The 121,896-nt window shown below is 45.7% G+C and overlaps 2 protein-coding genes across 4 annotated transcripts; one reads left to right on the top strand and one right to left on the bottom strand.

Moving 5' to 3' along the window:
• Positions 1–1,914: 1,914 nt before the first annotated feature.
• On the bottom strand, positions 1,915–46,169 carry Entpd7 (ectonucleoside triphosphate diphosphohydrolase 7). Its single transcript, XM_006992015.4, has 13 exons — positions 45,931–46,169; positions 45,545–45,647; positions 44,644–44,826; positions 31,435–31,640; positions 30,959–31,109; positions 23,331–23,434; positions 19,882–19,938; positions 19,105–19,238; positions 13,325–13,491; positions 10,473–10,797; positions 8,249–8,334; positions 6,345–6,506; positions 1,915–4,607 (listed from the first exon to the last, which is right to left on the bottom strand). Exons 2-13 carry the CDS (start codon positions 45,550–45,552, stop codon positions 4,376–4,378), a joined length of 1,815 nt encoding a protein of 604 aa, XP_006992077.1. The 5' UTR covers positions 45,553–45,647; positions 45,931–46,169; the 3' UTR covers positions 1,915–4,375.
• A 19,916-nt stretch (positions 46,170–66,085) lies between these two features.
• Positions 66,086–76,925, top strand: Slc25a28 (solute carrier family 25 member 28). Of its 3 annotated transcripts, none has more exons than XM_015985622.3 (4): positions 66,086–66,506; positions 73,633–73,969; positions 74,897–74,953; positions 76,076–76,925. In XM_015985622.3, the coding sequence occupies exons 1-4, from the start codon at positions 66,216–66,218 to the stop codon at positions 76,591–76,593; spliced, it is 1,203 nt and encodes a 400-aa protein (XP_015841108.2). In that variant the 5' UTR covers positions 66,086–66,215; the 3' UTR covers positions 76,594–76,925. The 3 variants fall into 3 exon arrangements, with proteins under 3 accessions (XP_015841108.2, XP_015841110.2, XP_042119841.1); XM_015985624.3 differs by having other exon boundaries at positions 66,091–66,506; positions 73,633–73,861; XM_042263907.2 differs by lacking the exon at positions 73,633–73,969 and having other exon boundaries at positions 66,185–66,506.
• The last annotated feature ends 44,971 nt before the right edge of the window (positions 76,926–121,896 follow it).

The following is a 121,896-nucleotide window of genomic DNA, read 5'->3' as shown; positions in this document are numbered from 1 at the left end:
ATATTAAGAACTATTCATGAAATTTAAGAATTCCACAAAATTCTTATCTAATGTGAAGCATCTGGAAAGCAGGCCTAGCCACAGGTGCAGCACATCTGACTGTAGATCACCGTGGAGATGCCATGGCCACTGCAGGGACCACACTAGAGGTAAAGATCATCTTCAGTAGACAGAAACTGTGAAGGAGAATTTGAAGCAGAAACACCTGCTGGCAGAGGCAGCCTTAAGAAGCTGAAGAGGCAAATCCTTGACTGCCAAACTCGGTCGTGCTCCATGGTGGGCTGCTTAGGAACTGCCAGGACTGCCTTCAAATCATGCTGTAGTTTAGGGCTGGAATGTCCTCCAAGGACTCATGTGTAAAAGGCTTGGTCCCAGGGTGACATTATTGGGAGATGCTGGGACCCTTGCAGGCATAGCTTCATAGGTCTTTAAGTCACTGGAGGACATAGGAGACTCCCAATGTCTTCCTCTCTTGCATCCTGGCTGTAAGCTAAGCAGTTCTGCCACAAAGTACACTTCTTCATCACAGGCTCAAAGCAAAAGGGGCCCTGGACTACTGAGCTGGACTCTAAAACTGAATCCTTACAACCCTTTTCTCTTCATAAGTGATCTCAGGTGTTGCACTCCTGTAAACAGTGACACACAGAGGGAACAGACTAGCAGGCTGGGGCGGGGGATGTCTATCAGCAGTTGTCCTACTTTAAAGAGGGCTCAGGAGGAGACACATTTTCAAGCTTGTCTGACATGCATGCATGACTAGACCTCCTATGACTCAGAATATTTGCAACTCTGGTTTTATAAAAATGGAAGCAATGATCTCCTTATAATTGAAAAAAATGGAAGCCCTTATATATGAGCAATAATTCCACTTATAAAAGGATCTCTTTATTGCTCAGATTTCCAGAAAACAAAATGATCTGTTGGTGTGATTTTCTTCTGTCCCTCTAATAATAGTATTAAGAAACAAAAATAATGAAATACTGGGGCAAGGGGAAATGTGAAATACTACAATGGCAGCCTGCTCGGATATAAAACAAGACAAAGCTGGCTTACAATAGACCCTTAAGGAGCCACCCACAGAAGCAGAAACCCCAGCATTGACAAACCCAAGTAGGGTGCAAGAGCTTTCCAGTTAGATCAGATCCCAGTTAGGAGCAAGGTGGAGGTCCAGGACAGAGTCACTCAGGATTCAGAACATTACCTAAAAGTATTTGATTTCAGATGCATTCACTGTTTACAAAAATATTTGTTACTCTATGTTGGTCAAAGGTACCAAACTTGGTTTTGACATCTCACTTTTGAACATAGTAATTTTTGTAACACCAACAAAATCTTCACAAGTTTGGCAGAAGTCTTATCATGCCAACAGCAAGACTGAAGCTAAGCATAAACTAGGAGACGGACTAAGGAGACGGAAACAGCCACGGCTACTCTGACTGTAATTCCTAATCCCAACCGAAATGAAATCACACAAATCTCAATCTGGAAACTGCCCAAGAATCACCACCAAGTTCTCCAATGAGGTAGATATCTCTATTAGGCATTTGTACCTTCATTCAGATTGTAATTATGTGTCGGGAATGTTGTGGTTAGGAAAAAAATTGTGCAAAGTTAAGCTAATTGCTTAAAAGTAAAACCCTAAAGTATTAAAAAAAAAAAAAAAAAAGACTACAACAGCTGCAGTGAAAACTTGCCTGATTCCCCGGGAAATGTGCCCAACAGGGGTGACGGAAGCACCCGGGACCAGTCAAGAACAAAATGCTCAGTTCTTCTCAATCACACAGCCAAGTGTCCCTTCTTGTTCTCAGTCTGTGGAACTCCGGGAAGTCTTAGATCAATAAGGGTAAGTCCGGATCCCATAATGTCAAAACAGTAAACAGGATATAATGTACCAAACAAAAACTCAAAGACTAATTAAAATAAATTAAGAAATATATTTATATTGAAAAATGATAAAGATAGGCATCCTGAGATTTTTTTTTTCAACTATAAAAAGGATGTAGGGCTATCAGTCCAAAAGGCTGTCATAATGATTAAATAATATACAAAGAACACATGAAGTCTTAAAGAGCAATACAAAGTAAGTGCTTGGCAAAGGGCAAAGTGTAAGTTCAGTGAGGAGAGCCTCCAAACTGGACCGGTCCCCTCCTCCCTCCTCCAACCTCAGTTTGAGCAATGAAGTCACACAAACCCGGGTCACTGGGAACTAGATCTCCCAAGAACACCAAAACTGGCATATAGAAACCAAGATGAAATTAAAAGTTCCCTGAGGAGGCAAATGGCTAGCAAGGACATCTTTGTCATCTTAAAGCAGCATTAAAAAGGCAAAGGCTCACTCATGGGACGTCAAAATCAGAATTCAAGAGATGCTTAAAATTTAAAATGTCAATGACAGTCCCGATGAAAAGTAAAAGATGTAAAAGTGAAGGATTCTTTGCTAGATGTCTCCTTATCTAATGTGCACACAGTGATGCACACCTGTAACCCCAGCTTGCAGAAGGCTAAGGCACGAGGCTCACTGAGTACCAGGCCAGCCTGGGTCATATGATGAGACCCTGCCTCAGAAAAAAGGAAAAGGAAAATAATTCAGAACTTGCCTGACCGCAGAGTCAATACACTTGTCTTCACCTTGGCTTCCCTAGGACCATTTTAGTTTTTTGTTTTTTGTTTTTTTTTTCTCTATTTCATAAAGTATTTCATTCCTTTCTGTTCCCAATATGGAATATATTTTCAAAGAAATCAATTTTTATTCCTTAAATTTTGACTTTTTTATTCTCTATTCTAACCCTACAAATAAAAGGATTTGGCAAGAGGAAAGGAAATGAGCCAGGTCTTGGGATGCACCTTTAAACCCAGCACTTGGAGGAGATGGAGGCAGGATCAGGAGTTCAAGGCTAGCCTTGGCTACCTAAAAAATTGGGCTCAAGAGACTTGCCTTACTCCCAAAAAGAGGAAGTCAAGCTACTACTTCCACCCTGGGAACAATCCCAGGCAGGCCCCTCATGGTTTTCTATGGAAATAAGAGTCCGTTCATGGTGGGCAGGGAGGAGCTAATGAACACTGACTCTTCACAGAACTGCAAGACGGGCTGCACAGGAGCCAGTGTGAGAGGCCGTGGGTGAGAACATGGATATGGCTTTCCTCTCCCCGTAAAGGAAGTGCTATTTGTGACATGTCCAAAAAGTGGCCAGGCTGCTCCATGGGAAATTTATCTAGTTGTTCCAAAGTTTAGAATTTGCTCTTTCAAGCATTCCAAAAATAGGTAAGAACTTTGATTTTAAGCCAGGCATAGTGGCGCACACCTTTAATCCCAGCACTCAGGAGGCAGAGGCAGGCAGATCTCTGTGAGTTTGAATTCAGGCCAGCCTGGCCTACAGAGTGAGTTCCAGAACAGCCAAGGCTACACAGAAAGCCTGTCTGAAAAACCAAAAGGAGAAACAAAAACAAAAAAAAACAAAAACAAAAACACTTTGATTTTATTGCCTTTGCCCACTCTCTTGATCCTATTCTTCCTTAAACAAAAACCCCCAAATACATCCCATCCCAAAATAGATAAGATCTTAGCACTGAAATGAGGAAAGGTGCTTCCAATCTTCTGCACAGAAAAATACGCCTGTGAGATTTGCCTGAAAACAGGCAAACCAGGTCCCCAGTTCCCATCACAGCTGCTCCATTCTATAAGCACGCTTAAGGCTCAAAAGGCAACATTGATGCCCAACAGCCCGTGAGGCACACAGACATGGAAACGTCTTCTGTACTGGCCAGACCAAATATCAGATAAAATACTGTCAGATCTTCATTGTAAAGGGGTTTTAACCTCTCCATCTAGATAACAACAGCAACCCTGTCGGGGATGTCAAGGAAGCAAGGAGCTTGTATCGTTTGGGTTGCCTTGAGATCCTGGTCCACTGAACCTCAGAGATCTTGGGTCCCTATTCAAGGCTGTGGATCTCCACATAAGGATATCTCTGTTACAGAGAAAGCAGGGGCAGCTGCACAACGTCTCTGGCTTTGTATCAGTTGATCCAAGTGGGTTTCAACCGCGATTCCAGTTGCCCAATCAAAAACTTGCTTCAGCAAGAGGGGAAAACGCTACATCCCAGAAACATACCAGATTTCCGAGATAAAGGAGAAGCATGCTCATTTGGGCTAAGCTTAGTCCCCTGTGTTAGCACCAGCCTCTCGCCACTTAGTTCCTCGCAAATTAGGTTACGGCTTCTGAGAAAAGGTCCTGTCCTGGGCACTAAGAAGAAGTGAAAGTGAAAAAGTAGAAATTCCCAGGCCAAAGCAGCATCCGAGGCCAGTTCGGGAAAGTGGAGGCATTCCGTGAGCAGCACTCCTAAAGTCCTGGGGTTCCTCCAGCTCTGGTCCGGCCTCAGGGCCCCACCTGCACCCCAATCATCGGAACCACCTGTTCGATCCACAGCAGGTCCAGTGGAGCTGAGGCTCGAGTCTGTCGGCGGTGAATTCTGTGGATTCGCAGGAGGTACAGGACGATGGCCAGCAGCACCACCAGGGTACAAGCGAAGAAGAGATAGTGGTTGTAGACGAAGGAGAGGCGGAACCAGCCGCCGTGGGCTTGCCGGACAGCTCCCTGCCGAAGGTCCCTGGGGAGTGAAACATGGGCCGAGGTTTGAAGGGTCCACTGAGTTTGTCCCACTTATCCACTCAAACATCCTAAGAAACCAGCTGCCCCGAGCAAGCTAAGCTTAAGGACGTCCCCAGCCCAAGGGCTGACCTCTTGAACCTTCCTTCCCCTGGCCTACAGGAGGAGGAGCCCCGTGGGCTCTGATGCTGCAGAATGTGGAGACAAAGTCAAAAGGCCACTGAAACTAAAGTGTTTTGTTTTTTTTTTTATAAAGTAAAGACAAAACTGGTCACCTGCAAAATAATTTTTTTTTATTGTTGTTATCATTATTTGTTGCTTTTTGGTTTGTCTGTTCATTTTGAGCCCTGGCTATCCTGGAACTCAGTATTGTAGATCAGGCTGGCCTCCAACTCAGAGATCCACCTGCCTCTGCCTCCCAATGCTGGGATTAAAAGTGTACGCGTGCCACCACACTGGCTGTAACATAAATCTGAAAATGTAGTTTGCAAATACAGTACTAAGAACAGGGTATCCCTTGAATCCAAACAAGACAAACTGAATGTGTCTACTCCTTAAAAAAAAAAAAAAAAAAAAAAGTTGTAATATTCTTAGGATCTAGCATTTCTATACACGAAGGCAGTTGTGGCCTGAGCAGCTGTAGCAGCATCACCTGGACAAACAGCATTGTACAAACCAAAGAACACTGGTTTACTGGCCTGGCTAGGATGCCACTCTTGCATCATCCAGGCATTAGATCCATTTTTGTTTGTATGACCTGCAATGGTTTTTAAAAATGTAACTTTTCAAATGGGAGGATTTCATATAAAATATGGATTTCTGATTTCTCTGGGCAAATGCTGGGACAGGCAGCACCTCTGAGTGACAGGAATCAGTCCTTTGGTTGGTACACACCGTCTGGTTCCTGATCACAGAGTCTGGAGGACCAGGCACAGGAGAGAAAAAGTCCATCTTATTTTATCTGAACCTGGCCTAGGAAAGAGGACCTAAAACATGTCCCAAATATCTTACAGCACAGAACGGCAAGGCATGGGTCTCCCATAACCGGATGAAAATACCCATCTTAAAACCGTGTCAGAGCCGGGCGGCAGTGGTGCACGCCTTTAATCCCAGCACTTGGGGGGCAGAGCCAGGTAGATCTCTGTGGGTTCGAGGCCAGCCTGGACTACAGAGCGAGATCCAGGACAGGCACCAAAACAGAGAAACCCTGTCTCGAAAAACCAAAACAAACAGACAGACAGACAGACAGACAGACAAAAAACAAAAACAAAAACAAAAAAAACCCATGTCAGGTCCTTTTTCTAGTGCTAGACCACCACAGACTGCCAGGTCAATGACACCGTTTCTGGAATGCTTCTATCCACTAGGAAAGAGTGCTTTGCCCAGACTGCCTCCTTCAACGCCCTGTCAAATACGTTTTACAGACTAACTAAGATTCACATTTCAGGTCACCAGTGCATATTCTAGAAGCGTTTGGTAGGAGCCCACACCTAAAGACCGGTCTGTTGGAGGGCCAGTAAAGCCAGCTTGCTGAAATGCAAAGGTTAGAAGGGATTCCAGGTCAGTCCGTCTCCGCCTTTCTGTTCGAGCGCGCCTGACTGGAGCAGTGGCTCAGATGGAAGAAACTGCGGGCGTCTCTGGAGGGCGGAGGAGTTGAGTGGTTCACTGGAGAAATCTATTCTGAGGCACTGACTTAACATCCTCTGAGGTCAGGGCAGCCTGCTTCGTCTGACTTTACCTGAGAGGCAGGAATCGGGTTTTATACAGAATGGCTCCCAGCGTCCACTGCACCTCCCGGTCGTACACCAGCTGCGCTGTCTGCAGGTTTGGGTAGTCATAGGGGAAGTGGAACCCCTCGTGCAGGACTTGGTACATCCACGCTGACTTAAAACACTGATACCTGAGTGGCGAGAAGGAAGTCTGTCAAGCTTTAAAATCTAAAAAGAAAATAGAACTGTAATGCATTCCTTTGAAGGAACCCATGCTTTTCTGTCAGATGTCAGACAGCCAGCTTCTCCTTGCTTTCACCTCTAGGTTGTGGAAAATTCATTGAAAATGTGTTACATTGGTTTATGCTGTGGAACATTTGTTTAATGATGCAAAGATGTGTTGCATTCTTTTATGTTGCATTTGTTTAACTCTGTGAAGCTGTGTTACTTTGCCTGTCTAAAACACCTGATTGGTCTAATAAAGAGCTGAACAGCCAATAGCCAGGCAGGAGAAAGGCTATGTGGGCTGGCAGGCAAAGGGAATAAAAAGGAGGAGAAATCTGGGAAGAAAAGACTGAGAAGCGAGAAAGAGGAGGAGGGGAAGACTAGGGGCTCGCCACCCAGCTACACAGAAGGCCACGAGGAAGAAGTAAACAAAGACATAAAGAATAGAGAAAGGGAAAAGCCCAGAGGCAAAAGGTGGATGGGATCATTTAAGAAAAGCTGGCTAGAAATAAGCCAAGCCAAGGCCAGGCATTTATAAGTAAGAATAAGACTCTGTGTATGTATTTGGGAGCTGGGTGGTGGGCCCCCAAGAGTCAAAAGAGTAAAATGAAAACTGCCAACTAAGTAGAGCCAAAGTGAGCCTGTGGCTATGGTTTTCTCCAGTCTTGATGTTCAAGATCCCTGTCTTCAGAGAACATCCTGAAATAACTATGATGTGTTTGTACAACATCCATGATTTGCATAATGAAAAACCAGACCGGCAGGAGTTACTGTCATAAGGGAAGCTGGGTGACAGATATACAGGGATTCGTTGCACTATTTTATGTTTGCTTGTGCCTTTGAATTTATCTTTTCTTTTTCCTTTTGTTTTTTGTTGTTTTCTCTTTGTAGCCCTAGTCATCCTGGAACTCACCCTGTAGACCAGGCTGGCCACGAACTCAAGAGATTCGCCTGTCTCTGCCTCCCGAGTTCTGGGATTAAAGGTGTGCACCGCCATGCCTGGCACCTTTGAATTATTCAAACTAAACATTTACAAATGGGGGGATTATGAATCCTTGAAAATATGTTGAACTAGTTAACAGTTACATTTTCACTCTTAAAGAAAATGGCCCCCAAAGGCCAAAGGGAGTGGCCCTATTAGGAAGTCTGACCTTGATGGAGGAAGTGTGTCACTATGAAGGAGGGCTCTGAGGTTTCATATATGCTCAAGCCACACCCAGTGTTTCAGATTACTTCCTGTTACCTGTGAGTCAAGATGTAAGAACTCTCAGCTCCTTCTCTAGCGCCATGTCTGCCTGTCTGCTGCCTGGATTCCTGTCATGATGATAAGGAACTAAACCTCTGAAAAAGTAAGCCACCACAATTAAATGTTTTCATTTATAAGAATTGCCGTGGCCACAGTGTCTCTTCACAGCCATAGAAACCCTAAGACACAACTTTTCAGCTAATTTTCTACAATAAAATGTTTAAAATAAAAAGGTCATCACTGTTGACACTCATCACTTGGAGAGAGTTCTTTGGTAACTACTGGTTTCCTGCCACAGAAACGAACACACTGTTTGCTCCCAATCCTCCAGAAAACCAAAATCTGAAATAACCAAATTCTCCTTCAGCCTAAAATCTGACCCGTACTGTTCGCCGATTGTCCACTGTAATCTGCCACCCATGTTTGAAGGCCGTGTCTACAGCAGAAAAGAAATCCGCTTACTTGAGTCGATGCTCGTCCGCATGTGAAGAAAAGAGGCCATTTTTGAATCTTTGCGTTAGCACTGACCACGCCATGCCACAGTAATCCTGGAACCAGCACAGAGAAAACAGTGCAACACAAAATTACAGGCGAATTCTCCACCTTCCCCACAGGCACGGCTGTTCCATTTCTAGTTGTCGTGGGCTTCTGTCTCACCAAGGAAAATGAATGGCACATTGGACCACTGAACACGATGCCACGCCTCTTCTCCTCCCATGGCTTCCACGTCTAATACGAACCAGCCCAAGCTGGCTCTGAGCCTCTTAGGCTTCAGAGAGCCTCAAGAATAACATCAAAAGCCAGGGAGCTAGTCCCCTCCCACTCTGGGGGGAACTCATATGGGCACGGAGAGCAGCCAGTCAGCCTGCCTGGGGGTTACAACTCTCAAAGGATTGTTTTCGAATGGTTCAGGAAAAGGACATTTGCTGACTATCAGGTGCCAGGTGCTCTCCTGTGTGTCAGAGGATGAAGTGGTGAGAAGAAAAACTCTGTCCCCATGAAGCTTGCACTCTACTGGTAAGAGAATAAACAAAGGGGCACCAGAGTCTGCAAGAGGGCACAGTATTCAGTGAAAACAAGCAGGGAAGGCAATGGGCGATAGGAGGGGTAACCGTGCGCAGCTTATCTAGGACAGGTGGGAAGAGAACACTTGCATCGGAATTCTAAAAAGTCAAGGACAGATCACAGAATTACATCAAAATCAAAAACATGACTCTGCTGAATCTAGAATGTTCCCTAAGACTCATGTATTAGAGATGTGGGGCCCTGTGTGGCACCGTTGAGACAAGGTGGGACAGAGTCCTTAAATGAGGACTAGTGAGCAGATCATCGGGGCAGCCCTTTAAAAGGACATTATGGGACCCCAGCTCCCTCCATACTCTTTGCTCCCAGACTCATGATGTAAACAGTTTGACTCTGCATGCATTTCCAACATGATATGCCCAAAGAAAGGCACCAGTTGACCGATGAACTGGAACTTATAAACTATGAAAACAAACTTTTGTTTTTTTAAGTTGAACACTGCAAATATTTTGTTATAGTACTCTTTTTATTTTTTATTTTTACTTATTTATTTATTTGTTTGTTTGTTTATTTTTGGTGATCTTTCTTAATTGACTAACAAATTCAGGTGTAGTGACACATGCCTTTCATCCTAGCAGAGGTGGGAGGCCAGCCTGGTCTATATAGCAAGTTCCGGGCTAGCCAGGGCAACATAGCGGGACTCGTAAACAATTAACAAACCAAAAAATAAAATGAGAAACAACAACAAACTTAACTAATACAGACTCTAAACTAAGGCAGAAGCTACAGAGAGATGGTTAAATTGTTAGCTGTGCTGGTAACTAAAGATGTGGTAAGCCTGTAAGATGTTTAAGTTCTATTTATGTGCAAAGTGAATTTTTACTTTTCACTTAGAAAAGTATTTCTACCACCACTGGGGTTCATAACACCTTATATCCATGACCTTATTACATCATACCATTCTGGCCTCTTTTTAAGATTTTTTTTTAACTTTCTCTCTCTCTCTCTCTCTCTCTCTCTCTCTCTCTCTCTCTCTCTCTCTCTCTCTCTCTCTGTGTGTGTGTGTGTGTGTGTATGTGGGGGGGCATGTATGCGCCACATCTGTGTGGGTGCCCAAGAGGCCCAGAAAACAGCATCAGAGCTCCTGGAGCTGGATTTTTACAGGAGTCTGCTGTAAGCTACCCAACCTGGATGCTGGGAACGGAACACTGGTCCTCTGGAAGAACAACAACGGCTTAGCCACTTAGCCGTCTCTGCAGCCCCGACGCTGGCTCAAATCAAGAGAAGAAAAGCAGACTCGTCCACCAAGAGCAACTTACAAGTCAGACACCTAGCAAAGGGGAAACTACATGAGATGAAACATTTGAGCCATAAATATCAGGGAAGTTGGAAGAAAAGCTAACTGTGCACCATTAGAACAATTTTATACCTTGGTGATAATATACCCATGGAAACCTAAAACCTGATCAGGAGGAGGTTCAGCAGAGATGGTCCCTTAACCTCTGAGGTCACTTTCTCCTCTTAAAATGAGGGCTCACAGGCCCTTATAAAGACTCAAATGAGATCATGTATGCAATGCCCTTTATATACTGCCTGGCAGAAAGGCAGGCATCCAATAAATGGTAGCTGCCAGCATGAGTCATCTTGATTATTAATGAGTTACCTGAGCAGCCTTGGCAAATGTTGGCCCGTGGTAGCGGCCACCGATGCGCAACACATCCTCTGTGCAGTAAAAAAACTCAGAGAAGCCATAGAACTCGCTGTTGTTGAAGTCAATTGGAGACTGGTAAATGCCATTCAACGAGGCCTGGCTGGTGTTGGAGCGGGCCAGCAGGGGGCTCAGCATCGCCCTACAAGTGGCCCAGTCCCCCTTTCCTCGGACATGCAGGACCTGGCTGTTCCTCTCCACCACATCTGTCAGTCCCACAGGCAGACAGGGGTCCAGAAATGGATTGTCAGGACTCAGGCCTGTCTTCTGGCCCAGCAATCTGTCACAATGACAAAAACAGACAGAACATTGAGAGTGCTGACCCTGACCTCTCCTGAGAACTAAGTTCACTTCACAAATGTCTTCTGATTGTCAATGACAACCTTAGCAACAAGGGCTGAGTGTTACTATACAGCAGCAACATCTGCATACTTAAGTAAATTACGTTTAGAAAAAGAGAGATGTACCAGTGATGGATCTCACTCAACCCTACATCAACATTTATTTCCCAGTCTACGTCAAACAGGAGCTGTGAATCTGCTGCTCTCCCTCCGGCCTTCATTCCCACAGACCTCTGAAAAGTGCCAGGGGTTCAGGTTTAACACACGGGGCGCTGGAGAGACGGCTCGGTGGATAAAGTGGGAGGATCTGAGTTTGAATCCCGGAACCCACGGGACAGCCAGCTGAGGAGACACGTGACTGTAACCCAGTGACTTACAAGGAGACAGGAGGCAGACATAAAACTCCCTGCAAGCTAAAGGGCCAGCTGGCCTGGTGAGCACAGTAGTGGACTGTCAGAACACGGTCCAGGAGTGGAGTCGTGTGAGAATTCTGAGTGCCTGTGAGAACACTCCAAGGAAACAAGAGTCTTGTGACCTTAGTTTCTTCAAAACACAGAACTGTTCTTGGACTGTGTCTTCATACTGCTCCCAGGTGTAGCGGATAGGAGTGAGTTTACTTCGGATAATTCATCATTGCTTGCTGCTGTTCAATTAAATGTTTCGACTCTCTCTTATATGCCTCCATAGAGAAACATGCTTTTGTCACGTGTGGCTTGTGCTTGTGATTGCATACAGCCTGAACTCACGAGAACTTCACTCATGTGACCTTTCTTTACCCTCAGAGTACAAATTGTCTGAGGCTCTGATTAAAGCTGGCTGTTACATGAGGCTTTGGTCGCTTCATTTATCGGCTCCGCTCTCCCAGATCCCACTGCTTTAGGGCACGGACGGCGGACAACAAAAGAGACCCTGCTCTCCAACAAGGTGAAGGTGAGGACTGAGGCAAGACCTCAAGTGTCCCATGACAAACACATGCCCACATCCACACCTATCAGCATGTACACACACACACCCCATATACACACAACAGTACACACACGCCCAACTGGGAAGAGACAAAGAGGGAAGAATTCAGAGAGGAGAGCTTCCTGAAGAGGGAACCATGGCAGAGGCACAGTGACGTCTGGCCTTGAGTGAGTGGTGCTGCGATGTAGCAGGCAGAGTGACACCTCCAGAGAAGGAATCACAGATCCCTCAGTGTAAAATGGGAGGAGGGGCAGGACTTGACTCCTTGCTTGGATCATACAGTTCTACGGCTCTAGTCTATACTTGTCTAGCAATTGTGTTCTCGCTGCTAAGGAGATTAACGTGCAGATCTGGCCAAGGACAGAACTCACATGGAGACCACTGGTACCTGCATTAGTTGTTCATTATCAGTTCCTACAAAGGCAGGTATGAAGGCATGGACTCTGCGGAGTGGAGATGCACGAACAGAAACTGAAGGAGGAAACCAACTCAAAGCCTTAGGAGCCAGGGATCCCCAGTTCTCACAGCAGCACCAGCACGAGCAATGAGGTCCCCAGCTCAGGTCAGCTTGTGCGGACTAACAGAAACACTCTGAGGGCTGTTCATGCAATCACCCAGAATGCCGGGATCCCCCAAAGCTCCGTGAACTCCCAGTGACGGGGGCTTAAACAGCTAAAAAGATGGATGAGACAGTATTCAACATTCTCTAAATCTAAGACAACTACTATGGAGAAATTATTACAAGTGGGATACACCAGTACCTCTCTAGGTAGAAAAGAACCGTTGTTTATTGTACCTTCAATAATACAATGATAAATAACTTTAAAACAAACAAATAAGAACAATTACTTCATAGTTATTCATTATGGCCTGAAGGTATTGAAATGAAAAATCAGTGATCTCGGGGCTCAGCTGTTAAGAGTACTTCCTGCTTTTGAAGAGGACCCAAGACCAGTTCCCGGCACCCACATGAGGCGGCTCACAATCAAGCGTAACTCCAGCTCCTGGGGATCCAATGCCCTCTTCTCATGTCTACAGGTACACCTACATACATTCAAACATACATGTACATATAAATAAAAATAAAAACAAACCTTTTTAAAGAAATCAGTCATCTTTGCAGTTCTGGATGAAAAACTGACTATTCAAGACTTGGACACTATTTTAAAAGCAATTTAACTTTATGCACTTGTTAAGTTTAATGCACACAAGCAAATCTAACTCTCACACGAGAGGAGCTAATCCACTTTTCCTAGCCGTAAACATCTCATGATGTCAGGTGTGGTTGTGGATACAGCAAAATAACACAAAAGATGGACATTTTTGCCAGCCGTATTACTAAAGGGCAGAATGTACCCTTAGGGCAAAGCAGGGGCTGAAATGGGTCCCTAGAAATATGGCGGGAAAGGAGGAGGCAAACTTAGCCATTGTAGCTGGATGTCACCATTTTTCCCTAACATCTGCCGTCCGGCAGAAATGAGGATTCCGTGTCAAATGTACCTGTTTCTGTTGAGCGTTTCATTCAGCACAAGCTCTTCATAGCGCTGCCGGGCAAAGTTGCCTCCAAAGCCCAGAAAGGTGGTGACGTAAACCCTGTACACATGCTCCGTGTGCTGCACGTCACAGCCCAGGTTGAACTCGGCCAACAGGATCTTGGCCGCTTCTTCCTGTAACACATCAAGAGAAAAAAAGAGGGTTCCAGTCCTTTCCAGAGAGCGGTGGCACTGTGAAGCCATGTGGCTCCACTTCTGTGACCACTATTTAAAATGGCCTTTCATCTCATGGCCAGGCGCAGTAATGCACTCCTGTATTCCCAGCACCCATGCAGCTGAGGCAAGGGGATCACACATTCAAAGACAGGGTCCCGTGTGTGTGTCTGGGAGGTCATTTCCTGAGAGGGTTAACTGAAGAGAGAGGACCCACCCTGCATGTGGGCAGTACAATCCACAGGTTGGGGTCTTGACCGAACGGAGAGAGAGAGGCAGCTGAGCACTGGCGTTCTTCTCTCTCTGCTTCCTGACTACAGATGCCACGTGACCAGCTGCCTCACTCCTCCCACGCCTTCCACATCATGATGGACTGTGTCCCTCAAGATGGAAGCCAAAGTGACCCTTCCTCGGACATTCACTCTGTGACAGCGACAAGAAAGGCAGCTGGCACAGGGAGGAGGGTTCGTATATGGTGGATGCCATTTTCTGGTATGGACTTCTGTAGTTTCCAGTTCTCCACAATGGGAATCTACTATTTTCATAATTAGGAAAAAATCCTTTAGCAAAGAAAAGATCATCGTGGAATCTATTTTATGACCTTGTCTAGAACTATTCAAAAAGCTTTACTATTTCCTGTGACAGGCTTGGGCATTGGGAAAGTTCAGTTTTATCTTCAAAATAAAAGAGGTTTGGGGGTGTTTTTTGTTTTGTTTTGTTGTTTGGGGGTGTTTTTTGTTTATTTGTTTCAAGCAGGGTCTCACTATGTAGCCATGGCTGGCCTGATACTCACTACGTAGACTAGGATAGCCTTAAACTCAAAAACTCACTTGGCTCTGCCTCCCAAGTGCTGGGATTAAAGGGGTGTGCCACCAACACCCAGCCTTGCTTTGGGTTTTCCACTTTAAATGTAGAGATTAAATTATGTCCCTGAGCTGGTATTTCAATGCCATAGCAAAGCCCCTCTTCTGGTCTAATCAATCCCGTTCACCCTCATACCCTGTCTTATCCCTACCCCTGCTATGAAGGACCATCCCAATCCCAATGTACTTCTTGTGTAATTTTGTTTAATGCGTATTATTGCGAAATGGAAATAACTATCTGGATTCTGTGTTTTTAATTTGTGAACATATTACTGCACCTAGCAACTCTACTCCCAGATTAATACCCAAGAGACTGAAAAACTTAGGTCTACACAAACATGTGTTCATGAATATTCACAGCACCACTATCCGTAACAGCCTAAGTGTGGAAGCAGCTCCACTATGAATCCAGTGATGAATGAATGAACAAAATGTGGAACGGTGATTCGATGGACAGTTATTCTGCCCCCAAACCAGTGATGATGGCTACGGACAACGCCATTACCTTGTGGACGGTTTTCTAAGGATCAGACATAAAGGGCCATTCTGCATGATTTCATTATAAGAAAATTCCAGAATAAGCAGATCCCTAGAGGGGAGAGAGCGACGGGAAGTTGGGACAATGGGAGATAACTGCTAAGGAATATGGAGTTTCCTTTTGGCACTGGTGAAATGTTATGAATTCAAAGTGACAGCTGCGCAGTCTGTTTAACCAAACACTGACATCCATCTTTGAGTCACGACTGCTGTGTCTGCATCTAAGTTGGTGCCTGCAAGTACTTCCACTGCTGCGTTCTAAATCTGTACACACAAGTCACTTACGGCCTAACACTCAAGGACCACAAATGTGAATTCATTTTAACTTATGAAGTCTTAGGACTTGAGAGCTAGAACCAAAAAGATGCTCTGACCCCGGCTCAGGACCCCACTGTTCGCTGTGACCCCAGCTTAGGACCCCACTGTTCACTGTGACCCCAGCTCAGGACTCCACTGTTGCCTCTGCCCTTCCTCAGCCTTCTCCATTCTTCGCTGGGTTCTTCACCCTCCTAGTTCCCCAGCCTGGACCATCAGTACTTCTGCTGATCCGTCCCTGACCTTCTTTTTTTTTTTTTTTTTTTTTTTTTTTTTGGTTTTTCGAGATAGGGTTTCTCTGTGTAGCTTTGCGCCTTTCCTGGAACTCACTTGGTAGTCCAGGCTGGCCTCGAACTCACAGAGATCCGCCTGCCTCTGCCTCCCAAGTGCTGGGATTAAAGGCGTGCGCCACCACCGCCCGGCTGTCCCTGACCTTCTTACAACACCACATCCACTCACCTAAATATATATTGGATTTTTGCTCCAAATATTTGTTGAAATGTGTTCCCTTCCATCCAATTCCATTTCCACTGTCTACTTCAACCCTGCAACTTCTCACTGAAGGCTCGCTGGCCTACATTTTTCTTTCCTACCTACACCAAAATTACTCTACTGAGAGAGAGAGACAGAGAGAGAGAGAGAGAGAGAGAGAGAGAGAGAGAGAGAGAGACATAGCCAATGTGGCCACAAAACTTAACAGCTAGGAATCAGAACTACACGGGGAGACACTAAAATAATTGGCTGGGAATATGGCTCAGTGGTTAAAGAGCTTGCCAGACAGCATAGGGGCCAAGTTTAGACCCCCAGAATACATGTAAAAAGTCAGTTTGACAGTGGGTGAGTGGGGGGATTATCCCTGGAGCCCGATGGCCAGCCACCCCTGGTGCTTCAGGTTTAGAGAGAGACCCTGTCTCAAAATTAAAGTGGAGAGGGATTGAGGAAAACACCTGATGTCACACACAAAAACCTAAAAAATCTCATTGGGGCTCCTTGGGACAATAGAACACAAAAACAGAAAACTTGAGCAGCCTTTGTTTTATGGCTGGTCACAGGAGACCTTCGATGGCGCTTTCCTTGTTACTTCAGGTATAGGGAGAGTCTCGGTATAGATGTAACCAACCGTCTTATTAAATAAGAAACACAGAAACAATGTAAAAGAGAAAGCCGAGAGGTCAGAGCTCAGAGCTAAAATCTCACCCTTCCACCTGCGGTGTCCCAGCTTCCCGAAAGAGAGCTACTTCCTGTCTGTAAATCCATTTTCCAGTCATTCTGCCTTCTCATTGGTTGTAAACCCAAACACGTGACTGCCTCGTCACTGTCTGAATGTACAGCCCCCTAGGTCTTAAAGGCATATGTCTCCAATGCTGGCTGTATCCCTGAACACATAGAGATCTATGGGATTAAAGGCGTGTGCCACCACCGCCACACTCTGTCTATGGCTCTAATAGCTCTGATCCCCGGGCAACTTTATTTATTAACATACAATCAAAATCACATTTCAGTACAATTAGAACACCACCACATTTCCCCTTTTCTATTTTAATAAAAAGAAAAAAAGCAAAAGGTTATAACTAACAAAAGAAAAACTATATACAAAAGTACAATAACTATATACAATATATACAAGTAATAAATACCTAAGCAGGTATTTGACAAATCAGAAAAATAATTCCATTATCTATCCTATTTTGGTAAATCCAAGATGTATCTAATGCACTTTCTATCCTAATTAATTTTCAACTATAACTAACTAATCTTCAACCATAACTAACTAATCTTCAACTCCCTCAGAGACCCAAGAAGGGAATGATATTAGCTAACAAAAATAAAAAACAGGAAGTGCATGCAAGCAACTTCCAAAAAATTTGTGAGTTGATAGAAACAGCCAGCTGCCTGGGCAGTCACCTGAGGTTTCTCCACAGTGTTGGGGCATCATCTTCAGCCTATAGGCTTAGTCTGTCTAACTATGGAACTGAGGCTCACATGCCTGCCTTGCTTGAAACTTTCACTGGGTCCTTACAAGCGACAGAACTGAAAACCAAGCCCCTACAACAACATTCAAGACTCCTCATGATCCAATTCCATCCTGCCCTCAGAACCTGTCCCTGAAACTCCAGCATTGGATCGGGCCACTGACCACTCCTTGGACAGTCCAGATTCTGCTGCCTGTTCTGTGCCTCTGTACACACTGGGACAATGGGAGACGGTCTCTGCTCAGCTTGAACTCTGATCCTATGCCCAGGTAAACATAGCCCCTTCCATGAAGCAGCATAGTTCCTGCCCAAGCCTTCACAGATGCGGCTCGGCCTGCCACTCCCTAGCTCCTCATAGCTGGCATTACAAGAGGGTCTCAATTACGGGCAACGCTAAGCATCGTACAACCAGCCACACACAGTTATTCAGCCCCAAATATCAACAGCACCAAGGCTGAGAAGCCTTCCTAATGCTGCGACCCTTTAATACAGTTCCTCATGTTGTGGTGACCCCCTAACCATAAAATTAGTTTCACTGCTACTTCATAACTGTAATTTTGCTACTGTTAGGAATTGTAATGTAAATATCTGATATGCAGGATATTTGATATTCGACCTCTAGGAAAGAGCTATTCAACCCCCTCCCCCCAAGGGGGTCACAACCCACAGGTTGAGAACCAATTATTTAGCTCAAATTACAGGACTGCCGTGGTCTGCCTGATGCTGGCTGACTCACTGACTTCTGGAGGCAATGTAACTAGCACATCCTATTCCTTGTGCATACTACATGTTTAAAAAGGGATGCTTTTTTGTCTCTCTTTAATGAATCTTCTCCCTAAAAACATATTCTTGACTGGTGATGAAACTCATTGGTACAGCACTTGTCTATCATATACAGAAGCCTGGGATTAACCCACAGTGCCACAAAGAAAAAAAAAAAATCAAAGTCAGCATCAAAATATATTCTTAAGGGGCCAGAAACTCAGTAAAGTATTTGCCACGAACAGAATGAGGGCTGGAGTTTGATCCCGACTGCTCACACGAAAAAGCAGATGTGTGTTGTCAATCTCGGGTCTCCACACTCACTCTCACCTACAAACGCACCCACCACACACACACACACACACACACACACACACACACACACACACACACACACACGAGTGGCAGTACACGCCTATAATCCCAGTGTTGGGGAAGAGAGGACAGAAGGGCACCTGGGACTTGGTGACTAGCCGGTCTAACAGGCAAGTTCCAAGTTCAGGGAGAGACCCTGTCTCAAAGAGGAAGGAGACGCAAGATGGAGGAAGACACCGACCTTCACATACATATGCACACAAATGTGTGTACACCCACACACATGAACGCACAGGTAAACAGTATTAGAGCTGAAGGGAAGGAACAGTAGGGGAAGGGTATGTATGAATGGTCTCCAGGACTGACCTGTATATTAACTCTTCAGGCAACCCCCAAAGACACACAGTGTTAATTATAATTGCTAAAATGTATCAAGCACTTATGTAACACTCTGATCTCCTCACAACTTTATGAGATAGATACTATTTTGCCTTTTGGACACTCAGGCTCAGGGAGGTAACTACTCATGATAATGCAAGCTAGTGCCAGGGTGGTGGCAGGCACAGACCTTTACTGAGGCAACGGCAGGCAGATGATTGTGAGTTCAAGGCCAGCCAGTGCCACACAGTGAGACCCACATCTCCAGGAGGGGGAAAAAAAAAAAAAAAAAAAAAAAAAAAGATGAGAACCAAAGCTACCAACTATCTGAACAGACCCAGGACTCCAGCCCCAGACGGTACAGCTTCAAACAGGGACCTCCTTCACTGGCACTGGTACTTCTAACTGAACTTCCATACAAGGCAAAATACCTGTTTGGGAGGAAGGACAGAGGCTGAGGTAGGGACTTCATAGGCAATTTGGAGAGAAGCTCCTCCCATGTCCAGTATCCCCACCGTCCTCCGGCGTCCCGTTGCCGAATCCAGGGAAGTGTCAGCATCTGACTCTGAAATCAAGGACAGGATTCAAATAGTTAAGAACAGAAACCAAGTCCAAAGGGAAAGACACCCCCAACTCCCACCCCTCCCACACCCCTCCCCCCACCGACTCCCATCCCTCTTCAAAAAAAAAAAAATGCCAGGCCAGCAAGATGGCTTAGTTGGTACAAGCTCCAGCTTTTAACTTGAAAGTAACTAAAATAAATTAATCTAATTACTGAATGTATATTATATAGAGAATAATTCTTTCAAATGGCTTAAATATATTTCAACTATGTATCCAGAGGGCCAGGAGAGAACCACCTCTGGCACATGGTCTTCTCAAATGCCCCATGGCACGTGCATGTCTACCCTCATAAACATACAGTAAGTATTGTTCAAACAATAACAACCATGGAGGATTTTGTTTTTTTAAATGTGTTCAGTGGAAAGAGAGCAGACACAAAAAATAGCAAAATATTCTGAGTGTTGAGACTGGGTGATGGGTTCATCCACGTTCATTTTGTTACTTCCACTTTTACAGACATTTGAAGCTTTCCATAAAAAGATGACAAGGACAAAGAAAAACTCACAGCCAGCTTGTACACACTACTGAGAACTTGAAGAGAAGCTGCCGCCCTTGAAGAATATCACACGGCAGAACCGACTTACCATCTTCATGGTCAAATCGTCCCAGAACAAAGTTGATTCCAATCCACGCATAGACTCCTAAGGAAGAGATGGACAAGGCCTCTCTGTAATTCTCTACTGCTGGACCACACCCTTCCCAAGGGTGCCCTTTTTCTCCTTTTCTTGGGAAAATAAAAATAAAAAGAACCATAATATTCTACTCCATACTCCTTTTTTTAAATATTTATTTATTTTCATTTTATGTGCATTGGTGTTTTGCCTGCATGCATGTGTTAGGATGCCAGATTCCCAGGAACTGGAGTTACGGACAATTATGAGGGACCATGTGGGTCCTGGGAATTGAACCTGGGTCCTCTGGAAGAGTAGCCAGTGCATAACCACTGAGCAATCTCTCCAGTTCCCATCTACTCCATACTTTTTTTTTTTAAAGATTTATTTATTTATTAATTTATTATGTATACAATGTACTGCCTGCATGTATGCCTGCCTGCCAGAAGAGGGCACCAGATCTCATTACAGATGGTTGTGAGTCACCATGTGGTTGCTGGGAATTGAACTCAGGACCTCTGGAAGAGCAGGCAGTGCTCTTAACCTCTGAGCCATCTCTCTAGCTACTGCTCCTCTCTCTCTTCCCTCCTCCTTTCTCCACCTAGCATACTGCTCCCCACCCCCATCCCTACTGGGGCTCATCCCATGCTGGGGCTCATGCACCCTAGTTACCTACATCCCCAATCACCTACATCTTTTCTTCCTTTCTACAATCATTCATAACTTCTAATCATTCTACAAAGACTACGAACTAATTATTAAAAAAACAACTCTTCCAAAAAGAATGTTTAAAACTGCATCAAGGGCCAGGCATGGTGGCACACGTCTCTAACCACAGCACTCAGGAGGCAGAGGCAGGTGGATGTCTATGAATTTGAGGCCAGCCTGGTCTAAACAGCTCGTCTCAGGCCAACCAGGGCTATATAGTGAGACCCTGCTGGGAGAGAGATGGGAGGGGCCTGGGGTGCAGCTTGGTGGGGGGCACCTGCTCAGCATGGACAAGGCACTGGGGGAGAAGAGTGAGTCTTGTAGCGTGGCTCCTGAGAAAAGTGGGGGACTGCACCAACCCAGTGTCCCCACAACATACAAGATGCAAATATAACCTGTGGGTGGGTGGGATGCCCACAGCAGTGTGTAAGAACTCTGAAAGTGAGACAAATAGTGGACGCGGAGAGACGAGAATTGAAAGTGTTCCCAAACTAGACTGAGTCTCTCATCCCCACCCCCACCCCCTTAGGTATTTCTCGGCTTCACCTCAAACGCAGTTTGAGATGAAGTATGAACCAGGTGTGGATAGAAAGAACTCCCAGGCTGTTCTCTAGCTCAAGAAGTAGGAAAACAGACCCCAGAGGTTCAGAGGCAGCAGGGGGATCTCCAGGGGCATTTGTTGTTGCTTGTTTGTCCGGTTGTTGTTGTTGTTGGTGGTGTGTGTCTGCATGTCTCTCTCTGTGTGTCTGTGTCTGTGTGTGTGTGAGATCTTCCTCTACTGCTCTATAGCTTATTTTTCTGAGACACGATCACTCCCTGAACCAAGCTCACTACCTCAGCAAGGCTGACTGGCCACCAGCCCCAGGATTTCGCCTCCCCAGTGATGGTTTTCCAGGCACATGCTGTCATGCCTAGCCTTCTGTGTGCGTGCTGGGGATCCACACTCAGCCCCTGGTGCTGACACCACCAAGCTTCACCGCACCGTCTTCCTCGCCCATTTCATTTTGTTGTTGACAATCTCGCTCTGCAGCCCAGGCTGGCCGGCCATTCACCTCACTATGCACCTTCGGACTTGGGGTAATCCTCCTGTCTCAGTCCAAGGGCTAGCATTACAGGCATGTGCCACCACACCGGGCCTGGCTTGCCTCTGTTTCATTCTGTTCCTCCCTGCCTGGGCATTCCTGTCACAGACAAGGTACAGATGGCTAGACACCTAAAATGCTAAAGAAGTGAATTCTCTTTGGTCAGAGGAGCTATAGCCTCAAGCACATTGGGAAAATACATTTATTTTTCTCCCCTTATTCTCCAGCCTCTTGGCTCTGGACGCAGGTGCAGTCCAGAGCACTGGATGTGGATGCAGATGCAGTCCAGAGCATAGGATGCAGATGCAGTCCAGAGCACTGGATGCGGATGCAGTGGATGCAGTGCTGGCTTGGCAGTGTGGTCAAACCAAAAGCCTCTTTTCTGACCACAGGACCATGAACATAAGCTCCCAGGAACCAGAAAGTGTTGGAAAGTCAGGAGGACACAGAGCACAGCTGTGATAAACTTCTCGGCTCACCTCCAAGGTTTGCACGCATGGATCTGATCCTAAACTATACTCACAGCTTTCGGAACTGAATTGTGGGACAGTTCATCACCCAGTCCCAGACTGGTCACCGGCTGATATACATGGGACAAGTGCAAACAGTAATGTCAAAGCTTTGATTAAGAAACTAATCATTGCGAGCCAACGAACAGCTCATCAGACAAAGGTGTTTACGATGAGCACACTACACACATACTGTGGTAGAGAGCAGAATAAACCACTGGTACAGGACCAGGGAAATGACTCAGTAGGTAAAGACACATGCAGCCAGTTCTGATGACCTCAGTTTCCTGGGGCCCATGTTTTGAAAGGAGAAAAATGACTTCCTAAGGCTGACCTTCACACACAAGCCATGATACGCATGCACAATAAATAAGAATAAAATAAAACAATAGAATCAATCCACATAAAGAAGGTGCGAAGCTGAATGCAAACCTGATGGCAGGAACTGCCTACTTAAAAAATGAATATTCTCTTTCTGACATGAACAAGACCCAGAATCTCACGATATTCATGGATAGAATAAAGTTATTGGGCACACAAAGGGCAAGAAAATGTCACCTCATAAGGAAAAGGGAGTAAAAAGATGTCAACTTTGAGATGATAAAGACACCACTTGGGATGAAAAAGATGGAAAAGTGGCTGTGTGAGAGAGAGAGAGAGAGAGACAGACAGACAGAGAAATAGAACATTAAGAAGGAGATGGAAACTTTAGGATTAAATTTTTAAAAATAAATCTCTTCCCTTTGGTGGACTGCAACTGTAAGACATACAAAAAACCCTCCTTTGGAAATGATTTTCTTTAATTGTGCGTGTGTGTGCCTGTGTGCATGTTAAGTGTACATGGAGACCAGACATGACATTGGATGATTTCATTTGGAATCATTAAATACTAAGTATGGTGCTTTGTGCTAAGTGAAAACCAGAAATAAATGTGAGACTTCTAGAAACAGCCATCTGAAACATTACTAGTGCAGAATCTATAAACGGACTGCACACCTACTCAAGACAGCTCTGGACAGGAAAATGGAAAGTGGGCGCACGCGGTGATCCCACGCCCCTGCTAAGGAAGCTGAACCCTCAGTGCCTCAGAGGCGACCCAGCTCCACCCCACCAGCCCCAGTACCTTCCTGCTTCCCAGAGATCACTTCGGCCTGTGACTGTGAAAAGAGGAAGTCAAACTCCAGCGGCAAATCTTTCACTAAATCAGCCAAGATAGCCAACTGCTGCCTGTGGGAAAAGAACACAAAAATCCCAAAGTTAATTATTAACCATCTTTTCACCTGGCACCAAAGTGGCCCAGGGGGCTGTGGCAGAAGAAGTGCTTTCCCAGGGGCCAGGGGCTAGCCTGGGAAACATGGTGAGTCCCCATCTCTTAAAGAAAACAAACAAAAACCTCTTATCACAAACTGCCCTTCCATTGAGTCCTGTGATGACGCCTCCCACCTACCCCATCCACTTGTCTAGCTCTTTCCTACTTTGGTTCCAATTTTGACTTCAGAGGGTCAGACCACATCTGAAGAACAGCCTCCTACACAAAGGCGATATCCCTTATTTAGGGACCAGTATCAGCTCGGGACCCCCAAGACCAAGTTCTCAGCACAGAGGAGATTTATTTGCCCCAGAAGGACAGAGGGCAGAGACAAGGATGGGAGACAGAGGCCAAGGGAGAAAGGGACCAGAACAAGGGGGAGGGGCAGAGATAGGTGCCCTACAGGGACAAAGGACTGCCTGGGGATAGAGAGGAGACAGACACGGCCCACAGGGAAACGGCGGTTTGCAAAGGTAAAGGGGAAACTGTGTCAGGATGGGGTGTTTAGTTTTAATACGGTATGTTTACTGGGTGAGCTACAGGGGTCTTTCACTGCTGGACTTCAATACTTTGATAACTGGACCTTGGTAGTCAGCCTCAGGAGGAGGAAGTGGCCAAATAAGGGAACAGACTGTGGGGGCCAGCTTCAGGAATGTGATCTGACGGTTTTTAACAGGGTTGAAGGAATATGGCGAGAGCCATATTCGCCATGCTTGGGCTGGCTAGAGTCCTTCACCTTAAATAATGCTGTGACTCAAACAATGTTAAGTGAGGAGCACATGGCTTTCTATCTCTGGGAGGGTAGGAGTTAAGTCATAGGAAATTACGGCAGAGTCACAGGCTGTGAAACAATCCTAACTACATCATTCCCAACTACCGAGGGGAGATGTCAGTTACAGAGCATAAATTCACCCTCAGATCTTACACAATACAGACAATGCCTCACGTGACCACACAAACTCTGCCCTGAGTGCCTCACGCTTTTATATAATCTTTTATATGAGCTAACAATTAACTTTTCCATGTTTCAAGGGTTGGCTTTTTTTTTTTCTTTATAAAAATCTTATCATTTGAAAAAACCCAGATCAGGTTCAGAACCCAATGTTCATAAGAATTTCCACTTCAAGGGTAACATTTGAAACTTAGTATCTATGTGGGTATTTCTCTTCTGAGGTTTTAAGTGTTTCCCTGGGATTATTAGACAAAGTAAAAATGAACAAATAAAAGGATAATAAAATGAATCCAAGGAAAATGTTAGTTAAAATGAGATCAGTAATCATCTTAGATTTGCACTGTGCCTGTGAGTGCATGGGTGGGTGGGTGCGTGCATCTGTGTGTGTGTATGTGTGTATGTGTGTGTGTGTGTGTGTGTGTGTGTGTGTGTGTGTGTGTGTGTACATATGGGGAGGCCAGAAGTTGGCATTGGGTGTCTTCCTCAAGTAGGCTCTACCTTTTTTTAAAAAATTAGATTTATTCCTTTTATTTTATGTGTGTTTGGCCTACATGTATGTGTGTGTACCACATGCATGTTTGATGCCCGTGGAGGTCAGAAGAGGACATCAGAAGCAAGTACTTTCTCAACTGAGCCCTCTCTCCACCCATCTTGGATTTTTAAAGTTATTTATCACAGGAATATTCTACTGGGTTAGATAACTGTCACCATGACTCAGTGAAAAATATTGCTGCTATTAAAAGTGCAGAATTATACTTGAAGAACCAATTTTTCAATACAATCTCATGTACACTGTTTTAAATTTTTTGTTTATTTGTTTGTGGTTTTTTGTTTGTTTGTTTGTTTTGGTTTTTCAAGACAGGGTTTCTCTGTATAGGTTTATGCTTTTAGGGGAAACTCACTCTGTTGCCCAGGCTGGTCTTGAACTCACAGAGATCCGCCTGCCTCTGCCTCCCAAGTGCGCCACCAACTGTCCATTTGTTTTAAATTGTTAACTGTTACACATAATAAAGTTTTGCAGAGAGTTTACAGGGGTAACGAGGGGCTATCCACCTCTCCAGATTGGATATGCTTCTGAGTGACCCACAAGAGAGGGCCTGCTGGATCTGGTGATGACAGGGAGGCATGGGCACCACCCTTCATTGCTGGTTGCGTGCGATGTAAACTACCTTGCGAAGTAAACTACCTTGCTGAAGTTCATTTGTGGCTACCCTTTCGTTCAGCCGGGATATTTTAGCAAATTTTTGTTTTAGATTTGGTTCCATTCCATGTATATAAGTGTTTGCCTGCATATATGTCTGTGAACCATGTGTGTTCCTGGTGCCCACAGAGGTCAGAAGAGGACATCACATCCCCTGGAACTGGAGTTATGGGTGGCTGTGACTATCATGGCGGTGCTGGGAACTGGACCTGGGTCCTCTGAGAGAACAAGTGCTCTTGACTGTCTAGCTGTCTCTCCAACCAGAGCCACTATGCTTTAAAAATAAAATCCAAGTAATAACGACAACCATAACAATACTTACTACAGTAATCTGGGGAAATAAGGTGACAGAAGGGAATTAGGTCATTTATGGGGCATCTATATAATGAAGTTAATATCATATTGATGTTACAAGGAATGAGGTCAATTTATATTTTTATATGATAACATGCAAAGATTTTCAATATACTTGTTTGAGTTTGTTTAAAAAACAAAAACAGAGGCAGAGGTTGGAAGTGGCTCGGAATTTAGGAGTGCTTGTCGCTCTGGCAGAGGACCTGAGTCCAGGTCCCAGCACCATCATCAAGTGTCACAACCACCTGCGACTCCAGCTTCTTCTGGTCTCTCAGGTTCTTGCACTCATGTGCACATACATACCCACACAGACACATGTAATTGAAGATAAATAAAATCTTAAAATTTTTTCAAAAGAAATAAAATGAAAAAAAAAAAAAAACAAAACCTCCTCATATACTGCACCAGAATGAAACTTTTCTTTTCAACACCATTTCTTTACTTTAAACTTAGTGACACAACCTTGCGAGCTACTCCACAGAGCCCCAGGTTAGAGAAGACCGCTGCACTGCCCTCTCTCCTTCCACAAACACTTCCACAGTTGAAATTTCCTACCGTTAAAAAAAACAAACACTCGCCAACGTGACTTCCCAAACAGGAACTCAACAATGACCGCACCAGTGGACGGGCCACAGCGAACAGGGACCGCCCACGAGTCCTCAACCCTAAACGAGAACCACAAGCACCCGCGGAAAACTGGCGGCCGGAGAGGTGGTCTTCTCCAGGGAAGAGAACACCAATGGGCTGTCCAGTGCCAAATGGTCAGCCCTGAAAACACACGTACAAGTACCGAGACCCACACTGAGCAGGTTATTTTCAGGAACACACATGTGTACAGATATATGCATGTAAGAACAACGAGAGAAGAGGACGTGGATTTGAAGAAGAGGAAGAAGGGACATACGGGAGGGTTTGCAGGGAGGAAAGGGAAGAAATGCTGTAATTGTATTATAATCTCAAAAATATCTTTAAAAGTTAAATAAGACCCTGTGAATACCTTTATGTAATTTTAAAGGGTATTTCTATTATAAAATAAAAAGGAAGCAGAAAAAAATATCTGCTTGATTGTTGGCAAAGAAATAAAACCTAGATATATTCAAATACAGTCCAGATGACTCACGAGCACTACCGGCAAATACTAATAAAACAGCAAGGTATTAATCATACAAGGCAGGTTCTTACAGTAAGAGGCAGATGTATATCAGTAACTGACTTGCCTTAGAGGCAGCCATGATTTCATTAAGCCCAGAACGGACACATGCACTGCTGAAGTCGATCAGAAAAGAAGTCCAAGAGAAGGTACAACGCTTGGGAAAGGCTCAACATAGTAAAGACAGACATTCAGAGCTTCCAGACTCACAGGTGGACCTACACAGTGAGCTTTGTCTCCATGGAAACTTCTGAGACAGAGGCAATGCCAGGAGGTGAACCTGGTGTCTTCTTTGCTCCAGACACACAAATGGTGGATAACCCCTAGCCAGGTCCCTGGGCTCAGCCCTGCTGGGAGGCTCTGTGATCTTTGTTCTGGGTTTCCTCCCCTGCCTGGGTGGTGGGACCTCGGGCAAGCTGCAGGCTGAGTGACCTGGCACCCTCACCTTCTGCCATCTGTTCTCTTCCCAGGATTTCAGAAGGTCACAAACAAAGCATATTATTACTTACTTCAAAAAACAAACACTCTGGAGTTGGGAATTTGGCTCCGCGATTAAGAGCACTTGTTGCTTTTACAGAGGATCTGGGTGCCATTCCCAGTGTCCCCGTGGAGGCTCACAACCAGCTGTAACTCCAGTCCCACAGGATCTGAAGCCCTCTTCTGAACTCCGTGGACACCAGGCACACATGTGGTGCATGTACATACATGTAGCCAAAACATTCGTACAAATAAAATAAGAAAATAAATCTAAAAGAAAATTCTCAGAGTGGAGGATGTAGCTTTATTAGTAGAGTGCTTGCCTCGCATGAACAAAGCCCTAGGTTCAGCCCTAGGAACACACTAAAAAAAAACAACCAGGCATGATGGAGCATGCGTACCACTAATCTCAGCGCTTGGAGGTAGAGGCAGAAAGATCTCCAATTCAAGGTCATCCTCAGCTACACAGTAGTTCATGCCTTTAATCTCAGCACTTGGGCGGCAGAGGCAAGTGGATCTCTCTAAATTTGAGGCTATACAGTGAGATACTGTCTAAAATAAATAAATAACATAAATTATAGGATGATTATAACTTCATAGAAATTACATACAAATACACAAAGAAAAGGCACCAACACAAAATGAAAAGGCTGGGAGGCAGAATGAACAGTTTTGTTTGGCATGGTGCATGTACTTTTAGGACTTCCTGTAATGATGTAAGGTTATAGCTTTAACATTTAAAGTGTGGCTGGTAAAACTGAAATGAAATTTTGTCAACAGAGAACTAGAAGGCCTCTCATGACAACATAAATGATCTGCCTCTCACCAGAGAGCCAGCAGCCAAATGACTCAAGGAGTCTACAGAGAGGCAAGAAGTCCGCTGAGCACAGCACTGGGGGCTGGGGGGGGGGGGGGCAGGCGGCGCGTTATTACCCTGCTCGGCACACCCAGATCAAAGCTCTACATCAACAGCTAGGGTTTTTATTATTGCCGTTTTAGGAAACACCCAGTGAGAAAATTTAAACGTGTGGAAAAGAAAACTGCTATTTATTAAGGGAAAATATTTCCATTAATAAGGATGCCCAATGCTTATGAGACTTATGCTCACTCCTGGAGGCTCAGTTCCAACGTCGACGTTGGCACTGAGCTCATTAATATGGCACCAAAGGCACAGGCAACAAAAAGCAAAGTCAGCAAGTGGGAGCACACCAAACCGAGCGAGAAGCCTCTGGAACAAGCAAGCAAAGGAAAAGGCAAGCTTCGTAATGACATATTCACAACCCGCACATCTGATGAGGGGCTAGTCCTCAAAACTAAACAAAACAGGAGAAACTTCTACAGCTTAATAGAAAGAAACCTACAACCTGATTTTAAAATGGGACTATGGACTTGATCAGATATTCCTCTACAGACAAATGGCCAACCGATCTATGAAAATTTCCTAAGGTCTGCAAGAGGGAAACGCAAATCAACATTGCAGGCAAAGACTACTTCACACCTGCTGGGGTGCCTATTACCAGAAAAATAAAAGACAAGTATTTGCAGGGATGTGGAATACAAGAACCCTTGACAGGGGGACAGCAGTCGGTAGAGCGGCTATGGAAAACAACATCCAGCTGGTTGAGAAAGTGCGTAGGGAGGGCGGTGGGATGCCTCTGCAGGGAAGGGCGCTTGCCGCCAACCCTGACAAGCAAACTTCAATCCCTGGAGCCTACATGTTGGAAGGAGAGAATCAACTCCTGCAAGTTGTCCTCTGACCTCTGTTCAAACACACACACACACACACACACACACACACACACACACACGCAAGGAGAGAATCAACTCCTGCAAGCTGTCTTCCGACCTCTGTTCAAACACACACACACACACACACACACACACACACACACACACACACACACACACACACACAGTGTTTAAAAAAGAAAAAAAAAAAACTTTAAAAGTACCTAGGGATGGCTGGAGAGTTGGCTCAGTGTTTAAGAACACTGGCTGCTCTTGCAGAGGACCCAGGTTTGGTTCTTGGTATCCACATGGTGGCTCACAACCATCCATAACCTCTAGTTCCAGGGGACCTAATGCCCTCTTCTAGCATCTGTGGGCTCTACACGCATGCGGTGCAAGACATACATGGAGGTAAACCATCATACACATGAAATAAAAACAAACCTTTTTTAAAAATGTATATAGACAGCTGGGGGTGAAGTCTTAGAGCTGTATCACCTCCCTAGCTAGGCTCTGTATTCAGCCCTAGCATCTCTCTTGAAGTGGTGGCACACACCTTTGATCCTAGCACTCAGGAGACAGAAGCAGGCAAATCTCTGAGTTCGAGGCCAGCCTGGTCTACAAAAAGAGTTCCAGGACAGCCAGGGAGCCACACACAGAGAAACCCTGTCTCGAAAAAATAACAACAAAGATATCAGGCTGAATTCAGGGTTCAGGTGAGAAAGACAGAACTGGTTAGGTCTGAGAAAGCTATCCAAAGCAACAGAGACTGAGGTTTGTAGCTCGAGTTTTTCTCTCCGGGTCCCGCCAAACCCCGGCAGTCCCGTAGCCCACTTATAAAATAAACACACAGATGCTTATATTATTTAAACTGCTCGGCCATTAGCTCAGGCCTACCATTGTCTAGCTCTTACTCTTATACTCAGCCCATTTCTGTTAACCTGTATGTCGCCACGTGTTCCGTGGCGTTACCTGCTGCCTCTACATGATGCTCCCTGGATGGCAGGCTGGCGCCTCCTCCTCTCCGCCTTTTTGTTCTCTCAATTCTCCTCTCTGCTAGTCCTGCCTATACTTCCTGCCTGGCTACTGGCCAATCAGTGTTTTATTTACTAACCAATCAGAGCAACACATTTAACATACAGAACATCCCACAGCAGGGTTTGTGTAAGAGGGAGAGGGGGGACTCACCAGCCATCCCGGGACCCAGGCAGAGTTACAGAGAAGGTCACATTGCTGCCCCAGTCTCCCCACCCCCCAGTGTGACTCCTGTTCCTCGGGTGAGTCTTCTACTGCCTTTGTGCAAACACAGTCTCACCACACTCGCTTCATGACCCAGTCACCCCTGCCACCACTCCCAACGGCCACCACACCCTCAATCCAAACTCAGAACCCCTTTGTCATCCCAGAGCAACAAAGGACAGGAAGATGTGCCTGCCTGGCCGTGCAGTAACTGGGTACAGTGATGGCTCCACTCTGTTTCTGAGCAAGCGGCCTTCGTCACCTGTGAACTCTGTGCGGTGTCCCCTCACCTGCCTCCATGGGACTCGCTTCCCTAAGTCCCCTACAGTCCTGAGTCTCACCTCTCAGGGAGCAACCTCATGCCCGCTGTGCAGAGGATGTAAAGGGGGGTCTCCTTGTGCTTCTTCACGGGCACGTGAGCAGCAGCAAAGCTCAGCAGAGGTCGCAGGTAATCGCTGGCATGTTCTGGAGTGTCTGCCATTGCGGAGATTCCTTAAGAAAAATCAAACATTTATACATACATATGTGTGTGTGTGTGTGTGTGTGTGTGTGTGTCTGTGTGTCTGTGTGTCTGTGTGTCTGTGTGTGTGTGTGTATAGAGAGAGTGTAGATCACATAAGACTCAGAAAACAAACACTCATAAGGTTCTGTCCAAAGACCTACATTTATGTTTTTGGAAGACCTGTAGGATGACAGATAAGTGAGAGATTCCTCCCACTGCCCAGATCCCCACGAAAACAAGGGGAGCCCCCCTCCTCCCCTTTCTCACACCTACAGTAGGTAAGAGATTAGCAACAAACTGTACTCCGATGAGTACCTGGCTTGATTTTTTTAACCACAGGCTGGCTGTTTCGGTCTCTCATCTGTTTGATGTCCAGTAAGTCATGTGGGTTCCCATTGTGTCTTGGCCAGAAGTAAACAAAAATCCGGGAGCCACTGCTGCCACAGTCCACCACAAGTCCATAATTCAGATTTGGGTCTTCGATATTGGTGGCTTCAAGGTCTCCTACCCGAGCCAGATACCTAAGATGGATAAAATAGAAATGAGCTGGATCTATGAAGAGGACAAGCACTCACTTCGGCTGATCACAGGTCTTCATTAACGTCTTCACGTCCTATTGGGCCCCCAAGCTTTTGTGTACTTGGGATCTATCTATGAACACTTGGTATCTTACAAAATAAAGTGAAAAATGGTTTTTGTTTGTTTGTTTGTTTTTGTTTTTTGAGACAGGATTTCACTATGTAGCCCTTGGCTAGCCTGGAGCTCATTACATAGACCAGGCTGGCCTTGAACTCACAAAGATCTACCTGCCTCAGTCTCCTGAGTGCTAGGATTAAAGGTGTGAGCCACTAGACCCAGCAAATGTTTAAATATTAATCACTTAGATAATGATAAATTCCTTCCATATTAACACAACATATTTATATATACATATATACATACATATCTATGCTACACTTTCTGAAACAAGTAGTTTTGGTTCATAATTTCGCAAATGTCTTTTGCGCCTTGATCAACGTTCTCACATTTGCTTCAGTATTCAATGTGCTACAGACAGCTTTAGTTGAGTGTATGATAGTCTAACCTTCCACACCTGCTGCAAAAGGGAAGAGGTGTTCTTTCTTTTTAAAATTTATTTTTATTTATTCATTGGTTGAATGATGTAGGACTGAACCTCACACATGCTAGGCAAGCATTCTACCACCGAGTTACGGCCCCAGACCAAGAAGTAGTTTTGACAGACCTTCAGGATGCTGGAGACACTCTGCTTCTATACTATAACCTGAAATAAGGAGAGTTTCTTAGAGATTTGCTACAACTGGAACCTAAACTGTCTTAGTTCAGGTTTGTACTCTATGATAAACACCATGACCAAAAGCACTCTGGGGAGGGTTTATTTCATCTTACACTTTCAGGTCACACTCCATCACTGTCAGAAGTCAGAGCAGGAGGAACACAAGGCAGGAATCTGGAGGCAGGAACTGATGTAGAAGCCATGGATGAATGCTGCTCACTGGCTTGCTCTTCGTGGTTTGCTCAGCCTGGTTTCTAATGCCACCCAGTACCACCTACCTGCCCAAGGATGGTACCACTCAGAGAGCCTCTGTCATGGCTCATTAATCAAGACTTAGGGAGGCATTTTCACTGTTGAGGTGTCCTTCTTCCCAGAAGAACCTAGCTTGTGTCAAGTTGACAAAAAACTAACAAGCCAGGTATTGTGGCTCAGACCTTTAATCTCAACACTCAGAGGCAGAGGCAGGCAGATCTCTGTAAGCTGGAGGCCAGTTTGGTCTACATAGTGAGCTCCAGGCCAGCCAAAGCTACATAAAGAGACCCTGTTGCAAAACGAAACAACAACACAAAAAACTACCAAACCTAAACCAACACAAAGCCCTACTAAAGAAAAAATTACATTCTGCTAGCCTGGCTAACTCAGTCGGTAGAGCATGAGACTCTTAATCTCAGGGTCATGGGTTCGAGCCCCACATTGGGCGCCAGATGTAGATGTAACCAACCATCTTATTAAATAAGAAACAGAACCAATGTAAAAGAGAAAGCCAAGAGGTCAGAGCTCAGAGCTAAAATCTCACCCTTCCTCCTGCGGTGTTCCTAGCTCTCCGAAAGAGAGCTACTTCCTGTGTGTATGCCTTTACATAGTCTTCCTGTTCTGCCTTCTCATTAGTTGTAAACCCAGACACATGACTACCTCATCACTGCCCTCCAGGTCTCCAATGCTGGCTGTATCCCTGAACACACAGAGATCTACCTAGCTCTGTCTACCAAGCGCTGGGATTAAAGGCATGCGCCACCACCGCCACACTTTTGCTATGGCTCTAATAGCTCTGACCCCCGGGCAACTTTATTTATTAACATACAATCAAAATCACATTCCAGTAAAAATAGAATACCACCACACTGCTATATTAAAATCTATTGGTTTATCGTGCTCTACAGAAAGGATACCTTTTTGTAACAAGGCATGACTCTGTAACATCATTACTGGAAAAACTTGATTCAATTAATTATCAAACCTTCCTAATGCTGACATATTTCATTCTAGAGTTTAAAAATTCACTAATATCAGCACCAGTGTTTCTCATAAAAATCTTTAAGGCCCTGGGAAGTGCCAAATTCAAAGCTGCAAAGATGAACTTGAAATTCTACTTCCCACTTGGAAGCTCAACTATTTTCTATTTAAATACTGACATTAGTTTCCTTTAAAGGTAACAGGTTTATCATTCATTTTCATGAGAAGGTCTACAGGTTAGAAGTGTAACTTAGTGGTAGACTGCCTGCCTAGCATGTACAAGGCCTAAGGTTTAAACCTTTGTATACCAATTTTTTTTAAATTTTGAAGATATATATATTTTTATGTGTCTGAGTTTTTGCAAACATACACACAAACACACCACACACATGCACACATTCATACCGTGTGCAGGGCTGGCACACACAGAGTCCAGAAGGTGTTGGATACCTTGGAACTGCAGTTACCAGCCTTTGTGAGACACCTTGTTACTGGGATCAGACCTGCGTCCTCCGTCTTAACCACTGAGCCCTTTCTCCACCCACATGCCCTCCTTTTTTTGAGAGTTTCACTACAGAATATGTAGCTCTGGCTGACCTAGAATTCACTAAGTACACCATGTTGTTCTAGAACTCACAGACATCTACCCCCTCTGCCTCCTGAGTGCTGAGATTAAAGGCACAGACCGCTACACCCAGATTTAAGATAGAATCTTTAGAAATAAATAAAATATCTATGAAATACCTAAATCTGAAAACTATGGTTTTTCTCACAGTAAAAATAGTGTTTCACAGCTTACCCGCCCAAGGATTCTCCCTCGGACAGCTTTGGTGTGCAGGAGTGTCGAATGCCTACTTTTCATCTCATTACACAGTAAACAAAACGCCATCAGGTGCATTAGATCCCCACCCATGACAACTGCATCGCAGAGCGAAATGCAAGAACTACACACACAATTTAGTACTGCTGTCTTGGTTTGTGCATCACGATGTAAGAGGACATCCATCACAACTGTATGTCCTCTTACATCGTGGCAGCAAACGTCGTCATCGTCAACCTGCTGAAAACCGCAAACAGCAATGACCCCAGTCAGGAAGTGGAAGCCAGGCAAACACCCAGCAGGGGATGCAGGCGTAAGGGGGGGGGGGCTATGCGTACAAAGAAACACTATTCAGCTTTGACAAAGGAGGTTCTCCTTACAAGCTACCGCGGGACATGACGCCAAGAGAAATAAGCTGGCCACAACAAGATAAACGCTCTCTTTATTCCACTGCACGAGGTATGTGAAAGAGTCAAAGTCACAGAAACAAAAGTGAGACAGTTAGGGACCACTGGCTGGCAGGAGGAATAAAGGGGAGCTGTTATTTGATGGGCAGAGAGCTTCAGACTTGCGAGATGGCAAAGTTCTGGAGATCTGCTTTGTAACAATGTAAGCCCACTGAACACCACTGAACTGCACACTTAAACGCTATGTGAATCACTACAACGAAAAGGGTGCGTAATATCTCAGTATCACTACAACAATTTTGAACTCACATCTCTCAGAGTGGTCCCAGGGACCCCAAGGACTCACATTTTGGCAGCCAATGCTGCAATGCTACCCTTTTCCTCCCAAGCATCCGCCCTCTCACCTGGTTTCTACTTATTCTTTCTCATCGCCTTTGGAATGCTTTCCCAGCCTTTTTTTTTTTTTTTTTTTTTTTTTTTGAGGCAGGGTCTCTTGTATCTCGCCCTCCACTTCCCAAGTCCTAGGGTTACTTGGTTACTTGGTTAATGCGGTATTAGGGATCAAACCTGGGCTAACGACTGCCCAGCCTGCTCTCTCAGAAGAAGCCACTGTGCAGCAATGGGGGCTTTGATAATGCCCACAGTGCTTTCAAAAGCCTTTATTTTCATTTGTTTATTTTTGACAGGGGCTCCCTAAGAAGCGTCAACTCACCTGGAACTCACTCTGCGGACCAGGTTGGCCTCACACTCACAGAGATACACCTGCCTCTGCCTCCCGAGTGCTGAAACTAAAGATGTGCGCCAATAACCTGGCCCAAGCGCCCTTAAGAAGCCAGGAGCCTAGATTCCCCTGGAGCTGGAGTTACAGGCGGCTGTGAACCATCTAAAAGGCACTGGTGCTGGGAACCATACTCAAATCCTCTGCAAGGGCAATATACACTCTTAACCACAACACCATCTCTGGGGCCACTGAAAATGCCTTCTGTTCTAAGAGTGCCATTATGCTCTTTGCGTAGTAGCTCATGTACATTTCAGCATGAACCCTTAAGGTTTTTCTCCATTTGCTTAGGCCATCTTCCCTCCCATCCAAGTACTAACCAGGCCCAACCCTGCTTAGCTTCCGAGATCAGAGAAGATCGGGCGCGTTCAGGGAGGTATGGCCATAGACAGCTTAGGCCATTCTCAAGAGCAGGCCAACTACTTGCTGGGCTTGCCAATGGTCCCTACATTCCTGCGCCTAAGACTCGCTCACTCAGTACTCACTGCTCCCGGAGCACACAGCATGGAGGCTATTGGTTTGCTCACAATTCTTCCACATCTTCCTTCTGCGATCCTCAAAATCAACTGGCCTCTCAGACAGTCCTGATGACTTTGCAGAATGTCCTGTTATCCTTCCTGATTCTTGCTGGAATAAGCAATTCCCCAGTTCTAATTCTGGTGCAGCTCAACTTAGCTTTCTCTTCCTTTAGACTTCGCCATGACAGAAACAGCGAAAAGAAAAAAATGTCAGCTGGCTTTAGACCACAGGGCAGAAAGGAAGGACCAGATGGCATTTATTTTCTGCTCCCTAGTTCAGTCTTTGAGCAATCACTGCGGGCAGCAGGAAGTCTCCTTTTCTTATCTTGTATGCAGACAGGTAACTGAAGAAGAGCTTCCCCTCAGGAAGTAGCAGAAGTCCCACTTTCTGGAGTGCTAACCTCGGATGACCTCATCCACCCGCTTACACTCTCCAGTCTCCTGAACGTCTTCATTTATGAGTTGCAGACTCACGGTGCATCATGTGCACCGCTGGACCCATCTCCTTGGCCGACACCACACAAAGCAATCTCTAGAAAGAACCCAAAGCCTAAGAGAAAATGTCTAAAAGCTTCGGAATTCTTCAGCCGCCTTCCCAAGAAAGAGCCAGTTCTCCAACACACACCTCACCGACCTTCCCTTCCCTCTTACAGCTCATCTCCTCCATCTCCCCGACTCCTCCTCTTCCCACCTCCTCTCTCTCTAACAAGACCTTCCTCTAGTCACTGCTGAGTCAATGAAAGCTAAACACAAAAACATCCCCTCAAGTAGGAATAAAAGACGAGGGCTTTGCACCAACATTATCCTGAAAAGATTAACAGCATTACAGCTATAAGTGACCGAACTATTACCCGGCTTGCTTGATCAACACCAATTAAACCCCTTTCCGAGTTCAAATAGAACTCAGCAATGTGCCAGAAGTCAATAAATGAGGCCTCCATCGGTATGGACCCACCAGCTCTTTGCTGAATGTCATCGCATTTTATGACCCGACTCATAACTCAAAATCAAACACAGGGGCATTACAGTAGCTGTCCATGATTGACAGCAATGCATACCCAGAAAAACAGTTTGAAAGGTTACTGCTTGCCGCCTAACAAGATTAACCAAAGCAGACAAGAACATTTATAACTTAAACCCCTGCTTTTAAGTGGAATAAATGGCATTAAGATAAGCAAATGAATGCATGTGGAGAGGTGTCCTCAATTTCACCAGAAAAGGACTCATTCACACTTTTTTCTAGATTTTTATTTATTATGTATACAGTGTTCTGCCTGCATGTATGCCTGCAGGCCAGAAGAGGGCACCAGATCTCATTACAGATGGTTGTGAGCCACCATGTGGTTGCCGGGAATTGAACTCAGGACCTTTGGAAGAGCAGCCAGTGCTCTTAACCTCTGAGCTATCTCTCCAGCACTTCTTTCAAACTCTTATAAAGAAAACCTAACTTCAAATGTATGTCCAGAAGTGAACCATTTTTATTTTAATTTAATGCAATGCTTCTTTTTGACCTCCAGAAACAATATGGGTATGTTCTCACAATAAAAAAAGACAACTAACTCTTTTGCTTTGAAACCACCTTCAGAAAACCCACACAGGAGCTTCTAATGGTTCCAGTCGTATTACCTTAGAAATGGTACATCACTAAGAGATGAATAAAATGTAAATTAAAGGTCTCTAACAGAAAATAGTTAAAATATTACAAAACATCACTTCCACACGCATTGAAACACAAAGATGCAGATCACCATAAGCTTAAGCCGTTATTTACTGAGACCACAGAATGCTGCAGTATTCCTTGGCACATTCTCCTGAGCAAAGGTCTCCACATTCCTGTGAGGACACCTGTAGTCAGTTCCCAGCAGCATGGCACCCTCTGTGGAACACCACAGAACATGGATTCAAATTTCAGCATGTGACTTAGGAAGAACTCAAGTAGGAAAAGTATAACTATATTATAACTGCAATTATATATATTATATATATATTATATATTATATATATTATAACTGCATGTAATATCAAAGTCATGAGCACACGGACTTGCCTTCAATCTTTCAGAACTGTGATAAGGCTTTCCCCATGATTCCTAGTTACCTGATTTGTCATTCTATTGGTGGCTAGTGTTTCCTGGTACTCAAGCAGCAGTGGCTGCTACAGAAAAAAGAAAAGAAAAGAAAAAAAAGGGAGAGAAAAAGAAACAAAGAAAAAGCAGAACTTTTAACAGAGACAGTATTGGCCGTCATCTTCGGAATATACTTCAGGGCAGAGAAGGGAATTAAAGAATAGAAAAATCAACATTATTTTGAATAACATCCTAGGGCTAACATTTGCTTAAGTCAATCAATGTGTCGGGAAGTCTAGACACTTTATTTCTTTATTTGTTGCTGGCTTTGTTTTTCCAAGACAGGATCTCAGCACCTCTGCCTCTCAAGTGCTGGGATTACAGGCATGCACCACTCCAGCTGGCTAGATGCTTTATTCCTATTCAAATGACAAGGTAAGAAATCATTTTCACTCCCACTTTATGCATTAAAATGAATAGGATTCTAGAATATTAAGAAGCCTCCCCATGATCACCCGAATAGCAAATGATTAGGGCTAATTAACCCTAAAATCACAATACCGCCCCAGGGAACTATAACCAGCCTTAAGGTTCTCAACTAGGCTGCATACTGGAAGCATCTGTACTTCAAAGACCTTGTCACTTACATTTGTTACAGGTCCCTAAGTGATTCAAAGATAAAAGACTACAAGCAATTATCCAAGATCATCATTAACTAAATTATCAGACTGTATAATAAAAGTTTTAACAAAATACACAGAGCTGTTTACCACGATAGACACTGTAGAAATTCTGAATTAGTCAGTGTATGTTTTCCCTAATACTTTTGAGACAGGATCTTATTATGTAGCCCAGTCGGCCTTACAGGCATGCAATACAACATGGCTTCCGTCTGTCTTGAATAAATTCCTCCTCTGCCTCTCTGTCACATGCCAGTTATCACTGCATTTAGGGGACCTGAACTCCCAGGAGCCAGCATTCTAATTTGCTGTAACTTTGGTTTTGTGAGACAAGCAGGAGCCATGCACATGAAAACACTGGAAAAGGACAGGAATGGCGTGGTGGCTCCTGACCATACTCGCAGTGTATGAGGGTCTGAGGCTGGATGAGTGCTAACCGTTGAGGCTGCCCTGGGGCACCCTCGGGCCAACCTGACCTATGGAGGGAGAACACCTTACACAGCCTGGGCGCAGTGGGAAGCAGCTTGGACCTGCCTAGGCTCGGTGAACTGGGCTCTGCTGACTCCCCATGGGAGACCTCGAATGGGGGGGATGATTTGGGGGATGTGGGGATGCGGGGTGGCACTGGAAAGAGGGCTGGGGGGTGGGAGGAGGGAGGAGGGGGGGCCTGTGGATAGCATGAGGAATGAGTAGAAAATTTCTTAATAAAGAAAAATAAAATAAAATAAATAAAAAAAGAAAATTTCAAGAATGAATAAACAATAATAAAAAAATAAAAAAATAAAGACTCCATTACTTTCTCAATGAATTCAATAAACATTGACAAATCACTTTTTAAAACCCTAGCCAGTGAGCTGACTCACATGGGTTTAAAATATATAATTTCCTTGATATATATTATGTATACATAATTAATTACATATTAAATAAAAATATTTTCATTAAAAAAAAGGAACAAGGAGGAGAAGGAAGAGGAGGGAGAGGAGTAGGGGGAGGAAGAAGAAAAGCAAGCTGTATATGACAGCCTATCTTATCAGTAAAGTACACGAACTTATGGGACATGAACTTAGTGATTGCACATCTGGTCAGTTACTCATGGGTCTCTTCGCGTTCGTTCATGATTAACTTTGTTCCTGATCTGAAATGATTATCTCAATTATTCCCTCAGGTCTGCTCTCTAATGAGGTTATGAACTCTGTGTTCAGGGGCCACGTTTTATTCATCTTTGTACCTCAGTGTCTGACACGATGTGAACCCACAGTCTCGCGGAGGCTGCCACCGTGGAACTTACAGTGTACGGCTGTTTGTGGCAGTGTGTACAATAAGCTGTAGGGTACAGGGCTGCTGGCGGCTTGACCACAGCGTTTCAAGGTGTGAGGACTTCAGCAATGTCCTTACAGCAAACAGTCGTGTGCTCCACAGCCCCAGAGACCTTCTTTCACTTAAATCAACCTCACGAGTAGTTAGTTATTGGATCTGGTCACTTGGGATACAGTGGTTAGTAAGAACTGCGGTCACTCTACCTCCTACAGATCAGTTTCCACCCCTACCTGTGCTGCGGCCACCCAACTTCAGGCTACTCTCAAGTATTACAGTAAGTCTCTCTGCTTCCTTATTTCCTTCCAATTCATTTTCCACAAAGCCATCAAGGTGAGCTTTTTGTGTTTGTTTGTTTTTTTGAGACAGGGTTTCTCTGTGTAGCCCTGACTCGCCTGAAATTCATTCTGTAGACCAGGCTGGCCTCTAACTCAGATCCACCTGCCTCTGTCTCCTGAGGATTAAAAGCGTGCGCAGCTGCCACTGCTGCCGCCACCATCACCACCCCACCACCATCACCACCAGCACCACCATCACCACCATCACCATCACCCACCCCTCACCCCACCCCCACCACTGCTGAGCTTTTTAAAGAGCAAATTGTAACACGCGGCTCCTCTTCAAAACCTTCAAAGCCTTTTCTCTACCCTGGTGAAGTCTGAACACTCCCACCCATCCCCCGCTCCCACTCCTATCCCCACTCGTGATCCAACAGCTTAACAGGCCAGGCCCTAATCTACCTCTCTACCATACAGCTCACTACTCACTCCTGACAGTCTACCCTCGCCATGTTAGCTAATGCATGTGGAACACCACAGTTAGGCCATGCTTGTGGAATACCACAGCCAGACCATGCATGTGGAATACCACAGTCAGACCATGCTTGTGGAATACCACAGCCAGACCATGCCATCTGTCTTCCAGTGGGAAACTGTGTTAAGATCTGCCAAGAAAATCCCATTCGGCAGCCAAGAAATTCAATTTATGAATTGGGATTTTAAACTTATGGTTTTAATTAACATATTTCTCAAGATCAACTGCTGGCTACTATGGTCACCCAAACAGTATGTTCTCTCCTGGAGAGGATGACTCTAAACTACAAATAAACAGGAGTTCTAACAGAAGGAAGGTTGACCATACAAGCAGCTTGAGGAAAGGTACCAAATCATCTATGTCCCAGCAGTACCTGCGTATCATGGCTTTCAACACATTTTTAGCTGACTAACAACAAAATGAAATATGAAATGAGAAATTCTGGGGACAGAACCATTGAAAACTAAGAACAGGCATCTGTCACAATTCCGACCACAGAAGCTTCAAGGAACATGTTGCTAGAGGATTCTGGCAAGATCCCCCTCCATCCTCCTGAGAAGGCCACGCAGAGCCTATTTCTCTCTCGAAGGACCTGAGGGTGCCTATGGCCCTGGGTGCTATCGGCTGCTATTTTACAACCATTAAATAAGCTAACCCTGGAGACAGCAACTTCCATCCAGCTGGTGAATGTGGCACCCATGGTCTCTCTGTCTCTGGACACCCAGTTATATGAGCCAGTAAGGGTTTGGTTTGGTTTGGTTTGTAATTATTATTATTTAAGTCAGTCTGAGTTTTTACTTGGAGCACAAAGTCTCTTAACACATGTCTGAGAAGCAATTTTAAAAAAAAGAAAGAAGACAATCTTTTGAAATGTTGAAAATGATGAATACAACATGACATCATTTAATTCTGTAGCCTCAGCAGAATTAATCTAAAAAATATAGCAACATGAGTTTTTTATAAAAGAATATAGGCCTTCATGTGCAGTTGGGAGGGCATTGAAAGCATAGTAAATCATTTAGGAGAATTTTCTATGAGAAAAGGATATTCTGCATTCACTGTTAATTTACAGTAGATGAAGCATTGCAGAAGACAATATTAATGAGCCAGGTAATGGTATGCCGAAGCTGAGGCAGACAGATCTCTGCTTTGAGGCCAGCCTGGTCTACATAGAGTTTGAGGCTAGCAGGGCTACAAAGTCAGACTCTATCAAGAAATAAATAGAAATAAAATATTCAGAATAAAACACACAGAGAGAAAAAACAAAAACAAACAAACAAAAAACCCCAGATCATCAGTTAATTTGGGGAAAGCATTCCGGGCTCAATACACATGCAATTAGGGTCCTCAAAGGAGAAGGGGAAAACAGAAAAATATATGAAGAAATGATGGTCAACATTTGTCCAAATTTGGTTTTTAAAGTCTAGCCTTATGGATCTAAAAATCTAAGGGCCAGACTCTTCTCGGCTCTATAGCTCAGTATCAGGCAGACTGAGTGCTCAATCAGTCAGAAAATGACTGCTCCTGAATCATGTAGCCAATTCTCACAAAGCCCATCCCAATCAAACTGCTTAAAAGAGCACCCAGGAGGAAAGGACACAGGTGTACAGAGAGAACCAAGATACATGTGACAGCAGACTTCTCAGAAAGCATTCAAGCCAACAAGAAATCAATCAACATAGAGTTCCTTAACAATGGATCTTTTTCCCAAAATGAAAGCAAAGTAAGGACTTTCTTTGTTGCATAAAAGTTGAAATGCCAGGCAGTGGTGGCACACACCTCTAATCTCAGCACTTGGGAGGCAGAGATAGGCAGATATCTGAGTTCGAAGCCAGCCTGGTCTACAGAGTGAATTCCAGGACAGCCTGGGCTACACAGAGAAACCTGTCTTGAAAAAAAAACTGAAATAATTCACCCCCTGTAGACTATATGAGTAAACATACAATACTTTCTTCAGTTTTAAAAATCCTTGAAAAGATAGCTGACTGGTCAATAGCAGTATATTATGGAACTGACACCATTTGCAGAAATAAAATGTATGACAATAGCTTAAAGACTATGGGGAAAAAAGGACCAAAAGTTTACTGGTGTTAAACTCTGTTACAACACATTAGTTCAAGTACAAGCAATGTGATAAAGCTGTGCACTATAAATCCTAAAGCCACCATTAAAGGAAATTAAATTACACCTGATGACCCAACAAGAGGGATAAAATGGAAAATGTGCTCATTCCAAAGAAAGGACAAGGGGTGGGTGGGACAAACAAATATGACAAACACAAACGGTGAGACAGACCAGGCCTCGACCTAATTAACAGACAATACACAAACGGCTTGACCACCCACTTAAAAGGAAAACATGGACGGCCAAAAGGGATAAAAAGCAAGGCTGAACTAATGATCCACAAAAAGCCCCCTTGAACATAAGATAAAAATGGGGACTGCAGAGGTATCTCAGCCACTTAGAGCAATGACTGCTCTTCCAGAGGACCCAGGTTTGGTTCCCAGCACCCACATGGTGGCTCACAACCATCTGTAACTCCAGTTCCAGGGGATCAAATTCCCTCTGGCCTCTTCAGGCATGTGGTGCACATAAACTCACACAGTACGGGGACACACGGACACACGGACACACGGACACACACACACATAGTCTTTTCCTCTCTCTAAAAACATGTTTTCTTTTTTCTTTTCTACTCTTTCTTTTATTGCTTTTTGGGGTTTTTTTTTTGTTTGTTTGTTTGTTTGCTTTTTGTTTTTCAAGACAGGTTTTCTCTGTGTAGCCCAGGCTGTCCTGGAACTTGCTTTATGGACCAGGCTGTCCTCACAGGTTGAACTCACAGAAATCCACCTGCCTCTGCCTCCCAAGTGCTGGGATTAAAAGCATGTATCACCACACTCAGCTAATAATAAATATTTTAAAGACAAACTTAAAAGACCAGAAAAGTATCACATTAACATGATTCAGAAGAAATCTGAAATAGTTATATTAATATCACACGAGTAGACCAGAACAAAAAATAAAATCAAGGCTAGAGACTCTTTAGCAAAGACAGAGAATTCATAAACTCATTAAAAGCATACAGCAATCCTAAACATGTATGTACCCAGTGAGCCTCAATCCACCCAGACAAGAAAATAGAAAGCCGTCTTTCATGGTTAGAATACAGCATCAGCATTCTTGAACCAAGCTGAACAGAGCCAAAACGGGACTTAGGACCTTCCTATGTAATAAATGGCATGCATTTTTACTAATAAAAGTATCATATCTCTCATGAGTCAAAGGTATGCATTAAAGAATTTTTAAAAAAAAGATAGCAAAGTCTGGTGACACAGACTGCTAGCCCACTAGTCAAGAGGCGGAGCTGTATGCTGACTGCAAGTTCCAAGATCAGCCCACAGAGTGAGTTCCAGATCATTCTGGGTCTGGGAAACTTAGTGAGAACCCTGTCTCAACAATCAAAATAAAAAGGAGAGTGAGGCCATAACTCAGTGATAGAATGCTTACCAACATGTAAGACCCTGGCGCAGCCCCCAGCTGCAAAAGTAAGTTTATAACTTCAACACCAGGCTGGTCAAAGTGATGTAAAGCTGACTCACCTCTCGTACTGCCTATCTCGTGGTGACGAAGCGCTCCGATGTCCTAAGTCCATGATTAATAGGAGCAAAAGGAGACAGGGTATAAAAAAGAGTCCCAGGAATGCCACCCGCTGACGGAGAAATGGGCTCACTGTGGGCACAGTGAAGTACCAGGAGGCTGGGCAGAGGTAGGAAAAACTGATCCTGGAATGAGACAAACATTTGTTAAGCCTTAAAACCCTCTGTAAGTGACTGCTTTAAAACGGTTTTATAACTAGATGAAAGCCCTCAAGGCAAAAATTCATGACAAGAGAAAGCTAAATGTTTTTTATTCCCCCGTTCCCATACGAGAGAAAAACACCTGTATGGCTCATAGTATTTCTATTATGCAGTTCAGAAAGACCTCATCTGCTGTTTCCAAACTCTGGGCTCGAGTGTAATTCAAAGATTTCATCTCGAGTTAATGGAAAGATCATGAGTCTCCCGGGGGCCACCTCCTAACCCCGGTGAATCAGAGGAACTGCGACATGCCCGCTAGCAATGCCGAGAAGCCTAGCTAGAAAAGTTATTTAACCGATTTTAATGCTTTAACAAGTTATACACAGAGAGAGACTCTTTTTAAACATCAGCTTTAACTGATACAGAGTAAAATGTGAATCTGGCTCTGACTCCACCACCACCTTTCAGAGGCAACCACGCTACTCCCACGACCCCAGGCTATGGGCAGGAAATTAGTGCACTGGCCTTTCAAAAGAAAACCACTTTTGACGTCTTTGCATACACCTGGACCAGGATGCAAAGTTCAGGTGAAGCCTCAGGGCAAACCTCACCCACCGCCCCCCACCGCCCCCCACCCACCCACTCAACCCGCTTACCACCCTCCACTGAGCCCTTTGCCAGAGATAACGGGTGCAAACCTTACCTAGCCATGGGTTCCCTTCAGTAGACTCAACGTCTGTCACCTTCTTTTCCTTTTGCCCTGAGAAGGTGGCCTCCTTGTCCCCGGCATCTCCTAAGGCTGCAGCCTGGAAAGGGTTGGCTGGCTTTCAGACATCCAGCAGTGCCCACAGGACCAGATCCCCGCAGTGACTGCACACTTCCCTCCAACTATACTGATCCCCAACTCCGGGTCGGGTCTCTCTCCTCCCCCGGGCCTGGAGGACCCTAACGAGCATCCCGGACTCAAGGCTTCCCTGCCGGCCGGCTCCGTGCTCGTGGAGCACGCCACCCCAGGTGGTAGGGATAGGGGGACCCCGCTTCCTCTTCCCGTCCCTCTGCTTCCCGCAACTCTCCCGCGATCTCACTCACGGGATCCCGAGGCCCGCTCGTCCCTCTGCACAGCCCAGCCTGGTCCCCAGCGGTTCCCCGTGGCTGCCGGCACAGCCGGAAGGAGGCCTGGCCGCCAGCGGCGCCACGTCCCCAAGGAAACCGCACCGAACCAATGACTACAGGGGACCGCGAGGAGCCCGCCCTGCGCGCAGCCGGAGCTGCCGACGAACCCGCGGCGTCCACAGAGTCTGTTCACAACCGGGCCAATCCTCAAGGGCGCCCGGCCCCGAATGCCCGCCCCTGGATTTAGTGCCGCGGCCAATCGAAAAGACGTCGCACCCAAGCTCCGCCTGGAGGGCGGGCAGTGGCCCGCACAGGTAAGAGGCCAGCGACAGCTGGGTCGCCAGCTCCCTGCGGGCGGCCTCCTCAGCTGCTGCTCCCACAGTTGAGCCGTTCCCATGGATGGGTCTCGGGGTATTCACCACAGCAGTACACCCCTTGCCCACAACCTTTCTTCCCACAATGGCAGTTCCTCCATCCCGTTCCTTTTGCCCACAAATTGATGTCCTGGGCTCATTGTCATCTCTCGTTGATAGAAACATTGTGGGGGGAAAAATTGTGGAGACAGTGATGTTTGCATCAGAGCGCTTATGTCCATTCCTTCAACGTCGATTGTCTACTTGTGCGGATCATGAACATTTGTGTCATTGTTCTGGACCTTACGGTGATACACACAAAAGCAGTGGTCCTTTGGTGCTTTTATTCTTGTTGACACCAGCCTCTGTGTCTAAGGTTTTCTCAAGTATCTCTTCCACTACTGTACACGGTGCACCCGCGGCGTGTCCTGGCCTCTTGGTTAAGCTCTGCATGAACCCTTGCGTGTTTGGACCTGATAGTTTTTGTTCATTCTGGTCCTTCTTCTACCTGCTTTGACTATCAGCCCCTGCTCATATGTTAGCTTTGGCTTAAGGGTCATCTTCCTCCAAAAATCTTATTCGACCCACACATCTCGTTATAAACACCTCTGTTCCAGTTACCTCTTGAATTACAATCATGTGCCTGTCTGCTCCACTAGCTGGAAGATCCTTGAGGACAGGACTGCTGTGGGATGTTAATGTATGTCCTGTGGGAGCCCTTCTTGGGTTCCTTGTGGCGTTACCCAGCAGGTTTGCATAGAGGATGATTAGGACCATGGGCCTGAGTGCAGGTGTCTGAGATGGTCTGCACTTGGCTGTACTGGGGGATGGTCTGTATGTCAAGTTGCTCTGATTGGTCAATAAATAAAACCTGATTGGTCGTGGCTAGGCAGGAAGTATAGGCGGGACTAACAAAGAGGAGAAATAAAAGAACAGGAAGGCAGAAGGAGACGCTGCCAGCCACTGCCAGGACAAGCAGCATGTGAAGATGCTGGTAAGCCACGAGCCTCGTGGCAAGGTATAGATTTGTAGAAATGCGTTACTTTAAGATATAGGAACAGTTAACAGGAGGCCTGCCACGGCCATACAGTTTGTAAGCAATATAAGTCTCTGTGTTTGCTTGGTTGGGTCTGAGTGGCTGTGGGACTGGCGGGTGACAGAGATTTGTCCTGACTGTGGGCAAGGCAGGAAAACTCTAGCTACACAGGACTGCCTGCTTTTCTACATTCCCAAAGCCAGGCTACCCTTTCGCACATAAAACACTGCTAGCTTAGGATATACATGAACGCTGGGACAGGGACGAAGACCAAGATGAGATCAATAGCAGCTATTTCATTCAAAGCTGGCTGTAACCAGTGACAGTCACTGCCGCTGCATTTGACAGAGAATCGATGCTGTCAGAGGAGTAAAACAGCTTAATAATGAAAGGGACAAGGGTTCACATATTCATGACATCAGAGTATTATTAATAGCAGAGAAAGACTGAAGGCTGGTTGACTGGGTCAGAGTTGCATGTTCAGTGCTCTCTGGCTGGGCCTGAGTTGGAAAGGAAAGGAGCAGATAAAAAAGAAGTTAGCTGAGGGTGGGGATGGGGGATGCACGCCTTTAATTCTACCACTTGGGAGGCAGAGGCAGGCAGATCTGTCAGTTTGAGGCCAGCCTGGTTGCATAGTGAGTTCCAGGAGAGGCAGGACTAAGTAGAAAGACCCTGTTGAAGAAGGAGGAGAAGAGGGGAGGGGAGGTCAAAAAGGAGGAGGAGGAGGAGCTACAATTGATCAGGTCCTGCTCATTCTGGCTGATCAGTGTTCTGTCATCTGTGATCTGACCGTCTGCTGCTCCATTTGTCAGGTTGCCATCTTGTCCTTCCCCTTGAATTCTCATCTCTCAACTTTCTCCCCTCTTAAGAACCACGCTGCTTTAATGTTCTACCTAACCTGGGACACTGAAACCAGACTGAGAAAAAAGTATACAGGCAAGCGTGGAGGCTGGGGATGTAGGTTGGTGGGAAAGACCATGAAACCCTGTGCTGACCCCCAGCATCACACTGAAAAATCAAATAAATAAATAAATAAATAAATAATCTGAGCATGATGGTGCATGATTGTAATTCCTGCAGTCAGAGGTAGAGGCAGAGGATCAGAAGTTCAAGGTCATTGTCTTAAGGTCTCCATTGCTGTGAAGAGACACCATGGCCACAGCAACTCTTATAAAGGAGAGCCTTTAATTGGGGCTGGCTTACAGTTCAGGGGTTTAGTCCATTATCATCATGGTAGGAAGCATGGTGGCCCACAGGCAGACATGGTCCTGCAGAGGTAGATGAGAGTTCTACATCTGAATTAGAAGGCAGGAAGAGGAGACTGTGTGCCACAATTTGAGCTTCTGAAACCTCAAAGCCTGCCCCCAATAACACACTTCCTCCAGCAAGGCCACACCTACTCCAAGGCCACGACTTCCAGCAGTGCCAGTCTCTATGGGCCTATGGGACTCTTTTCATTCAAATCTCACAGTCATTTTCTGATACATTGCAAATTTGAGGCCAACCTGAACTACATGAGACCCTGTCTGGAAAAAGAAAAGGTGGGACTGGGCTTGATGCCTCGGTCCTCTAACCTGAGCTCTGCACTAGGAAGCTGTAGTGGGAAGACTGCTGTGAGGCAGCCTGGACTAGTTGGTGAGAGCTTACCCTAAACACACACACAAACACACACACACACACACACACACACACACACTCACACACACACTCATGCAAACACACACACTTTCAAACACATGGACACACATGCACACATACACTCATGCAAACACACACATCCACACATGTAGTGGGTAGCCATTCCAGCTTGGATCTGGAAGTTCCAACCCCCATTGAGACTCTGGCAACTGTCATGCCTACGAGGCAGGGCGAGGGGAGGCGCTGAAAACCCAAGAGCTGGATGGGCCAGCACTCTCTCTGTGCGCGCTCTCTGTGCCTGGACCCTGGACGGTGGAGGTTGACTATGCAGAGCTCCAGAGAACACTGCTGGATTGCGATACACCTTCCCCAGACCCCCACAACCTATTTATTCCTTCATTTGTAAGTCATCCACTAAATAAATCTTCCTTTTAACTACGTGGAGTGGCCTTTATAATTTTCCCCAATACACACATGCATGCATACTGCATAAAGTTGGTATTAACCACAAAATTATATAAATATCAGATAATTTTATTATTCCAGAGAACAGTTCAGTGCCTAAAGAAAGGAAGATATGGAAATATTTCAAAGGCTGTTTTGAAATACTTTTTAAACTTCTTTATGGGGAGGTGGTTTTTTGGTCTTTTTAATGGGTTTTGGGTCTAGGATGATTTTCATTGTTTAGGGGGGTTGGTTACAGTTGTTGTCAAGGGTTAGGAAAAAGGCTAAGCAAAGGAGATTAGATTTAAGATTCTTCTTTCAAAAAAGAAAGGAAGAAAGAAAGAAAGAAAGAAAGAAAGAAAAAGGAAGAAAAGAAGAAAAAGACAATTACTAGTTTTAAATACTTTACATTGGATTGGATTGTTTTATATTGTATACAAATTATATACATTGAAATTGATATCATTAGAAAATGCTATATGTATATTTCTAATTGTACTTATACCATTCATTTAACAATGTAATGCAATTTTCTGATCCTTGAATGTTATTATTACCAACTATTAGGATATAAAGAAATGAAAGTTAGTAGTTAGACATTATAATAGAACTTGTAGTCATATTAGATATATTTTAAAAATTGAGCAGATATATTTTAGATAGACAGGTTATCTTCAAACCCTTCAGAGATCTACAGAATATGGCATTTAAAATGTTTTAATAACTAAAAAAAATTTTTTTTGAGACATGTCGGCTCCTGGCAGTACCAATGTACTCCAGAGAAAATATGGGCATTGAAGAAACTGCATATGGAGTTAACTTTCATTGTGGCAAAAGTTAGCCAGTGGACAACAAAGTATCCTTGAATCAACAGGACAAAATGGACAGACAGGACATGAAACAAAGGACTACTGATTCTTGCCAAAACAAGTGTGGTTATGGCTTTATCAAAAGGCATCTTCTGAGGCCAGGACAATATGGCACCATCCCTGAAGTGGCCTTCGCAATCGGAAAAGGTACAGTGCCCTTTTCTTCGAAGGCAGCTGAACAGGCAGTGGGCTGATGGCTTCTGATGTGCAATGGAACAGCAGCTGAAACAGTTATTCTTAAAGAGTAACTAAGCTCATGCCTTTCAATAGTAGACTGGCATTTAATAGAGGGATGTGGAGAAGGGGATGCTGAGATGAAGCCATATATACACAGCCAAGAAGAATGGACAGCTGAATTAAAAAACCATCAACAATTTCCAGAATTTAAAATCCTGAATCATGACATGACACTAGTGGAATTCAGGTGTTTCTGGTACATGGACTGCTCTCACGCAATGTGAGGTTGAACTGTTGACCTTGTGTATATCCTACTTCACAAATGAGTCTGTCAGATACACTAAGCCTATAGGCTGAAGATGATGCCCCAGCACTGCGGAGAAACCTCAGGTGACTGTCCAGGCAGCTGGCTGTTTCTGTCAACTCACAAATTTTTTGGAAGTTGCTTGCATGCACTTCCTGTTTTTATTTTTGTTAGCTAATATTATTTCCTTCCTGGGTCTCTGAGGGAGTTGAAGATTAGTTAGTTATAGTTGAAGATTAGTTAGTTATAGTTGAAGATTAATTAGGATAGAAAGTGAATTAGGTACATTTTGGACTTACCAAAATAGGGTAGATAATGGAATTATTTTCTCTGATTTGTCAAATACAAATGGACTAGACATTGTTTAGGTATTTATTACTTGTATATATTGTATATAGTTATTGTACTTTTGTATATAGTTTTTCTTTTGTTAGTTATAACCTTTTGCTTTTTTTCTTTTTATTAAAATAGAAAATGGGAAATATGGTGGTATTTTATTTGCACTGAAATGTGATTTTAATTGTATGTTAATAAATAAAGTTGCCCGGGGGTCAGAGCTATTAGCAAGGCAGCTAATAACTGCCTCTTGAACCTTGTTCTTTGAATTCTAAGTCTAAAATATGTATATTTCAAACTCCAGTACTCCACTAAATAGGTGTTTTGGAGTATAAGCAAGATTCCTACCTATTTGTAAACAATGTCTCATTCATAGGGTTTATAAGCTACATTAACTTTACAATCCAAAAGGAAGTTGAAACACCCTCTAAAGTTAGAGGGTACAACTACTATCATAAAACCAAAAGCTGTATTTTAATCCAAAGAGTTGCTCATTACACTTTCCTTGCCAATTTCTCTTTGACTGGCTTGGACAGTACTTCCTCTAATAAACCCGCCTGCCCGCAGGCATGTGCTCAGCATGATTCCCTACAAAGCCCTGCCATGCTTATCTGATTAGCAGTTCACCAGGTTGCATTCTGAGGTTTCCAGTCTGCAGGCCGAATCACAAAAGGTTGAGACCATTTCCCTTCCTCATTTGCTGTAGGCCAATGACATCTTGAAACAAATGCTAGAAAGCCACATTTCAAAACAGGCTTTGAACTGCTCCTTAAAGGTTTGTCTACTCTGACATTAAAAACTTTATCAATATGCCCTCAATGTTCAACCCAGAACACGCTCTCCCTCCTCCCCCGGCCCCCACGGCCCCTACCCTGCCTCAACACGGGTGTCCTGCTGCATCATTTCCCCTTAATCAATTCTCCATCTTTCACACCCTCACTTGTCTAACTTCCAAAGGTTTCTCTCCCATGTTTAATCATCCCTCTTTGCCTGCCTTTCAGGCATCTCATTTAAAACCAAAGCTGCAGTCTCTCCCTTCATTTTATGCTCCTCCCAACATCCTCCATCCAAATGCTCATCTTGGATAGTGATTACCCAGTGGGTTGCTACCCATGTGGGAACCTATGCAGGAGTCATTCTAGAATCTCTCCTCTCTACTTTCTTTCCTCAGTTCCATCCAATCTGTGTTCTCAAGTGTTGTGGGGTATTCACCAGAGAAGACTGCTCAGACATGGGTTTAAGCCAATGGAAAGTCTTTATTAGCCAGCTGTTTATTACACTGGGTGTTCAGGATCCCAGTGTAGCCCCGAGCCTTCCCAGGGTGAGATTTTAAACACAAAAAACGTCTTCAGTTCACAAGAACAGTTAGGCAGACTACAGAAGCCAAAAAGAAAGGTCAATACATTTAGAGACTTTCCCAGAACTATGAACTTGGATGGCTTAGGTCTTTGTTTTAGTGTTGGCAGGTGGTGCTGTCTGCATGCTGAGTTTTAGGGTCTGGATGGTACTTCCATCATGGAGTCAGTTGTGCTAAGGTCTCAGTGCCTACTAATGTCTGGGGTCCTATTACATAAGGACTTAAAATCCTCCCCGGTACCTTCTGAGAAGTTTTCTGACTATTAGCCCTACCTCTACTCTAGACTGTGTGCCCTCCAGGACACCACCCATCCTGATTGTTGTGAAATTTAATCATGCTTCTTCCTGACTTGAAATCCTTTAACAATTTATTTTATTTTTTATTTTGTGTGTATGGGTATTTGCCTTCATGTATATATGTGCACCATATGTGTGCAATGCCTGTGAAAGCCAGAAGAGGGAACTGGATCCCCTGGAACTAGAGTTTCAGATGATTGTGAGCCACTAGGTGGGTGCTGGGAACAGAACCCAGGTCCTCTGCAAGAGCAGGAAGTGCTCTTAACCACTTTATTTAAAATTGCAACTCTTCCCACTCACTTCCAATTGCCCATATTTCCTATAGCGTTGTTTTACTACAAAGTATTTTACTCATTCAGCAGTTATTTTGTTTTTCAGTACTGGGTAGTGAACTCAAGAGCTGCTTGAGTGCTGGGCAAACACTATTCCATTGAGCAACATCCCCAGTCTTACGGACTGGTTTACTGTCTTCCTACAACAAGAATAATAATTCCATCAAAGCAAAAATGAAAAAGAGAGGGGGGCGGGAGGGGGAAAACAAGGGAATCTGTGGCTGATATGTAGAACTAAATTATATTGTAAAATAAAATTTAAAAAAAATGAAAGAGAAAGCTCATTGTGTACATATAGAAGAAGATCTCAAAGAAATATTGTTAAATAAAAACACTGATAAAAGTAGACATGGTGATGAATAGTAGTACTTTTTTGTTGAGACTGCCAGCCCGCAAATAATGACACAGAGACTTAATAATTATGAAAGCTTGGCCTTTAGCTTAGGCTTGTCTCAACTAGCTCTGATAACCTAAATTAACCCATTCATATTAATCTACGTTCTGCCATGTGGCGTTACCTCTCTTCTATCTTGCACCTCCCATTTCCTCTCCATGTCTGGCTGGAGACTCCACCTTTCTTCTTCTCGGAGTTCTCTCTCTGTCCAAAAGTCCCACCTATACCCCCTGCCTAGCTATTGGCCGTTCAGCTTTTTATTACACCAATCACAGCAATACATCTTCACACAGTGCACAACTATCCCACAGCAGTGATGTGCATCTGTATTCCTAGCCCTTGTGAAACTAGGGCAGGAGAATGGAAGGTCTGATGTCAACCAAGGTTATATAGCAAGACCTTGTCCCCCAAACTGAAAAGAACAAACCAAACACTGACAGCTGACAACAATTTAAAAAAAAAAAAAAAAAACCCTAGCCTGGGAAACAGAACTGATACAATGAACATGTAACATCCATATATATGAAAGGAATTTATTAGACTGACTTACAGGCTGTGGTCCAGCTAGTCCAACAATGGTTGTCTACCAATAGAAGGTCCAAAGTAGTTGTTTACTCCATGGGGCTGGACGTCTCAGCTGGTCTTCAGTATATGCTGGAATCCTGAAGAAGTCGGCTCTATTGCCAGTGAAGGAGTGGACTTGGTAGCAAGCAGGCAACAAGAGCGATCTTCCTCCTTCCATGTTCTTTAAATAGTCTGCCAGCAGAGAGTGTGGCCCAGACTAAAGGTGGATCTTCCTAGGAGGTTTTCTGTAGCCCGATAATAGGTTTCTCCGCCGACACAGTAAGCCAGATCAAGATGAACTGAAAAAGTAAAAGAACAGGTTTATTTGAGCAAAGCAACTCCAGGGTGAGTTCTCCAGTCCCAGAGACTGAGGCAGAAAAAGTTATGCTCCTGAATTAAAGCAGGGAGATTATATACCCTGGAGACGAGGAGTGATGACGTGTCCACCACAAGCTGGGTTTGTGCCCAAGTATGGTAAAAAGCTGAACGCTTTAGGTGGGGACTTGGGCTGCTGGCAACTTCAGGAGAGGAGCTGCCGTAGCCACCAAGAACGAAGAACTGGGCTTTTTGGTGCCTTTTCTTTGTTGGAGATACTTTGACAGGGTGGGGTTGGAGAGACAGAGATGGGGCTTCTCCGACCATGCAGGAGCAAGCTGGAGGTTCCAACCGAACACTTCCCACCTCAAAAGATCTGGATTAAAGGTGGGTCTTCCCACTTCAAATGACATAATAAAGAAAATCTCTCACAGGTATATGCAGTCACTCGGGTTTTAATTCCAGATGTGGTCAAGTTGACAAGCAAGAATAGCCACCATTACATATACCATATACATAAAACCTAATTTGAAGTAAATCCTAGTATTAGATACAATGGGTAAAACTCTAACACTTATAAGAGAAAAAAATGAGAATACCTTAGTAATGTTGTGGGATAGTTGTACCCTGTGTGAAGGTGTACTTCTGTGATTGGTGTAATAAAAAGCTGAATGGCCAATAGCTAGGCAGGAAGTATAGGTGGGATTTCCAGGGAGAGAAAGGAAGACGGGGAGGAATCTAGGCATGCAGGAGAAGTCAGGAGACACAGAGGAAACTGGAGGTGCAAGGTAAAGGAGAGGTAATGCCACATGACAGAATGTAAATTAATGTAAAGGGTTCATTGAAGTTATAAGAACTAGCTAGGAACAAGCCTAAGCTACAGGCTGAGCTTTCATAATTAAAAGAAGTCTCCATGTCATTATTTGAGAGCTGGCTGGTGGTAGACAGAAAGACTCGTTACATAGTGGCCTTGGGCCTGGAAAACTCCTTAACACTTGACAATAAAAGCAAGTTCCACAACAGAGACTTATTTTTTTATTTTTTATTTTTTTTGGTTTTTCGAGACAGGGTTTCTCTGTGCAGTTTTGTGCCGTTCCTGGAACTCGCTTTGGAGACCAGGCTGGCCTCGAACTCACAGAGATCCGCCTGGCTCTGCCTCCCGAGTGCTGGGACTAACGGCATGTGCCACCACCACCTGGCTAACAACAGAGACTTTAAGATATGGTCTTTGTCTTAGTTAAGATTTCTGTTGCTGTAAAGAGATACCATGACCACAGCAACTCTTTTTTCCCCCTCTTTTCTTTTTTTGGTTTTTCAAGACAGGGTTTCTCTGTGTAGTTTTGGTGCCTGTCTTGGATCTTGCTCTGTAGACCAGGCTGGGCTCGAACTCACAGAGATCTGCCTGGCTCTGCCTCCCAAGTGCTGGGATTAAAGATGTGTGCCACAGCAACTCTTATAAAGGAAGACATTTAATTGGGGCTGGCCTTCAGAGGTTTAGTTCATTATCATCATGGCAGGAAACATGGAAGCATGTAGATAGACATGGTGCTGGAGAAGGAGCTGAGAGTTCTACATCTTGACCTGTAGGCACCAGAAGGAGACTGTGTGCCACAATGGGCATAGCTTGAGCACATATGAGACTTCAAAACCCACCTCCACAGTGACACACTTCTTCCAACAAGGCCACACCTCCTAATAGTGCCACTCCCTATGGGCGAAGCATTCAAACACATGAGTCTATGTGTTTACCTATATTGTATACCTATTCAAACCACTATAGTCTTTATTAAAAATAAGGCCTACTCTTTAAAATGTTTATTAGGAAAATAAAATATAAGTCACACACTGCAGGGGGGATATTTGTAAATCATGTATTTAATAAAGGACTTGTATAGAGGTATAAAAAAGAATTCTTAAAACTAAAGAAAAAAATTCCCAAATATAAATGAAAAATATTCAAACACCACACTAGACAAGACTCACCACAGCAAATAAACACAAGAAGTCAATTTCAACATTAATCATTGATAAAATTCAAACTAAAACTACAATGAAATATTACCATAATATATATCATCTAGAATGGCTGTAGTTCAAAAAATATGATAGATCAGACATTCTGGAATACACCTATAATCCTAGCTCTTGGGAAGCAGAAATAGTAGTAACAAGAGTTTAAGGCCAGCCTGGGGTACACAGCGACTTTGAGACCAGCCTCAGCTAGTGAGACCCAATCTTTGATCATAACCGTAAGGCTAAAATGCCTGGTGCTACTGCAGCACAAGCCTGGGAATAACAGAATAGAAATGTTGTATGAAAACTCCCAGGTCCTTGTTAGCATCAACTAAAACTAACAGGGACCTACATGTTTGATAATATTCAATGGTGATGTAGTCCAGGTTGGCCTGGAACTTACCATGTAGCTGAGGATGATACAGTAATTTGCCAAGAATGTGGTACCATGCACTACTATGTTACAAAGACACTTACGCAGCCCCCTGGAGAGGCCAGTGTGGAAAGGAACTGAGGCCACCTTCCAATAACCACCATCAGCTGGCCAGTCAGGGGAGGCAGCCACTGGAAAGGTACATTTGCCATCCTGGATAGCCTTCAGGTATCTGCAGTCCCAGCCAACTGTATCAGATTCCCCAGCCACAGAGATAATAAATGTTTATTGTTTTAAGCCACTAAAGTGTGTGGTAAGTTGTCACTGAACAGCAGATAACCAATATACAACCACACAGGCTTAAAATAAATGTATATGTTGGGTATACCTTGTAAGCCCTTCATAATAGGTATTATCATTGTTGTGTAGTGTATGAATGTCTGTTTTTCACCAGATTGCTGCTCAAGCCTCCTCCCTGGCCCCTCTGCCTCTCTTCATCTTTCTCGGCCACTTAGGACAGGCCTGAGCACACGCATAACTGAAGTCCAACAGATCACTCCTGAGTTGAGCCAATCAAATCCAAGAGTAGTTTTGGAGAGTTTGTAACTATGGGGATAACTTCCTATTTCACCTCTTCTGAGGTAGTTGATGATGTAGAAGTCTAAATTTCTCCTCCCCACTACTACCACCACCACCCTGATCCACTCATCCCCACAGGCTCTTGTTATTAGTTTAGGCTGCCCTTGAACTCAGATCCTCTACCTCAGCCTCCAAAGTGCAAAAATTATAAATTTGCACTATTGCACCTAGAATATCTGCCCTGTAGGTGCTAGCTTGTAATGGGTAAGCTGTAAAAACAAGGAAGTTTAACAGGTCAAGAGTTGACTAATTAAAAGAATTAAAAGAGCCAGATGGTGGAGGAGCATGCCTTTAATCCCAGCACTTGGAAGGCAGAGGCAGGCCGATCTCTATGAGTTCAAGGCTAGCCTGGTCAACAAAGCTAGTTCCAGGACACACAGGGCTACACAAAGATAAAAAAAGAATTAAAAGAAAGAGGACATTGGATAAGTAGAAGCATAGATGTGGCTGCAATAAAAATGTAAGCAGGGCGGGGGCTCAGTAGTATAGTGCTTGCCTAGCATGTGCATGGCACTGGGTTTGTCCATCAGCTGGGGAAGGGGGAGAGGGAGAGTCAAAGAGAGGGGGGGGGAAATATGAATGAATGAATGAATGAATGAATGAATGAATAAATGGAGTCTATAAAAATGCAACATAGAGAACATGCAGGTAGCTCAGGATGTCTGTGGGTTTGAGGCCCACATATGCTGCCCTAAGTCATTTATTAATGATGAAGCTATTATGTTGATGTTTGCTGACTCCAGAACCATGTTTGGTTGCTTTGATAATGTGTCTCATATTTATATCACAAAGCATAAAAAAAAAAACTCACAAAGCATACAAAAAACAACAACAACCAATCCAAATCTCATTCCTGCTGATAGCCTATGTTCTTTGTATGTCAAGGACAACTTTATTTGGTAACACTCAAGAAAGCTTTTTTTTTTTTTTAATTGAGATAAGCTCTACTCATACAGGCCAGCTTAGCTTTAAACTACTATGTAGCTGAGGATTGACCTTCAACTTCTGATCCTTCCGAGTGCTCAGCTTACAAGCAAGTGACCACTATGCGCAGCTGAGGACAGTGTCCTAATGCTAACCATTGTGTGTAAGGGTTTTAGCTAGTCTTCATGAAAGGTAAGTTCATACAATGATTAAGAGCACATATGACCTGGGCCTGGAGTTCACTGATGCTGTTGTGAGAAGAAAAAGGTTATTTGTGAGATTATGTCAAATTTACTTCTGTAATCTAGCAACAAGCTGATTGCACAAACAAGTGTCCTGATGTGCATTCTGTTGCTTTGATAAAACACTGGGGAAAAGAAGCTTGGGAAGGAAGGAGTTTATTTGGCTTATACTTTCAGGTCACGGTCCATCACAGAGAGAAGTCAGGGCAGGAATTCAAGCAGGAACTGAAGCAGAAACCTTAGAGGAAGGCCACTGAAGCTCGAAGTTTCTCCGGTCCTGCCGGGCCCTACAGTCAGGACGAATCTCTGTCACCCACAGCCCCGCAGCCACTTATAAAATCATCACCCAGAGGCTTATATTAATTACACTATACAGCCTGTGGGTCAGCTTATGTTAACTATTTCAACTTAATTCGACACATTCCTATTAATCTGTGAGTTGCCACGTGGCTGTGGTGTTACTGGTCTGCTGGCATGTTGTGTCTTCCCCCTCTGCCTTTCTTCTTCCTGTCTCTCTCCTGGATTTCCTGCTTGGCTACAACCTGACTCACCACAGGCCAATCATAGCAACACCTATTCACAGCATACAGGAAAACCATCCCACAGCAGGCCACTTAATGGCTGTCATCCAGCTTTCTTGAAGAGTCTAGGCTTGTTTGCCTAGCGATGGTGCTGCCCACTTTGGGTTGGACTTCCCCACATCAATCAAAAATCAAGACAATTTGCAACAGACATAGCCACAGGCCCAATCTGAGCTGGACAGTTCCTCAATTGAGACACCTTCCTCCCAAATTGACAGAAAACACACACACACACACACACACACACACACAAACAAACAAAAAACAGGACAACAAACAAAGGACAGAAAACACACACACACACACACACACACACACACACACACAAACAAAAACAGGACAACAAACACAGGACAGTGTGACTTGGTCATTTTAGTTAGTTGCTTGGGAGGGGATAATATGATGGCATGGATTTCAGCAATGATTGACAAACATTTATAGAGGAAAAGTGAATAATAATAGCACTAGTATTTTTGTTTTGTTTTTTGAGACAGGGTTTCTCTGTGTAGCCTTGGCTGTCCCACAACTTGCTCTGTAGACAAGGCCAGCCTCGAACTCAGAGATCCTCCTGCTTCTGCCTCTTGTGTGCTGGGATTAAAAAGGTGTGAGCCACCACATGAAGCTAGTAACAGTATTAATAGCAACCAACATTTGTTGAGCTCTGACTTTATGCCTAATAGAGTACTAAGCATGTAACGTTCTTTTTCTTGTTTGTTGTTTTTTTTTTTCTTTTTCTTTCCCGCCCCCCCCCCTCCACCAGACAGGGGTTTTCCATGTAGTTTTGGTGCCTGTCCTGGATCTTGCTCTGTAGACCAGGCTGGCCTTGAATTTACAGAGATCCACCTGGCTCTGCCCCTCGAGTTCTCAGATTAAAGGCATGCGTCACCACCACCCAGTTGTTTTTTCGAGATAGGATTTCTCTGTGTAGCCCTGGCCACTCTAGAACTCACTTTATAGACCAAGCTGGCCTTGAACTCACAGATTCTCCTGCCTCTGCCTCCCAAGTACTGGCATTAAAGGCGTGGGCCCCCAACTCAGGCTAACATTCTTTTTCTAATTTAACTCTCAATCATAATACCTGTTGTGTAACAGTTTCCTCTGAGTATTGGAACATTCTAGCCTGCAGAAAGCTCCTAAAGCTCCTTAAGCAGAAAGGTAAACAACTCAGAGTGCCTCCCAGCCTAAGTGAAGCCGAGCTGCAAAGAAGAGTCTTGGACAACTTTCTTAGACTCTGAGACCACCAGCTGTCTGGAAGAGCAGAAACCCTCTGAGCTGCCTGGAAGACGTTTAGACCAAATGTGGCATCTGCAAAGTACACCATCTAACCTGTTGACCTGCCTGCCGGTTCACTGTGCTCCAGGTTCCCAGCTTCGTGAGCTGTCACCCATGCTGGGGTGACTTTGGTGACGCAGCTGTCTTTGAGTCATTTCTGCTCCTGTAGATAACCTCTCATCCATATTCCAGTAAGTAATCTCAATTAAAACTCATGGTTCACCAAGTTGGACTTTGGTGTTATCTGTGCTTTGATCTGTCATGGGCTCCTTATCTGGGATCAGTAGATCTGTGTGTTGCATCTTCCCAGGGAAGTTTAGTCACACAGCAAGTACCGCTGTCATTCTAATTATCACCATGTTGCCGAAGAAGAAAGTGACGCTGAGGTCTAGGAAGAGACTTGTGCTGTCTTCCTTGCTCTCATTTCCTGCTGGCGAGTCAAGATGAAACCAGGATGCAGTGAGTTGGATAAAGCTCTTCCTTCCTTTTCTCTTCCTTCCTTCCTCATTCTAATTCAGCTGTCAGTTTGTTACAAAGTTGATCTAGAGAGGAAGTAGGCTGTGTTCATACTGTGTAAGAAACTACGGAATGGCCAGGCCTGGTCTCACAGCCCTATAACCACACTACTTGGGGCACTGCAGCAGGAGGATCCCAAATTCAAAGCCTGCCTTGACTACAAGACGGGCCTGAGGAGGGGAGAGGCTCACGCTGAGAGAACTTATCTAAGTGCATGGAGCTCTAGCTTCAATCTCCAGCACCATAAAACCAAAACCACCGTTCATCTGCTTTGTAGAAATGAACAGCCAAAAGGACTTGTAGGACTGTTAGGACTTACAAAATCCTGCAATTGTTTGGGGTGACTTATTTACAGAATTTATAACATTCTGTCAACGCAATGCAGATATTAGAAATGTGAGCAGAGAGGGTGGCAGTAAGATTTATGAGAAACAAAAAAGAACATTTTCCATGCCGAATTTTCTGTCTGTTCCAGCTTAGTTGGGGGGGGGGGGAGTTTTCCTCAGTTTGTTTGAGGCCAAGATATAGCTGCCTACTCCAAACATTTCGCATTAGTGGAATTCCACGTGCTTCTGCCTTCCTTCCTTAAACAAAGTTTTCAAGGTTCATTCACAATACAGCAGGTATCAGTAGGTACCGGGTTCCTTTCAAAGCTAACTAAGTGGTAGTTACTGGGTTTATATACTGCATAGCCACAGACTTTACCTGTTCTACTACTGATGGACATTTGCAATGTTTCTGTCTTTTGCCTGCTGTGGAAAGGTCCACTATTCACCCATGAGCACTTATCTCCTACTTTTCTTCTGGAACTGTACCCAGGAGAGAAACTGCCGGGTCACACAGCAGTTCCTTAACTGTGTATGAAGGTCAGGGGAGAACTTAGGAGCTGGTTCTCTCATTCCGTCAGCAGGGCTTCCAGGATAAAATTCAGGCGGTCAGGCTTGAGCAGCAAGCGTCTTTACTCTCTGAGCAATCTCACCAGCTCCAGCTTGAACTTTTGAGGACTCGCCAAACTGAAACAGTGGCATGCACATTCCCATCATCAATGGGTGAACATTTCCATTTCTCCACACCCTCAACAATGGTTGTTGTTTTTCAGCCATGATTAAGGTTTTCTGTTTGGTTTTAGAGGCCGAATCTATGTGGGTTCAGATTGGCCTGAAACTGGAGATCCTCCTGCCTTGGCCTCCTAAGTGCTAAGAAGACAGATTTATGCCATGGCTTGGTGGTTGTATTTTCATTAAAGCCACTGTAGTGGGTATCAAGTGGCACATAATTTTTTGACAAAGGGAAAAAAAAATGTCACTACTTAGATATTAAACAACGTAAGACACAAGTTCACTTTGTTTTTTTTTTTTTCTTAATGTGTTTTAGTGCTTTGCCTGCATGCATGTTTGTGTACCACATGCATTCTGGTGTCCATCGAAGCCAGAATGGGGATTGGCTCTCCTAGGACTGGCATTATAGATGGTTGTAAGTCACCACGTGGGTGCTGGGAATTGAACCCAGGTCCTCGGAAGAGCAGCCAGAGCTCTTAACCACTGAGTCTTCTCTCCAGCCCCTACATCTTTTACTGAAGTCATAATGTTCACTTGTGAAAATGTGTAAGAATATACTTTCTCCTGACTTCTATAAATACCATAATGAAGCTGGGGTTATAGTTCAGTGGTACAGCATTTGTCTTGTGTGTATGAAGCTCCAGGTTCCATCCCCAATACTATCTATTGGGGAGGGGGTTGAAATCATAGAAATAACACAAAATATAAAATTAAGACCTACTAGAGCCATTCCCCAAAGTGAGTATCATTAGCTTTTTATTTATTCGAGTAGCAGGGCACTGCCTTTGCAGCACATTCTTAGCTCCCAGCACAAAAATGAAAAGTATAAATCTCTAATATCCTATCCCAGAATAAATAGGTAAGACACAGCTCTTACCTGAATGAAATTAGACATTACCACCATGTTTCATATTGCTTTTTTTTTTTTTTGGCTTTGATCTCAGGGAATACAGTAGCATATCCTTTGGAAGCAGTCAGGGTGGGGGTGGAGGGGTGGAATAGGTGACATAAGACTTAAAACCCACTGCTCCACTGTAACACACACACACACACACACACACACACACACACACACACACACAGGACATATGTTCTTAGCAGGAATATATTTAAACCAGGAAAGACATGAAGTCTACAATTGTGAGTAAAGGAGGGAAACTTGCCAACATTAGGATCCCTTGACAAGTGGGAGGTTTTTATATGCCTGGAAGTGAACCAGCAAGGTGAAGGATGGGTGAGGTCACCCCTTTCTTTTGTAAAGGTAAAAAAACTGATTGAGAAACAAGAGAAAGAACCACCTTGCTTCAGAACTGCTTTTCCAGGCAAAGGCTGGTTGTTTAATTAGACTTACTCATATTATATGTATGTATGCGAACCACATGCATGCTTACTGTTCAAGGAAGTCAGAAAAGATTGGATCCCCTGGAACTGGGATTACCAAAGGCTGAGAACCACCATATGGATGCTGGTTAGTGAACCCGGTCCTCTGCAACAAATGTGTTTGTTTGGCTTTGTTTTGGTTTTGGTTTTTTGAGACACAGTTTCTCTGTGTAGCCTTGGCTGAGATCCACCTGCCTCTGCCTCCAGAGGGCTGAGATTAAAGGCCTGTGCCACCACCCCTGGCTGCCACAAGCATTCTTAACCACTGAGCCATCTCTCCAGCTCCTCCATGAAGTTTTAGGAAAAAGTCCACGAAGAGAAGAACAGCAGACAATCAGATTCTCTTGCAACTCTTTCCCACATATCCTTCAGGAAGTCTTCCTCTACAGTTTCAGATCGAAAACAATCACCTCATCCACTTGGTTGACTGCCACAGTTCTCATGGTCAGACCATCACTTAGAAGTCTTATCGTTCTGACAGTAATCAGTCTCATTTTATTCTCCACTGATATGCCAGGTACAATGCCAGCTTGGGTGTGTGTGTGTGCGCTAAAGTTTGGACTTTCAAGAATGAATATTTTGATTTTTAAAAGGGGGGAGAGAGAAAATGCATTCTTGGGACATGCATATATGTCCATATATAATTCAGCTGTGTAACAAATACCCAGATTAAACCCAATTGGGTAATAAACAAGCCTTTTCTTTAACCTGTTCTCACATGAGGGTAATCGTGCCTGTTCTTCTACAATGCTCTTTTCCAAATCTGTCATCACTGACCTCTGCTTGCCACTCAGAACTCACCGTGTTGTCTCAAAGGCCTTCCCTGGCCATGCTGATAGAACCACTCAGCCACACTGCAGTAAGGGGCTGGAGATGTAGAGCACTTCCCTAGAATGCTCTCCAGTACCACAAAAGCAAAATAGGATGTGACAGGAAAACAAGAAGGCTTCTGGGAGGAAAACAGGTTTGGAATGGCAAAATTCTACCATGTATTAAAGACCATTAAGAAACACTGAATCTGCAGTAATGTTCATCTTTAGTAGCCAGAGCAGTGAAAGAGATTTATAAATCTAAAAGGTGCCATTGAAGTCTTCTTGGGGGAGGAGTATGTTTTAGTGAGGTGTAGGTCAATGGAGGACAAGTGTTGTCCCTCACCATGAGAAGCCACTGAATTTGGAAAGATCATAAAATAAGTAAATATGTAGAGCATAAGGAGAGGACACAGTAGGTATTAATCATCATTGGAGCAATTTGACAGGAAATAAGTGATAGTCTAACAGGATTGAGGGATCCTTTTGTGAGACCTTTTCATCTCTCTCAAGAGAAATGTAAGGGACAACAGAAAAGACTGAACAAGCTGTAGGGAAATCTCGCTGAAATACGAAATGAAATGCAATTTTATGTGTGGCTGGGGATGGGGACTTTTATTTTCTAAAAGATTACGATCCAAATGTTAGTAACCACTGCCAAAGATGCGTTGAGACCCACAGAAGGGTTAAGTTTTAGAGAGGAAATGGGAAACCCTCCTACCATCCTAAGGAAACGCTATGAAATGATGGAAAAGTTTGCAATTGCGTCATCATCTCATTAAAATAGGTTGCAAAGGCAGGGCTGGAAACTGGGGAAGCATGTGCACACACGCCGCGGGGAAGGGGAACTTGAAGAAGCCGGCAGCACCAGCCAAGGAGCCCGCGCTCCTCAGTAAAGGCGGAGGCTCTAGAGTCGCTCCAGTGCCTGCTTCTGCTCAATGTGGTGGCCCTGTGGTGGTCCCGAGGGAGCGGTTCTCAAGATCCAGCTCAGCAGACTCGTATCACAAGACAGTCACCACGGCCAGTGGGGTTGGTCGGCGAGCCGGCTCGGGGAGAAGATGCTCAATATTCTAAGAGTCGGGACCAGCTGAACTCGGAAGCATCCGGAGCTGCACCGCCGCTGCACCGCCGCTCTTGGGATGCTGCTCCAAGCCCCTGACCACCTGTCGTCGCCTCTGACTCACCCCGCCCCCTTTCGCCATCCCCATTCCCAGCGCAGAGCCCACCCACTGCAGGGTTCACCAGGCGGCTTTGGGTGGGAGGTCCTGGGCGAGCGACGGACGCCTCCCGGAGCATCCACCACTCCGGAGCGCCCGGAGGCTCGCCGCCGCCCTCCCCTAGCGGCGGGTCGGGCCGTGCCAGGGGACGCAGGGTCCCGGCCGACTCCGCCCCCGCCTGAGATCCCGCGGGAACAGTGGGAGCCGTGCTACCCGGCACTCGGTGCACGCCGGAGCACGAGTCCTAACGGCAACCGACAGCGGTTTGACCTTGAAGGCCTGGCGCCGCCCCCTCTCCCCGGCAATCCGGGCAGCCACGCACGCCGTCCCGCGGAGCCCGGCTGCAGCCGGGAGCCGGTCCCTGTCCTCCGGGCGCTTCTCTCCGCAGCCAATGGAAGAACGGAGTAGCCCGGGCCAATGGCCGCCGCCAAAGTAGCCGGAGCGGTTGAGCCTATCAAAGTTCAGCTGTACGTTTCTCCCGCCCCCGAGACGCCAGGGGCGGGCCGATTGCCCAAGTCCGCCAATCAGTGGCCAATAAACAAGAAGCTTCCAAGATCAAAGGGGAAGGGGTGGGACTTGCGTGAGGAATGACAAGCTGTCTGGCGAATACCGCGGGTAGAATTTCGCTCCGTAAAATGGGGGTGGGGACACGTTAAGGCCTGCACCAATGGCTGTCTGGGGGGCGTGCCCGCGGGGCCAAGCGGGAGCCGGAGGCCCCGGGCTCTCTGGGCCGCGCCTGAGGCGGACGCAACGGGGCCGGGGGGCGGCGGCAGTAGCGGCGGCGGCTGTGGCGCGGCTGGGCGCCGCGGCTGGCCCGAGTGGATGGAGTTGGAGGGGCGAAGTGCAGGCGGTGTGGCGGGAGGACCAGCTGCTGGGCCCGGGCGGAGCCCCGGGGAGTCGGCGCTGCTGGACGGGTGGCTGCAGCGGGGCGTGGGCCGGGGGGCCGGCGGCGGGGAGGCGGGGGCCTGTCAGCCCCCCGTACGGCAGGATCCAGACTCCGGCCCGGAATACGAAGCGCTGCCGGCTGGAGCCACTGTCACCACGCACATGGTGGCGGGCGCCGTGGCAGGGATCCTGGAGCATTGCGTGATGTACCCGGTCGACTGCGTCAAGGTGAGACCTGGACCGGGGGCTGCGAACCCGACCTGGGGCTGACCCGACCCTGAGCCCTGTTTAGAGCCAGAATCCCGACTGAGACCCGGAGCCGACGGGTTCCTTCCTGGCTTCTACCTCTACGCACGATTTGAACCGGTACTCCGTGCAAGCAAAGTCCTGGCTGGGAGTTGAGCTCAGTCAGGAACCAGGACTTATTTCTAACGGTCAGTGAGATCTGAATCGAGACTCGGAGCAAAAATCTTGTCAGCCAGAGACCTGATACCGCCTGGGACTAAGCAGGAATGGGGTGGGATGGGGGATCCCGAAGCATAGGTAAGTCTACAACTCGATTAAGGTAAAGCCAGCCGGCATGAAGTCAGATCGTGAACTTGATCTGATGGCTTGGCTTGAGATGTGCTTCGGGTCGGTGCTTTTACAAGCTCCTTGCTGCGTCTTCCCTTAAAAGTGACTGGGCAGGAACTGGAATCTGGGATCTCTCAGCTAGATAAAAGTACGTATTCAGTCTTAACCCGTGAGTGGTTTAAAATCATTTGTGCAGTCAAAAATGAGAGCTCCAGGCTGGGGTGGATATGGGAAAGGGCATGTTAAGGAAAAGGTTTCGGTTTCTCTGTGAAGCAAGACTGACTGATAGCCCATCTATTTCCTGACCGTAAAAATTGTGCTGGGGTTAAGACTGTGTGATCGAATCAGCCCCTACACAACAGAGCTGAAACTAACAGTCTTTTTCTTTGGGCACCTGAATTTGACAAAAAGGGAAAAGTGTGATGATATTAGAGAGTAGATGTAAACGTGGAAGAAATAGAATGAGATTATCAGGGTATGGTCAGCGTTGAACATAAAACCAATTGCATCCACAACCAAGCAGGATGGTGGTGGACATCCAGGTCAGAAGCAGCCTGAGTGAAGATGGAAACGTATTTTTCCTCACTGTTGTGCTTTAGTAGAGGCACCAGCTGCTAAAGGTGAAGTCTAAACTGAAGGGGAAGTAACTTCGAGGGGGTTGTTGAAATAACTGGTAAGAACGGTGTTTTCTTGACACCAATTAGTACAGGCAATACCCTCTCAGCTCCTGTTTTCTCAGATGAGGAGAGCAATGACTACAGCCCTGGAAAAATCAGTTTCTTCTGCTTGCTTCTGGTTTCAGTACTATTTTACAATTTCACTAGTAAAGTGGATGAGGAAATAAGGCAAGTGCTCCTGACACTTTGTGAATGGCATTGAGTTGTGGTGAGGAAATATGAAAGTGCTCCTGACGCTTTGTGAATGATGTTGAGTTGGCCAGTGTATCTCAGCACATTACAGGATAACTCCTAACTAGAGCCATACCCACTGAAAAACGTGGTCCAGTGCACCTGACTGAGGTGAGCATTAGCATTTTAAATGTCTTTGTCAACAGAGAATTAGACGATGAACTGGACTCATGGCTTGTTCTTTGGGTAGGAGCTTTTGCCAGACAACTTGCTGGGTCTTCCCTTAAAAGAAATAATAAAGCCTGTGTGAGAGAAATAACTAATGGAATAATAATTATAAAATGAATATATAACAGTGATTCAGACTTCTAGGAAATAGACTTTAGGTTGGATGTCATAAGTTAATAACATTTTACTAACATATCCAAAAACTAGTAAGATCTAGCTGCAGAGTAACCCCCTACACTCTGGTTTTTCAAGACGGGGTTATTCTGTGAAGCTTTGGAGCCTGTCCTGAATCTGTAGACCAGGTTGGCCTCTAACTCAGAGATCTGCCTGCCTCGCCTCTCGAGTGCCGGGATCAAAGGTGTGCACCACCACTGACCCGCAACCTCTCCCTCTTAACTGCAAGTACAGCACAGAGTCTAGGGTGCTATGTTTCAGGACAAGTATTAGATGGAAAACAAATCAGAGAAAGCCATGAAAATTATTTAATGGGATGGAAAATACATTGTGATAATATGACCATCTTAAAAATGTTCCTACTGGGATTGGGGAGATGGCTCTGTTAGCCTGCTGCACCCACATACTCATCTGGGCATGGTGGTGCACATCCGTAACCCCAGTGTTGGGAAAGTAGAGATAGGCAGATCCTTGGAGCTCACCAGGTAGCCCATGTAGCTAAATCCATGAGTTCCAGGCTGTAAGAGATCCTGTCTCAAAAGATAATAAGGTGGCTTGGTATGGTGGCCCTTGTCTAATTCCAGCACTCAGGAGGCAGAGGAGGCAGATCTATGTGTTTGAGGCCAGCCTGGTTTATGTAGTAGGACCACCTCAATAAATAAACAAGGTGGAAAGTGGTTAAGGAAGACACCAAGATGGGTCTGTGCCCCTCACCCCACATACACAAAGGTACACATACCCACTTAAACATGTACGGGCGCCACACAGAAAGAGGAGAAACGCTACTGCCACCTCAGTTTGACGGTTGTATTGTGTTACAAGGTGTTGGGACACTAGTTCCTTACTCTGTAATACTGTAGAGAGTAAACATTGGCTTGTAAACATTTTTGTAAATTTCTTTGTTAGACATGCTTCTAGAGCTGGCTGCTGTGACCAACTCCTTTAATCCCAGCACTCGGGAGGCAGAAGCAGAAGGATCTCTGAGTTTGAGGCCAGCCTAAGTCTACAGAGTGAGTTCTAGGACAGCCAAGGCTACAGAGAGAAACCCTGTTACAGAAAAACAAACAAACAAAAGAAATAACTCTAGAATATCCTTAATGGGGGCACATCTTTGTCCTTTGACAAGACTCAGTCAACAGAGACCACCGAGAGTCAAATATGGCACATCAAACTGGGCCATACTGCCTGCTCTTGAACACAGGGAGGGGCTGGCAAACCAAACCCCGAGTGACTTCTAGGCCTGTAAATTGAGGGGACACAGAAGGGCGTCCCAAAGGTGTGCTGCATAGGCAGGAAGCTCTGTCTAGCCTACCAAGGTTAACTATTTTGGTTAATAGTTCCTCATCACCTGAATATATCTTAGGATTTGCATTTTTAAAGAATTGACAGTACAGTATTGCAGACTTACCTCTAAACCCTACACTAAAGAATTGGTTATTTGATTTGAAGGACAAATGCCTAAGAGTCTTCAAAAATGCCGAGGTTTATCTTAGAAGAATCATTTCTCCTTGCTCTTAATGCTGGGAATTTGATAATGAGAAGGTAGCCTGGTATGAGTTAGTGTCCCACCGTTTAATGTTTTTGTGCAGGCATGAATGAAACTCAAATCCCTGCTCTTAGAAAGGGCTTCCTGGTTCATTTGTACCCTGGTGGCTTTTCCCAGGGTGGTGAAGAGGAAAAGCCACCCAACCAGACCCTAAGACTAGCCTGGAGACAGGTGTCAGTGTTGGAGCTGAAGAGACACCACAGTGCTTGCAAATGAATGCTGACGTTATCTCTTGGCATGCAGGCCTGTGGCTCCCTAGCCACTTAATCAGGGTCAAGTTGACTTAAAATATCCTTGGGAAGGACCATGGGAAGTCAGCATAGCCTTGCTAGGCCATGGTTATCCAGCCTGCTATTTCCAAGATCATAATGATCATAATAGGGAGCTTTAGAAATCCAGATAAATCGCAGTTTCCTTTTCTGGGCCTCAGAGGCAAGCAGCAGACTTTATCTGTAGGGACAGGCTCTGAAACCCAAAGCAGCAGAACCCTTCTGAGAGTCTACTGGCTGCTTCCCCCCGCGCAAAGGACTGTGGGGCCCTGCAGCGGCAAAGCAGGTATCCCGTAGTGCTTTGCAGAAGGAAGGAGCAGAGAGAAACCTTTCTTGAACTTCGGGTGTAAAGGGTTATCTCTGAACATCCACCAGTGAAAGGTTAGGAAATGTTGTCTCTGACTTGTATTTTGTTTTCTCACACCTCATCACGATAACTAAGTAATCAGTGAATGCCAGATGTTCTTTCCTTCCCAGCACTGTGTAAAGTACTTAACACGGCTCATTATTTCACAGGTGAAGAAAGGCCTGGAGAGCAGTTAGGTAACTTGTCAAAGGTCACAGAGTCTAAGTGGCAGTCGTGATTTGAATTCAGTCTGTGACTCATCAACTTTCCTTATAGCTTCCCAAAATCAGGTTTCAAGAGCCAAGCCAGCTAAAGAATGACAGAGTTCACCTGTGAGTGTATAACCTTGAGAGTAACATCTGAATGTGCCATATAAATTACTATAGATCAGAAAAACCTCAGTAAACACACCTTTATTAGTGTGGCTAAGGACTGAAGAGTTGCCCATGTGAGTGATGTATACCATGCTGCTATGACCTGTCAATTCTTGGATATGAACATTTAGAATCATGTTTTAATAGTCAAAACCCTTACATTTATAGTACTTTGCAAATGATGGTTTTTACATGCTTTGTTTCTTTTAATCCACATAGCATGGTGATTTTCTTTTTCTATGATTATTTTTTAGATTGTTTTATTTTACGTGTATGGGTGTTTTACCTGCATATATGTCTGAGCACCCCGTGAATGCCTGGTGTGCATGGAGATGAGAAGGGCATCGGAGTCCCTGGGACTGGAGTAACGCATGGTTGTGAGCTGCCATGTTGGTGCTGGGAATCGAACCCATTCCCTCTGCAAGAACAAGCGCTATTAACTGCTGGGCCATCTTTCTAGCCCTGCATGAGGTTCACAATTCTAGAAGTTGAGTGACATAGCTAAGATTGAGCATGTCTGCCAGAGCTGACTCTCAGACTAGGCTTCCTGACTCAGACCTCACCAAAGCACCTAACCCCTCCTCACCTTTTTTTTTTTTTTTTGAGACAGGGTTTCTCTGTGTAGTCCTGGCTGTCCTGGAACTCACTCTGTAGACCAGGCTGGCCTCAAACTCACAGAGATCCACCTGCCTTTGCCTCCCGAGTGCTGGGATTAAAGGTGTGCGCCACAAGACTTACGTAGCTTTTCTTCAGTGTTAGGTAATGGTATTTGTTTTTTCATACTACAGCTTTTCATATGTTCTTAGAGATTTCATCATTCTGCAGAAAGAAGATTTATTGGCTCAAAAATATGGGCATCCATATTCATTTTTATATTCGAAGTATTTTCTGCCTGGGGCCTGGGGCCTGGGGCCTGGGGCCTCTACATAGGTATGCACTGTCATTGAATTAGATTTAGATGTGTTTGTAAAACGTTGGGAGTAACTTCTGCATAGTCCAGTTTCCTCTTGGGAATGAAGAGTTTTCTGAGGCCAGAATCTTTCATCACTGGTTGCCAAATGTGCCCTTGACTCCAGCAGAACGCTGTGGTTTCTGAATCCTTCTGTAGAAGACTGGTTTCAGACAGACTCTCGGAAGTGTGTGTTGTTAAGCCACCAAGTCCAGATTAAAACCACACCCTTTAAGTAAAGCACACTGTGTATTTGGGTGCTTTTGAGAACTGGAAACCAAATGTCCATTGTGATACGGTGATATGTGATATTTCTGATTGAAAGGCTGGTAATTAACATTTAAGCATGCCGCGTTTTCTTAGTAGCAGGCAGGAGAGAATAACCCCAGAGGAATGTGGATCGCTTGAGGCTAACCAGGACCTGTTCATCTGGTTAGTTCATCCATGCTCTTGAGAAAAGGCCTTATTCTTGGATCCCAGTTGGCTAACTTGAACCAGGAGGATTCAGGCTTTTAAACCTAAACTGAATCTAGTGATTGATATGAAGCAGGAGTTTAAATGTCCCTGGTCATCAGCTGCCCCCATTGACTCACCCGTGGCTGTGCGTGTTATTTTCTGAACTGGTGTAGATGTGCGTGTGACAAAAGATTCATTCATCCACTCAGCAAACACACCCTACAGGCCCCTGTGGACCAGTAGCCGGCCTTTGCTTCTAAACTGCTGTGCTCCATGCTGCCTTAGCTTTGAAATATATTAAGATTTTTGTGTAAAGACATACTTCAGAGAAGGTCTGATGAGGTGGATTTCCAATTTTCTTGTAAAGATTTATCTTACTACTTCAAAAATTGTATCTAATATGTGTTTGTGTCGGGGGAGAGTGTGTACACATGGATTCCAGAAGACAGGCATTGGATTCCCTAGAGCTGGAGTTACAGTTATGAACCACCCAACATGGGTAACTGGGAACTGAATTCAGGTCCTCTGAAAGGGCAGTGGAGGTCAGAGGACCGCTTGTAGGAATCAGTTCTCCTTTCCCCATGTGGATTTCAAGGATCAAACTCAGGTTGTCAGGGTTGGTGGCCGGTAACTCTACTCTTTCTGTGAATTTTGTGGCTGTTCTCCAAGTGTCTACCACCCACACTCTGATGCCAGTCATTAATCTTTGAAGGTTCTGTTTCATAGAGACTGGCTTTCTTTGCCAAGGCCATTTTGAGAATCCAGTCCACTTAGATAAGTCTGAGTGGTCCTTGAGTTTGAAAGGTTAGTTTGGATTCCTCATCTCCACAGTTTGGGGCCAGGCTTCTCTCCTAGGAGCAGCATCTGTTGGGAATGCTATTTCTATCAAGACTTTAACATGCAGACCCAGCTGCCAAAGCCAAATGCTCTGAAAAGATGTCAAAAGGAGAGCCCCCCTCGGTTTAGTCAGGGTATTATGTGGTCAGGAAGTAGGCCCCGGGCTTACCTTTAGAAAGAAAGCACCGAGGGTGCTCTAGACAGTAAATATTTGAATTAAAGGTTTATTTTTATTTTTCATTATGTGTGTGCGCCTGTATTAGGGGTATGTGCATGTGAGTGCAAGTAACCAGAGAGGCCAGAGAAGAGTGTTGGATCCCCTGGAGCTGGAATTACAGGCATTTAAACCACCCAGCGTAGGAACTGAACTCAGGCCCTCTGCAAGAGTAATGCACGCTCTTAACTACTGCACCATCTGTCCAGCCCTGATCTCCAAACTTTGTTAAGGTGAAAAAGCAACCCTGGATCTCACGCTTGGTATTTATTGCTAAGATAGTGGATCATTTGGAGTTGGAGGATGTTGCCAAGAGGCAGTGTTCTTAAAGGATCTTCTCAAGGGTGTTCTGCTTTTTGGCTATGGAGGACTAGATGAAGAAAAGTCCAAGGCTTGGAAAGATGAGTCATAGATTTGGGAAGAAGTAAAAGCTGGATACGAAGGATCACTCCCACAGGCTTGTCTGGTGTCCAGGGCCTGTGTGATGGGGCGGACGAGAAGTTGGAATCACTGACTTTGCGTTTTTTGCTGTAATTTCAGACCCGGATGCAGAGTCTACAACCTGACCCAGCCGCCCGCTATCGAAACGTGTTGGAGGCCCTCTGGAGAATTATAAGAACAGAGGGCCTGTGGAGGCCCATGCGGGGGCTGAATGTCACAGCAACAGGCGCGGGGCCTGCCCACGCCCTCTATTTTGCCTGCTACGAAAAGTTAAAAAAGACATTGAGTGATGTAATCCATCCAGGGGGCAATAGCCATATTGCCAATGGTATTGAGCCTTCCTGTGCTGGTCCCCCACTTCCCCAACTCTCTGGGCTTTGCTGCTGTCAGTGCTTCCCAGTCTCAGCATGGTTTGGAGCTGCAGCTTTGGGCTGGGGTAGGCCAGATTATAGGGGAGGGACTGCCAAACCTCATGTGCTTGGACAGCGGGCTGCTTCAACCCCACTCCTCCTTTGGGGCACCTCAACAAAGGTCACAGTAATCTCCCTTCCCTACCAGCCTGACTTTCCTCTCATCTCCCTGGCATCAGCTTCTAATGCCTGGTAATGTGGAGACACACTCATACCCCCACTATGTGTTTCTTGGTAGTTGGGTGGTAGCCTGCGTCTCAAGGCAGGGTTGGAGGTGACCCAACCACTCAAGGAAGACTTAATGGAGCCCCAGCTCTTCACCTCACCTTTTCAGGATCCCATGTCATCAGAGGCAGTTGGTGTTGATGAGGACATGACAGCCCTGACAAGTGAATGGGGGTGGGGTCAGGGACTGTTTGGAGAATCCAGATGCTTTACAGGTTGGGTAGAAATAAAGGAAAAAAATAGCAACCCAGGGTTTGAAGGTGGAAAGCCACGTTGAGTGGAGAGCAGGGTATAGTGGGTCAGGACCAAAGGAGAAGGAGTTTTCCAGGCCCCAGGATAGGAAGCAGGTTAGACCGAGGCTCTATCTACCTGGCTTCATTCTCCCTGCAGTGGTGGCCATTGCTGTGTGGCATGCCTTGCCAGAAGTGTATCTGCTTCCTGCCAGGGCATGACTGCTCTTATTAGAATAGATGTTTGCCATATTTTCTTTGCCCCTTTTGGGCCTTCCTATCAGATGTAGAATGTGCAGTGACGGCCTTTTTAAGTTTGGGGTGCATCTTCCTTTCTGGGAGCTGGAGCTCAGGAGCAGTGGGTTCTGAAGCCACCTCTTGGACTGCCTCTTACCATGCCTTTCCTCACTCTGTCACAGCCACTCACTCTTACCTGGGGCCTCAGTGACATGCTCACCCTCTTGGCCTTACATGTGGCAGTTGTTTTCTCATTTGCAGGTGCAGCCGGATGTGTGGCAACATTACTTCATGATGCAGCCATGAATCCAGCGGAAGGTAAAGATTCTTTAACCGTTCTTCTGGGCAGCTACAGCTTCATGCCTTGGTTCTAGTTCTACCTTGCAAAGAAAAGCAGAGCACAGTTTTTATGGGGAATCCTCCCATTTATCTTGGTCTACCACTAGAGGGCGCTCCCTCCATATGTGTGGTGCTTGAGAGGACTTGTTGAAGCAGCAGAGTCTGGGATTTAATTTATCTTTGAGGCGTTCCCGGAAAAGGTGATGGCTCTGTTGGCCGAGTCCTGGGCTTCCCTAGAAGTCCCCTTTGTAGTATATTTGATCTCTAATTTGTATAAAATTATTTTGTGTTTCTCAAGGTGGATGTTAACATTTTAAAAGTTAAAGTATTGCATTTCTTACTGGAATGTAAACAAAAGTGAAAGATTAAATTGTGTAGTTTAACCCTTTCTTTGCTACTAGGGTATTAGCTTTTTAAGTGGGGAGAAATTCTCCAAAAACATTCTGAGAATTGAGGTGATCACCAAATGTGAGGGGCCAATGTAGCTGCCACATTCCTCCAGTTCAGTTTCTCCACGTGGGGACAAAGAGAGGGCTAACGTCAGCTAGAGGTGCACAGAACTTAAGCCATGGTGTCTGCCTAATGGGACGGGAAACTTGAGGAACTGAAGCCTACACTTTTTGAATAAGGGTTGTAGTTTCTTCTTGGTAGCATTTATTTTTCCTCCCTTCTCAATTTTAAGAGTTCATATCCGAGGAGTGGAATTGCTACTCAGTTCATTACTGTGTTCACTTCCACTGAGTCATCTGTTATTGGGAAAGGTTAAAATAATAATAATAGACAGGCCAGATCTTAATTTCCCAGAGACTCTCTGGGGTTACTAAACTGTAGATACACTGAGTATTAATTGCCTGGCTTTAAAGAAATCCTACTGGGAACAGGCTCTTTTTTTTTTTTTCTTTTTCTTCATACTAACCCTCTGGCTATCCTTCCCCCAAAATAAGAGAAACACAAACGCTTAACAGGGATCTTACTCATCTTTTTCTCCTTCCATCCCGTTGGCTCTGACCTGCCGTCTCGGAACCCTGGATGGGGATACTCTGTGTCACTGGCCGGCTGCTGTTCCGCTCTCCTCCTCTTGCTCCTCGATGGCATGTCCAGTGGTCAAGCAGAGGATGCAGATGTACAACTCACCGTACCACCGGGTGACAGACTGTGTACGGGCAGTGTGGCAAAATGAAGGGGCTGGGGCCTTTTACCGCAGCTACACCACCCAGCTGACCATGAATGTCCCCTTCCAAGCCATTCACTTCATGACCTACGAGTTCCTGCAAGAGCACTTTAATCCCCAGAGACGGTACAACCCCAGCTCCCACATGCTCTCCGGAGCCTGTGCAGGAGCCGTAGCGGCCGCCGCTACAACCCCACTGGACGTCTGCAAAACACTGCTCAACACCCAGGAACCCCTGGCTTTGAACTCAAACATTACAGGACACATCACAGGCATGGCTAGTGCCTTCAGGACGGTTTATCAAGTAGGCGGGCTGACTGCCTACTTCCGAGGGGTGCAGGCCAGAGTCATTTACCAGATCCCCTCCACGGCCATTGCGTGGTCTGTGTATGAATTCTTCAAATACCTAATCACAAAGCGGCAGGACGAGTGGAGGGCCGCCAAGTGAGGAAGGACAGAGTGGACCAGGCTCTGATGGCTCCGACGGCATCGCTGCATCCTGCCCTCCAGCACATTCTCTGCTCACGGCCCATCCAGTCGCGAGTGGAGTTGGACGAGAGGGAGAGGGCTCGCTCCAGGCTCTAGTTGGCTAACACTAGTTCTTGCCGACGTCTGTTGCCACCACCGTCTGTCCTCCTGGGTCCTCAGCAAGTTCGGCAAAGCCCACCGCAGTACCTCTGGTGACCCGCATCCTGGACCTGGTGACCTGCTCCAGACCGTTGCAGAGGGATAAGCAGCACATTCCCCTGGTTCCTAATTAAAAAGAAAAAAGTCTTTAAATGTTGTGTTGGGTTTGTCTTGTCAAGGGGGGCATGGCATGCAATCTTGTCAGCCGGTCCTGACTTGGAAGGGCTGCATATGTCTGCTGACTTGAGATGGTTTAGGAGTGTAAGGCCCGGCTTCCCTTGTCTAAATAGTCAACTTAAGGTGCCTCCCAGATGCAGGAACACAGCAGGTGCTCCTCATCCCACCAGTGCCCTTTCCGTTAATCAGCGGGGCACAGAGTTGCTCATCTCTTGGTCCAGTTCTAGGTTCTGCCTGAGCAGTGAAGTTTACGTGTGGCACTTATTTGTGCAGTTGCAGAATTAAAATTATTCACTGAAACTGCAAGTCCCACAGATTGGAGTACAAGACTTCATTTGACTTGTAATGTTTGTTTTGTGATCCTGGGGATTGAGCCCAGGGCCTCGTGAGTGCCAGGCATGTGTTTTACCGTGGAGAGTCATCAACAGCCTGCTTGCACATGTTACAAGATACTTGGGATATACGGTCTCTACATTCAATTCTGGCAGAGGAGTGGAGCAGGCAATGCAAATCGCCTCTGATTGACTGACAGGCTCAGGGAGGCTGTGACGTACCCGAGACCTCCGAGGAGTAAGCAGGGACTGACCAGGATAGTGACCCCATGAGGGAATCTAACTGCATACAGGAGATGAGTAGAGTAGCAGAGGCACTGTAATCCTGTTGTCCTCAAGGATGCTGTCCGGAGACTCGGAGGCAGGGCTTGTACTGGGTTGGGTGGTCAGTATTAGCAAGTTCCTTGGTGCGGACCTGTCATCTTGTCATTCACCTTGCAGAAGCAATGGAGTATCTCGGGCATCCCTGGTTGGGGTTAGAGAAGTGATGATAAATTAAAAAGTTTTAGCCTTCAAGGAGCTTATTGTCTGGAGAACTTATATGTAAACAGACACTTGGAAGACAAAATGGCAAGAGAGAAGTTTAAATCTAGAACACTCCTAGGGGATGTATGAATCCTAGTTTAACCTCAGAGGGCTGGAGTAGGAGCAGAAGAAGTGGCGTCCAAGTGGCACCTGGACAGATCGGCTAAGTAGGAGACGAGGGAGGGGGCTATTTGAGGCCAACGCTTGGAGGTGGGAGAGTGCTTGGCAGGAATGAAACGGGTGAGGCTGCAGCTGGGAAGGGGAGCAAGGGCTGGGGCTTAGAGCAGTGCTCAGGGCTTCAGAGTTTACCCTGAGGCGAAGCAAAGCATTACGGGCTTTAAAGGAGGCGGGCGTGATCAGATCCAGCATTTAAATAGATCACTTGGGCTCCTGGAGAAGGATTAGGGGGAGCGTGACTGGACAGGCAGGCAGACCATGTAGAGGCTGTTAGAGTCAGCTGCACGGTGGTCTGCATCCGGACTGACGAGGAGGCTGGAGTCCCGTCAGGGTTAGAGGAGCAAGAGATTTAGTGACGGAATAAATCCTGTCGTCCTTCCCCTGACAGCTCTTCAAGCATCTGTGGAGAATTGTGTCTGAATGCACTTGAAAGCAACTGTCAAGGCCACAGCGGGGTCCCTGTGCTCTGCTTAAGTAGGCAGCCACCTCTCCGGTAGGGCGGGCAAGGAGAGATGCCAGGGGTGCTGAGTGGTGGCCAAAGGAGCTAGGGTTGCCTCTGGATGCGGTCGCTGCCATGCTATTGCTGCAGAGGTCATGTCAGGCGGTTTACTGGGGAAAACATGAGTGAGGCGCTGCTCCCCGGCATGGACCAAGCCCCCCAAAGCAGGAGCAGCTGTCTGGACCAGTCAGCTATCTGGAAAGACTGCTGATGAAATAGCTGATGTGCATTAGGCACAGTGACGTGAGGCTCATTTTGTAAGAAGGGGATGAGGGGGTATTTTCTAAAGAAATGGTGGCCCCTAGAGACCCTCTTGGCTCTAATGCTGTTCACAAATAGAAATTACAAAAGTGACCTTCCAACTTCCAGTTGTGGTCTGGCTTCCAGAGGATGGTTGGTTCACTTGGTATTTGGTTCTGGGGGGAGGGTGGGTCTCAGCCTAACCACTAGAGACAGAATAGTGTCATAGGGCCAAGGTCTAAGATGCCAGTGACCAGGTGCCTGGGTCATCTCTATAGAGCTCACTACACCCAAGAGACCAAGGGGTATTTGTTGGCCCAGAAGGTCCAGAGCCTTTTGAATAAGTATGTTCGTGGCATACCTTGACCCCATTCCAAGTAGGCAGTTTCATCACACTGCCATACACCAGGGAAGATGGAAAAAAATAAGCTGCAATTTGGCTAGAGAAAACCCTGAATTGGAGAGATACAGCCATTGTAAATAAGTAATCCTGAAATGACAAAGGGCACTTGGTTCACAGTGGCAGGGCAGAAGAGGTTAAGTGTAGGTCAGTTGACAGAAAGGTGACTAGCAAAGAAGAAGACTTCTGTAACAGCAAAATCATGCTAACTTTGTAGAATTTAGAAAACAGTTTAACAAGGAAATGCCTCTGATCCTAGAGAATGCGGCTTTGTTGTTGTTGTTGATTTATTTTGCAGTTCTGGAGACAGCCCAGTGCATTGTGCGTGCTAGGCAAGTGCTGCACTACTGTGTGTGTGTGTGTGTGTGTGTGTGTGTGATAAGGTCTCACTTTGTAGCCCAGGCCAGCCTCAAACTCACAATCTTCCTGCCTCGACCTTCCCAATACTCAGAATATAGGCATGTACCACCAACCTAGACTAGAATATGATGCTTTGATGTCATTTTTCAATGTATAAGTTTATATTTGTGTATGTGGGGGTGGTGGTGCTGAGGATTGAACCCGGGCCCCTGTGCATACTAGGCAAGCTTGCCACTGAGGTACATCCACAAATAATTTTTACTCATTTTTGAGAGTAAGATTTCCCTGTAACCAGCTCCTTCTATATAATAGAATATAGTATCCATTTTTCCACATCGTTAAATTCCTTCTGCCTCTTCAATGTGAATGGTCACACAACACTGTGCTCTATAAATGTCCACTCTGTCCTCTGTATAGCTTTACCAGAAACAAGCATAGCGGCGGAAGTTAGACTCTGGATGAGCACAAGCAGATAGCTAGATAGAAAGAGGACGGGAGCAGAGTAACACCACAGTGGAGGTGAGCTGGTGGAGCTGAGTGAGCCGGACTACAGGAACGCCAGGGTCCGGACGTCCCTTAGAAGCCATGTTGCTTTGCGTCTCTCCAGGAGTCTTACTGTACTCTACAGCATCTTTGTCTGCTTCCCTGGCCCTGCTCTTGTGTCCGGGACTTGCTGCTGGGCGAGGCCATCAGGACCATTGCCCCAAAACTTCTAAGACAAAACCCATGGTCTCCTGCTTCCGCTCAGGGGTCCTGTCACATGCCTGTTCTTGTTGCCTTTAGAATAAAAGCCAGGTTCTTCATCGTGGCCAACAGGATTTTACATTGTTTGGCCCAGCCTCTCTAACCCCAGCTGCCTCCAGAAGGTACGGCACTAACACAAACTGCAGTCGCTTCGAAACCTATGCTCCTCCTGGGTCTGCCTTCATTACTTTGAAAGGCTTGATGGGCAGTCTGTGTACACTGTCAGAAACGCCACACAGCAGTCGTTGAGGTTGGATGTGCAATAATGGGTTAGACTGGTGGCCAGAGGTAGAGTCCTGGGGCTTCCACAGTAGAGCTCCGTAAACAACCTGGAACACCCCACCTCACCAGCACCCTTACCACCCACATTGACTTCATACACTCTAGACAATTTCTTTAGAAATGGAGGCATTTAAGTCTCCCTGTAATTTCCACCTCTGATGGCTCCTTCTGCCTGCTGGGGCAGCACAGAAGCCACTAATCCCCCTCTCCTCTGACAGCCCTTCAAAAATATTGAGACAGCTGTCATGTCATCCAGGGAGGGTCGGAGCACAGAGTCTGGAAGTCGGTTCGAGGAGCTTGGACTTCGCGGCTAACAGGACTTGACTGAAGAAATGTGTGAAGCCAGACTCAGGACAACGCAGAAGCAGGGGCTCTAGCTGAGGGCGTCTGGGCCATCACCTCGACGGAGGTGACACAGGAACATTGTCACTCGGGTGGGAACCTGTGCTGGGTTGTCTTGTACTCTTGACTGTGTGTCTCCCATAGACAGCTCCCAAGACAGTGTCATGGTCTTTTGACTTTCTGCACCCAGACTAGACCTGCCTGACTGGAAGAGTTGTGGTCAGACACCAAGATTTACGAGCAGACATGCTGCTCTCGCCCTCAGGATGGGCCATTTCCCCTTCGGCCCAGGACGGAGCAGACAAGGGTGCAGCAGCAGCCTCGGGCCTGTGGGAGGGTTAGTGCTATGTGTCACTGCTGTGACCATGTGGGGCTGTGGTCTCCAGTTATTCAAAGTGACGACACTTAGGAAATGATGCGGCCCAAGTGGAAATATAAACACCTATAAATACGAACAGAGTGACGGCATAAAGGGACAGTGCTGGGCCTGTAGGATTCAGCTGAATGTGGCGGCCGGTGTCCTCAGGTTACAGAGGAGGGGATTGTTGGACAGCTTTCCACTTTTGGAGACGGCAGGTGTTTTTTGTTGTTGTTGGTTTTTTTTTTGTTTGTTTTGTTTTGTTTTTTTCTTTTTTTGAGATAGAGTTTTTCTGTGTAGCCCTGCTTATCCTGGAACTCGCTCTGTAGACCAGGCTGGCCTCGAACTCACAGAGATCCACCTGCCTCTGCCTCCCCAGTGCTGGGATTAAAGGTGTGCGCCACCACGAAAGGCTTTAAAATAAGACTGACCTTCCTATTAAGGCCCTCAACGTCCCAGCACCTTATCTAAGCTTCGAAGAGAGATTTTTAAAAAGGAAGTCACTGACATGATCTCGGGGGCTAGCACATTCATGTTTTGCCAGGCTGTCCTGGACAGGACACTCCTGATGCTGTTGGGGTCTTGAGCCTGAAGTCTGCCTGGAAGCAGCCTGGAAACCTAGGCAGGGTGGGTTCCTCCTTCTCTGGGAAACCTCTGAGTTTTGGTTTTAAGGCTCTTAAGTGATTGCACAAGCCCTCTACATTATATACAGTAAACTTCATTTAAAATGGATAAATGTTGATGGTAAATGTATCTACAAAATACTTTGACAACAGCATCTAGACAATGTTTAATCAAATGACTGCCAGGTTGTTTAGCTAAGTTAACGAAAAGTTAACTATCACAAGTTGCTCCCAGTATTTTTGTTGCTCTAGTTTTTACTACTATAAACATTTTTGTGTCTGTCCTTATTGGACAGAGGCATTCTTTTCAGTTGAGTAAGCGTAAAAAGGCTTCTTGCTGGGCCATAGAAGCCACATTTTTAGCCTCCCAACAAATTGCCTCTATTTTGCCCGTTTTGGCCCAGTTTTTGTCTTTGTTTTCTGAACTCAGGATTGAACCTAGAATGTAATCCATCACTAAGCTATATCCCCAGGCTTTAAGAGTATGTGTATGGAGGCAGGTGTGTGTGTGTGTGTGTGTGTGTGTGTGTGTGTGTGTGTGTGTGTGTTTCACTAAAGTTGGTACGGTTGGCTTTGAACTCACTCTATAGCCCAGACAGGCATTGAATTTGTGATTCTGCCTTAGACTCTTGGGTAGCTGGGATTACAGGTCTATGCTACTAAGGCCCAGCTCCAGTCTGTTATTTGATATTTATCCATCTATACATGTGTGTGCATGTGCACGCACACACACACACACACACACACACACACTCTTTCTCTATTTATCCCGCCATCCATAAACATCTACATGTGTGTATTTCCTGAGAACAAAAGCTTTCTCTTGCATAACCACACATACTTATCAAAATCAGAAAATGGAACCTTGATACTAAATTCTTATCTGATCCAGAGGTCGTATTTGTACTTTACCAGTTGCTCCAATAATGCCCTTTATACCGATTTCCCCTGATATGGTGTCCACTCCAGGGTCACGTGTTTCACGTGCTGTTTGTCTTGCTTTATTCCCCTTTAATCTCAGCCAGCTCTAGGCCTCCTCTCGGTTTGCATAAACTTGCCCTTTTTTGTTTGTTTGGGATCACAGGCCAGGTATTAGGACAAACTCTTCAGTTTGGTTTCTTTACTATTTCTTCATAATCAGATTCCAGTTGTGCGATTTCGGCAGGTGTGCCAAAGGAATGATATTAAGTCCTTGTAGAGGCAACATATCAGAGACACAAGAGGTTGGTGTGTCTCTTTTTATTGTTGTTATTATTAAGACATGGTTTAGTTCTTTAATGCAAGTTGGTCTTGAAGCCAAGATTGTGTGTCAGTCTTCTGAGTGCTGGCTTATAGGGATGTGCCACCATACCACCACACCGCTACCCCTGGCTGTTTGTTAGCGTTATTCACTTTGATCTAATGGTTATGATGGTTTTCACCAAGTTAACTGACTATGGAGTTACTGCTGATCTCTTTGTAGTTAATAAGTTGATTGTAAGGAACTGTTTTTATAAGTTTTTGTTTGTTTGTTTGTTGAGACAGGGTCTCTCTACGTAGCCATAGCTGTTCCAGAAACTCAATATGTAGAACAGACTGGCCTCAAGCTCAGAGATCCACCCATCTCTGTTTCCTGAGCACTGGAACTAAAGGTGTGCACCATCATGGCCAACTTTTAAAATTTATCTATTTTTTTTCATGCAATATGTTTTGACCATATTCTCATTTTTTAATTAAAAAAAATGTGTGTGTGTGTGTGTGTGTGTGTGTGTGTGTGTACGTACACACATGTACATGACTGCAAGTGCCCACGGAAGCCAGAAGAGGTCACTGATCCTGACTGAGCTGGAGTTTCGGGCAGTTTGAGAGATGCTGAGAACCAAACTGTCATCTTCTCCAACTGCGGTGTGGATTCTTAACCACCGAGCCATCTCTCCAGACCCCAGGAGAGTGCAGTCTGTGCAAACACCCTGTTCTCGGCACTTCAGTGACTAGTGTTAGTGGCCATTGGTTATTCTGTCTAAGTCATCATTACTGAAGTGGTTACATAATGCTGATATTCCAGGTCTATTGCTCCTGTACTTATCATTTGCTAATGTATGATACAGAAGACCTGGCCCTCTGACCCTTATTTGCTTATCTATATTAAATACACTCATGGGCTATTTTATTTGGTGCTACTATTGCCATGGTTACTTATTTTGGTGCTCAGATTATCCAGATTAGGCCTGTGGGAACCCTTCTAATTCTTTCATTCTTTTGACACACCCTCGGGGTTTTTACAGAACTTCCTTGCTTTTTGCCACAAAGACTCCTCTTCTAAAAACTTCCTTGTAGCTAGAGTTTTCCTGGTCTTCCTTGGCCCACGGTCAGGACAAATCTCTCTTACCCGCCAGTCCTGCAGCCACTTGGACCCAACCAAGTAAACACAGAGACTTATATTATTTACAAACTGTATGGCCATGGCAGGCTTCTTGCTAGCTGTTCTTATATCTTAAATTAACCATTTCTATTAATCTATAAGTTGCCACGTGGCTCATGGCTTACTGGTACCTTATATCTCGCTTGTCATGGCGGTGGCTGGCAGCGCCTCTCTGACTCAGCCTTCCACTTCCCAGAATTCTCTTCTCTGCTTGTCCCGCCTATACTTCCTGCCTGGCTACTGGCCAATCAGTGTTTTATTTATTAATCAATCATCCACAGCACTTCCCCTTTTTCTTTTTTTTCAAAAAGGAAGGTTTTAACTTTAACATAGTAAAATTACATATAACAAAACAATTATCAAGCAAGAATTACAGTTACAATATTAAAGAAGATATCCTATCTATCCTATATTTGTGAGTCTAAGGTTTCATATCTAACTTATCTTTTATCATAACTAAGGAAAATCATAACTATCTAGTCTTCAACTACATCAAAGACCTCAGAAGGATATAATACTACCCGAGAAATGGGAGAAGGATGCAAGCAACTTTCGGGAGTCTTGCAGCGTAGACAAAGACAGCTGACAGCCTGGACAGTCATCCAAAGTTCTTTTGTAAAGTTGGGGCATCTGTCTTCAGCCCATAGGCCTAGAGTCTCTCAGTCAATTTTCTCTGTGTCCTGTAGAATGTCTGGCAGTTTCCTCTGCGAAGCAGGAACCTGAAGGACCATTTTGCCAAGCAAAGTTCAATAGTCATCATTCTATGGGTCCTGCATGTCCAGTGGATCAAGCAGTCCAGGAAAGAACAGTTTCTTGCCCAAGTGGCTATTTTTGCCAAGAAGAAGATAAACTCCATATGGAGTGTCTTTGATGCCCATCCTCCTCTCTGAAGTAAATTGGTGCTGCCCAGAGCAGGCATGTCTCACTGTCCAGAAAGTCTAAAATTTTTAAAAACAATTTAAATGCCATATTCTGTAGGTCTTTGAAGTATTTGAAGATTACCTATCTATCTGAAATATATCTATGTATACCTAGAAAACTACATGACTATAAGTTTGACTATCATGAAAGACTAATTATTAATCTGTATTTCTTTTTTTTTTTTTTTTTTTTTTTGGTTTTTCGAGACAGGGTTTCTCTGTGTAGCTTTGCACCTTTCCTGGAGCTCACTTGGTAGCCCAGGCTGGCCTCGAACTCACAGAGATCCGCCTGGCTCTGCCTCCCGAGTGCTGGGATTAAAGGCGTGCGCCACCACCGCCCGGCTTAATCTGTATTTCTTAATTATCCATTACAATCTAAATGAGTTACATAAACATAATACCTCAAATGAGAATAGAAATATATATATATATATATATATATATATATATATATATATATACAATATAACAAAATTAATTTTAAACTTGTATCAATAAACTAAAATCTTTAGCAATGTAAAACATTTTTAAACAAGTTGTTGCTCTTTAAAAGTAGGTTCAGCAGCCGGGCGGTGGTGGCGCACACCTCTAATCCCAGCACTCGGGAGGCAGAGGCAGGTGAATCACTGTGAGTTCGAGGCCGGCCTGGACTACAGAGTGAGTTCCAAAGCTACACAGAGAAACCCTGTCTCGAAAAACCAAAAAATAAATAAATAAATAAATAAATAGGCCGGGCGTGGTGGCGCACGCCTTTAATCCCAGCACTCGGGAGGCAGAGGCAGGCGGATCTCTGTGAGTTCGAGGCCAGCCTGGGCTACCAAGTGAGCTCCAGGAAAGGCGCACAGCTACACAGAGAAACCCTGTCTCGAAAAAACCAAAAAAAATAAATAAATAAATAAATAAATAAATAAATAAATAAATAAATAAATAAATAAAAACGTAGGTTCAGCAATTTACCCTTTTATCCTATCATACCTATATCCTATATATCTATATCATATCCCCCTTTCTTCTTTTAGAAAGATATTGTATTTATAATTAACCTGGTTTAAATAAAAATATTGGTTTTTCTCTGTCCTACACCAGAGGGCTCTTCTGATATGGGACACAAGAATCTTTCAATTTTTTTTTCAATATATTTGGGTTTAGAGAAGGAATGAGCCAATTCCATCTCCAAAGCGAGCTTGGTATATTTGGAAATTTTGGGCATAGTTTCTCATACTACTTCCTGCTGGATGGGGGTGCTGTATTCTTATGGGGACATAAAGAAAATTTTAGGATTATGGAATAATCCGTGAGTGTGTATTGTCTGAGCCAGTTGACTTGAAACCATTCTGGATGTTGAATCATCTGGGCCACGATGTCATCGGAGACCTTTCAGGGGGGCTTGGCTGGTCAAACCTGATGTATCTTAATCTGGAACAAATACATAGCCTCTGGCTTTCTGTGGAAACAAAAGCAGAGCCTTCTTTCCAAAGTAACATATCCTTAGATCCAAATTTTGAAGTCAAGGTACCTTTAAAATATACATATTGGCATAACTCAACAGCTTTTACAATCAAATATTTTTTTGCAGTTAAGAATCCCAAAGACAACACAATCCAGATTCTCTGTGTAATATCCATCTTTACATGGCTTATTTTTTATATTACCTTTACTGTCTCTTTAAAGACTTTATTTTTTAAAACTATCCATTTCTTTATATAACTGTATATATTCCCTTTTCTCTCTCTTCCAAGCCTATGTACATTTTTACACACATTGTAAAGCATTTAAAGTTTTGTTCCATCTGAATCTGTCTTATTGTGAATCTACTGTTTTAAACTGCAGCATTAATTACTAGGGCTAAAATAGCAGCTTTGGCTTGTGGCTTGTGGCCCCGCCCACCTTAGCTTCCCAACATGGCAGTGGTACATTTACCACCAGCTCTAGGAGCCATCAACTCTTAGAAACAGTGGTTCTATGCTTCTATTAAAGCAGCATGTACCCCAGAAACCTCTCTCTCTCTCTCTCTCTCTCTCTCTCTCTCTCTCTCTCTCTCTCTCTCTCTTGTGCTAGCAAAGACTAAATCCACCACGCAGCATAATGTGCCACTTGTAGACGTCTCATTCCCGCCATACTGTCGGTCAAACGCACACGCCAGGAACTTGCCATAGTAGCTCAAACCTGCACGTTGCCGCTAACTTGAGAGAGAGAACTAGGAAGCCTTTTTAGCTCCGTTTTAGAATCTTTTTTTTCTCAGGTTTTAGGTGTAAACTCTTGCCAATCTGTTGGGTGCCATTTGTAGCTGAAGTTTTCTCCAGTTCTGCCCAGCCCCATGGATTCCACAACCATTTATGAAATAATCACTCAGAAGCTTATATTAATTAAACTGCTTGGCCAATAGCTCAGGCCTACCACTGACTAGCTCTTACACTTAAACTCAGCCCATTTCTGTTAATCTCTATGTTGCCACGTGTTCTGTGGCTTTACCTGTTGCCTTTACTTGCTGCCCCCTGGGTGGCAGGCTGGCGTCTCCTTCCACTCCGCCTTCCTGTTAGCTGGAGAGAAACTCTCCAGTTACACTTCCTCCTCTTGATCCCTAGACTGGACATTTCTCACAGAACTGTGGTTCCTTTAAATAGAGATGGTACTTAAAAAACAAGACCTGGCCAGGTGGTGGCACAGAACTTTAATGCCAGCACTTGGAAGGCAGAGGCAGGCAGATCTCTGTGAGTTCAAGGCCAGCCTGGTCTACAGAGTGAGTTCCAGGACAGCCAAGGCTACACAGCGAAACCCTGTATCAAAAAAACAAAACAAAAGCAAATAAAAAACAAAACAAAACAAGACCTGGGTGCTGGGTGTGTTTAGTGTTCCTGTGGAGTCTATTTCTAAGCCCTTCAGCAGAGAAAACTAAGAATACCACCATCTGTTCCACAATTTATTTCTAGATCTGTACACACACACACACACACACACACACACACACACACACACACACACACACTCAGATACTTCCATCGTATCTTTCCCTTTTTCCCCATATTTATATAACTCACTTTTCCAATACCCCAAACAGACTGCCACTATTCCCGCTCATTTTTATTCATTAGCTTAGTCTATAACACACAGAAAGTATGTCAGATTGCTAGCCCATGTCACACAAGAAAAACTCATAGCTAGAATCCGCTGTTTGCTAGGTTTGTTTTTAGCCACCACCCACAGTGTGCTGATATCACTTATTTGGACCAGAGCTAGTTTCATTTGTCATGTGTTTCTGTTTATGTTTCCCGTTTTCTCATCCTTACCGACCTCTTCCCTTACAAGGAATGTTCCTCCCCTGCGGGTTTTGAGGGCAGGCTTCATGAGGTTTGTGAACCTCCCCAGAGTTTCATACAAACGACATGATGCGATTGCCTGAGGGGAGAGGTGCAGAGACTCCCACCTTTTGTAAGATTCACAGTGGTAGTCTGAGAGGATGAGGGAGGTCAGGGACCCAGGGCCCCTAGGACAGGGAGGTGGGAAGTCAGCCAGCCGGCGGGAGTCTGGAACAGGCTCTCCATCTTGCCTGTATCTGCTGGGCTCAGCCCAGGCTTTAGTATGGAGAGGAAAGAAAAAGAGGAGGGGCTGGAGAGATGGCTCAGAGGTTAATAGCGTTGGCTCCTCTTCCAGATGATGTGAGTTCAATTCCCAGTACCCACATGGTGGTTCACGGCCTTCTATAATGAGATCTGGTGCCCTCTTCTGGCCTGCAGGTGTATATGCAGGTAGAACACTGTAGACATAATAAATCTTTAGAAAAAGAGGAAAGAGAAACTTAGTGTCAAACCTTTTTCCTTTCTCCAGGGCAGTCCTAGGACCAATCCACAGCCCACCGGCATAAACACACACACACACACACACACACACACACACACACACACACACACTAGAGGGTAATGTCCAGCTTACAGTACAGATGTGTAGCTTACAGTGCAGACACTGACCCTGCCTGTCATACTCTGTGTGTGTGTGTGTGTGTGTGTGTGTGTGTGTGTGTGTGTGTGTGTGTGTGTGTGAGAGAGAGAGAGAGAGAGAGAGAGAGAGAGAGAGAGAGAGAGAGAGAGAGAGAGAGAGAGAGAGCGCCTGCCAGGACACTGACAAACTGGAGGGCAAGATTATACCTGAACAGGGAGGCTGTGAGTCAGGAGTATGTACAAGTTGAAAGTTTTGCCCAGAATCCGGGAGGGACCCATCTTGGCGTCGGCACTGTTGTTAGAGGGCAGCGTACACTCTGGGAACTCCTGCTGCTCAACCTATGCAGGTAGAGAAGAGAGGCTCCCACTCAATCACATGTGTCCCCTGAGCACCTCCTCTGCACAGCCCATCTTACTAAGTACGGGAGGACAATGCCACACAGCTTAAAGAATGTCTAGAAAGATGTCTGTATATCAAAGCAAGACCACACAGCACAAGCGGAGCCCCTACAACACCAGCGATCTCGGGGGGGGGGGGGGTAGTCAGAGGGGCTTCCGAAAGGAAGGAGTGATAAGAAATATCAGAGGCTAAAGGGAAGAGACGGTGATGCTCATCTGGGGGTGTGGGTGGGGTGGGGGCGACTCCAGGAGTAAACTGACGTGTGGAGAGGAGCAGAGACAGGAGGGCAGGGCAGGGTGCCCAGGACGCAGTGTCCCCCCAGAGGGGCGCCGCTCTGAGGGGAGCGGTGTGTGAGGAGAGGCTGTTCAGGGCTGAACTGGGAACCGGCCGAAGGCAAAGAGGAATGCAGGGGCTCTCTGAGGTTCTGGGTGGAAGAACTTTGCGACCCTGGGACAGACGGACGTGGGACTGTGTGTTAACCCCACCTGCCAGCAAGAGCACAGAGAGTTTCTATATGTTATATTATTCTGAAGTTTAATGCTGCTCAGTGTGAGTCTCCTGAGAGCTAAGGCGTGATTATCACCATTTTCTGGATGAGAAACTGGATACTAAGACAGATGAGGCCTTTGCCTGCAGTCACAGCCACAGGCTGCCAGCCAGCAGCTTGGACCTTAGATGAGGGCCCTGATTTTCACTCTCACTGGGGAAGGGCTAAGAAAGACCTCGGGGTTCCAGACAGTGCTGTCCTGGCCTTGATCTGCAGCTCACTCCAGCTACACCCTGAGCTCAGGAGAATGTTTCACCAAAATTCAAAACTCATCTTGTTCAGGGTCACTCAGCTGAGTCTGGTCTGTCTGGACCAAGTGCCCATGAAATGAAAGTAGGCATGTAGACATTAGCTCTGATTTCCTGCCAGCTACCCACCTTTTGGAAGACAGCACACACACCCCCGCCCCCCCCCCCACTTCAGCTACCAACTCAAAGAAAGCCAGGATGATGGTAGCTTCTGGATATACAGGATTTGTGTTGCCCCATGATACAAAATGCAGAGAGACTGTAAGAGCAAGTTCTAAGGTGATAGTTCATGTTTTTATTTCATTTCATTTATTTATTTATTCGTATGTGTTGGGAGCGCATGTACCACCATGTACACATGGAGGTCAGAGGACAACTTGCTGGAGTTGTTTCTCTCTTTCCACCATGTGGGTCTTGGGGGATCCAACTCAGGTCCTCAGGTTTGCCTTTCCCAGCTGAACAATCCTGCAGACCTATAGTGACAGTTTTGCTACATGCTGGGATCCCATCTCTGGAAGGCAGATAAAATGCTGGCGGTGCTTGGAATCAGGGCAAGCAAAGAGGAGACTAAAGGGAGAAGCCTCCTTAGTCCTTGCCCATCACCGTAGCGTCTGCCAACTCCTGCAACTCCCCTCACCAACCCGCTCCAGCCATAAGCTGGCTGTTAGGATCCTCAAATGGCCCCACAGCCACCATGCTCTTCAGCGGGACACATTCCTCTCTTTCCTCTTGAGGCCTCCTTCTCTTGGGCTCTGAGTCGCTGCTTTCACGGCTTTTCCTCAGCCACTCAGTCCGTGCTGACACCTGGCTGAAGACTGGGCTCTCACTCTCCTCTCCACCAGCTTGCTCTTAGAAGGCTTTCCAGAACCAAGCCCTGAGTAGGGGCTCAATGAGCCAAAGGCCGCACAGGGCTGTAGAGACCCTGTTCCCAGGAGCTGGAAGGCGGCCAAGCTGGATGCGAAGCTTCTTAGCTTGAGGCAACCTGTTCACATCAAGTTAATGGCTTGACACGGCTTCCATCGGAGAACAAGGCATTAAAACAGCTTCGGAGCAAAGAGTTAGATCAGGGATTTAGCTTGTCTCCCAGGCGATCCCAGACAGACAGCTCCAGCCCTCCAAGGCATGTTCCAGGTAAGAATATCCTTGTTTTAGCAGTACCTCCAAGTATGAAAGGCTCTCTGGACCATTTTCTAGAGGTTCGCCACACAAAATGTATTAAGCACATACTACCGCCAGGCATCTGGAATGTAGGCAATGGCAAAACACACACACACACACACACACACACACACACACACACACACACACACACACATAAAGCATGTAATTTCATTTTTGTTTTGTCTGTTTGTTCTGAGACTGGATCTCATTGTATAACTCAGTCTAAACTACAATTCACTATATAGTCCAGACTAGCCTTGAACAGCAATCCTCCTGCCTCAGTTCCCCAAGTGCTAAGATTACAGGCATGTACCACCATGCCCAGCTCAAAGTCTATAGCTTAAATTTTTGCAGACACTATATTCTGGGCCTTGTTCATTCTTAAAACTGTCCTGATAATTCACTTTGAAAACGTCTGTCTACAGCCAAAACCAGAAACCTGAAAACTGAGAAATGTGCATGAATTACCATCAAAAGGGCACAGGCGGGGTTGGGGATTTAGCTCAGTGGTAGAGTGCTTGCCTAGCAAGCGCGAGGCCCTGGGTTCGGTCCTCAGCTCCGTTAAAAAAAAAAAAAAAAGGGCCAAGGCAGAGACCCAGGATTCCAGCCAAGAACTCCCAAGGCTGTGTGGCTCACTGCTCGCCCCTGGGGCCCCTGCACAGTGGGAAGCATGTCTGTTGCTGGAAGCCCAGGACGCAGGCAAGCAGCTGCCTGGAAACAGACCATGCAGGACAGGAGCTCCTTGCTCTGGCAGATGTGTGAAGAGGATTCTAACCTCTTTCTGGCTGCTCCTGAGCTGGCTCTCATGAGTGGGACCCCAGGGTCTCTCAGAATGTCGGCTGTCACTCTTACCTTTCTGTAACTGTCTAGAGAGTCAAGAAGCCCACAAAGGACAGTCATGTAGGATGGTCTAACTGCTTTCAGGTGGTATCCAAAGGGGACAGGCCAGGGACGCATGTCTTTCTTCACACTGAACTCTTGTCCTGTTGAATTTGCTGTCCTGCAGATGGCACCAAGTCCCTCTCACTTCCTCCCGGTCTCACTCTCCAGAGGGATCTCTCTGAAGTCTCTCTTTAACACAGCCCTCCCTGCCCTCTGTCCAGGGCCTGTGGCTTTCTCTTTCTTCTCGTGTGTTATTGTCTGTGACACTGCCTTCCTCCCCAACACCAGGCCTAGAACCTCTTCTGTCTGCTGCACAGAATAGGCCTGAAAACAAGCTCAATGAGCATTTAGTTGAGAAAAATCACTGTAAACTTTACAGCAATTTGCAAGCTAGGTATCACGAAAGCATTAGGCATGTTACTGTTTTAGAAATAGGAAATTGGGCTCAGAGAAGTCTCTGGCAGGTCCAGGTCCCAAATGCACATTTATGAGTCTGCATACACACCAGGCCTGTCTTTCCCACAGCACCCCTCTCCTCTTCTGACTCAGATGTTCTACAGTCTTGTGGCCCAGAGGTTGTTCTTCCTTGTGGAAAGGAAAGAAATCCAACAATACCCGGGAGATCTCTTTTTAATCCTTGGGCAGGGCAGGGTCATGTCCTCTGAGGAGCATAGCACAGGACCTGTGTCACCCATTCTAAAGGGACTGTCCTTGGCATCCAACAGTAGATGTGTTTAGCATCATTCACCTCTCAAGAGACACCTGCCTCCTTCGTCCTTTCTTCCTGGCCTTTCCCTGGGAGCAGCAGCCAGAGCTTCTGTCTCCAGAGGCTCAGTAGAGAGGGAAACATGTACAACTGGACATAATGGTGCCTGCCTGTAACTCCAGCTCTTCGGGAAGCTGAGGCAGGAGGATTGGGCTATGCAGTGAGACCCTGGCTAGGGGGAAGGAAGGGACAGGCCATCTTGCCTATGGGGCAGATGCACAGCCCCTTGGGGACAACAGGGGCAGTCTCAGCACTGTGAAGCCTGTGACCCTAGCAGCCATGGACTATTGGGTTTCCTCATGTGTAATCTCCCTCTCTCGCCGTTCCCAGGCAGAGGTCACACAGAGGGAACAGCAGGAGAGGGGAAGTGAGGACACGATGGGGAGTATGTGGATATAGGACTACAGATGACTGTCTCAGGGAGACAGACAGACAGACAGAGGCAGAGAAAGAAGAAATATTTAAGCAGTTGGGAGATCTGGGTCTGGAAGGAAGCCCACTTCATATAAACTATATTGTATGGCATTAGGGAAACAATTTATTTGTTATATGGAGATTAAAAAAAATACTCAGAGTTCTTCCCATGATTTAAGACTTAAATCCACTAACAAACAGGTGAAGGCATTTAGAAACTCCAGCTTATACACATGGAGATGTGTTACACATGTTATACTTTTCTTAAAACGGACACATCCCAGGTAGGATGTAGCTCAGGGGCTCTGTCTAGTGCTTACCTACCTGGGTTAGATCTCGCCTGGACACGGTATAGCATGGAGGTTGGGGCATGTGGATCAGCACCTCACAGTCACCTTCCACATATAGCAAGTTCAAGCCAGTCCGGGTTACATAACACCTTAGCGCAAAAATAAATTAACAAATGTGCAAATAAATAAGGATATATCGTAGAAATATAACGAATATAACCAGTACTTTAGAGAAAAATTCATTCATTTTCCTGCTTATAACCACTATTACTATTGTGTGTTTTCTCTTCCATCTTTGTCCAAAGTATATGTGTGTCAGTGCACGCTCTAGGCACACGGCCACTCACCACAAGACTGAGAGGCCTTGTGCATGCCAGGCAAGTGCTTATACCTCAAGCAGAGAATTTGATTATTAATTAGAGCAATAATTCCCATCAACATTGATTTGGATAAATTACACATTTGAGAAATGAGCTGTTAGTCATTCCTCAGCCCCTTCATTCATTAACTATATAGTTATTGCAACCGGGCACGAGGGACCATTCGCTCTGTCTACCAACAAAGAGCAAGAAACCTCTACAGCTAAGTTTCTCTGTCTGAAAATGAAGGGTCAGATGAGGTCACGCCTGGGGGAAATGCTCAGACAGCGTGGAGCAGGAGGAAGCACCTACAGATGGGAGATACAGTTCGCACCCCTCTCCATCCACGTACAGCCAGGGAGGTGCAACTCAGAACTAATCCTGGTCCAACAAGTTCTAACAACCTACAGCCAAGAAGCATATAGCAGGGGAGTCTGCTGGGTCCCAGAATGCTAATAAACCATCCCCTCTGCCTCCAGCACTTAAAATGAGTCATTCCTTCTAAACGGAGGTGAAGTGGCCCCCTCCCCAGAGTGGCTTACCGTTGCCACAACAACAGTAAATCTGGCTTGGAGAAGAGCAGGATCCGTGAGTTTCGTGTCACACACATACGGTGTTTCTCTTTGCAGAGTGGTAACGTCCTTGGTGTAAAACAGAGCCCAAGATGGGGAAGAGGGGCATGCATTCTCCTTGCCTCTCAGAGGGCCGTTCTGCAGCGTGCTGGGAACCACAGGCAATGCCTGGGATCCGCTGACAGTCAGCAGCCTTATGGGACCACACAGAGCCAATAAACATCATCTCCCTGGACTTTAATAAGGTTTTGAATGGTTCCCACTTAAGTAGTCCTTGAGAAACTTGGAAAATCCGGCCGAGTGTGAACGTTTTATTAAGCAGGATGTTGGGGAAATTTGTGGTGCCATTTAGCGGCCCCCAAAATCATTCTTGGCATTAATTGGCTCTACCCTAGGTGGTCCACAACTTTCTTTATCCCATTCTCCCTGTCTTCTTCCTAATCTCAATGACCCTTTCGATTCCCAGTGCATCCATCCCAGGGACCTGTGCGGCTTTGAGCAGAGCTGTAAACCGGGACTTGCATAAAAACCAGGGTCAAGGGACGCGTAACAGAGTGATTTAAGCTGAGTCCACTTTATGTGTCGACCTCAGCATCGAAAACATTAAACAAGTCTGAAATATATGCCAACTGAGTATGCAAAGCATAAAACTTTCTTCCAAAAATAAACTTTGTTCTCTATAGTCGGTTCATTTGTATCAAGAGTGTGATCTGGGCAGGTTTTCAAAGAGTAGGAACTTCCCGCTGAAATGAGATCAGGGAAACTGACGAGTGGTTACATCGTAAACTCACCAAGAGGCTGAGAAACTGCCTGGGGTTTCTGTCTCTTTCTTAGACAGTCAATCTTGTAAACTCGCGGCTCTTTAGCTCGAAGAGGCAGGAAAAAGAAATGAGAGAGTGATCGCTAGAGAAATTTACGGCCAGTTTACTGCACGTTCCTAAACACAGAGCGCTGTGCTAAGAGAGTTCACACATGCTCTCACTTGATCTCCTCAAAATCTGTGCAAAAGGGCCCTGTTCCCTGCTTCACAGATCATCTCCCCCTGGTCATTCAGCGCTGCATGGATGACCAGCCACACCTCTGCCCCACAAACCGTGTGTGTGCGTGTGTGTGTGTGTGTGTGTGCGTGTGTGTGTGTGTGTGTGTGTGTGTGTGTGTGTGTGTGTGCGTGCGCGCGCGTGCGTGTTGTTTCAGTTTAAACATTTTTACATTCCATTTGTTTATTTATTTGGTGAGAGGTATGCCATGGTGTGCACATGGAGGTCAGAGGACAATCTGCATGAGTCGGTTCTCTCCTACTACCAAGTGGGTCCCAGGGATGGATCTGAGGTCATGGGTCCAGGAAGCAAGAACCTTTACCTCCTGGGCCATCTTGACAGGCCTCATGCTCAGTACATTCTTACAAAAGCAAAGCAATGGAGAAACTTGTGGAAAGCAGCAATTCTCCTGGGCACTCACTGTAGTTAGATATATAAGTGGGTGCTGGGGGTACAGCTCAGTGATAAGAGTGCATGTAGCATGCGCGAGGCTTTGAGTTTGACCCCCAGCACCCCCAAAAGAGTATGTATTAATAAAACCACTGGAGAAAAACATTTAATGGCAAAACAAGCAAAAATCTATACTTCCTTCCACCATTGAAATGAAAGGAGAATGATTGAGAACAATGACTGAAGCCTTGTTTTCTCTGCTGCTTGAGCTGTTTATACTTGAGTTGTATTTTAACCCACCATATGCAATTTACATCCCATTTTCCTCAAATTCTATTGTACGTATTTCTCATGTTGTTGGCTTGGTCATCCTCTGCCTTGGAGTTCATGGCCATGCCATAGTTGACAGTCTGCTTATCCGCCCCACGCCCCTCCCAGTACTGGCCACTGATGGTCTCTAATACTTGCTGGTATAGGATGTGTCATGATTAAAATCTCCCTGTCGTTTCTTCCTCTCTAGTTTGGATTATTTCCCTAGCATTCCCAGAAGTGGAATTACTAGGTCAAAGGGTGTGACCATGCTTAAGGTTCATGATCCATCATGCCAAATTCTTTTCCAAAAGGATTGAACCGATTTTCGCTATTTGTGGCTTGCTCTGTGTGAGAAATTCTGGGGATGGACATGTCTTTCTGGGGAAAGACTACTCATCTATGGCTTGGCTGAAATCGCTACACTTTTGTTCAGCGGCTTCATACGGCTTCTTTCAAACTCAGTTGACAATGTTTGGCTATCTGATGACTGGCTAGAAGATTTATGTTGCGCTCTCTGTCTCCAGGCTCTTCCTGCCTCCAGTCTGTTTTGCACACTGTGGCCAGATTAACTCTTTTGGATACACCGCCTGCTGCCTGACCCTGCCCTACTCAGACATGGAGCGGCTTTCTTTTCCCTCCAAGATCAAGTCCAGACTCTTTTCCAACGCTTCGGAGACCCTCCATAATGAGGTTCCCCCACCCCCTCCTTCAAGCTGGTCTTCCGAACCCCCAACAGACCCCCTGAGGCTCTTCCCCTCTTAGTCCCTGTCCTGTTCCTCTGCTTCCCCCTTCTGCTTAGGTTTACACACACTTGGATCATGTCTCCTTCCTTCTGCCTAATCCACACTCTCCACTATCAAGGTGGCACAGTCCCACCCACTCACTGAGAGAATTCCAGGAATCAGGGACTCAGAGACTCGGGGAAACAAAAGCAAAGGGGAGGCCAGGCATGTTATGGGCCGGGGAATATGAGTTCCCCCTACCATCAAAGGGGTGAAGGAGTCGGTAACAAAACCAGGACCAGACCAGACTCTTGTACCACTGATGCCAGGTGGCCCTAAAGAGGGATCTAAGAGAAAGAGCAGGATGTAAGCCAATGATACAATGATGTTTACCACTATGATTAGTTTCACTTTGAGAAAATAAGATCTGAAAAGTAACGGCTTAAAGATAAGAATTCACTGATAGTTATAAAAAGCAGTCTTCAGGAAGTCCAGGGCTAGAATAGTAGCTTTCTGCCTATTAAGGAACCAAAACTATTTTTTTTATTATAAAATTTGTATAAAGAAGTACATGTGAAGCCAGATAGGACGTCAGATTCCCTGGAACCAGGGTTACAGGAAGTGGGTGCTGGGAGTCAGTTTCCAGTCCTCGGCAAGAGCAGTCTGTGTTCTTAACCACTGAGCCATCTCTCCAGTCCCCAGGACCCACCTCTTCAGCTCTTTGCAATGCCGTTCCCAGGCTGTGTCCCTCCTCATTCTCCTAAAGAGAAGTTGAGACACAAGCCATCAGCCATGTGGTCCAGACCGTTAACAGGCAGAGATACTCTGACAAAAGTCACCTCCATCCGGAGAGATTTGGAAATCCCATACAGTCCTTCCGTTCCAGACTCACTAGCCCCATCACATGGCTGCACCTGGGCGCTGCAGGGGAAGTCCCTGTGTGCAGATACAAATCGGTGTTTGGTTACTAACAACAGATTCCAGCATATGTAGCCAGTGGTGCCTGCTCTCACCTCTGGAGGGTCTGGGGTCACCAATTTACCTTCTTCATCTCTTCTCATTTTTGTATCACCTCTAAGCAAGTTCTTAGTGGAAAGGAAAACAAGACCCAGACTGCGTCTAGAGCCTGAGCTCTTCACCTTTACAAAAACTTACTTTTCCTGTTACAAAAACGTACTTTTTCATAATGTAAATGCACAAGATAACTGCTATTCATCCTTTCCTCCCTTAATCAAACACACAGCTATTTGCTATGTGCAGAATGCACCTGGGACCCTCCTTTAAAATGTGGTTAATAATTTTTTGTAGATAGTAGGTCTTATCTGTGAAGAATCTAGATTCTTCCAGATTATATTCTCTATAGATTATAAAGCATAAGCAGTAATACCAAAATAATGTTCTAAAGGGAAAAGTGATTGTTTTCACTGAGAAGACCCACGCTAAATACTTCTCACAAGTTTATGAAAATAGAAAGGAAGGCGAGGTTCATCTAATTTGCACTGTGTTTTGGATTGTCCCTCCAGCTTTCCTGTAAAGCGGATGGGTAGGGGTTGGGGATTTCATCCAGGGGGAGAGCACTTACTTACCTAGCAAGCACAGGCCGCTCAGTACCCGAAGCAAACATGAGCAGGAAAACTGCATGTCGAGAGGATGGGCAGCTGTCTTAACTTGTGTTGATGCTTGGAATTATGGACTCTTGGTAGGTAGGATGAGAAGCCAGTCCTCACTGGAGAGGGTGAGGCAGACTGCAAGTTTGGGAAGAAGGGATACTGGACGGAAAGAGGAAGACTGCTTAGCAAAGAGGTTTCAGAGTTTGTTTTGCAGGGCTGAGGACTGAACCCAGAGTCTCTAGTACTCCGAGACTGATCCCCATTCCCAGTGTGCAGACGATAGAAGACAGATTGGGGTATAGATAAAATATACATATAGTGGACGTGGAATGGGGGACACTGGGGTGGAAAGAGTTTGCAGGTAAGTGGCTTTGTGCCACTGCTGCCTAAGTACTTCCCAAGGCCAAGGTTATCCCAAAACTGAAGAATGATCATCCACAGGCTATCGTACTGCAATGTGCTGTGTACCTGGTCTATGTGACTGTGTGAGCCTGAGCTGACTGTATCCTGTAGCAAAAGGTTTTTGTGTCTGGATGACTGAGTAAGCCTGGGTATTGAAGCAGAGGTGGAGAGCCAGAGGAAACCGCACGGAAAGGCTAGTTCTTAGGGTGTGAGTACCCAAGGGGGCAAGGACAGGTCACTTCTGTTCCGCATTCCACATGCTAATACAGGGCCTGGCCCATGATCCCAACTTCCTCACCCAATTGAGACATGCTACATGAATAAATGAATGAATGAATGAATGAATGAATGAATGCACTAATGAAAAAGGGCCTGTGTCCCCAAGCTTACAAAACAAGAAGCATTCATAAGCACTGTGCCTGCTGGTCCTTTAGACAAGTAGTTGAGCCAGACATGGTGGCGCATACCTGTGATCCCAGCACTCTACAGGCAGAGACAGGAGGTTCTTAGAGCAAGGCCAGCCTGAGGTCCTATCTTTTTTTTTTTAATTAATTAGTCTATTTTTTAATTTTAGGTGCATTGGTGTTTTGCCATGGGTGTTGGGTCTCCTGGAACTGGAGTTACAGGCAGTTGTTAGTTGCCATGTAGGTGCTGGGAATTGAACCTGGGTTCTTTGGAAGAGCAGTCAGTGCTCTTAAGCGCTGAGCCATCTCTCCAGCCCTGAGGGCCTATCTTAAAGAAAGAAAAAGAAAAAGAAGCAAATAAGGCGTTAAACCCTCAGGAACTAATCTAAGGGTGGATGCTCTGGCCTGGTCTTCATGTGGCGGCTGAGCCAACACCAGGGAGTCTGTGGTGTGGGCATTGAGACCTGGGGTAGCAGAGACTGAGAAGTCATAGGGCTTGGACAGGGGAGAACTATGCCTCGTTTTGCCTCCACCCACCATCTCCTGGGTAGTTGCTAGTACCAGGCCTCGTCCAGCGCTATGGTTGCATCCTCCCACCCAGCTTTCATCTGCATCCCCATTAGATGGAGACACCAGAACTGAAAGAGGCTGAATAACCTGTCCAAGGTGTGAAGTGGACAAGGATTCCAACCTTCATCGAAACACTCCACTCTCTGTCTGTCTCGGCAACACACTGTGTCTTGGGTTCTTAATGCACCTCACTGTCAAATGTATTCTTTATCTGTGTAACATTTCACGTTGAGATATTTTTAGATGAATGGAAAGTACTCAAAAATAGTAGAAAGAGGGTTGGAGATGTAGGTCAGTGGTAGAACTGTTGCCTACATACGTGAGGGGCTGAGTTCAATCCCCAGTACTACAAAATGAAAAGAAAAAGTAGAAAGAATCCCCCTGTACCCTCATCCACACTCCCCAATGCTGGCAGTTGCCCGCTGTGAATAAACATTAATTGCGTTTCCTGACTATGTTTTGTTTTCTCTTGGACTTCTATTTTCACTTGCTTTCCAGTGATCTACGGCCCTTGCCAAGAGTGAGGAGTGGGCACACTGTGGCTGGCTGTTGGGCAGCGTGCTCCACCCACCACGTGGGAACCCCGAGCTCCTGGCACGTGGTGACTGACTCTCAGCCTTCCCACAAAGGATGAGAAGGTTAGCCAGCGACTCCTCTAATGCGAGGCTTCTGAGGAATGTCCCAGAGGCCGAGCCTGGAGAGAGCCGTTAGCTACAAAAGATGTCTAAACAAGAGAAACATTAGCCATGCTAGCCTTTCAAAATGATCCCGGCTTTTCCCCCACCTCTTCTGTAGGCTCCGAGCAGAAAGGCTTGCTGCAAACCTACTATGTGCCGGTGCTGAACGAAGGGCTGGGTTAACAGAAGAACTAGGAGGTTGTCTAGAGGAGGAAAAAGAGCATTGGGAGGGATTTCTGTACTAGCTCTTCAGAGACCCTTGGTTGGGGAAAACACATCATGAGTATTTTGGAAACAAAAGTTAGTAGAGGGAGGGGAAGAAAAGGGGGAGACAGGACACGTTCTTGCACGAACACGGGGCGGCTCAGCTCGGCTTCCTGCCTAGCGCTGGTGGTCTTTGGGAGAGGGTGGGGACAGGGCTCTCGGGAAAGGAGGCTCCGGGGCAGACAGAGAAACAGTGGCCAGAGGTCTGCAGATCCAAGGCTGGTGCTGGACCACGGACATAGGAAGGGCTCCAGTTCGGGCGCCAAAGCAAATCTACAGCCCACAGAGGGAAGCGGGACTGTGGCAAAGGGTTTCCTGTAGCCCAGTCGGCCTGGAACTTGCTATGCAGTTAAGGATGAACTTTGAACTACTGATCTCTCTGCCTCTGCCTGCGGAGTTCTGGAATTACAGTTGTACATCCTCACCCCCGGTTTAGGTGGTGTTGAAGATCACCACCTCGGGAGGCTGCCTGCTAGGTCCACACTCTCCCCGCTGAGCCACACCCCAGGCTCTGGGTAAAGCCTCTGGGGGCAATTTCCCATAGGAAACAGGGTGGGAGAGGAGACAGCACACTGAGGTTCTCAACTCAAACATATCTAGAGTCAAGTCCCAAGCCTGTTCGGTACCAGTCAGAAGCCTTCTCAAGCCTCAGTCTGTCCTCTATAAAGTGGAGGTGCTGACACCCCACTGATAAGCTTGGTGTGAGGCAAGAGGGGATGATAGATGGAGAAGATGATGAGTTCAACAAAGCACAGGCTGGTCCTCTCCCGGACTCCAAACACCACTCTTCAAACCCCTGTCTGTCCTTGACCAAACCTCTGCTCCTCCTTGTCTATCTTCTCCAGGTTTTTGAGACAAGGTCTCACTAGGGAGCTCTGGCTGGCATGAAACTCTCCACATAGATCCCATTGGCCTGGAACTCACAGAGATCTGGAGCCCAAAGATCTGGATTTGACTCCTCGTCCTCCATTTAATGCTACTGTGACCTTGGACAAGTCACTTAACCCCTCTGAGCCCCAGGTTGTCCACCTGTAAAATGGAAATTATGCCTATCAGAATGAGGCCCCGCCTACCAGAATGAGGCCCCGCCTACCAGAACGAGGCCCCGCCTACCAGAATGAGGCCCCGCCTACCAGAATGAAGTCCCGCAAGGAAGTGTTAAAGCATCTTCCAAGTGTCAGCTGATGTTTCATGTGATCATGTGATCATGCCCACTCCTCCACACTATCCCTACCCCTCTCCACGCCAAGTTCAATGTGGCTAGTAGGAGCGCTGAGCAGGGAGTTAGCTCTGAACCAGTGTCCCAGCACCATTATCAGTTTGAGGTCCTTAATCATGATCCTCACAGCCTCCATCATCTCCTATGAAAATTTTGGCGGGGGTGTTTTTGCCTGTTTGTTTGTTGGTTTTGAGACAGGGTCTCACTACATAGTCCTGACTGGCATGGAACCTCCTATGTAGACCCAGCTCGCCTGGAACTCAGAGATCCGCCTGCCTCTGCCTCCCAACTGCTGGAACTAAAGGCACATGCCGTCATGCCCAGCTTGTTTGGGGGATTTTTGAGATAGGGTCTCACTATGTAGTCCTGGTTGACCTAGAACTGGGAATACAAATCAGGCTGGCCTGGAACTTGAGGTGATCCTCCTGACTCTGCCTCCCAAGTGCAGGGAGGGATTTCAGGCATGCATCACCACTTCAAGTTTCTTGTGGAGCCCGGTGGTGGCGGCGGCGGCGGCGGCGGCGGCGGCGGCGGCGGCGGCGGCGGCGGCGGCGGCGGCGGCGGCGGCGCACGCCTTTAATCCCAGCACTCGGGAGGCAGAGCCAGGCGGATCTCTGTGAGTTCAAGGCCAGCCTGGTCTACAGAGCACGATCCAAGACAGGCACCAAAACTTCATGGAGAAACCCTGTCTCTAACCGCCCCATCCCCCCCAAAAAAAAGTTTCTTGTGGAAATTCAGAATATCTTTCATAGGGTCTTCTACTGTGAGGTCCTACATGGCCATTGCTGAAGGGGTCAGGAGTTTATTTTCCAAAAGGCACAGGGCTGGGCTTTGGGGACGTCATCGCCTCTGCAGATATGATCTCATCAGATTCTTCTATTAATAAGTCCAGAATTAGACACTCCCAGTGTGTGAGCCTAAGGGTGTCTCTGATACTCCGTTTAGGGTAATTAGTCTTTCTGACCCTTAGCAGGGGAAATGTGTCCAGTTGGGGGGAAATGAAGTTGTCAAACATAGCCCTTGAGAAAAGGGAGATTTATAGGGGACCACATACAAAGGCCCAGGAATTAAACAAACAAACAGGGAAACAGCACTTAAGAGCTCAGACCAAACAATGTATACCGCACGCTATGTTCAGGCAAGTCGACCAGTGGCCTGAGGACTCCCCAGGCACCACCCAGGCACAGCAGCCCAGACAATTGTTCATCTTCCAAGAACCCTTTCCCAGAAGCCATAGGGTTGCAGGAAGGTAAAGCTGATGACCTCACTGAACCGAGGGAACAGCAGCTCTCAGAACAACCTTTGTTGGTAATTTGGGTTTTGGAAACTTTCTTCTATGTGCCCCAAGATCCGGATCCGGCCACGTCTCTGCTGTCCCCAGGGCATCTCTGTCCCCTGAGCATCTGGGGTGCACTGTTCTCCAGGCATCGCTTCAGCTCTGTCCCCCGGTTTAGTCCTTCTTCAGGCAGGGTCCCGTTAACACACAGAACACACCACTAAACTCAAATGTCAGCTAACCACACACACACACACACACACAAATGTTTAAATGTATCTCATTTTAGATACACTAAAACATTTCCTGTGGCTCAGGTGAACTTGAACTATCACCAGGTCTCCTGTTTTTATTTGCCAAATCACATTACCTTCTACTCGCTGTCACCTCTGCCCAGACACAGAACCTCCTTGTCCTTCAGGCTCTGTTCGGCATCTCTTCTGTAGAGACCTCTGACCCTTCATCCCTTTCCACTGTAGTTTAGCTCTCCAGCACATTCCCTGGATTAGCTGAAAAGATTTTACTTATTTCATCCTTGTTTCCTTCTATGAGAATGGCCACTTTGACGTTTTCCTGGATCCTTTTCCATCCCCTGCACGTACATACCTAGCACACATCCGACATCGAATAAATACCTACCGGCTGGGTAAATGAAGGGATCATAGCACTACTTTACAATAGCACTCAATGGATAAAGGCCCTTGCTACAAATCTGATGAATTGAACTGAGTTCAATCCCAAGCACCCACATGGTGGAGGGGAAGAATCACCCCAACAAACTGTCCTCTGACCTCCACAGGTATGCCATGGTGTGTGTGTGTGCGTGTGCATGTGTGTGTGCATGTGTGTGTGTGTGTGTGTGTGTGTGTGTGTGTGTGTGTGTGTGTGTGTTTAAAACAGAAATGTGAGCCAGGCAAGGTAGCACATGCAGAGGCAGGCTGATCTGCGACTTTGAGGCCAGCTTGGTGTACAGAACAAGTTCCAGGATAGCCAGGCCTACACAGAGAAACCCTGTCTTGAAAAACCAAAACCAAAACCAAAACCAACCAAACAAAAAAACCTAAACAGAACCCAGGAATGGGATTCTGTTTTATGTGCTGTTCGGGTTTCCTCACTTCTATTATCTAAGTAAGCAAGAGATCATACATGCTTTTGAAAATGAGGACTGAATCAGTAAGGGGAGGATGGGGACGCAGCACACTTCCCAGCCTGCTCAAGGCCCAGGTCCCACCCCAGCACTGCAGAACACAAAAGGGCTGATGTGAGGAAAATGTAAAAGTCAATCCAGAGTCTTTCATTTTAACTCTTCTCATCACAAACAAAAAACCAGACCAGATCCCCCCACCACCAGGTAGAGCCATGCTGAAGGACAAAAAACCAGACCAGATCCTCCCACCACCAGGGACAGCCATGCTGAAGGGCTCCTCGGTCACAGTGTACTTGGAACACTGTCCGCCTTGCTCAGTGACCGCTATGGAGGAGCATGGTTGTGCGAAGGCACTGGACTATTCCACTTGACGATCTCTAGGCCAGAGTTCCAAGGATCAACCCCTTGGTAGTCTCTTGGCGCCCCTAGGGCCCTTGTCGGAATGCATAAACTAGATGAGATTAGAAAATAAATTACATTGGAATACAATTACAAAAATAAACCCGTGGAGTTGGCCAGCTGGCTCAGAAGGTAAAGGTGCCTTCCACCAAGCAAATTACCTGAATTTGAGCCGCAGGATCCTCTAGCTAGAAAGAGAGAACTAACCCAACTGGGTCTACAGAGCAAGTTCTAGGACAGCTAGGACTGTTACAGAGAGAAACCTTGTCTTGAAAAACCTGAATAAATAAATAAAATGCAATAAAAAGAGAAACCTCAAAAACCAGGGCTGGCAAGCTAATTCAGTGGGTGAGGGCACTTGCCACCAAACCTGAGTTCAATTCCCAGGACCCACAGTTGGAAGTGACTCCTGTAAGTCCTCTGACCTCTTCATATGTGCTTGTGTATTTGCTTGCACACATACACACACACACACACACACACACACACACACACACATACACACACACACACCACGAACACACATGCACAGTAAATGCAAGAAAGTTTTAAAAATAATAAACCTAGGTCTAAACACGGTGGCACAAGCGTTTGACCCAGCAATTGGGAGGCAGAAGCAGGTGGAGTTCTAGAAGTTCAAGGCCAGCATGGTCTACAGTGAGTTCCAGGCCAGCCAGGGGTACACAGTGAGAGTCTATCTCAAACAAAACAAGAATCCAGCTATGTAATGCAGTAATAATGCATGTACTTGATGCATTAAGAGACAAGCTCTAGCCGAGCAGTGGTGGTGCACGCCTTTAGGCAGATATCCCTCTCTGAGTTCAAAGCCAGCCTGGTCTACAGGGTGAATTCCAGGACAGCCAGGGCTACACAGAGAAACCTTGTCTTGAAAAACCAAAAACCAAACAAAACCACAAGCTCTACAGCAGTAAGTCAAGTTTCTACCACAATCTCAAAGTAGTGATAAACATAAATGTTTTATGGTGGCTACAACGAAGTAATATGATTTGAAAACGTCTGTGATTTTAATTGGTGACAATCTCAGGTTCATCGATACAATCGTGGGCCACGGTGCTTCTTGGTAATTGAGGGCCGTGCTGCGTCTGAAGTCAGCAATCATTTCTTCCCCTCCACTTCAGTCCTGTCAGCTGCCAGCTCAGCATGGACCTTATTTGCACTAGATTTAAGCAGCGCTCGCCTCCTTCCGCCTTCCTGAATGCTAAGAAGTTGTCTAACAAGTTCAGTCAGTTCTGAACCGAGGAAGCCAGATAATCCGCCTACTTATTGGAGGCTGCCTAATCCAGATAGATGGTTTTCATCACCGAAGCTATCTTCCAGGCTCTGCAAATCCAGAGGATCTGTCTCCTTCCTTCACACAAGCCTCAGCACTGGCTTCATTTCTGAAATCACTGGCCCCAGCCAGGCTCTGCTTCTTGGCCAGGGTTAAGGAAATTACCTGAACTTCCCTTCCTTCCACAGTAATTATCAGCATATTCCGTTCGCATTATCAAACAGTATGCCTCCCAGAAGTCATGGTCATGTACAAAATATTGCTATGCCAGAGCCAAGAAGTGAATCCAGAGCTCTGGGTTCCTAACCCAACGTATATTCTGCACTGTCCTTTAATACTGTTGGAACATTTAAAATATTTTAAATTGGCTGGAGGTGGAACTCAGTGGTAGCTCTTGTGTTCAGCGTGCCTAAGGTTCTGAGTTCAATTCCCAGCACCAAAAAAGAACAAAAGGAAGGAAGGAAGGAAGGAAGGAAGGAAGGAAGGAAGGAAGGAAGGAAGGAAGGAAGGGTAGCATGCCCCTAGACCTTAGCACAACTGAAGTCATGATGGAGTACCATTCAGGCCATGGAAGCCAGCACACAGGCAGCATCACCAGCCAAAAAATGAGAACGAAGACCTAATCCATCAAAGTCCATAGTTCTGAGTAAGTCCCTAAATGGACTAACCTTGCTTTTTAGCTTCTGTAGCTCTGCTTCTGGCTAGCTATTCTTGCTAATGGAGGCATATCAACCCAGGATGTGGTTTTTGTATTAAAAGTTCACCCCGAGAAAGGCTCCGGACTAGACTAGGGTCTCAAACACCTGGTATAGTTGCCTGGCAGCTAATAAAGACTTTCTGTTGGTTTGAACCTGTGTCTTCTCTGGTGGATACCTCCTAATACTTCTGGAAGCTGCAGTGAGGTCCCCAGAGGCCAGTCCAGCAGTAACTATGGATGCAGTAGCTACTGTTGCTATGGTGACACCACCAGCAATGGCCGGTGGTGGCCACAGAGGCCCAAGGGCAAGAACGGATATGATGTCTGTTTCTCCTGCAAAGAAACTCCAGACCGTCTGTGAAATCCATTGGCTCTCTTTTGGAGGTGGGTGACCCAGTGAAGGTTCAGGCAGTCTGGAATGGTGACTGAGAGATTGGCCACCTGACCAGTTTCCTTGTATCGACCAGTGGCTTTCTCGGGTGCAAAACCCTGCCCTCCCACTCTGACCTAAGACCTGTGACCTCTTTTTCTTTTTCTTCTTTTTCTTTTTTATGGCTTCTTGAGTCAGGGCTTCTCTGTGTAGCCCTGGCTGTCCTGGAACTCCCTTTATAGACCAGGTTGGCCTCAAACTCACACAGATCTACCTGCCTCTGCCTCCTGAGTGCTGGGACTAAAGGCGTGCATGACCACACCCAGTGACCTGTGCCCTTTTGTTGGGGACTCAAATTCTTTTGGCTCTGTCAGGTTGCCCAGAGAAACCCCAAACCTCCACCTGATCTCTTAGCCCCCTTCTTCCTTCCTTCCTTCCTTCCTTCCTTCCTTCCTTCCTTCCTTCCTTCCTTCCTTCCTTTTCTTCTTTTTTGGTGCTGGGAGTTGAACTCAGAGTCTCAGGCACGCTAAACACAAGACCTACCACTGAGTCCCACCTCCAGCCGATTTAAAATATTTAAATGTCCCAACAGTGTTAAAGGACAGTGTGAGCACTGTGGAACATATGTGCTGAGCTCGAACTGCCTCGTCCATGTCTCCTTTTCAACTAATGGCTTGTATAACCGGGAAACTCAGAACCCTCCAGCCTCTGCAAAACATAGAAAAGCCACCCCCAGGCTGGGCGGGGGTGGTGGTGGGGTGGGGTGAGACAGTGTAGCCTGGAGAGAGGTTTTCTCTCCTGTCTAACTCGACTGGGACCCCAACACTGACCAAGATAAGGAGGCTCTGGACTCCCTGCCATTATCGGAAGACAGACTGACACCAAACTGGGGACGTCTAAAACTGCTGAGTTACTCAGGCTCAGATATTCCAATAAATTTGGGTTGTCCCTCTCCCTGTGGTCTGACAATGGCCTGGCCTCCGTGGCCAAAGTGTCTCTAAGTCTGTCAAAGGCCCTAAATATTGACAACTACGTTATGCCTAGAAGCCACAACGCTCAAGACAGATCAACTAAATATGTCCTTGAGACTGGGGAAAGTTGGGCCAGCCTGTTACCCTTTGCCCTCCTAAGGGCCGGATGTACCCATATCCAGATGTACCCATATCCAGATGTATCCATTTCCAGAATTTCATCATGCAGAAATTACCTCCTCGAGTCCTTGCAGGCCCTGCCACAGACGCAGAGGGCTATTCACAGTCTGAGAGGCTATGCCCTTACTGGTGTCTGAGCCTGCCTGGGGATCTTATATGGGTAAAGAGAATCCCCACCAGGAACCTGGAGCCAACATGAAAAGGCCCGTACTGTCCCTCTGCCAGCCAGGCTCCCCCACCCCCGCCCCGCCCCAGCCGCCCCCCTCGCCCGTGCGCACTTTTCGTTTTGTTCTTTGGATGAAGGTGTGTGTCGGGTGGGTCTCCCCAGGCTGCTCAGGCTTTGAACTTAACATCCTTCTGGCCCAGCCTCGAAAGTAGGTGGGAGTTACACACCCAGCGACAGTGAAATTTCTAGGAAAATATTTAGAAAGGTAAAAAAGAAAAAATTAAATAAATGGTAAGACACTAGGTTTCATTGGTTGTAAGCGAAAGTAACGGACCCACTCCAGCTTAAGCAAAAAGGGAATGTCGCAGGAAAACATGGAGTAACCCCCTGACTCAAAGGAAACCCGGAAGACCTGGCTTTGCAATGAGCAGGCGTTAGGATAGTTCTGGGGGTCTACTTAGAAGGAACTCCCAGGCAGAGGTGAGCCCTGGAAGGCCAAGATAATAAATACCTCGGGGTTCTTAGGAGGTTCTGTCTGTCTGACTGCTGGATGCTGTCATTGGAGAACAACAGCAACACAGGCAACTCATAGGCAGATGATGGCGTCCGCTGAGTCCCAACACCACTTCATGAAAACCGCTGGGGCGGGAGCGGACAGATTTGATTCCTAGTTTGCCACTCCTGTCTTCGGGTGTTTTCCTCTTGGAAGGGTCTGTGCTCTCTCCAGTCCTCTCAACAGTTGGCTCCAGATTCAAATTCAACGAGAGAAGATGTGACAAGGAGAAAAAACGTGGGTCACTCTGGGCAGTTGGGCCAGGGAAGGGTGGGTTTGCTTGCCACGCCAGACTCTGCCCAATCTAGAGTTTGCTTTCTGAGGCCAGATGAAAGACATGGCTGGCAAGAAGCTCATGCGGGATGACAGTGCCATGCTGGTGTTCCCACACTGGTGTCTCACTTTCTTCCGTGTCTTGCTGGTGTCCATTACTCTCCCTTGTAGGGATGGAGCCAGTGAAACCTTGGTTGTGGGAGCATCAGAGTGTGGTGTTTTCCAGTGATACTAATGGAACCATTGTTCATGTGTCCGAGACCAGGGCTGAGCCACAGAGGATGCTAATGATAAAGACCCATTACATTTGGTCCTCTGTTTTACATTTGGTTCTCTGTTTTACAGCAGAGAGGGAGGGCTGGAGAAGAAGATGGGAGTTCCTTGTAATGCAGAGGATGCCTTGACCCACAGCAGGGAGGCCATGGGAGGTGGAGGCTTGAGGTTTCATAGTCCGTGAAAGGGATAGGGTAGTTTTCTAGCCTTCAGTCCAGCCTCTTTCTGTTGCATAATTCAATTAAGTCTAAACCAACTTGACTTCTCTGACACAGAGGCAGCCAGGGCCTGGCACTTTTGTCTGTGTGGACTCAGAGCACGCACAGTTGAGAAACACATAATGCACTACCCCGACCCCACCCCCACCCCAGGTTACGTGGCTTGACTATCACAGAGCCAAAGGGGGCAGGGTATTGGAGGAGAAAGAAAACTGATCTTCACGTCTAGCAAGTCAGTCCTGGGGAGACTGCAGTCCCTGGAGCGAAGCCTTCCCATCTCCAAGCCCTGGAATCCTTTGCCGTCTCCCTCAGCTGAGCCTATCTGCCCCTCCCCCAATACCTCTTTGATCTTGACTTGGGTGGAAGCCTGAGGAAATCCCAGGTTAGGTCTGGTGACCAAAGAATGCCTACTAGCCCCAGGGAGGGGGCACTCTACCAGAACGAGACAGGAACATGGATTCTGTTTGTAGAAAAAGCACACATTTTGTGATGCGTCTGTAAGAGCTGAGTTGATCAATGTGAGGACTGAGTAAGAACAGCATGTGGCAACTGTTCGGGTGAACAAATGCCCGAGACAATTTTAGTCACCTGTGGATTACGTCCTAGGAGCAACACAAATAACAGTGACTAGTTTACTATCTACCAGGCACTATTGTACGCATGTTGCTTTCTTTTGCTTCTTAATTGACTCATTGGCTGAAGGTCTGTATTTGTTTCTATTTTATGAATGAAGAAACTGAAGACCAGCTAAGTAACTAAGGACCTCACCCAAGGTCCCACAGCTAAGGAAGTGTGGGGGTGACACGGAAACCTCGTTCTGTCTGTCTCCCAAACCCAGGATTTTACCATTATGATTTTTTTCCCTTCAGATGTACATGAAAGTGATTACACACCAGAATCAGTCCTTTGGGGATTATTGTATTAAGTCACACATTGGCTGCTAGTCCCCTACCCAAACTGAAAACTGCAAAGAGGTTTAGGTTTATTTTTTTCTCCTTTGGTCCTTATTATGAATTATTGAGCGTGGACCCTCGAGGGCACCCCAAGCATGCAGGGAAACATGCTGGGCAGATGCATGGTGGACATGGTGGTGGTGGTGGTGGTGGCGGCGGCGGCGGCAGCCAGTAATTTACAACCCAGATGCTCCATCCACATGGAGAGCTTATTATAACTGACAGATGAAAGGAAAGAGATGATAGGAAAGAGAGAGGAGGAGAGAGAGAGAGAGGAGGAGAGAGAGAGAGGTTGAGGGTGCAGACTTCGTCGGAGGAAAAGCGAAAGAGAGAGAGAAGAAGGGGATTTTTTTCTTGGAATGAGGCTTTCGGTCAGGAAGCAGGGCAGAGCCAACGGGTGGGATTTCAAGGGGCAGATAAGAATTTAACAGTCCTGGGAATCAAACGTGGGGCCTTGTACACACTAGACAAGTACTTTACCACTAAGCTATATTCCATTGACTCCCCTTTTGATAATTATGCTTAATCATTCTTATAAATGACATAAGACACTCAGAAATAAAAAATATTATGTGCATGAAATTGAATGTTCAGAAATGCAAATAGGAGTTTGCTATCTGATAAAGACGGGATTTTAAATCCGTGAAGGAAAGGCACGAAATGCTGGGGCAATGAGGTAACCAAATAAAGCTGGCCTCCTGCTTCACACTTTATATTAAAACACAGTCCGATGGAGCCGAGGTTTATGTGTGAGAATAAAATCAAAGGAACATTCGAAGGACACATGGGAACTCAGGCCTGAGTGTGTTGCAAAATCCAGAAGCCATAAAAGAACATAAGTTCAATTTTGTTAAACTATCCTTTGTGGCAGAACAAGTCCTTATGAAGGTTTAAAAAAAAGACGGTGAAGATATTTTAAATACTCAGGAACCTAAAAGTAGCATCCTTTTCATTACATTTATTTATTTATTTATTTGTGTGTGTTTGTGTGCCCATATGCATGCGTGCATGTGTGCCACAGTTCACTTATGGAGACCAGACAACTTTTGGGAACTGGTTCTCTTTTTCTATCATGTAGGTCCCAGGGATCAAACTCGGGCCCTCAGGGTTGGCTGCAAGTGCCTTCCAAAACTTGCATTCTAAATGGGTAAAACATTTATGCTAGTAAAAAGGAAAGAAGAAAAATAATCAACAAAATCCAGCACAATACAGAACTGAGAATCTGAACAGTCAGCTCACAGAGGAGATCGATGTTTAACCACTGGGCTATAATAAGAAATGAAAGTTAAAACTGCAACAAGTTGCCGGGCAGTGGTGGCGCGTGCCTTTAATCCCAGCACTCGAGAGGCAGAGGCAGGTGGATCTCTGTGAGTTCGAGGCCAGCCTGGTTTACATAGTGAGTTCTAGGACAGCCAGAGCTATGAGGGACCGTAGGGGGACCCTGCCTCAAAACAAAAACAAAAAAGGGAACTAGATAAATAAACCATGTTAAGTCTACATTGTAGAATATCATGAAAAACGAAAGCAACACAATCTATATGGATAAGGAATGATCTCTGATATGGGTATAAATATAGATGTACATATTTAATGCAGAACAATGAGGAAATTATGTCATTATTTGTGTGTCTATGTGTGTCCTAAAGGAAGATAAATAATATAGTGTATGTGTATGTGTCAGAACACAAGGTCTAAGCATGAGTTAAGTGAGATTTCTGAGTGCTTGTGAGAAAACTCCAAGAAACTAAGACAAGAGTCTTGTGACCTTGGTTTCTCCAAAAACACGGAATTGTTCTTGGATTGTGCTTTCATGTCCCTCCCTGATGTAGTGGATAGGAGTGAGTTTACTTCAGATTATTCATTACAACTGGCTATTGTTATTTGTTTATACGCATCTATAGAAAAATTTGTTTTGCTGCATGTAGCTTGCCTGACACATTTGCCTTGCCCTGTGACTGGACACTTTACTCATGTGACTCCTTTTAACACCCCCCCCCCCAGGTATAAATTGTCTGAGGCTCTGAATAAAAGGGGCTATTGCACGAGACTTTAGTCTGCCTCATTTTTAGGCTCCATTCTCCAAGGTCCCACCACAGAGGGGTAAACATGTATGTTTACAATTGAATGAAAATCTCTGGTAAGACACACAAGAAATTGGCAACAGTAGTTCCCATAGAGAAGATGTTAAGTCCACAGACAGGAGTCAAGACTACCAGCCCAATGGCCAAATTGGAGCAAGATTTTTTTATTATGCACAGCAGAATACAGCTGGTCCAGGGGCCATCTCCCCTAATATGGGTTTCAGTGGGGGATCCTGTACATGGGGAAGATAGGTTTTTGTAGCTCTCGGGTAGGGGATTTCCAAATGGGGGACTTGGCAAGAAACTAAGCAGGGTCACAGAAGTAGAACATAAGCATACAAGATGCTCATAAACAACCTCCTGAAACAAAGATAAGGTTTCCTGGAACAGGCAGGACAGAACCATTTGTAGTTAAGGTTACAGGTGGGGCATAGCCCAATCCTTGAGAAACAGATTTTATTGTAATAGGAATGAGCCGGGTGGTGGTGGCACATGACTTTAATCCCGGCACTCAGGAGGCAGAGGCAGGCAGATCTTTGTGAGTTAGAGGCCAGCCTGGTCTACAGAGTGAGTTCCAGGAGAGCCAGGGCTACATAGAGAAACTCTGTCTCAAAAACCAAAATAAATAAATAAAAATAAAAAATATAAACAGTAAAAACCTAGTTTGTCTTTACTAAAAGGTGGCTTTCAAGCCCAAGATGGAGGCAGGCTGGTTTATTAAAGGTCGATAGAAACTTATTTTTGCATCTTTTAAAATTAAAATGTATATTAATGTCCTGGTTCAATCAAACAGCAAATTAAAATTTTTATGATTCATTTTTATTTTAAGTGTGTGTGTGTGTGTGTGTGTGTGTGTGTGTGTGTGTGTGTGTGAGAGAGAGAGAGAGAGAGAGAGAGAGAGAGAGAGAGAGAGAGAGAGAGAGAGAGAGAGAGAGAGAGATTTCCTCTAACTGGAATTACAGGTGGTTGTGAGCTGCCCAATGTAGGTGCTGGAACCAGGGCCGGTTCTCCCAACTGGGAATTTAATTGTAAGAGTCCTGGCCTTATGGAGGTGGATTCTCTGTGAGTGTAAAGGGTCTGCCTTCATTTGAATGCCGAGGTGCTGCTGTCTTGCTTCTCCTTGCTGATGCTAGAGAAGGCACATCTGCACGCTAAGCAAGTTGGTAGGTATTTTGAAAACCTCTGGTAGTGGGTTTCTCCGCAGATACAATAAGCCAAATCGAACTGAATTAAAAGTTCAGATTTAATGAGCAAAGCATTCCTGGGTGATCTCTGGGGAAGAGGAGAAACCACAGGGAAGGTCTATGAACCAGACCTTAAATACCCTGTAGGTAAAGTCTTGAGGAGCTCTGGGGAGGGACCACCACTTGGTGGGTTTTCTGAGGGTGGGGTTTGGGTGGGAGGAGAGGGACTGAGTTCCCAGCCAAACATCTGGGCGGGGTTTGGAATGGGACCCCCAAACGGGAGATTCCCAACACAAGTGCCCTACCACTCACAGAGCTGCATCCCAGCCACTTGAAATTATTTTGTGTTTGTTTGTTTGTTTTTGGTTTTTCGAGACAGGGTTTCTCTGTGTAGCTTTGTGCCTTTTCCTGGAACTCACTTGGTAGTCCAGGCTGGCCTTGAACTCACAGAGATCCGCCTGGCTCTGCCTCCTGAGTGCTGGGATTAAAGGCGTGCGCCGCCTGGCATTTGTTTTGTTTTTTGTCATAGGGTTTCTCGGTGTAGCCTTGGCTGTCCTAGAATGCACTCTGTAGACCAGGCTGGCCTTAAACTCACAGAGATCCACCTGCCTCTGCCTCCTGAGTGCTGGCATTAAAGGCATGTGACACCATCACCCTGTGAAATTCTTAAGTTTGGAACAAGAGACCCTTCACCTTCATCCTGTCCTGGATCCTGTAAATGACTTAGCCAGTCCTAGAGAGAGTGGTGGCCTACAAGTGGTCTCTGAGGCTTTGTCCTTATTTAAAGACTCAAATAGATTTTCATTTTCTTGTGACCACAGTTAAAAAAGTAAATGACCAAAACATCTTTGCAATCCCAGGTAGCAAGTAAACTGAGGAGAGCCACTGCTTTGTGGGAACATGGATGGGGAGTTGGGAGGTTGCCTTGGCCAGACTGGCATAGCCAGATCACCCCTTACAATCACCTGACACTTCTTGCCAAGCCCACGAAACAGAAGCATGGTTCCGACAGCCCATCCATCATCTGTCTGTCTGTCTGTCTGTGCAGGAGCTATTTAGCACTCAAGAACTTTGCTCTGATATCCCAGAGAGGCAAGAAAAGCTCTGCTAGCTGCTACCTGACCAGCACTGTTCTCTTCTGCCTGACAGGCTAATCTGCAAATGAATGGATTATAGCTGTCTTGTTCTAGGGCAACAAGAGGTGCCAGAAACACAAAGCCAAAAAAAGCAACCATAAGACACAAAAGATTTGGCAGTAAAAATGTGAAAGTGTAGATGGCCACTCTCGGGTATCAGGAGTATGATGCCGTTTGCTTTGTAAGCAGCTCCACTTGCTAAATGATAATGGGTGCAAACACACTTCGTAAACAGCTAGTTACTAAGGTATCACCAACTCAGTTTTGTTGTTGTTGTTTGGGCTGGCTGTTAACTCATTGTGTAGCCAAAGGTGACGGTGACTTTTGTATCCTGTGTGGTGATATTTTATTTGTATAACTGTGTTGAGAGGTTCTGAAAAATCCATTAATACCAACACTTGTGCCTTCTGGGGTTATAGGCATGAGCCATCATGCCAAGCTTTACCATTAGGGCTTGGAATTGAATCCAAGGCTTCTGTATGCTAGGCAAGCACTCTACTGATTGAGTCACATTGCCAGCTCCCATTACCCATATTATAATATGAGATATTGAGTGGGCATTTGTGGATTGTTCTAGTTTTTAATGCTGTGTTGTTGTGTGCCTTCTCTTGCTCTCTGCCTTATTCTTTTGAGACAGAATCTCTCATTGGACGTGAAGGTTGCCGTTTTGGCCAGGCTAGCCTCTGTCTATCTATCTATCTATCTATCTATCTATCTATCTATCTATCTATCTATCTATCTACCTACCTACCTACCTATCTACTTATTTTTGGTTTTGCAAGACAGTTTCTCTGTGTATCCCTGGTTGTCCTGGAACTCACCGTGTAGACCAGTCTGGCCTTGAACTCAGAGATCTGCCTGCCTCGGCCTCCCAAGTGCTGGGATTAAAGGCATGTGCCACCACCTGATGCACCTTTGTGTTTTATTGCTAGTGCTGTTTTGAATGGGAAGGGACACCCTTATATAATTATTGTATATGACATACATGCAGTAAAGCCACCCATACACATAAAACAAAATAAAAACCCAGGACTTAAAATCTCTATTTTGGCGTGTGCTAGAGTTTCCATCCCTTCTTAGGGCTGACTCACTTGCCGTTGCAAGCACATGTAGCACTTTGCGTGTTAATTTTTTGATGGACATTGGCTTGCTTCCACCTTCTGCTTATTGTGAATAATGTAATGAAACCAGATGTGCACACATCTGCTCGTCTCTGCTTTCGATTCTTTTGGGACGATGGTACACTTACAGGTGTTGGATCACATAGTGTTTCTTTTTTAAAAAATTTATTCATTTATGTATTTTATGTATGAGTGCTCTATCAGCATGTAGGCTTGTGTGCCAGAAGAGGGCACCAGATCCCATTACAGATGGTTGTGAGCTGCCGTGTGGTTGCTGGGCATTGAACTCAGGTCCTCTGGAAGAGCAGTCAGTGCTCTTGGCCTCTGAGCCGTCTCTCCAGCCTGGGGTCATGTAGTATTTCTATGTCCCATGTTTTTAAGGAACCATCCAACAACATGTGAGGGCAAGTGTTCCAGACTCCGCAGTTTCCCTTCCCTGGAGACAGAGTCTCATTTTCCGCTTGTTTTTCTAACTTACTAAGGGTATAGTTTTATCTTTGATTAATTAATTGGCATGTGTTGTTTGTGATCAGGCTTTTGTGTGTGTGCAGGGGATGACAGTTCAGATGTTCGTGCTTGGTTAGTCGTGGTCTTACCTGCTATACCATCTCTCCAGCTGCTGGGTCTTACTTATTTAGACAGAGATGGTCTTGAACTTGCAGCAATCCTCCTGCCTCAGTCTTCCCTCCTCACTACCCACCCTCCCCCGACCTTGACTGGTGTGAGATAGCCAAATCTTCACCTTTAATATGAACCTCCCCCTGACATCATGACTAGCCGCGCTAGCCTCAGGAAAATGAAGAGAAGAGAGCCTTCTTAGTCTGTAAAGCCAGCCAGGGATTTGGCCAACATACACTAGATCCTCTCAAGAGGAAGTTTCAGTCTTCTTTAAATTTATTATTTTTTAATATTTTTATGAATAGTCATTAATAGTCTTAAATGGTTTTAAGTCTACCAAGTGAGAATCTGGAAGACTGAGAAAGAGAAACAGAGAATACTGTTTGGGGGTCTGGGTAGTCACTCCAGGTTAGACCAAAGAAGGGGAAATCCTGCAACCCAGCATTCCCCACAGTAATCTTGGTCAATATTTAAAACAACAACATTTGGGTATGAAGCATGCAAAGGAAAAACATGTGTGTGTGTGTGTGTTTTCTGAAGATACCTGTGTGTTCCTCTTCATCTCCCTGAAAGCTTCCATCTTGGTACTTTTTTTTCCCCAATAGGAACTGAGACCTAGGGCTTTCTAGTGATGAAATGGTGCCGCCTGGTGGTTACTTCCTGTAACACTCAAGTCTGACTCAGCTTTAATTCATTTCAGTGAGCTGGAATGGAGAGCTTGAAGAGCTCTCTCTAGATCTATTTTCTGTGGTGATCTGGATGCTGGTGGTTCTTTCTGGAACACAGGGGAGTACCAGCTGTTTCTTGGTTCTTCCATTCCTCAGCATGCTCTGCCCAACACTGGCAGGTAGCTTGGTTATGGAGAAATATGCAGCAGATAGTTAATATTTGGAGTCTGGTGGAGCCCACATTAGCGTCTCTCTTCATTGGTGTCCTGGAGGTCACATCTAAGATGCTCAGAATATAGACAGTACCCTGTCCCCCCTTTCTGTGCCTACATTATTTCTCCAGGGGGCCTTGGATCCTGCAGGTCACTAAGGGTTTGTTGTCTAACCACTGAGCCATCGATCCTCTCCCTCTGCTGTAAAATGGTGCTCTGAGGGCTGTCTAACTCGAGGCTGCTCCCTGGCTGCTCTGAAGTGAGAAGCTTTCTTCTGCCGTGATTTTCTGTCATTGCCATAGGCCCAAAAGCAATGGAGCCAGCTAGTTATGGAGGAAGTGTGAGAGCCAAAGTTACATTTTAAGTTTGAATTACTGTGCCTTAGAGATCCATGAAACAAAATGCCTCTGATCTGCAAGCTCCTTGCAGATATCTGCAAGGACAGATAGCTCCTGAAATGCCTGAGGCTATTGTATATAGGAGATAACAAGCCACACGTTTGTTTTCACCCCCCTAAACAAGTTTTTTTGACCCATCTATACTGGATGTGCTTGATCACATGTGGGCGGGAAATATGTCAGGATATATCCTTGCCCTTGATTGGATGTAGGCTGGAGGTACATCAGGATGTGTGCTTGCTCCTGATTGGACCTGATGGGAAATGCAATGAATTATGGGTTTTCCTTCTTAAGCCACTGTAAATCATGAGTCAGGGCCATTTCCCAGGAACCTGGGTGTGAACTTGGCCAGAGCCCATCTACCTGGCCAATATTTAATTAAAGCTTGCTTCAAATTTGGCTTAAGCTGTGGTAGTGATGGTAGTGACCTTATTCTTGACTGGCAGGAGTAACAGAGGCATTTAAGACTATAAGTCAAAATACATTTTTCTCCTTTCAAAATAAACCTAACTATATTTGATTTCCCCGAGCCTAAAATGCAACATTCCCCACAATATATAAACAATTTAACATTTTAACATTAGGAACTATTTAGCCATCGATGTCAAAAGAAACTGGTTCCGCCATTTTCCCAGCACTGAACCTCTGAGTGGTTATTACCCTCTGGAAAGGTAAAAAGTGCAGTGCTGTGGGATGTCTTTCTGTACACCGTGAATGTGTGTGTGTTGTTCCCATTGGTTAATAAATAAAGCTGCTTTGGCCTATGGCAAAAAAGCTTACAGCCAGGCAGGAAAAACAGAGAGAGAGAGAGAGAGAGAGAGAGAGAGAGAGAGAGAGAGAGAGAGAGAGAAGAAAGGAATGCTTCAAGCTACCAACAGGAGAAGCAAGATGCGAGAGAGCAGGTAACATCATGGCCAGGTGGCAAAACATAGATTAATGGGAATGGGTTAATTTAAGACAAAAGAGCTGCCTAGCAAGAAGCCTGAGCCATAGGCCATACAGTTGGTAGCCTCTGAATGATTATTTATAATCGTCTGCGACACTGTGGATGGGAGAGATTCGTCCAGACAGAGGGGCTGGGCGGGATCAGAGAAACTTTCTGCTATAGTGCAGGGCCCAGGGGAGCCTTCTTTCTTACACACAAGACGGGGGAATGAGTGCAAACGACTATGGTCAGTGAACATACACCACTGTTTTCATGATGAGAACTTGTTTCTCACTGGTTTATTAACGAGGCGCATTTTTCTCCCATGAAGACCCGTCTCATACGTTAACATGCTTGTTTCCGTGCTAACAGAAGACAATATGCCTGACGCCCTCCCACTAACAATGGCCCTGTCATTAAGTGCTAGCTGGTCACTTCTGGGCTGCAAGCAACCCTGCATTAAGGGTCTGATCTCCCCAGAGCACATACTTACTAACCACAGTGCAAATCACAGACATAAGATAGCTGTCTGCTTTTCTCCAGCACCTCATACTTCTGAAGGAGGAACTAACTCGCTTTTAGTAGGTTCAAGCCTGTAGATTGGGGTCCGCTGACATTACAGAAAGCCTTCTGAGGGCCAGTCATTCCTTTGACCCTTTGGCTCACTGATGTTCTCACAACCGTCCTGTGCGGTAGGGCCTAGAACTCACTGTATTCATGAGGGAACTGAAGTTCAGATGGGTTAAATGTACTCGCCCACAGCCGAGCTGGGGAACCTCTGCTCAAAGTACAACATGGCAATTTGCTCTCCTGCTTCAGATGCGGAGCAAAGGGGAGACCACATGGCCACAAAGTGGCCTTCCCTTCCCTGTGGAGAGGTTTTCCTTAGTAGCCAGAACCATTTCCCCTCACACCACCCCAGCACATCTAATTTACCTCTACTTAGTGTTAATTTGATGCTTCTAACTGACTGCAAGATGGTGATCTTCCCACGTGGGCTGAGAACTTACCTCTCAGGCTGTTCACACTGGCCAGTGTGCCCTGCCCTGGCTACCTCCATCTAGGATTACAAGAGACCCGGGGCTAGGGTTGCTGCACTTAGCACTGAAAGGCTCTCACCCCAGGAGGGTGATGCCTTTTTGAGACAGGCGGCTCATCACTCATCACGTGCCAGTTGGCCATGTATTATGGGTTTGTTTTCTTTCTGCCAGATCTGAAAGCAAGCCAAGGGTGAGGGGCCAAGGGGAATAGGACAGGCTGAGTGGGTGTGAATGACAGGGGTATTCAGAGAACCAACATTCCAAAGGCGTCCCAGTGTGTGGACACATATTAGAGTCTCTGCAACTGACGTGGTACTCCTGGCAGTCCATATGCAAGGTCCCCCGCTGGGGTTCCTGAGAGCCTGCTAAGTCCAAAGCATTTAAAATGGGAACTTCAGCACAGTCCCTGGCTTCCAAAGGAGACTTAGACAACCAGGAAGTGTCCCCTCGACTTGCCCCCAACACAATCGTCCTCCCTCCTCTTCATTCTCCATGAAACATACACCCATTCACTTTGTCTCCTCCCGAGAGCCTGCAGGGATCTCAGAGTTGGGCACAGCAGCATGTGTCTGTAATGTCTGTAACCTCGGCACTGCGGAGGCAGAGACGGGATCCTTGGGACTCCTTGGCCAGGGTTGGCCAGCTCCAAGTTCAGTGAGAGACCTTGTCTCAAAACATACTGAGGCAAGAGATTGAGGAAGACATTTGATGCCAACCTCTGGCCCCACAAACGCATTTGTGCACACCAGATACACACTGCAAACAAGTACACATGCATACACTACATTGCACACACACACAGGCAAACACACACATACACAGTCGATCCATCGATCAATCAATCAATGTACTTTTAAAATGAAGTTTATTTAAGGTGCTGGAGAGATACCTCTGCAGTTGAGAGCACTGACCGCTCTTTCAGAGAATCAGGGTGTCATTCCCAGAACGCATGTGGCAACTGACAGCTCCAGTTACAGGTGATCCGATATCCCCTTGCGGCCTTCTCAGGCACTGCACACATGCAGTACACAGACACACACGTAGGCAAAACATCCATAGACATAAAACAAAATGGAAAAAAATTATTTAAAACTGTTGCTCTAACTGGGCGGTGGTGGTACATGATTTTTTTTTTTTTTTTTTTTTTTTTTTTTTTGGTGGTACATGATTTTAATCCCAGCACTTGGGAGGCAGAGGCAGGCAGATCTCTGTGAGTTCGAGGCCAGCTTAGCCTTCAGAGCTAGTTCCAGGACAGCTAGGGCTGTTATACAGAGAAACCCTGTCTCAGAAAAAACAAAAAACAAACAAAAAATTGTTGCTCTAATTGACAAATACATAAATCATACATTTATGGCACACATGATTTTTTTCATATGTGTATACATCTTGGAATGTCTAAGTCTAGGTGATTAA

This window comes from Peromyscus maniculatus, chromosome 1, assembly GCF_049852395.1.
Source record: "Peromyscus maniculatus bairdii isolate BWxNUB_F1_BW_parent chromosome 1, HU_Pman_BW_mat_3.1, whole genome shotgun sequence".
Lineage (NCBI taxonomy): Eukaryota > Metazoa > Chordata > Mammalia > Rodentia > Cricetidae > Peromyscus > Peromyscus maniculatus.
The sequence above is the reverse complement of the archived record's forward strand: the minus strand, read 5'-3'. Positions and strand labels throughout refer to the sequence as shown.

Coding starts and splice junctions, on each gene's coding strand:
- Entpd7 (XM_006992015.4), bottom strand. Junction 6,507..8,248: donor GCGGACGAGCATCGACTCAA/GTAAGCGGATTT, acceptor CTCGCCACTCAG/GTATCAGTGTTTTAAGTCAG. Junction 4,608..6,344: donor ACCCGATTCCTGCCTCTCAG/GTAAAGTCAGAC, acceptor TTCACTCCCCAG/GGACCTTCGGCAGGGAGCTG.
- Slc25a28 (XM_015985622.3), top strand. CDS start 66,216: ATGGAGTTGGAGGGGCGAAGTGCAGGCGGTGTGGCGGGAGGACCAGCT. Junction 73,970..74,896: donor AGCTGCAGCTTTGGGCTGGG/GTAGGCCAGATT, acceptor TCTCATTTGCAG/GTGCAGCCGGATGTGTGGCA. Junction 74,954..76,075: donor AGCCATGAATCCAGCGGAAG/GTAAAGATTCTT, acceptor TGGCATGTCCAG/TGGTCAAGCAGAGGATGCAG.